Here is a 107,614-nt window from a genome sequence, read left to right as displayed (position 1 = left end):
TTACAGAAATTTAACCGACTCTTGTTCTCAATTTGTTCACAAGGTTTCGCACGGTATTTCTGTGTGGAACAGGCACACCTGGGAATTCTGTTGAAAATCGTCTACGAACATCCCTTCAAAGAATTTGTAATCAGATACGAATCGTACGTAAAAACGTTTCGTTGTATTGATTGATTGAGTTGGTGTTTTAAGTCCACTTAAAGACTAATCGGGACTGGACCTACAGCTTAAAGTGCTATCCCAACCAGTATGCACTCCCACCGGGAATCGAACCCGGGACCCTTTGATTACAAGGCGCCATCGGGGAGGCCCTACGTTTTGTTGTAATGTGTGTGTGCCATTATTAAAACTACAGCAAAACACAAATAACACTTGGAACACTATACGCTTAATAAGCACTGTATGAAACAATAGAAAATCGCAAGAACACTTATAACACGTACCCACTTTCAAAATACAACTGAACTGAGATCGCAAAGTTACTGAAATGGAATGGGGTTAAGAAAGAAATCCACAAGTTATGCTCAAAGCCATGTATTTCAGTTGGCACTCTGGCGGCACGAGGTGTTAGGAAACTTAAGTTCCCTTTTAGCGTGTCTTGTTACCAAAACTACGCGAAATTTCCTAAAATCATGCCAAAAACGAGTGGATGCACGAGGACAACATTTTCAACATCCCCGTGACAATTAACTTGCTTATTTCGAATGTAATTGTAACTATAATTCTGAGAACTTGAAATCACTTCGAAGTCAGCGGCTTACATAGCGGAAATATTGCACGGGATTTGACGGGAGTTGGCGTCCGGGCGGCCGTTAAGCGTGCCGCCGTCAAGGCGCCCAAGGCTGAAGGGAGGACCCTTACTACTACCAGTAGTAGTAGTAGTAGTATCAAAGACGTTATTATCCTCATAAATTATGCAAAAAGGGGTAGAAGTCTGTGCTAAAGCATTTGTTTGGAACAAACTATTTGAAATAGTTTTTCAACACAGTCAATTTCACATTAGCTAATAATGGAAAAAATGACACAAACTGTAATTTGGAATGGCAGAAATTGAATGATAAATGCATCCCGAAGATACATGTGTAACTTTCATGTATAACATATGTTTTACATATATGCAACATGGGGCGACATAAAATGAAAAAATACATATTGAATAAGCTAACACTAAATTGTGTACGTATTTAAAGCTTATTCAATACAAATATACAACACATATTATTTAAATACATTATACTACAGAAAAGAAGTAGAATGCGAGCGAAGCGAGGAAGAAAATTTTTAGATCCAATTTTTGCAATTGAAAACAATATTTATTTAATAGGGCGCAAATAATTTCACTGGACGCCATGACATTCTCTCTTTTACAACTTTTTTTTAAAATCATTCGGCGCCCGTGGCCGACTCCCGCCGCCCCTAGCCAGAGCTCTGAACTTGACGAAAACGAGAAAAGCAGATAATACGAGCGAAGCAAGCAAGAAAATTTTACAAAATGTATTTTTATTTGCATAAAATTTGAAATCGAAGGGGGTAATTGCTCCTCTGTGACCCCCCTGCAGGTGCTCTTGGCCGTCAATGTTGGCGCCCTTCTTTATTTGCCTTTAATAAGGCGCAAATAATTTCACGGGGCGCCTAGACATTCTCTCTTTCACAACTTTTATTCATTTAGATCATTCGGCGCCCATGGCCGACTCCCGCCGTCCCTAGCTACAGCTCTGAACTTGACGAAAACGAAAGAAGCAGATAATGCGAGCGAAGCAAGGAAGAAAATTTTACAAAATGATTTTTTATTGCATAAAATTTAAAATCGAATGGGTAATTGCTCCTCTGCCCCCCTTCCCCCGCAGAGGTGCCCTTGGCCGTCAATGTTTGTCCCACTTGCTCCCCTAGAATTGACTTTTGTCGAAGGTTGGGGGGCAATTATTCCCCTTCCCCCTGTGGTTGCGTCACTGTATAATACAGACTAGGGATGGCCAGATCCGGATCCGGTTGGTTCCGGATCCTAAATTTTTTCAGATCCGGATTTGCGGATCCGGAATTTTCAGATCCGGTACTTTCGGATCCGGATCCAGAACTTTTGGATCCGTATCCGGAATTTTCGGATCCGGATCCGTTTTGCCATCCAACATGCGCTTCTTTGGAAAATAAGAATGTGTTTATAACTAATTGTTACCTGCTAATATATATGTATATATATATTCATTCATTCATTGTTTTCTGCCTAATTGGCAGGTTTTTCACTGCAATCTCCAGCTTTCCCTGTTCTCTGCCTTACGCTTCGTAATAGTATACGACCCAGTTAATTTAATATCATCCATAAGCTGATATCTCTTTCTTCCACGGATTTTTCTTCCTTCAACCATTCCCTCCAAGGCATCTCTTAGCAGGCAGTTTCTTCTTAGACAGTGTCCTAACCAGTTTCTTTTTCTCTTCTTGATGGTCTCCAGTATAGATCTTTTTTCACCAACTCTTTTCAGTACGGCTTCGTTTCTTACCTTGTCCGTCCATTTTACACGCTCCATTTTTCGCCATGTCCACATTTCAAAAGCTTCGAGTCGTTTCTCTTCATTTCTTCTCAACGTCCAGGTTTCTGCACCATATAGTGCTACACTCCACACAAAACATTTCACTAATCTCTTCCTTAGACCTATGTCCATGGGTCCACAAAAAACATTTTTTCTTCTATTGAAAGCTTCTTTTGCTATTGCGATTCTCATTTTCACTTCTTGGCTGCAGCTCATGTCACTGCTTATAGTGCATCCGAGGTACTTGAAGCTATCCACTTGCTGGATTCTTTCACTGTTTGCTCTCACATTAATATTCCTTGGTTTCCGTCCTATAACCATTGCCTTTGTCTTCTTTACATTAATCTTCATCCCATACTGCTCACAGCTGCTGTTTAACTCTTCTAACATACTATTTATGGTTATTTCATCCTCAGCGAATAATGCCATGTCATCAGCAAATCTTATGCAGTTTATTCTTCTTCCTCCTAATTTGACACCTCCTGTGCCCTGGAAACAAGTTTTCACTATATCTTCTAAATAAATATTAAACAAAGTAGGCGATAGGCAGCATCCTTGTCGTACTCCTCTTCCAATTTCACAGCCTTCTGTCATTTCGTCTCCTGTTCTCACTTTAACTCGTTGATTCATGTATAAATTGCTTAGAAGTCTTCTCTCTTTCCAATCTACACCAATTTTCTTCAGAATTTCTAAAAGTTTAACCCAATTCACTCTATCAAAGGCTTTCTCCAGGTCTACAAATACTACAAACACCTCCTTTCCTTTCTCTAAATATCTTTCCCCAATGGTCCTCAGTAAACCAATTGCATCCCTTGTACCTCTTCCTTTCCTGAAACCAAACTGTTCTTCCTCTAACTCGCCACTGACCTTCGAGTATAGGCGTCTGTTCAGAATTCTTAGAAGAATTTTTGCCGAGTGAGATATCAAGCTGATTGTCCTGTACTCAGAACATTTTCTGGCATTGCTTTTCTTCTGCAGAGGTACCAAAACAGTCTCCGTGAAATCTTGTGGCCAATCCCCTTTCTCATAGATTTCATTGCATAAGTGCAGTATTTCTCTTTTTCCATCTCCCAGGCATTTGATAAGTTCAACAGGAATTTCATCAGTGCCCGTTGCTTTCATATATATATATATATATATATATATATATATATATATATATAATATACGTACATACACATATTTATATAGTGTGTGTGCGCGCGTGCGCGATTTGTAATTAATTAATACACTTACAAGGGAGGTCTAAGTCTCCCCTCCGGTTTCCATGAAACTTGTCAGGTGTATAGAGGAGCCCCCCCCCTCAAATGTCAAGATGAGGAGAAATTGAAGTGGGGATCTGACCCAGAAACCACGTAAATATGGCATAGGAAGAAACAGGGGGCATAGGGCCTCTTTATACACCTGTCAAATTTCATGGGAATCGGAGGGGGACACAGGGGTCAGATGATCCCCATGTCAATTTGTCCTCATCTTGACATTTGAGGCGGGTTTTGCCCCCTAAAATAGTTTTTTAGCCGAAACAAAAAATACACGTATTTCTTTCTTTGGGCCCCTCTATACACCTGCCAAGTTTCATGAAAATCGGAGGGGGACACAGGGGTCAGATCCTTACTTCAATTTGTCCTCATCTTGACATTTGAGTCGGTTTTGCCCCCTAAAACAGTTTTTTAGCTGAAACAAAAAAACACGTATTTCTTCCATTGGACCCCACTATACACCTGCCAAGTTTCATGGAAGTCGGAGGGGACACTTAGATAACCTCGCTTGTTAGTCTTACACTTTGTAATTATATAACACTGAATATATTATAATGTTTTATTTTAATTTGTAAAACTGTAACTGTAGAACAATTGTATAATTTTTGTATAACATTTCTATCTTGTTATATGTGTTAAAGGTTTCATCCTGGAATGGAATGTCTCACATTTATGTGTGTTTTCATTTCCAATACATTCGAATGAATACATATTCGTTTCAATGGCATTTACAAAATCACTTCTGACATTTTATGTTAAACAAGTAAGATTATTTTTGTGCACGAGTGTGTTAGCCGATGCGTAGCAAAGTATTTTAGGAACAACCCTTGAAAAAAATTCTCGTAGGACTAACTAATGAAAAATTTCTTTGTAATCGAAGATCATAATACCTTTTAAGGTGTGGTAATATTATAATGGGATTGAGACACGAAACTCTCGGACCCAGATCCAGATCCGAAACTTTCCGACCCGGATCCGGATCCGGAATTTTCGGATCCGGATCCAGATCCGTAACTTTTGGATCCGGATCCGGTTGGCCATCCCTAATACAGACATTTAAGCAATATGTGTTTACTTTAGGCTCTCTGCCATTGTTAGTCAACCTTATTCTGCACAGTTTGTCTGCTCGACTAACCTTGTATTAATGTGAATACCACGCCCTCCCCTCTTTCCATCCAAACCGATTCTAAAGGCATAAGAGGTGGTGTTCCATTTCAACCCTATCGCCGCGATCATCCACAGGTAGGTAGAAAAACTATACATAATAATCAAAACTGAAATTCAATAACAAGTCAATCAAACGATACGATCCCGCCCGCCTTTTTGTGTGAAGATACATAGAATTGGTATAAAATTGTGTCCCTCCAAAAAATCCCCATGACGCAGGCGCGTCATGAAACCCCCCTGTGGGCAACCCTGACGTCACGGAATATGCACGCCAGACATCACGCAAGCTTATGTCAAGCTTACCAAAGCTTGTTAACCTTGTCATGGTAACTTGTTCGTTTGATTCAACGTTGCTGGAAGTTTATAGCATGCAGAAACAAGCATGTTCGCTTTACATGACAAAATGACGAATAACAAAACTGCAATATAATACATTCACAAAAGACATGCTACAGAAAGTAATGCAAAAATATTCTTACACTTAACATGCAATCAGCGCTATGTTTTTTTCGCTTTCCTTCCCGAAACTCAAGATTATAAGTATTTTATTGTCGGCCGTCACTCTGGCTTTGCTTGGCTGACGTCGTCACATCAATTGGAATGTCCACTAGTCTGCTGTATACTGTGCTATATAACAAAATCGTTCACCGTCCTCCAACTGCAGTAAACAAGAGAAATATTCCTTTCAAGCCATAGTACAGTCAATGGCAAAGATAATGGTAGGCAATTATCCACCGCTATTTTCATTAGCCTACTCTTTTATTTTACATCCCCTGTTGTTTTAAGGAATGAAACTATGTTGCTTCGAAGCAGGCATAGTTCTCTGCTTATTAACGTCTTTATTTCAATTCATTCTCATCACATTGTGTAATTCAGACGGAATGAAAATGGTGCTGGACCATTCGCCTACTGTTTCTTTCGCCGTTGGGTGTACTATAAATCATATCTTGTAAACTCAAAACATCACAAAGAATTTGAAACCTATATCTCCACAGAAACTTGTCAGCTACTCATAAGTAAACATAATTCTGCGTACTGAACAGAGAACGTTCAAACCGCAGTTTGTGTTAGACAACGACCTCCCCTATCGCTAACACTATTGTAAGAAAGTTGACAGAACGCATTGTCCGGTACTTTGTCCGTCTGTTTGCCAGAAGGGAGGCTTATTCCAAACAAGAGCTGTAGGTTTGAACTTCCCGTGGAAGTTATTTGACTTACCTTTAGAAATCGGATTTCGGACAGTGTGGATTGGATTAACTAAATGACCCCTGAGGTCGATCCTTTGGGCCGTGTTTCTTCTCACAAATCGAAGACGTAACACACTGACCGATCTAGTTTGTTATGCAAATAGTCAAATATACAGACACTGTCTCTCAATTTGTTAATTTGAACTTGTGTCAAACGAAATTAAGGCAAATATCTGCACAGTGCAAAATGAAACGAGAATGTTTTGCGTCGTATTTAAAGGGGTAGCGAGACCAAGTAGTTTTTACGAAATATCTTCTAGCCTATAGGAACTATGACCTATAAAAAATGACCGTAATGGCGCTAGTAAGCGTCAAGAATCTTAAGATGTAGAAACTACTTTTCACACATTTTGTGACCACAGTATATTTTCAACAGCACGGCTTCGTTCAATGGACTGCAATATTTTCATATTTTGGTATTTATCATTCACAAAAATGCATGCAATTCTATTGTGCAGTTGCAGTGACGACGCCAGATGGAAGAAGGAAGGACGCATCCATGCCCTCTCCCCACAAACAAGTATAACTAGGTAAATAAATGCTCTTTTCGTCCATATTTGCATTTTTATATTGTATTTAGGGGTATATTAAATGTGTCCCGCCCTCTTTCTCCCTCCCCACTATTTTTTCCTGGCGTCGTTACTCACTGTGCAGTTGGCAAGAAAAAATTGTGTCCACCTTTTTCAAATCACAATTTCACATTTTATACCTACGTGTATGGGAGGGGGGCGTTTATGTTCACTGATGAACTCGTGCGGGGGGGGGGGGGAGGTCAGACAAAAGGGGAAAGGTCAGAAATTTGTGCTCCTATGTTACGTCGCGTTTATCTCACATTTGGCTGCTCGCGATGAGTATGAAAGTGGTGAAGGGATGGACGCTCACAAAGAAACACCTATACCCATACCAGGACTCCAACCAGGATGCAGACGCATAGACCGTTAGTCGACCACTAAACTCATTCGGCCGTACAGGGGATATGAGAGAAAAAATGGGCACATAATAGCAGCTAAAAATTAAAATCACCTCATTATTTTGATAACACCGGACACGTTAGTGACAAGACCTGCTCCTTCAAGTAATTCAAATTATTCTCTCCACTTAAATATTGTGAACATTTGTGGACAAATATGTTGATATAGCCACATATATTATTATTAATAAATATATTATTGTATTTTTTAACTTTTTACAAGTTTCTTACCATGTCTTGTCGTGCAATGAACTATGGAAGATAATTGTTGAATTAAAGCTATTTTCTGAGACCAAGAAGCACGATATTCAATAAAACATTAAAATACTGACCAAGGCAGAATTTATAGTATAAAAAATATATACAAAGAAGACCCTGTTAGATGGTTGAAACGTTTACCTTTTTAGTGTATATATTTTTTATACTATAAATTCTGCCTTGGTCAGTATTTTAATGTTTTATTAATATGGAAGCAAGGCTTAACAGTGTTACGATATTCAAGTTTTAAAACATTTATTTCTCTATGTTAGCAAAGAGCACGGTATCTGTAAATTTAGCATGAAAAAATCATGAAAATGAAAGTAATCTTATACTTAAAAAAATGTTCTATACATTTCTACTGAGCATTGCATGTTTAAGTATGCACACGAAAGTCTAAAAAATCAAGTCATCAAACGTGTCCAAAAATATCAATGTGCTAACTTAACGAAAGTTTCGTGTTTATACAGACTTATATGTCTCTATCTTTGTAACAAATTTCTCCCCCTGACCTGCTAGACAGTGGGCTGAAAGTCGAACTTGCCACGAAATAGATCCAGAACCTTGTCCAGATCTTATCGGGGTTCTTAGTTCGTGGAACATGCAACGCTTTTCTTTCATTCATTTGTCTGCGCTTGCTTTTGTTTTCCACGCAACTACTGGCCTGCTTTGAAAGAAGTCCCACGGGAGTAATTTTTTCCTTCCTCATTTGCCAGACTCGACGTGTGGGCAACCTTAGAAGCTCTTTATTAGATTAATAAAGGCGTTATTATTTTTATCTTACCAGACAAAGCCCCACGCCCTGTGGAAGTGTTGGCTTTCTGGACAACACCCAGACAGACGAATGGTACAGCAGGGAGAGTTTTAAATATTGCCTGTTTGAGGTAACGTTTGCGTGAAGTTTCCAGAGGTGCTACTGTTTAATAATAGTTTATTGCCTGGTTTTTTGGGTGGATGCACGAACGGATTCAGAAACGGCAATAAACCATTGTAAACAAAGTATCACATTACGGACATCTGAGGAAAAAGTATTTCCAGCACTGAAAGCATTTTATTCAGTGGACTAACTTGAAAAAGGTCGGAGACAATCTTGACGAGGCGTGAAGTGGCTTGGGACCACCACATGTTGCCAATTCTTATGAGGACACCAACGTCGAAAGAGCAGTGGTGGTCGGCGGTGAATTCACTTACGTAAGGAACGTTCAGAAAATGAAAGAGGCTGAAAGCATAAGGATATAACAACAAAACAAAAATGGAAATAGGTGGCAATTATAAGAGAGGTGCATTTTCCACTTCGATTTTTGCCGAGTTCTTCACTGCTTTCATTTCGAAATTTTGATTTTCTCAAAATTTTGGGAGGGGCTGAGTACGCCAATGTGTGGGTGGGTGTATTGCAACTCCAGCTACCCCTCTTTCGCCACTTGAAAGGAAAAAATATGGAAAAAGTATTACACAGTTTCGCCAGTCTTCAGTCTGAATTGAGAATTCAGCTCGTATTATCGCACGGACGCTACGTATATTCTGAAATGTGACTACACATTTGTAATTATTTATTTTCCTTTGTTTAGAACCTCGTGGCTTTTCTTTGTTTCGTGTCCCGAAACTGTAAAAAGGTCGAATAATTAGGTATTTTTATCTCTGTCTCTGGTATTTTATTTTTATCACTTTTTGTGTGCCGTTTAAATGCACGAAACTAAGATACGAAATATTGTGGAAATTCCCAAAGCATATTGTACACAAGCATGTGCTACAGTACTTGTTTGTGAACAAGCCAGCCGTACATTTTTTATGGTAAAAGTGATACTTCGAATACAGTGGGAGTGAAAAAGGAATTTGGCACTGCGAGGCATCGCGTGGGCTTTATTACTCGTCAGTATGTGAGTACCGAATATTTCGTATTACCTTGTTGATTTTGCATGTACAAGGCACGTCCAGAAAGTAAGTTCCGTTTGGTAATAAAATTAAATTGTGTACAGATACAGAAAAGTTATTTATTGCACAAAATTCTACAACTCCTTTTCCACATAACTGCCGAAATTTTGCAGGCATTTGTCATAGCGTGGCACAAGTTTTTGTATACCTTCTTCATAGAAATTTGCCGCCTGTGTCTTCAACCAGTTGGAAACAGTTTCTTTCAGCTCGTCGTCATTGTTGAAGTGTTGACCGCCAAGGAAAGACTTGAGATGTAAGAACAGATGAAAGTCGCTACATCTCAAGTCTTTCCTTGGCGGTCAACACTTCAACAATGACGACGAGCTGAAAGAAACTGTTTCCAACTGGTTGAAGACACAGGCGGCAAATTTCTATGAAGAAGGTATACAAAAACTTGTGCCACGCTATGACAAATGCCTGCAAAATTTCGGCAGTTATGTGGAAAAGTAGTTTAAGAGTTGTAGAATTTTGTGCAATAAATAACTTTTCTGTATCTGTACACAATTTAATTTTATTACCAAACGGAACTTACTTTCTGGACGTGCCTTGTAGTTTGTTTATTTGTTCTCTGCAGTCAGTTGGTCACATAAAAACAAGTAATTATGTGATACCACACTCCTGATTTGTTGGGCCTGCGCGATGGCGTAATGGCAACGTCGTCGCCTTGCAATCAAAAGGTCCCGGCTTCGACCAAGTCCCGATTAGCCTCTCTGTGCAAAATACAAACTTATACTTAGGAACTGCATGGGGAAACCCCAACGATTAAAAATATAGAAACGTGCTATGTTAAAGTTAGAAAGAAGTTAAAAGAAATGTTATTGAATATTTGGTAAATGTCTGTTATATCGGAGACACATTTCTATCGGATATTTTCAGTTTTAAATGGTTCGTACTTACCAATTGTGTATTCTGGAACATAGTTGAAGGTGCCATTATGCTTTTTACACGAAAATAACTTCGATTTTTCACATTACGAGTAATTCTTTTGAGTCCTTTCTTCCGTTGCGGAACATACAATATGGCGCGCACAGCTGTGGATCATCACGCGTCGTGCTTGTGTATTGTCGATTTGGAGTGAGTATGCAGTGTTTCAACCTTCTTAACCAAAAAATACCTACTTTCGTGTTCATTAAGTCATCACAAACCATTGACGGATAGCCCCAAAAACCATACGCGATAGACCCAAAAACCATTCACGATAGCCCCAAAAACCATTCACAATAGTAACACGAACCATTTCCGGCAAGGTTAGGTAAGCATAGTTAAAAAAATTAAAAAATAAAATTCTGGTAAAAAAAAAAGGCACGTTTGGAAACACTGGCGAGACCGCTTGACTTTCGACGCTCGCCCCAGTTGCAGGTACATAATAGAAACAACGGTATAATGTCGCTTTGCACAAAATGCAAGTTTATTATATCAAAAGTGCTTATTTCTTGTTGTGCAGCATTCTACGGTGAGAAAATACCTCCACGAACTTTCAAAATACTACAGAAACTCATTTCCGTAAGTAGTTTCTTCTGTAAAAATGAAGAAATGTGTCTCCGATATAACAGACATTTAATATTTTACTAGATAATTTTGTGTACCCCTCAACTACATATACTACTCTTGTTCCCCCTTCCGACAAAATATTCTAGTGTGTAGTATCGCCATTATGAGGGAATATTATTCAACTGGTAGTGGGAGAGTGACGAGATTTATTCTTATTTTATATTCTACCCCTTTTCGTGTTTGTACGAGGGATGATCGAAAAAAAAGGTTACAAAGCCTATTATGGCGTATGTGTTAGACATAGCTGGAAGGTCAACACACCTGATGATGGAGGGCACTCAATACTAGTCCTCGATGTAATCACCTTTTTTGTTCAAGCACTTGTCACAATGGTAGATGAGGTTTTCCATACCGGTTGCACAGAAATCCGCGTCAAGTTCTCGTCATTAACAATACTGGTCCGTCCTTCTTTGAAGGCACGACTCCACTTCGCTACATGTTGCCTTGAAATTGTCCCCTCCCCATACACCTCCACAATCTGTTTATGAATGTCAGCAGGTGTAGTGTTTTTGGCCCACAGGAACCGCACCACTGCCCTTACTTCTACTCTTGACCAATTTTCTAGACGAGTCACCATTTTAAATGTCCGCTTCTCGGGTATACATGGTCAGAATCCGAAGTCCTCAAACTCGCAACAAGACAAACATGTTATTAATTTACACATAAATTTTCGTTACGTTACAGTGAATAAAACAAAAGTTATATGCTTTGTAACCTTTTTTTCCGATCATCCCTCGTAGCATGCTGTATGGATGCGGACATTCTTTTCTGCAGCAAAAACAAGTAAAAACAAGTATTTTGTAAAATTTCCATAAGGAGACAGAAGTGGATGTAAGAAAGCTGGGACAATGAGGTATAATTTAAATTTTCCTGGACACCCCGTTACTGTTAGCTTTCGTCAAACCACAGACGACAATCGGTAATTTGTACTTTTTACATACCTCAGAGGTATTTCCTGATTCAGATTTACCGCTACCCACTAGTCTCGTCTAGGGATGGCCAAACGGATCCGGATCCGAAAGTTTCGGATCTAGATCCGGATCCGAAAATCCGGATCCGGATCCGATAGTTTCGTATCTCAATCCCATTATAATATTACCACACCTTAAAAGATATGACGATCTTCTATTACAAAGATACTTTTCATTTGTTAGTCCTACAAGATTTTTTTTTCAAGTGTTGTTCCTATAATAATTTGCTACTCATCGGCTAACACACACATGCACAAAAATAATCTTACTTGTTTAACATAAAATGTCAGAGGTGATTTTGTAAATTCCATTGAAAATAATATGTATTTATTCGAATGTATTGGAAATGGAAACACACATAAATGTGAGACATTCCATTCCACGATGAAACCTTTAACAAATTTAACAAGATAGAAATGTTATACAAAAATTATACAATTGTTCTGCAGTTACAGTTTTAAAAATTAAAATAAAACATTATAATATATGCAATGTTATATAATTACAAAGTGTAAGACTAAGAAGGGAGGTTATCTAAGTGTCCCCCTCCGATTTCCATGAAACTTGGCAGCTGTATAGAGGGGCCCAAAGGAAGAAATACGTGTTTTTTTGTTACGGCTAAAAAACTGTTTGAGGGGGCAAAAAAAACCTCAAATGTCAAGATGAGGACAAATTGCAGTGGGGATCTGACCCCTGTGTCCCCCTCAGATTTCCATGACACTTGGAAGGTGTATAGAGGGGCCCAAAGGAAGAAATACCTGTTTTTTTGTTTCGGCTAAAAAAAAATTAGGGGTTAAAAACTGACCTCAAATGTCAAGATGAGGACAGATTGATGTGGGGATCTGACTCCGAAACCACGTAAATCTGGCATAGGAAGGAACAACACGCTCATATAATTATAATTGGAACACACACAGCATAGAACTGTAGGATTGTCGGTACCAAACGCAGTGCAATTGTAGAGAGATGCCGAATTCATAGACACCGTTGTTCCCGGATAGCCATGGCCATAACAATAGACGGATTAAAGCAGGGTAACGGAGCATCAAAATATCTGCACACGGGAACCATAACCCTATCAAGCATGGCCTAGATATCATATAGGTGATATCCATAGCCAAGGACACAAGAGGATAGTTCCATAGATGAATACACAGCATGTATAAAACATTTATTACCACCAGGAAGTAACACGAAACAACGTTATGGTAACCGATCTGCCAACACAAAGTAAAGACAAGCACCCATGCATCACATTGAAAACCGCCCCTATTGTTGCTTCCACGGTGTCAATGTACATACTCCTCACAGTAATGGTACTCCTCATACAAAATATTTAAACATACTGTTCGGTTAAACCATGCACATCTGATTACTGCCACTGCACCACAAACATCACATATCGGATTACTGTCACCACCAAAAAAGAATGCCACGGAATTCTCAAATGGAGGTGGCCTTTCGGGAAGATACCCACTATTATACCATGCGTATTGGAAGCCGTGTCGAAACCTGGGTGAGGACAACTGGTTATGTGTGCGTGATTGTAGTTTGATAATGTTATTGCGTAGTTGGAGATTAATGTCACTGTGTAGTAACAGGACAATTTCGGAAAAACCGTCGCACGAAATTTTTCCAAATGCTAAATCCATACACATCTGTGGAGTAGATGTCGCTACACATCTAATGGTTGGAGAGTGCCAGTCAATCCTTTAGGTATTGTCAACCAGGGATGGCGCCAGAAATTTTCGACTGGGTGGGCAGAAGCGCCATATTGATAGATTAGGGTGGGCAGTATAAATGTAAGACCATATCTAGTATATATGTGTATGTAAGACGTATGTATCCCCCTCTCTCGTACACTCCCGATTCTCCTCTTACTTCTTTTCCCTTTCCTTTTCTTGTTTTCCTCTTTATTCTTTTCTAATCTATCCTCCCATCTTGTTCCATTTCATTTCGCTTTGTCTCTGATGGACATAATTATTTCAAGGAAGTGTTTAGCATGTGTAGCCATACATTCTAACCACGCTATTTCATGCATGTTAATACAGTGAAATAAATGTGAATTAGGTTTAAGCTTGTGTTGCAAATTCAAGGAACATATACTTGATTTTATGTATTCGGCAACAGTGATAGATTGATTTGATTGGTTGATTCATTTGCTTTATTTTACTTCGGTTTTTGTGCCACTTTTGGCTAATTTGCGAAGATGGGGATGAGTGATGACATGATGAAATTGATGAATGGACACTCACTCACAAACATCCATGCCCAGGCCGGGATTCGAACCCAGGACCCCTGGCGTCGTAGCGCGATGTGCTAACCACTCCGCCACGGGAGCCGGAGCGACAGTAATAGAAAGTGCGATGGTAGACAATCGTGAAGTTTCTCGTAATTGAAGACATGTTCCTGAGTATAGTATTTTCATCGTATGAGTTTTTGACTCGAAGAGTTTTCTTACTCCTTTGGCGATCGATCACTTTTCTTAGCTTACAAGGTTTGCACAACTGAGATATCTATCTGAATGTTTGTAGTAGCGGCGATTGGGTGCCAACATTTAAGGGGCAAGGACAATGTACTTTTTATTGGTAGAAAAGGCTTAGCATAAAGAGTCCATACTGCGGGTGCAAAAAGTGGCAAAATGTGACGGGGGAATTGCATCCCTCACTTCCCGCTCCTCCTAATCGCCGCCACTGCATGTTTGGATTAAAATGAACGTCTTATTATGAATGATTTAAAACACGCGCGGAAAACCAATTATTTGTTCATTGTCCATGAAGTATTCCTAGGCTAATGAAAGGCTATTCTGAGAAAATATCACTCATATGTAATAAACAAGTAAGACTGAAAAATCTGTTCAGAATTGAAGAGATTATTAGCTAAGTTGCTATTCGTTTTCTGAACTCTCATGTTACTAATGCGGGAGAAGCAATGCACGTATGGTTACATGAACATATTTTTTGAGGTAACAAAACGATTTAGAACACAAGGAATTCATCGAAGTTGATCACCGTGCCAGTAATAATTCATCTATTTTTTATAGATGACTTGGGTTGTATGGCGTGACCATTTCGAATACACTAGAGTGTCAACCTGTGCATCATGCCCTGGAAACTTAATTCTTTCAGGGCAACGAGTCCCTGGAGCCTGGAACCACTGTCAAAGTAATAATATATGAGGGTTTGTATTTTGAGTGTCAGAATGTATTTGTTTTCGCCCCTTCGTTACTTTCATCTAATCACAATTGAACCTTATCGTCTACATTATCAAAATTAGCAGAAAAATGACTTAAAATAAAACAAAACAACCAGAACTTACTCTTCCAAAAATGGAGTTTCATTACGTCGTACCTCTTAGAAAGTTGAGGTGGTAGTTTCAATTGCACAGCGTTTCATTAGTGTATCAAGGCAGCTAATTCCGTGAACAATGACGTTGTTTTCAGAAAGTCTCAATTTGTCTCAGGTAATCACCCTCTTAAAATGGACGCATCTTTTGTGGTGATAAAATGATACGTTTGGTGCGAGTTCTTTCTGTATATTTTTTCCCCAATGGCATAACGCTGCCGCATTACAATGAAGAGGTTATGTGTTGGACTCCCCACTCTTCTGGTGGAAGCACAATGCACACCGGTTCGGACTACACGTTAAACTGTAGGTTTAGTCCCGATTAGACCATCTGAGCATAAAAGTGGGCTTAAAAACAAACTAACAAAATCGTCTTCTGGATACTTCGTGACATAACTTTTTTTCTTTACTTCAGCTGCATCTACAGATTCTGTCGATATTTTCGGCTGATTCGTGTGGTAAAATTTGTGTGTCGAAAGAGGATTTCTAAATATGATAAGTCAGTCATTAGCAATTGAATAATTCTGTAGCTTTTCCATACATAACTGGTTTATTAAAATGTATTCACTTCGGTATTGTAGTGATTATTGTGATTCCTACGAATGAATATAAAGTTGATATTTCGCATACCATATTGATATTTGAAGATAACAGGTAGCCTATATAAAAATTGTAATGAAATAAAAAAAGGCACTTCTGGAATTTCAATGCAGAGCTAATTAAAACTATACTATACTCTTTTGCGTAATTAAACCCGAAGGTTTATGGCTGCAGCAACACAAGCCTTCCATCTGTTTCTATCCGGGGCAAGATCAATCCAATCTTTCCTATCCTTACCGATTTCTATTAGGTTCATCTCAACGTTATCCCTCCATCTTCTTCTTGGCCTTCCTACTGGTCTCTTACCATCAGGTTTCCCAACAAGAATCCTGTGAACTATTCTTTCCTCTGCCATTCGTGTCACATGGCCTGTCCATCTAAGTCTTCTTGATTAAATTATTCTAATAATAATAATAATTTAAAAAGTTGAAATAATTTATTGTGTTGCTGGAGAAGTAACGCTAAGATGATGTTTTTATTTCTTTATTTGGAGATTATTTTAACCATACCCAGACTGGGATTTATGTATGTATGTGGAGGCCCGGAGCTTACAGCACCAAGACCTCATTCCAATCATCTCTACACAGTTTCAGTTACAACTTCTTGCCAAGTTACATGGTGTGGTTTGTTATTATATTTTTTACCACATCCGAAGTACCTAATTTTTTTATTATGTGGTACTTTTCAGAGCAGTATTTTCCAGTGAAACCCGGAGCTGCAATTCTCAAGTTTACAATAAATTCTCATCTAATCTTGATCATACCCTGCATAATTTTGAGCTTCCTAATCCTACTAGCTGCTTTTAATCATGGAAGTACTAATTTGAGCACAGTTTTTGTTTCAATAGCTCTAGTAATTACTTTCACTTTCTAATGAAAAATTTGGCTTTATATAGGATGATAACATGTGAACATTTCTAGCATAGATAATATTCACAAGTAAAATGTACATGTTATGAACACCAGAATAGACTTATTTATTGAATCATTTCTATATCCCCAAGTATATGTACTTATTGAATTTGATTGGGTGGGCAATCGGGTGGGCACAGGAATTTTTGGGTGGGCGCTTGCCCACCCGTGACCACCCCTGTCGCCGTCCCTGTTGTCAACAGAGTAATGTTTTGTCCCGTGGTGTCACCTCTCGCATAACAATATCACTATGTCCACTCCACGAATCCAATAGCACAGCATGGAAACCTGAGGGGGACACAGGGGTCAGATCCCCACTTCACTTTGTCCTCATCTTGACATTAAAGGGGAGGTTTTGCCCCCTAAAACCGTTTTTTAGCCGAAACAAAAACACGTATTTCTTCCTTTTGGGCCCCTCTATACACCTGCCAAGTTTCATGGAAATCGGAGGGGACACAGGGGTCAGATCCGCACTTCACTTTGTCCTCATCTTGACATTAGAGGGGAGGTTTTGCCCCCTAAAACAGTTTTTTAGCCGAAACAAAAAAACATGTGTTTCTTCCTTTGGGCCCCTCTATACACCTGCCAAGTTTCATGGAAATCGGAGGGGACACAGGGGTCAGATCCGCACTTCACTTTGTCCTCATCTTGACATTAGAGGGGAGGTTTTGCCCCCTAAAACAGTTTTTTAACCGAAACAAAAAAAATCGTATTCTTCCTTTGGGCCCTTCTATGCACCTTCCAAGTTTCATGGAAATCGGAGGGGACACAGGGGTCAGATCCGCACTTCACTTTGTCCTCATCTTGACATTAGAGGGGAGGTTTTGCCCCCTAAAACAGTTCTTTTAGCCGAAACAAAAAAAATCGTATTCTTCCTTTTGGCCCTTCTATGCACCTTCCAAGTTTCATGGAAATCGGAGGGGACACAGGGGTCAGATCCGCACTTCACTTTGTCCTCATCTTGACATTAGAGGGGAGGTTTTGCCCCCTAAAACAGTTTTTTAACCGAAACAAAAAAAATCGTATTCTTCCTTTGGGCCCTTCTATGCACCTTCCAAGTTTCATGGAAATCGGAGGGGACACAGGGGTCAGATCCGCACTTCACTTTGTCCTCATCTTGACATTAGAGGGGAGGTTTTGCCCCCTAAAACAGTTTTTTAGCCGAAACAAAAAAACATGTGTTTCTTCCTTTGGGCCCCTCTATACACCTGCCAAGTTTCATGGAAATCGGAGGGGACACAGGGGTCAGATCCGCACTTCACTTTGTCCTCATCTTGACATTAGAGGGGAGGTTTTGCCCCCTAAAACAGTTCTTTTAGCCGAAACAAAAAAAATCGTATTCTTCCTTTGGGCCCTTCTATGCACCTTCCAAGTTTCATGGAAATCGGAAGGGACACAGGGGTCACATCCGCACTTCACTTTGTCCTCATCTTGACATTAGAGGGGAGGTTTTGCCCCCTAAAACAGTTCTTTTAGCCGAAACAAAAAAAATCGTATTCTTCCTTTGGGCCCTTCTATGCACCTTCCAAGTTTCATGGAAATCGGAGGGGACACAGGGGTCAGATCCGCACTTCACTTTGTCCTCATCTTGACATTAGAGGGGAGGTTTTGCCCCCTAAAACAGTTTTTTAGCCGAAACAAAAAAACATGTGTTTCTTCCTTTGGGCCCCTCTATACACCTGCCAAGTTTCATGGAAATCGGAGGGGACACAGGGGTCAGATCCGCACTTCACTTTGTCCTCATCTTGACATTAGAGGGGAGGTTTTGCCCCCTAAAACAGTTTTTTAACCGAAACAAAAAAATCGTATTCTTCCTTTGGGCCCTTCTATGCACCTTCCAAGTTTCATGGAAATCGGAGGGGACACAGGGGTCAGATCCGCACTTCACTTTGTCCTCATCTTGACATTAGAGGGGAGGTTTTGCCCCCTAAAACAGTTTTTTAACCGAAACAAAAAAAATCGTATTCTTCCTTTGGGCCCTTCTATGCACCTTCCAAGTTTCATGGAAATCGGAGGGGACACAGGGGTCAGATCCGCACTTCACTTTGTCCTCATCTTGACAACAAGATACGCCCCTGGACGCCTTTACCCCCCCCCCCACCAGAGTTTCCTCCAGTTACTTTATACGACGCTGGGTGTGAGCCTACCGAGGATCGAACCCGGGTCTCTCGCATGGTAGTCAGGAACCCTAACGACTCTTTTTTTTTTTAAAAAAAAAAAAGAATACCGCTGTGCGGTTGTATCCCCATTATTCACATTTTCTCAATTTTTCCCGTATGTCAATTTTCTCTGTTTTCTGTATTCTCATCGGAACACACACAAACATCCATGTCCGAACCGAACTAGAATTCGGGACCTCTGACCTCTGCGTTGTGCTAACCACTCCGCCACGGAGGCCGGCTGAGCTACTGCGACTCAAACATTTTAAATTAGATTTATATTTATTATCCTTGTTGTACTTAAGGAATATCCATTGGAGTGGGGGGATTCTAGAAACTGTATAGAGAGAGAGAGAGAGAGAGAGAGAGAGAGAGAGAGAAAGAGAGAGATATCACTCACGTAGAATATATTCTAAAAGGGAGGTCTGTTGCGCATAAAGGGCGTGTCATGGAGAAATAAATTTGTTGTACAATTTCAAGTGTTTATGAACCAGAAAATGATAAAAATTATAATGTAGTAGCCTATAATTCTATGTTATCAATGAAGGTGAGAATGGCATTTTAAAATTACCCCTTAAGTTCTATCTCAGACGATTACATAAACAAGTGAGAATTATGGCTAGGGTCTTCCTGATTGATTGATTTATTTTATTTCGCTTTTTGTGCCACTTTTCGCTAACTTGCGAAGATGAGGATGAGTGATGGCCTGATGAAATTGATACTCACAAACATCCAAGCCCAAGCCGGGATTCGAACTCAGGACCCCTGGCATCGTAGCACGATGTGCTAACCACTCCTCCACTGGGAGCGGCAGTCTTCCTGATTCGTTCGTTTGTCACTTGAGTGTTATAATTCAGTGTTGTATCAATAACAATGGTGAGATCTGTTACATTTGTCATTTCAATCAATGGGTTCTCATTTACATCTTAAACGAATTGCACTAACCAAAATATATTACTTTTTTCAGAAATGATGAATAATCGTAAATAAGCGAATTCTAACCGGAAATATTTTTACTTCCAATTTTAAATTATCAGGAACTGAGATAAATAAAATCACGTGGAAACAATTACATTGTTTTCCATTCATATGCACACTTGCTAGCTCTCGTCTTCTTCAGTTTCGTTCATAGTACCAGTACCGTACAACTCTTTCGTAATAACACTGAAATATTGCGGTAGAGTCTAATTACTTTCGGAACATCTCCAGCAGACTGAGCGAGTCTGTCTAGCGAGCCTAGTGGGTGTGCAGAGCCTGAGCAAAGGGCTTAGCGATAGGTTCTTGGTTGAGATAACGTCAGCGGCTCGCATGGTTGATTGGCTGCTTCGAGAGTTGTGACTCGTTCCGAAGCTTCAAATGCATAACAGCCAAAGATGTTGCGGAAATAATCTCCCTCTACGTCCCTTTTCAGTTTAATCCGATATTATAGCAAAGAAAATAAACTATTGGATGCTACTTACAGAAGTGGGAAGTTATAAGGAAGGGCACAGAGGAACACCACAGAGGAACAAACTACAGAAACAAGAAACACTTCACAGTACATAACTGACAATGGCAAACTGTCGGCAGTAGGAAGGAATTCTCATCCTAGAAGCTTATCTTCCCACTTTTGGGAAATCCACCCCTCTTCCGAAGTGTGCTTACCGCTTTGGAATTCAAGTCTACCAAACGAAAGATGAAACACGATAAACCTTGAAATTCCTGGCACCTGGCTGGAACCTATCAACTGCCCATCGGCAGGAACAACTTTCTCCTTTCCTATTCATCTATTGTTTGCAGGAATTAATATATCAAAGGATGGGCTTTTATATCGCAGCAGAAACTGAATTCAGGCTCACTTTAAGTCCTAAATCGCCAATAATTTATGACACTTAACATAGCAATTTAAGTGTCTTAAAGTAACTGTTAAAACGTTACTTCTGTCGTAAAAAGTAACTCAGTTACAGTTACTCACTTTTAAAAGTAACTAGTTACAGATACATTTTCTAAAAAAAGTAACTGTTACTTGTAACTAGTTACTTCCAAACACTGGGACATATTAACTCAATTAGCTAACCACAAAATGAGATTATTATATAACATTATATAAGGGTTAAAGCGGGAGCTTACTTTTCTTTGTTTCAGCGTGCATCAGTTCATTGAAGAGATGATAACCATGACTTTCGTAGGATATTTTTCAGGGAGGTGCAAACAAGGTATTTTTTTTCAGAGCGGGGGCGGCAAACGAGGCATTTCCCCCCATTATAGCATTGCCCCCTCAAAAAACATTCCGTCAGTTTGAGGTTATCATGTGTCTGCAACGCCCTTATAACAATTAACATAAATTGTGAAAGAATTGACATTATATGTGTGAAATACATAATTATATGTTGGCATTCATTTTCCAGAAGGGGGCTTGGCCCCATTGCCACCTCTTATGGGCGCCTATGGCTGTAGCATACACAGGAGCAGGAGCTTAATAGACTATAGACGCTGACAAATAGTCAGTAGCAGTCATGACCTCATTTTACATTACGTTCATAACCCCCCTCCCTCCTTTTCCTGCTATGAAATTTCTTCTCTCTATCTGTACATAAAGAGAACTTGAAACAAACTTTGCCAAGCTCTTATGAAATTTCTTTGCATGCCATTGGTCCCTAAAGACGTATTTTTAAACGTTCTATCAAATCCGCAAGATTTTCGAAATTCACGATGGATTCGCCTATCATATACATATCTTGTGTGAAACACTACAATTAACGCGAAATATGTCAAGATTATTAGAATTATATGTTGTTTAATGTGTAGTTGTGTATTTCACGTGTTTATAAATAGCCTATGAGGGATTTATGAGCATGCAAGGTTGTTTTGAACGCAAAGATGATAACTTAACTCTTTTGTGGTAAGTTATATTTCTGGTTGTAAATTTAATACTCAATATGCTTCACAATATGCTCAAAATGTAAGATTACCGTTGGTGAGATTGCAGCAGTGAGTAATTGAAATTAGTTTTTTTTATGAAATTTGAAGGTATTTATTTCGACATACTGCAGAATTATGAGTAGATCTATATTTCACTTTCTTGACAGTATATTAAACCATACAATTTACCTGCTTGCTCTTCCCTTCAGAAAGATGTATGCTAGTGTTTAGTGTAATAGCTGATCCTAGATCAGAACAGAATATCTTGATCACAGCATAGTCCTTGAAGATTTATTTTTCCATTTACGTGACACAAAATAATATATTTTTACAATGACTGCCATCCATTCTCTGTTTCATTATGCACATTATTAATTTATTTTTTCATGCAAAGAGTCACTGAGACCAATGTATTTCAACTTAACTAGTAAATGACAAATCTCGGTATAGCTATTTCAATTCTCTCATCCAACAAATTTCATTTTTCTTTCCATGTCCCATCAGTATAATAAGGCTGGTCCATGAGTTTCTGCACGGACAGTTGTACCTAACTCAAACAGTTACTGGATCCTGGGGGGGGGGGGGAGGTGTACCCGAAATCCCCCAAATTAAATTAATCTTACCAAACAAAAAAACTATCCTTAGCCTCCCCTAACAATATATCGTATACATCAATACCGTTCATGAAATGAGAATATCTCTTATCTTCATTTACTCGAAACAATGAAAACTTCAAGCACTCTATACCAAAAATCTGTTGTTAAACAAATACAATTGTACTTGGCTATGGTAAGTAGTCACTTGGGGTGAATGATGGAGACGAATCGTCATGGTATTTTTCATCTTCAATACAATTATCCAAGGGGGGTCTCTTCGATGGTGTAGTATAACGTCATTGCCTTGTAATCAAGGGTTCGGTACCCGGTGGAGGCACATAGTGGTTCGACAATAGGTCCAATCCCGATTAGCCTTTCTGTGTATAAAGTGGAATTAGAACAAAAATTCAAAACGCTCGAACTTACTCTACACAGCACACAATGGAATGATAAGAAGATAAAGAAATGTACTTTAAACTATAAAAATGTGATTCTTTATTGAATAATACAACTGTTTTGTAGCTTTGTTTTACCTATATTTTGTTGTATTATTATTGTTATTTCAAATTTAATTGTTTAATATTTCTTAAATATTGTTCGGGAGGCGCGATGGTGTAGTCGGTGAGGGGTTGGACTGTCAGGAGGGCAGACCCGTATTCGATTCTCGAGGTGGGAATTTGTCCGAGAATATCCCTGCATAGAGCGGCTCTAATAAGTGGCTACCTGGAACCAAGAGGTAAATGCGACCGAAGCGTAGTGCTGATCACATCACCTTCATTATATCTAACCGTGTTGATCCATGCCATGCCATGACATGGAAACAAAGTTTAAAATGCCGATGGCTTCAACTTGAATCTATCCACTAAGCTGCTGAAGCATGCACATGGGCGTCCGGAAGGGGGGGCAAGGGGGGGCCGTGGCCCCCCCCTGGAAAGTGAAAGTCAACCAAAAAATATGTATTTCACACACATAATTTCATTTTAGCCACAATAATATGTGTTAATTATTGCATGAACACCATAAATTCAAATTAAAGCAATGTTTTTTAGGGAACAACACTATTTTTGGGGAAAATTTGTCTTCGTTGGCCCCCCCCTGGAAAAAAATACCTTCCTTGCCCCTCCCTGGAAAAAATCCTGCGGACGTCCATGAGCATGCAAGATATGAATAGTTTTTGTAAACGTGCTCTTATTTAAGATAAAAAAAAGAAAAGAAAGAAATCCTATATAAGTCGACAGACACGCACATTTACAATTTCCTCGAGTTTAATAGACAGAGGAACAAAATACGAATGCATTATGAACGCACAGAAAATGTGTCATTAGAAAGCGACAAGAGACCTTGAAGAAGACTGAAGACCATGTCAGTTACTCATTGAAGAGCATTGTTCGAAACCATTCCCCAATCTTCGTCAATTGAAGTTCAATTTTGACCAGCGGATGGAGCGTTAATAGCCAAATACGCCAATCGGAAGGTTAACAAAATTGCAGTCATGTTCGTCCCAGAAGTCTGAAAGACCAGTAGTTATGAAGTGCGAGTGATTGATTGGAAGGAACTTTCGGTCCACAAAAGTTAGTCGTTGAAAACCTGTTTGTCAATTTGTAAGTATCAATACAAATATTATTAAAGTGTAGGCTAAGTATGCAGAATAATTTTAAAGTAAGCGAGTGCTATTTTCAGGAATTGATATAGTAATATCTGATCGTCAAATTATTCCAATAGGCAATAGTGACTTGAACATTTTCAACACGTGACTGGGATACCAGATGCGATACACAAAAATTATCAGAAATAATACAGAAAATTAGTAATAGTGATGCAGTTATATCTTGATATTGATGGTAAAAATATTTGCTGACCTCCGTAGCGGAGATGTTAGCACAGTGCGCTAAAACGCCAGGGGTCCTGGGTTCGAATCCAGACATAGGTGTTCTTGTGAGTTCCTTATGGTCCCGTTGAAGACATTTCTCCTCATTAGATGTAGATGAATGCCGGAGCTGATCAATTTAACGGGGGTTTGCATTTACCATTCTGGTTTTTCCCGAGTTCGTCACGAGTTCCTCTACGTACACCAGTGGCTGTAGATGCTACATTAATTGAATGTTTATTACTAGTTGCCAACAGTATCAAACAACACTAGTATAAAAATAGACTTGTGAGGGGGAAAATAATTAAAACATGATTTCTTACTTACATGAAATTTCAAGTTTGGAGCAAACAAAAAAAAATAAGCAAAATGTTCTTTTCAGGGTAGTAAAGGCAAGATCATGATTAGAACATTCAATGTTTCCCCATTGGTATAAATATTCTGTTTGCAATTGTTTAACAACTTTGAGTATATGAACCTTTAATTCTCCCCAATTTTGGAACTACATACGAGTAGTTTACCTGCAATCAGTAATGTGCCCAGAATTTTCGAAAGGTAGTGGGTACATATACTTTTTTTTAGTAGTCAGTCAGCCTTCATTTAGCCAGCTTGTACTGCCTTTGACATTCTTCTTTTCTTCTTGTAGTAATACTGAGCCAAAGAGAGGGTTTTGACCCCACTAACCCCTCCTTGGGCATGCCTGCAATGTCTTGCTCCTCAGCTATCTATGAGGAGGCCTAGGACTAACATCATTGTGAGGTCTCCCTACATATAATTTCAGTTGTAACTTTTAGGCCAAATTAAGTCAGATGGTTAGTTACAGTATTTATAAATTTACCACATTAAAATTTTTCATCTTCTTTCACTTTACAGTCCTTTTCAAAGCAATTTCCCCAAAGTGAAGGCCCCAAATGCAGGCCCAGGACTTAATCCCCCCCCCACAAACACACACACATACACACACACAGAAATCAGTGCCTGAATCTTCCACAAACATTCTTGGCAATGATTACACCCACAATTTGAACAAAATGTTAAATCAGATCTTCCAGCTGGTACCACTACCAGCATGTATTTTAGGCCCCTTTGTCCATGCCAATTACTTTCTGTTACTAAGAACGGTTATAAGTTATTTTCTGTTACTAAGAACGGTTATAAGTTACTTTATTTTGAAAGTGGCATGTCACCATTATTCATGCTTTGATGCAGTAAATGATGTTAGGGTGTTGTTTAGGTAAAGTTCCGCATTTCCACGTTCCAGTTTTTTATGATTAATTTCGAAGAACCACTGCATTATCACAAGTTACAGCATTTATAATAGCATCTGTGTTAATGAAGGCAGTTTGAAACAGTGACAGTGAGGCAGCTGGGGGGAGGTTTTACATAAATTTTCCAAGCTGGGGGAAACCAACTGTGCTCAATGTGGTTGGGGTCATAAGGGGATGCTATCCTGTAGTTAAGAAAGTTTTTAAAGCATTCCCCAGCTAGGGTAATTTACAAGACATCATTCCATCTGCAGCATTGTCCCCATGCTAATCCCATCATGCAATCCCCTCCCATAGGTTTTCCACTTTGAGCACTGGAAACCAATCTTCCCACATCTCCCCTCACTTCAAGCACTGGTTTTAGCACATATCTTGAATGATTAACACACCAGTATATCGGTGTTTGGAGACGGTGCAGAGTTATTTGTGTATACATGGGATGAATCTCAGGACATTTTCTTCATGGAATTTTTGGCAGCTATAGTGGCTTCAATTTTTTTGTTACCCATATGTAATTCATCTCTATTGTGATAATCAGGCAGTAGTTTGTAATTTGAACAGGTCTGTATGCCATGATGTACCCTTACTACACTTAGCTCGTGTAACCTATAAACCTATAAAGTTTGCAAATTCAATGTATCATACGTAGAATTCAAATTTAATAAAGTAGATGCACCTTCATCTGATCTGGGAACTGCAGTCAATGGGTGGCGGCACTGTTACGATGCGGGTGCTTATATATATATATATATATATATATATATATATATATATATATATATATATATATATATATATATATATATAAAAATCAAATAAGGTAAAAGGAAACACTCACCGGACAGTAGGAAAATTCAAAATTTTCGCCTTCTCACACTGATGATGCTATAAATTAGCGAAAATTTTGAATTTTCCTACTGTCCGGTGAGTGTTTCCTTTTACCTTATTTGATTTTTACTTAGCCCTTTTGGCCCTCCTTGCTTTTATCCATATATATATATATATATATATATATATATATATATATATATAAACACTAATATATATATGTGTGTGTGTGTTAAACATGTTAAAATTGTAACATTAAATTCATGTATATCATTTCATTCCTGACATTGTAATTGCTTGGGTATATGTAATTACATAAAAACCTGAGTCCTACTTATCATTATCATGAAGTTGAGAATTCATCTCATTATTTCTTTCTAAGAATAATTTGTAAATGAGTAACAGCTATAGAATCTCTGTACTAATAAAAACTTTTTTTAATTTTTATATTTACCTTGTTGCAGAGGTTCCTGTAATCAACAATTGTGAAGACCCAAAACAGAAAAAGAAGAATGTTTTCTGCAACGGCTGAAAATTCCGCATCCTATAATGACCCTGAATGGTTTCTCAGTACTCCAGATAAAAACCTTCATGGCAATTTCCTGAAGGACGTATCTGCATATCTTTTGGAGGAAGCTGTGTTTGGTGGGTGCAAGCGTGGAAACCCGGTTATTGTCTGGCGTGAACCAGAAGAACTGAGCCAGGTCCTTGATTTGAAGCTGAAGGAGCAACCTTCCTCGCAAAGTGATCTCTTGCAAATTGTTGGAGACACTATTAGATATAGTGTGAAAACTGGCAATCCATATTTCATAAATCAGCTGTTTTCCTGGTAAGGCTACATATTACACTTGTAAACAGTGGTGTTTTCAGAAGAAGAAAAATTCAGATCACAAATTAATTTCCCCCTCCCTGATTCGATTTGCTTTATTAGCATCTAATCAACTTTTACAAAAGCTTCAAATTGTCATATTGTGCATGTACTTGGTGCATTCAAATGAAAAGGTCCATTTCCTTGCAGAAACTTTATTACAGTAGTTGGCTACACATATTCACCCTATGAGGCAAGACACTGGTCCCACTTTGAAACAAGGTTATGAATTCCTTGGTAGAAGAAGTCCTTGTGCTGGGAATGAAACCATTACCTGACAGCTTCCTGCAGCTCAGGACTCAAGGCAAAGCGTCGTCCTCCGAGGTGTTTCTTCATAGGTCCGAAAATGTGAAAATCACATGGACTCAAGACAGGACTGTATGCACTTCCCAATGGAATGATTGCAACAGATTCTGTATCTGTCTGGCTGTATGGGGACGAGCATTGTCCTGGAGTAAAATGATGCCTTTGCTGAGTTTTCCTCGACGTTTATTCTTGATTGATGTCCGTAGACGATGCAATGTTTCACAGTACGTGTTTGCGTTAATTGTGTGTCCCTCCAGAAGGAACTCCACTAGCAGTGGCCCTTGGTCATCGAAAAATACTGTCATTGTAAGTTTGCCGACTTTAGGTTGTGACTTGCTTTTCTTTGGTTTTGGTGATCCTGTATGCTTCCATTCCATACTGTCCCTCCTTGATTCTGGCTGGTAATACGGGCAGATGAATTCATCTCCAGCAATGATTTTGCTGATAAAGTCCTCACCTTCATTCCTGTATCACATCAAATGAGCCAATGACATTCCCATTCTGCACATTTTTTGTTCCTCTGACAAACACTTTGGCACCCATTGTGCGCACACTTCCCTGTAACCCAGTCTGTGCCTCACAATGTCATGCACACTACCCAATGACACGTTCACTTGTTCGCTAATGGCTGCCAGGGATATTCGTCTGTCTTCTTGAATAAGGTTGTCAATAGCAGCCACTGTCCAGTCAGGAATGCGATTTTTCAACTATCTCGGCCGAGCAGCATCCTTCAATGTGTTTCGTCCACCACGAAAACACCTACACCATTTTCTCACTGTTTTGTCCGATACACAGTTTTCATACACAACTTTCATTCTCCTATGAATGTCCGCTGGATATACTCCTTTGGCATGAAGAAACCGAATGACATCCCGCTGTTCTTCCTTTGACATGTCTCTTAATGGCAGCTCCATTTTTCAGCACAGCATTCCACCTGGGGGGAAGAAAGTGAAGATGATTAGATAACGGACACGTGCTACCTGGACACACTTGCACATGCGCAGAGGACTCATTACTAAAACGTCACATATACCTGTGGGTATACAAAACACATGAAATTACTGTCTCGCATAAAATGCTTTTTCAGAAAACAATAAAATGGACCTTTTCATTTGAATGAACCATATACAACTGAATGAATACATATTAATTCAGGGTGGTATTTGAAGCTGGTGTGAGGGGGAATTTCCCCCTCTGGTGTCTAATTTTTGGCACTTGGAGGGGGAAGGTGCTCTATATATAATTTATATAATACGCCAATGCTCTAAGAGTGTCTTGAAGCTTTTCTGGTGACAATGATGAAAAGATTCTCTTTGGCTTTCTGTAACATACATATGCACAAGGGGTACACCTGTCCCCCAACCCTTTAACTATCTTCAAGGTATGAAATGCATTGCGAAACACAAGTGCTTGCAAACACAATGAATCGACATATCCCATGTAGATGTGTAGACGTTTCATGTATGTATCTTCCAAACTCTAGAGAGACAGATAATAGCACCGATATATATATATATATATATATATATATAAAGATTCAAAAATTCTACATTTCAAACACCACAAGAAATCTATTGAGAACTATGGCAGTGTAGACTAAAATTATACTGTGAATGCTGAACGTTCTTTCTATTTGCATTTTTCTCATTTTACATCACTTTCGGCCACTTTTGGCTAAATTCAATGATTAGGATGAATTATGATTACAAAGAAATTCATTAAAGGAACATTTATGCTAGGCTCAGACTTGAACCCATCATCCTCAGTGACTAGATTGTGAGTGTACCACTAAACTATCTTGGCCAATGAGATGTCTATGTAGGGAACATGGAAAGCAAAGAAGAAAGATACGAATTAGGCTTATGTGAACCAAGGGGGACTGAAAACAGGCTACAAGTTGAATGACTAATTCAAACAAAATTCTTGCACCAAAATAACTACTTAGATGTTAATTTCATACTATACCTATTATTTTCACATATCCCCAAATTTTTCTAATTTTTTTTCACTCATGCACTTGGTGAATTTGCAGCCCCATCAGCCCCTTTCTTCTGTACACCCTTACTAGTGAATGATAACTTCACGGTGAATTTGCAAGGAAAGTTAATTCAAAAATGTGATTTTGTATGGCAACAAGCAAAGCACATTGCTTCACATCACAATGGCACCAATGTTACTTGTTGACTTATCTTTTTCAATATAAGCTTCTGAAGGAAAGTAAGTGCTCTAAACCAGTATCTAACTAACTCACTCACTCTCTAGCCTTCTTAAACCTGAAGGTTTATGGCTGCAGCAACACAGGCCTTCCATTTGTCTCTATCCTGAGCAAGATCAAATCAAATTGAACAAAATATAGTGGATGGGGGTGGGAATTCAGACATCCTTTTCCAATATTTAAATATTTTTTTAGCATTGAACATGGGAGACCCTAGAAAGAAAGATAGTCACAGTTATGCAAAATACAATGCAAATATTTTTGTGTTCTGTAAAATAAATAATGAGCCTAGTGAGATATTGATATCGCTCTCTTCCAAGTCGTGAAACCTGTAAAACAAGGGATACCAAAAATCACTTCAAATAATTTTGACATACTTTTTTGTCAATTTTCTTAAAATATTTGAGTTTCTTCTCTGTTGACGAGGATAATCTCGATACTAAATTTATTGGGAATTTTGCAGAATGAACTGTTCCTTCAGTTTTTTCATTTGAGGCCTTTTCCTTAACACTTCCCATAAATAATATCCTTATTTGCCAATCGAGGAAAGTGAAATAAGGAGTGCAGAACATGGGTAAAACGGGACCACAATATTGGTGCCTTACAGAAGGAAATTCAAACTGTGCATTACATCAAAAAAATGAGTGTAAAATACAGGAACTAGATTATATTTACCCAGCGTCGAATAACATGGGTACCTGGGGGAAACCCTGGGGGGTAAAGGTGGTCAGGGGCGTGATGCTGATCACATCACCCCCATTCACGACCGGATCAAGAAAGTGTGGGGCGTTACCCCCACACCCCCTATACGCCTTCATGGCGTGGTGCTATGCACAGGGGAACACTTTACATTTACCTTTTACCATTTAACCTAAAGAATAAAAAGTTCCACAATATTAAAAAATCTAAAAATCAGAGTTTTATGCGAGAGAATGAACAACATAACCATAGTGGCTAAATAATTTCCCCTTAACTTTTAAAATTTTTCTTCAATGAGGTTTCTAAAGGTCAATAACAAAAGAGAATAACTATGCATTTCAGTACACTAACTGTATGAATGTAAAAAGATAATGCAAAAGAGTTCTGACGGATATTCACTAATTTAAGTGGATCAAGTAGAAGTAGAATATTTTCCCCAAGGACATAATAATAATAATTTGCAATGAATGTTGTTTATTAGATTATGATAGCCTTTATTGTGTAATTATAATTGTAATCATGATAATAATAAACATTTTTATTATTATTTCTACTCTTAAAGTTTCTTCAATGACTTGACCCCCACTTACAAGGATTTGTGGCGACATCCATGTTCAAGAGTATTATTTTGTTAATGCATTAGTCCCAATTAATATGCTTAGTGACAGATAAATGGCACATTGTAACTTCAGTACTATCTTTTTCCTACCAATTTGCAGAATATTTTTTTAATGCATTTGAATTACTATTTTCATTTCAGTGTTGATCCATATGGTCTAGCAGGCCAGTGGGTTACAGATGCTTTGAACACTAGTATGTACACATATGAAGTTGCTCCTGTTTTTACACTTCTTGAGGTCACAGTGTTAGCTGAAATGCGGAAAATGATTGGATTTGAAGAAGGTGATGGAATTTTTTGCCCTGGTGGTTCTGTTGCAAATGGGTATGCTATTAATTTAGCAAGGTTTAAGCACATGCCAAAGATAAAGGTTAGTACATCATGTGAGTAGTTTCATTTTCATTTTGGAATTAAACTCAACAACACAAACACATTTCTAACTAGCAATAAGTTCGTGCTATTATAATTTGAGATTTTTTTTATTAAAGTTTTAAGTGTTATTGCTATAATGTGAAGAAAGTATTTCAGTTTCCACAGTTTTGATCACAGAAATTTGAATATATTAATTACTAGAATTGTATATGTAACCAGTAGCGTATGCAGGATTTCATCAAGGGGGGTGTTATTTCGAAAACTTTCTACAATTTCACATTACCATTGCTTTATTATACTTTAATTAATTAATAATCATAATTAATAATACTTATAATTAATTAATTAGTTTAATTACTAGTAATAAGTACTGCTAGTGCAGCTGCTGTTACTACTTATATCACTAATATTATTAAGTAGTAAAGATCTACATTAAATATATTTATGAAAGCTATAGAACAAAATTATATTTTTTTTTGTTTCTTTGTTACGAAATAATTGTCTAGTCAACGGATATTTGTATATGATAGGTGAGACATTTTAAGTGTGAAGAAAATCCATAAAAACAATCAAATATATTAAATTTATTGAAATAATCAAAATATGAAACTCATTCAAGGAACTGCGGTGGTCTAGTCTGACAACCTCGTGGGAGATCCGGGTTCGATTCCCGGAAATTGTTGGAATTTATCCAGGCTAGTCTCCGCACCCAGCCTCATATCAATGGGTACCTGAGAGCAACCCTGAGGGATAAAGTCTGCCGGAGCATGGTGCTGATCACATCACCTGCAAAATGGCCGAGATCGAGAATATGTTGGGCTCACCACACCACTACGTGTGCCTTCATGGCACGGTGCTATATGCACAGGAAAATTTACATTACTTTTACCTATGGAACTCACCCAGGATGATGAAGCGCGAGAATACATGTTGCTAAATTCCAATGAGTCTGTGTTTTCGTTGAAAAGTAAGTTTATAGACATTCCAACACATTTATCACTTCTAGGTGATTCACAAAGCACTTCTTCAACATTATTTAATAATGTGAATGTAGACTCAGCATCACTTGAGAATTCACAAGGGGATGTGAAATCAGTACCGGGAAGAACGTTTGCAATAAGATCGGCACACTGCGACGAAGCAAGGCATTTTCTTAATTCTCGTGAGAGTCACTGCGCAACTTTTTGCAAAAAAAAAATTGCAAAATTGAACTTTGTGGCCGCTTAGATTGTGTTTGGAATGTTGTGTTTTTCTTCATGCTGCGTAGAAATAATCATTCAAATTATTATTATTATTATTATTATTATTATTATTATTATTATTATTATTATAACTGTCGCATATCTTTGACTGATAAATTAGCTATTTTTAATTTTTTTCTACAGCATTTTCCATAATATTTCTAAAGTTTAGGGGGGGGTTAAAACCTGGTAACCCCCCCCCCCTTGCGTACGCCACTGTATGTAACTAGGCTTACCATACGTCCGGAATTAGAATTAGCTCGGACAATCTTGGTTCTTTAGTGCTGTCCTGGGTGATGTCTGGGTTTTTCAGAATCTGAACATGAAAATAGTTACCGGTATTGAATATTCACGACCAGAATTTATGACCGGCAAGAATCGATTATACCTTTTCTTTCTTCGAGATATCAACTTCCGAGTGGTTCCATTTTCATACTTCCTTGAGTGTCTTGGTGGTCAAGGCAAGCAATTTTTAAGATGTTTCAAAAGACTGATATTTCATGTACGTACCAACATTTCTAAAATGGTTGAGTTTGCTATGTCTTTGCCTGGAACATCTGCTCCAGTTGAGAGAGTATTTTCAATTATGGGGAATATTTGGTCAGCAGAAAGAGGTAGACTTCCAGTATCCACTGTTAAACATCTGCTGAATGTTAAAATTAATTCAGAACTTTCATGTGAATTTTATGATGTTTTAAAGCAAACTAGCCATTTCTGAAAAAAGTCATGTCTAGTGAAAAGTGCAACTGAGTCAACTAACAGATAATGCTACCTAGAACAGAGAGGTTTACTGAACATCAGAAAATGTATTATTCAATGCAGTGGCGCAGGATCGTTTTTCATTTGGGGGGGTACAAAATTCAGCCTCCCATATAGCCTATACTATAAACACACATACTACTGCACCTAGAAATACATTTCGAGGGATCCAACCAATTGTTGCAATAATAATAATAATAAATAATAATAATAATGATAATAATTACATTTAATTAAATTAAAATATTAATGAAATATGTAAGTTAATTAATATTGTATTGTTGTTATTACGTGAATAGGTAAAATATAGTAAAAGAATAGAGATATAACAGAATCTAGCTTGCATGTAGTTAAGATCGCCAAGATTTGCATAAAACAACTGCCCTGGCAAGGAATTTAATGTCAAATAGAAAAATAATTGAATATTTATTGAATAATAAACGAAAGTTAGATCCAATTAACGAAAAGTAAAGTTTCTGATTAATATCTTATGGATATTATCATTAGTTGTGTGCATAAATCTTTGGAACCTTTCAAAGCCGTATGAGCCAAATTCTTTGACTTCCAATAAGTTCAGCGGAAATAACCATCGATTATATAACAAATGCTAAACAATTATTTTTTGATTATTTACTTTTACTTCTTGGTAAGTCTTTCGGGGAAGTGTCTGGACCCGCTCCTAAATACGTCCTTGATACTTAGGTATAATGTGAAGGCATGGGAAATATTCTATTTTAGAACAGCACACACGAATGTCCTGTTATTTAATGCAAAATTTGCATAACTATTTTTTTTCTTTTTTTTTCTTAGAATTTATGTTTGTTTAAACAGATTTTAAGACGAGATAATAATTCCGAAACATATAAAGCTCTGAACCTTGTTCTGGGCTCATTTTGAATTTAACGGAACAAAAAATCAGGAGTTCGAAATGTGAAAATTGCGAAAAAAGATACAGCTATTCATTTTAATGCAGGTTGAGATTAAAGGGGGTGAGGAGGATCTTGAGCCACCCCAACCAGGAATAATCATCTGGATATAGAAACCACATTATTGAATATATCATACTTATAGAGTTCCACTTCAGTTCATTCTAATTTTAAATTCCCATAGCTATGCATAAAAATATCTTTAAACAATTTATGACAGATGTGTACCACATTCAATGTATTTTAGAAGCCATGTATTTGGTATTTACTCAGACATCTGTAGGGCGTTGTATTAAAAAAGAAAAAGACTGACTTGAGATGGTTCCCGATCAACTCATAAGAAGTCTAACTTTGAAATATTTGTGCAACATTTGACAAAGCATTTATTTGTTATATAATTAGCTGTACCTAATGACACTCTTCAAGCACTGAAAGTACTATTATTACATATACTAAAACCGAAATTCTTCAGATCTCGGAGGAAGCAATGAAAGCCATATGCTCAAAAGTTTTTTTTCTTTTCAATCTTTGGTGGACCATATGAAGAACCGGCCAAGGCTTCTTTTTGTATGTAGTGGTATTAAATGCAGATGCATGCGTGTATTTTAGAGTGACATGTCAATTTCTCGTTTATGTGAAAAAGGTAAACTTCAATATAAGCAAAAGCATGTGCGCGTCACTGTTAAATATTTTCGCATCTACAAAGAAAATCCAAAACACATTCCCACCTCGCCGGCCTCCATGGCGGAGGGGTTAGCTTAGCATGCTAAGACGCCAGAGATCCCAGGTTCGAATTCCGGCCTGCGCATGGGTGTTATTTGTGAGTATTCATCAATTTCATCATATCATCACTCATCCTCAACTTCGCGATTAGGCAAAAGTGGCAGAAATGAGAAGTAAAATAAACCAAATAAATTAATCAAACATTCCCATCTCACTCAAAGACCTTGCGAATCCAATTCAAAATCTACCAATAGAACCTGCAGTGAGTTTAATTTATCTCGTGCATTCATCTGACTAATGTAATTTTCTTACAGTTTAAATTTAGGGTATAACTTAAAATGGCGTTGTTTATGTTGCATTCGATATCAACATTTGATTTTAAGTAATTAATGTCCAATTATAAGTATACCTAATACATAGGTAAAAATAATTCCCTCCTCTCTCCTCTGATAATATCGCAAATTGAACCCTGTTTAAATATCTAAAAAAAAAAAAAAATCATTTCACCTAGGAATGATATCGCGATGCGATGAGTCGAGAATTGTCACAGCCTCATCTCGTCTCCTGTGTGGCGAGGTCCTTCTCGTTCATGTTTGTGTTTATTTTTGTTTCGGTTTACACTCAGATGTTATTAAAATTTATTCTAGATTCACTTCATGCTCAGATAGGCTAATCGGGACTCTATTTTCAAAATCTCTCAATATATAGGTTTAAGTATAGTTTTCCAAACACCCCCTTACAAAGTTATGAAAAATATGGGTGAGGTACAGCAGTACATTGTACCCCCAAGTTGGTCTGTAGTGTCTCGTCTCGTTCGTGTACGTATTTCGTTTTGGAAAATTCCATTTTAAATATTCAAAAGAAAATGGGATCAGTCATATACTCTTCTGATGAAGATTTGTATCTTATCTTCGAATCGACGCGACCACTTCTTTAGAAAAGTGTACCCCCCCTCCTCCTTACGCAAAGGAGCATTCGTCTGCAGCTTGATTGTCTGAGAGCAAATCTGATTCCGTCGTTCCACACACATTTTAAACTATTTTCATCTCCTTAAAGTTGTTTCCACGAACTTAGGTCAATGAACTAACTAGTAGCAACCACAATGTAGTAGAATAAATTTACAATGGTTTGAATTTCTGTGGTAATAAAGATAATGTTTAGGCCTATAAGTTATAAACAATATACACTTTTTTTATTGGGCGAACTTAAAATAGGTTCTTTTAACTGTAGCACCTTGCGTCTGCTGTCAAATTAGCAAGGGAGGTACAGGGGGTACAACTCGATTTACGGATTTAGGGGGTACAGTACCCCCTTCAAAAATTTAGGGGGGTACAATGTACCCCTGTACCCCCCCGTTCCTGCGCCACTGATTCAATGAAACATTTGAAAATTAATTGATTGATTTTAGAAAATAATGTTAATATTTTTTCTTGTGCAACTTATAGTTTAATGTTCCAATAAAATGTTAAGACTTTTAAGTAATTTCAATTTATTTTTGTAAAAAAAATAACAACTGAAATTCAGCAGTAACGAGTTGATCGCGAATATGTCCTGGGTTGGACCCAAAAAAATATGGTAACTTACTTATTTAATCCATCCTCTTCTACTTTGCTGTGTAAAGACATTTCATCTGGCTTGTCCTGTAACAGATATTGCACTTCTTTCCAGTCTCTGTTGTCAAAGGCCTTTTCTAGGTCTATGAAAGAAGCCATTTGCAGTTTTTTTTTTCCCAAACTCTATAGCCTTCTCACTAATTTGGTGTATGATGAAAATGAGATCCTGTGCACTTCTCCCAGGGTGCAATATCTACTGAGCCTCGTATAGATAGGGTTTCATTCTTGTTCTTAAATGTGATTCCAGTATTCAAGCATAAAATTTCCCCAGGACACTGAGTAAGGAAAACCCTTTATGGTTTTCACATTTTCTATTGCCTCTTTTTTTTATATGTTGGTATTTTGATGCTGACTTGCCAATCCTCTGGTATTCTACTCTCCTTCCATGCCAGGTTGATTACTTGCAGCAGCATTTGTTTACCTTTTATTTCCTTGTATCTCAACATCTTGACTTTTCTAGCTTCATCTTATTGAGAGCCTCATCCAGTTCGCCTATGGTAACCATTGTTTGATCATCTTCCTCTTTTTCCTTCTAATCATTTGTCAAATTCATTTCTTGTTCCCACTGTTCCGTTTCCTCATTTTGATCTTCCTCTGTGGTCAACAGTTCCTCAGAGTGTTCTTTCCATCATCTCATTATATTGTCCTCGTCAGTTAATAGATGTCATTCTTGCTCTTTATAAATTTCAATGGAGACTTTTTATTTTTTTCTTATAGCCTTTAGTGATATGTAGAACAATTTTTGTTTCTTATTGATATTCGTCTTCAATTTCTTACCAAATTTTTACCAACATTTTTGTTTCTATAGCTTTACCATTTCTTTAACAAAGGTTCTTTGTTTCTTATATTCTTCATACGTGTAGTTAATCTCATGTCCAGGTATTTCTTCCAGAGTTATTTTTTTCTTTTGACTTGTTCTCTGAATTTTTATTTCCACCACAGTGTTCTCTTTTGTTGTCTTCCTACTTTCATGTTTCCACATGCTTTTGTTCTACTTCAAGAATAATTCATTTGAAATTTTGCCACATATCTATCATGTGAAGAATTTGTAGCCATTTATTTTGTGTATCTTCTGTTGGATTTGCCTTATGCTTTTTATCCTTCAATAATTGTCTCTTTTACATTCTTTGTGTTTGATCCTTTCCGAAATGTTTGTGTTATTGCTTTTTTCATTACTAATACATGATGATCACTTCCTGATTCAAAACCTATACAGCATCAAGTGCATTCCTAAATTATGTTTTCTGCACTAAGAATTAATCAATGTTAGACCCTTCTCTTGTTTACTTATGAATGTCTTAGCTTTGAAATTTGGTGTTGAGTATTATTAGTTCATTGACACACAAATCAATTATCCTTCTTCTATCATTGTTTTTATGTGCCTTCCCATATTTGCCAATCACTTCTGTAATACAATTTATTTCCTTACAATTTTTCCATTTAAATCACCTAGTATCTATTTTTCCCTTCACTGCTGTCTCTTACTTTCTGTAGTTGTTCATAGGAAAATCCTTCTTTTCCAATGTTCCACCCTCGTTTGGTCCATATGTAGCAATGAAGGTAATACTCTTGTAGTCTTTACTATTAGTATCTAGGGTTAGTGTCATCAGTCTCTCGTTTATATACTGCCAGTCTTTTATATAAACATCAATATTTTTCTGATGTGATTATGCCTATTCCTGCTTTAGCTCATTCATGTCCATTCCTGAATAGAATACACAATATCTATTACCACCCTCTGATTCCATCATCTGTTCTTTTTAGTTTCAGTTATTGCTAGATCTTGTAGTTTAGCTTTTGCTTATTTCTGTCATGAGTTCTATCTCCTCACCACGCACTCATCACATTCCAAGTTCCAATTTCCAATACCCTGTTTCCAGTGGCGTATGCTGGTTTTAACAAGAGGGTAATCTCTGATCCTTGATTCATCCACCCACCCCTGAAGTCTCCCTGCAAATTTACTTCAGCATCCATACAGGATTTATGGTGTGGAAAATTTTACCTTATTGTTGCAACCACTATTGATTAATTTTTGTGATTGCAGTTAGTCTACGTTTATAATTTCAAATAATAAAACAAGAAAGTATAATAAACCTATAAAAAAATAAAAACACTGTAACATAGAATATGAAAGGAATGTGCTAGTGAAATAATCCATGCTGTTGGATTGATCGAGATAGGTTATTTTACATCGCTTTTCTTCCACTTTTAGCTAATTGCGATGAGTGATGATATGATGAAATAGATGAAGGAACATTTACAAAGAGCACCCATGCCAAGGCCGGTATTCAAGCCCTGGACCTCTGGCATCATAGGGAGCTGTGCTAAGCACTTCACCATGGAGGTCGGTGTAATTTCTTGAATTTTTAGTTTAAATTTTAATTTATTTAATTATCTTCATCTTCAATATTTAAGATTTTCTCTTTGACAAATTCTGTTGAAATAGCAGAGATGAGGAAGACAGAAGCAAATGTAAAATGAGAATTAGCATGGAGTTGGTTTACAAATGTTCTTCAGATTTCCCTGTTTCTCGCACACTTTCAGATGTTTTTTCCCTACTTCCCTTTTCAGTACGTAATTTGTGAACCCAGAATTCCCGTTCCTGAGAAATTTCCCTGTCGTAAACAACACAGCTCCTACAATACAAAGGCCATTCGGAGAAGAATGGCAGAAGAGGGTGCAAGCTGAGGGAACGGTAAAGGCTCTGGGGTGGAGAGAGCGACCGGTGGACTCCCTCCAGAAGGAGGTTACCCTGGCCATGGAATCACCGTGCCTGAGAAGCAGCGTTTCCTTCTCCTCTCCCCTCCCTCCCATCAAGGGATTTAAAAAGAGCCAGTGGAATCTCACCCTGCCGAGATTTCACTAGCTGGAGAAAGCCTCTCGGACATTCAGCGGCAAATGGTTGAAAACATTCGCATGCTGGAAGTAAAGAAATGTATGAATCAAAGATTGGTTTGGAAGAAGATTTTTATAAGTATAGCCGGGTCATCTCCGATTACCTAGATGACCCAGAGAATATGCTGCTGCCTGTTTCCTCTCCTGGTTGTCAACAGTGTCATCCATCTGTCATTCTTTTGTTTGCTTGTAACTTGAAGTTCTCGGACTAGTCCAAAGTCAAAGGAAATACCTCCTCTTTTAGCTCTTGACCTTCTGTCAGGTTCACCATACTTCATCATAACTATGGATGTCAAAGGGGGTACAATGGTACTATCATCCAGAGTCAGCTGAACCAAGGTGTTTTTAAACAAGATGTTATACCTCCCCCTCCTTCTTGCTTGGGACCAGCAATGGCAAGGTTTGTATGCATTGGCAAACCAGATTTATTGTTGAATGACAGTTAGTCCTACCTGTTTTTTTATGGAATTTGACATGGCTACATGAGATGACATAACAAATGGAGATTTAAGTGAGTGATCTGGATGATGTAAAAAGCAAAAACTGTAGAAATGTACAAGCTGTGACCTACAGTGCTCAAAAAAAGTTTTGCATATTATGATTGCATGCAGTTTGAGTCGCGTTATCTCCAAAAGGTATACAATATTCATTATGTGAGCAATGCCCGAGACAGAAACAGACATAATGCGCCAAGTGAGTTCGATATTCAGCAGATAGAGGGCAGTAGTTCTCACCTGATCCCTGAGCAGATTTGAAAGCAGCCTGATGGGAAGCATTGTCCTTGTCTTATCCGCACTTGTGAGTTGGAAACTGCACAGAGAGCGGGTGGAAAACGAAGGGGAACATGACTCAAGCAACCAATTCTGCTATGGACCGCATTCGATTTGTAATGCTGCTGCAAGAGGGATATCGCCAAGGGGACGTCGCTGCCCGTGTTGGAGTGAGCAAAAGTGATGTCTCTCGAGTGTGGAAAAAGTTCAGGGAGACACAATCAGTTGCTGATCGACCAAGGACAGGGCGGACACGCAAAACAACATGCAGGGAAGATCGGTACGTGGTGATTTCGGCATGTCGTAGATCCACTGCAACTGCTACCAGTTTGTGCCAGGATCTGCGGAGGACCTCAGGAGTGAATGTTTCCAATCAGACAGTGCGGAATCGACTTCTTGAGGAAGGATTGACATCAAGAAGACCCATACCCAAGGTTCCTCTGAAAGCACACCATAAGAGAGACCGTGTAAGGTGGGCAACAATGCACAGCGAATGGAGTCCGGAACAGTGGGAGCACACGCTCTTTACAGATGAGGTCACCATCAGTTTGCACCCGTTAAGCAAAAGCATAAGGGTTTGGAGACGATCAGATGAGAGATTGAACGAGCCCTTCATCCAGGAATGTCACCAGCAGCAGGGGGGCTCCATCATGTTTTGGGGTGGTATCATGTTTGGTCGACGAACGCCCCTAATTCCTCTCCAGGGTTACGTGACTGGTCTGATGTACAGAAACGCTATTCTTGAACCCGTGGTAGCAGGTTTCTCTACAACTGTGGGGGATGGCTTCATACTGGTGGATGATAACGCTCAACCACATCGAGCCAGAGTGGTTCAAGAGTTCCTTGATCTGCATGACATTCGACGCATGGTGTGGCTGGCGTATTCTCCAGACATGAACTGCGTGGAACATGCATGGTGTCACCTGAAGCGAGCAATTGTCAGCCGCGAAAATCCTCCTGTGAACAAGGTGCAATTGCGGGAGGCTGCCATTCAAGAGTGGGACAGTCTTCGTCAGGAGAAGCTGAATGCTCTTATCCTTAGCATGCCCCGTCGTGTTCAAGCATGCCTTCGGGCTCGAGGTGGCTATACACGGAACTGAACTCCCATGTGTTGATCCCAAGCATGCCTGCGAGCCGTAGGCACACAGTATTACACTGCCTTTCTTTTGTGTTTCGCATCCCACACTTTCAATTTTGTGCTTCTGGTGTGATTTTGTTTCTTCTGCATGGCTGCACTGTTTTCTTTCTGTTTGTATGTCTCCTCTGTACTCTTGAATATGATTCCATGTATCTAGTACAATAAAATTATCACAAACACTGAATATGCAAAACTTTTTTTGAGCACTGTATTTCATTGTCTCCATGTTGAACAATACTTGTATACTTACTTCACCCTGTGTGGTATTTGAAAAACTTTTTTTGGGGGAAGGAAGTTCAATAACCACTCCTGAAGAGCCGGGATAGTATATAATTAAAGTACTGCATGAAACTACTTTCGCTTGCTCGTAATTGTTCAACTTCCCCACCTTCAAGTGTGCTATGCTTGAGCTTACTGCACTCTTAGTAGAATGACTGGCAACATCCCATAATACAGCACTGTCAACCTAAACCCCATACATGGATGGAAACTACTTCATACAATTACAATTCTAAATAAAAAGTGTGTATATTACTATGTAAGATTCAAATACAGTGTGAGAGTATGCAATATATGCAGACTGAAATATAAAATGGAATCCCTGGATAGCACATGCTGACAGACCTGTCTCAGCAATATAAAATATCATATAACAGTGCAACAAATATCAGTACATTATTGTTCACTATGGAAAAGGAAATCTTATTCTGCAAAATATACAATTAGATGAGTTATAACATACAATCAAACATCATTTTAATGTGGCAATAATTGTAGGAACATGTATATAAAATGTCCGCCTAGGTAGTTTCTGCCCATAATCTATTTTATTTTCATCTGTGTGTACTGGTAATACAGACTAAACTACATTTCTCCATGGAGACGACGACTATGTTCATTTAAGTTTCAATTTCACTGTAGTTTTCACTTCACGATCCATATTTGAGAGTCCACTACCATAGACAAATGATCGTTATATGTGTACTACTATGCTTTGAGTGTATGCTGCTTGTTTACCTGTTCAAGCATTATTCACTCAAGAAATCATGGTGAGCGAAGAACTCTCAATTCCATATACGTACCATCTAGCATTGCCCATGTGAACTATTGGTCACTGAAGCAGCTCTCGCTGCAGCACTCTAATATAAATCATAAAGTGTCAAAAATTGCAACCAGAGGGGAGAATTCCCATTGATCCTCCCTTCAAATATCACCTGTTTTCAAGATTATCAAGAAAAATCTCCCTGTTTAACAATTTCAACTTCAAGCACCAAATTCGGTGTTTAGTTTGAACGTACTACTAATAGATAGTGCTTAACACTGCTACACTAACTATAAAAAATTGAATATCACAAATTTCAATTTATATCTATTTCATTCCATACATTTAATCGTGTGTACAAAAGCATTTATATCATGTTCAAAGCTTTTTGTAAAGTAGTCCTTCGTGAGAATGCTACTACATGTAACGTATGTTACATATAACTCAGCTAGGAGAGAATCAATTGGAGTTTTTGTCACAAGGTGTAAAATCAAAGATATATGAAAGCCAAAGAAGCAGAGGTTTCCTGAAGGGTTTACTGAGATCAGAACTACTACTAGTGGTTATAAAACAAAAGTTGCCAGATCAATACAGGAAAATAATCTACTGTTATGTAGACAATCAGAGTTTGTAACCCAGGGTCTTTTTACTAAGTTTAAAAGCTATTTAGACATTGTAGCGAAAAAATGTAGGCTCAATCAGGACTGAAACTTGGGTCTTTAACATACCATGCCATTGCTCTACCAACTGAACTACTGAGTCAGCCCTGGTTTCACTGTCTTGGTAGCTCAGTTGGTAGAGCAATGCTATGGTATGCCAGAGAATGGGATTTGAGTCCTGGTGAAGCTGCATTTTTTGCTAAAATTTCTATATAGTACATCTCCTGTGTGTACCAAACAGTAAAGTAAAAAGCTACTTGTTTTCACACTGGATTCTAGTTATGCACAGCATGTGATTATAAGTAGAAAACAATAAGATAAGATAAGGTAAGATTTATTTCATCCATGAATCACTTATATGCATATACATACAGTGATATCGGACATGTCAGATTGTTTACAATATCATAAACAATGCAGTATAATAAAACGATTAAATACAATTTATGGTAACAGTGAAATATAGTAAAATTATAATACAATAATATGATGGCAATACAATACATGGCAAATGTGGAATATAATAAGATATCGTTGAGTACAACATAATGCAATGAAACACTGCAATGTAAATATTGCCTTATACCAGTAACCACACCATATTTGGAGCATCTGATACACATTGAGATGCCTCCATATCATTATAGTATAATGTGGTTTATGTTTTACGATACCTATTTCATTTTTAATGATTGATTGATTTATTTCGTCCATGAATCACATTGTTTTCATTTACGTGCAGTGATATCGATCATGCCAATTTGTATTTACAGTAGTATCTTAAACCTTGCAATATAATAGTACAATGAAATACAGAATATGTGCACATGAAATATAGCAATAATGAAGCATCAGTTTGATGTATTTACTCTAAAAATGTATAGTTAATTATGTAATGAAATCAACATACAAAAAATTTAAAATTGTAAATTCCCTTATGCAATTCTTGACAAAAAAGATGAACTAGAGTTTCATTCACAAACCAGTATTTATGCAAAAGTCAGATTCCTCACTGTTAGGAGTTCTACATCTATGTCCCTGCCTTTTCTATTGCATGCTGTAAATGTCCCAATTGCAAATGTTCTGTACTGGCAATTTTTTTTTCAATATAAATTGACAAAACCCTGTTGGTGGATATTTAAAATTCTCTTGTAAGCTCCTTTCACATTCTCTCAGTATTCAGAGTGGAATTTTCTGAAGTTGCATTGTGCATGCATATGTGTTGGTGCATGTGTGTGTGTGTGAAGGGAGTTCATAATAGTGTCTGGCAATCCTCAATTATGATGATGTATTAAAAAAAACAAGTGTATGAAGCTGGTGTATGCCAAATAAGCTGTTTAATGATTCATTTTCCTCCACAGTAAAATCACTTAGCAAATCTGCAACATAACATTTTATTCTCAAACTTCACTGAGGAAAATGTTCTTGATATTTTCTCCAGATGATTATATACAGGGTTTCTATAATTTAGTTATACAAGAGTTGATTGTGAAGAAATTGTGTTTGTAACAGAAATGTTTTATACATCAATGAATACAGCATATCTTCAAGTTTTCTCTACAAGTGTTCAATATGTGATCCTTTCATCACACGGCAAATGTCCCAGCGGTATTCGATTTCCTGCCAAATCATTTGAAGCATGTCTGCATCGATGGTCGCAGCTGCCTGCGTTATCTGGACCTGCAGCTCGTCAACATTGCTGGGAAGAGGGGGAACAAACACACGTTCTTTAATGTAACCCCAGATAGAGAAATCCATGGGGACAAATCAGGTGAACGAGGTGGCCATGGAATCGTTCCACCACGACCAATCCAAGTCGGTACTTCATGATTGAAATAGGCGGTTACTTCTTTATGAAAATGCGGAGGTGCTCCCATCTTGTTGGAAAATGAAACCAGCACCAATATCTTCATGCAAGTGTGGCATTAAATAATTCTCAAGCATGTCCAGATATGATATGCCTCTGACAGTGGGCTCAGCAAAAAAGGAAGTTGTTGAAGCTTATGGCACAAAATACATTTACTTTTGGTGAGTCCCGTACATGTTCGATCACCTCATGTGGATGTTCCTCACCCCATATTCGAATATTATGTCTATGGACCTTACCGCTGGTGTGTCTCACACCTGTTCAACATATCCTTACAAAATTTCCTGCGATCTTCTTTGTCACTATCACTCAAAGCTTGCAAAAGTTGCAATTTGTATGGTTTAAACTTCAGCCGCTTATGCAATACCTTCCATACTGTAGATCCAGGAATGTTCAATTCTAAGCTGGCACAAGTGGTTGATTTCAGTGGACTACACACAAATGTCTGTCGCACTTGTTCGACCATCTCTTCAGAAAGTGCAGGCCTACCTTGACTCGCCATCCTGTGTGCTACACAACCGGTATCGATGAAACGATTGTACCACGCAATGACAGTCTGTCTTTGTAGTGGCTCTTTGTGGTCCTGAAGTTTCTCTGCACAGTTATAGGCGATCGGGATTCGTGTAACCACAAGCAAGCAACACTGTGCATGCTCTGCACCCGTGTATGATTCCATGATGACTGGCTCAACACTAAAGATAAGCAAATGATCATGCCTCCAGTGGCAGCATCTGAAACTAACAACTGGAAGCAAGTGACGTGCGACAATAAACTTGAAGATATGCTGTATTCATTGATGTATAAAACATTTCTGTTACACATACACTTTCTTCACAATTAACTGTTACTTTTGTATAACTAATTTATAGAAACCCAGTATTTAGTTAATCTGGAACCATCACTTGTGGCTGAAAGAGAGGAGAATAAAATATGAAAGAAATGCCTTAATATTACCATGTTTATTTATTTATTTATTTCACCTATAACAGAGCTTACGCTCCAATTACAATAGGCTTACATATATTTTAAACAATTAAAAAATTACAATTTTAACAATACAAAAGAAGAAAAGAAGGAAGAGAGCAAAACTACAATAATCATTTTGTAAAGAATACTAACACAAATTTTAGAGAAAACTTAAATCTAAAAATTATATTTACAGAGGTAGAACAAGATACATATATGCGAGGGAGAATCAAATGAAAACCGCAATTAATTTTTTTCCACTATTTTAATGCAGGGATAATGTTTGATTGTACATTATTTTTTCTATATAGTCCCTTCCCAGTTCAATGCACTTACGGCATCGGATAGGTAGTGCTTTGATACCACGTGAGAAAAATTATTTCGGTTGACTGTGTAGCCACTCGTGTACCGCCGATTGGACGTCTTCATCAGACTTGAACGTCTGCCCTCCAAGGTGCTCCTTTAATGGACCAAAGATGTGGAAATCGGATGGTGCCAAATCTGGTGAGTATGGCAGATGTGGTAGGCACTTGAAGCGTAGGTCATCGATGGTTTTCATGGTTGCACGAGCAGAATGAGGATGGGCTTTATCATGTTGAAGCAAAACACCTGCACTCAGCAATCCCCTTCGCTTTGTGCATATCGCTGGCCTCAAACGGTTCTTGACAAGCTTGGTGTAGGTGGCACTAGTCACTGTCGTACATGGGGGCATGTAGTGTTTCAGAATAGGACCTTTCTTATCCCAGAAAAAAGTCAACATGACTTTCCCTGCAGAGGGCTGGCTGCGAAAGTTCTTTGGTTTAGGCGAAGATGAATGTCGCCATTCTTTGCTTGCACGTTTCGTCTCCAGTTGAAAATGGTGCACCCAACTTTCATCCCCGGTGACAATGTGAGCTAGAAAATCTTCGCCCTCCTCTTCATAATGCCTCAGCAGCTCTTGACATGCGTCAACCCGACAGACTTTTAGTTCCTGCGTCAGCTGTCGAGGAACCCACCTGGCGGACAATTTTCTGTAGCGGAGTTCGTCATGCACTATGTGTTGTACTGAACTGAAGCTCATATTCAGCAAGGAAGCCATTTCAGCCAGGGTGACATGCCGGTTTTCCTGAAATAAGCCGATCTGCTGCGGCTATGGACTCCTCTGTCACAACTCGCTGAGCCTGACCCGGACAGGGAGCATCAGTCAATAAAGTCGTACCTTCTGCGAATTTCTTGCACCAATCATAGACTTGCCACTGTGACAGACAGGCATCCCCATACTTTGTCTGCATTCTCCGATGAATATCAACCGGTTTCACACCTTCACTCCATAAAAATCGAATAACTTCACGATGTTCCTGCTTGTGCAACTGCGTAGTGGTGCCGCCATCTTGAATCAGCTGCTACTCACATCCAACCCCACCTACCGGCACTGCTTCATACTACCAGCTTGGAAAGACGTCAAGGACTGTGTCTGCAAATTTTCAAACGCCTAGAAAGAAGAAAAGATTTTTAATGGCACTTTTGTGGTTTTCATTTGATTCTCCCTCCTATATACAGACGTTCATAACTATACGCATATATAAACAAATACACACACAAGCATAATTGTATTTACAAACATACCCATGTACACAGAAAACATCTATAATTGTTTGATTTGTTCATGACGTTCTTTAAAGGACAGACAGGAACTGCTTGAATGGCATAGTGAAATCCAAGTCTCCACCGTTTCTGACTATTTCGTTATGTTTAATACATATTCTTAGAATGGGCAAATTCTGGTGTACTGTTGAGTGGGATTTGCCATAATAAAAAGGCTGCCTGAACCGTAACATGTCCTTCGTAGCATTAAAGTTTAATGTTTGGAGGAGACTTGAACTGTCGACTAGCCCGTTGACTAACTTATATAAAAATAATTGATGTGATACTACTCTCCTTTCATACAAATGTGTAACATTGAATTCTCTGAGTAGTTGTTTATATGATACCTGATCCTGAAAAGAGGATCTTTTGTAATTTTTATAATACAAGTAACAAACAAATTTCTTCTGAATTCTTTCTCTTTGCTATTACATTGTGCATAAGGTGACCAAACTACACTTGCATATTCTAATTTTGTTCGAACAAGGCAATTAAACAGGCTTGTTAGTGCTCTTTCACTAAGTATGTCTTGTGAATTTCTAATCAAGAACCCTAAAGTTCTGTAAGCATCATTACAAATCTGATCAATATGTGTTCCAAAAGATAATTTATTATTTAATGTAACTCCTAAGTCATTTATCTGATTTACTCTTTGTAATGCATGATTATTCATTGTATACTGATAAATATTAGGTTTGGTTTGGCTGGAAAAAGTTATTGCAAAGCATTTTGTGACATTAAAGTTTAATTTATTTTCGGTGCTCCATCTTTGTGCATTTTCCAAGTCTTTTTGCAAATTAAGTGCATCGTTGGGATCTTTCATTACTTTATACAATTTTAAATCATCAGCATAAAGTAAACATTTTGAGTATTTAAAAATTGTGGATAGATCATTAATATATAATAGAAAGAATAATGGTCCAAGTTTGGAGCCTTGTGGTACACCGGAACAGACTTTGTACGTGTACGTGTATGACTTAGCTTGATTATATGTCACAAATTACATTCGATTGTGTAGGTAAGAGGATATTAATTTAAGGCAGTTATGAGAGAGACCAAACTTAGACAATTTAGTCAGCAATACATGGTGATCAAGAGTATCAAAGGCTTTGGCGAAGTCCATATATATTGCATCAACAGAATTTCTACCATCAAGGGAATCGGATATAGTCTGTGTGAAATTGACCAGATTAGTTGACGTTGATTTTCCAGGACAAAATCCATGTTGATCTATTGATATATAAGGTTTAATATGGTTGTACATCCTGTCCTCGGATATTCAAATATTTTTGCAGGAGCTGAGATTAATGAAATAGGTCGATATTTTGTAATTTCGCATGGGTCTCCCTTTTTTAAAACAGGACAAATTTTACTAATTTTCCAAATATCAGGAAAAATTTGCGTTTTTAGAATAATATTGTAAATATAACACAAAGGGGTACATAATAATTCGGCACAACCTTTTAATATGTATATTGGCAATTGGTTGGGACAACTAGATTTCGATGACTTCAGTTTCTTTATGGCTTCATTGCATTCTGCGTTTGTGATAGAATCTACCACCGACAACTGAGATACTATCATGTCAGAGGATTCAAAGGTATGTTGAAGGATTTGAATCATACACTGTTTGCAAATATTCAGCAAAACCATTAGTAATTAATATGTTCATTTCCAATCTATTACCCTTATACATCATATGAGCTAGTTTCCTATTTGTTTTTTGTTTTTTCTTGTTTCTTAAAGAATTCCAAAAAGGTTTGGTGTTGCTTACTAAATGTTCTCTATTTCTGATACATATGTTTTATATGCTATATTTATCATGCTTTTTAGTTTTTTACATAATTCAACAAATTTAGTTTGATAATAATCTGAATATTTCATCTTTCTTCTGTATGTTTCTTTTTCTTTTAAGTTTCTTATTATATCTGAAGTGAACCAACATTGATAAGAACGTTTTTTACATATTGATCTTTCCAGCATTGGAAATTGGTGATTTTGGTGGGAAATATACTGATATAAAAAAGTAACTTGTATATTTAAATATAAATTTGATACATACCATTTCTACATGTTCTATAGTGATTTTAAATTCCTCAACAGCATATTTGTTTACTACAGCAAGCAAGACACCTCCCCCTCCCTTATGAACCCGATCTTGACGATAAACATTGTACCATTTATCTATGAAGTCTCCATCATATACACCTTCATTTAGCCAAGTTTCTGTTAGTATAATTACATCATAATTTTCAAGGGATATACTAGAGTATAGTTTGTGTAGTTTCGTATTTAACCCTCTAAAATTCTGATAGTAAATAGATAGTTCATTACATTTGATTCATTCATTTGATGAAAAAACGAAATTTGAAAAAACACATTGTAGTGTTAATTTTTCATGTTTTTGAAAGGTGTGAGATGCATTTTGTGACCATGTTTTGTCACGAAATAATGCGAAATTAACTTCAAAAAGCGAAATTAACTCTTAAACACGAAATTTACCATTTATATACCGACGCGACACTTTCTGAAGTCTGAAGTATCCTGTGAGTTATGCAATTCCCGGAAAAATTTATTAATTCTGCTGTTAATATTGGAGAAGCAAAAATGGACTTTACACAGAAATAAACTTAATACTCTTATAACTACATAAATGTGCTATTAGAAGTGAAATGTTAATTCTGTGGAATAAGTGTAGTTTTTAAATCAAAGTTAGGATTATATTAAAAAAAAAAAAAAGGTAAAGTGTTCCCCTGTGCATAACACCACGCCATGAAGGCGTATAGGGGGTGTGGGGGTAACGCCCCACACTTTCTTGATCCGGTCGTGAGTGGGGGTGATGTGATCAGCATCACGCCCCTGACCGCCTTTACCCCCCAGGGTTTCCCCCAGGTACCCATATTATTCGATGCTGGGTGTGCGCCGGGGCCGCTTCCACCGTTAGAAAAGTTCCCAGATTTGAACCGGCCGGGGATCGAACCCGGGACCTTTAGCATGGTAGTCAGACGCGTTACCGACTGAGCCACCGCGGCCACGATTATATTCACAATTTTAAAACCAAAATGTCTTTTTATATACCACTTTTCATCCAATTTTTCACCGCTATAACACCGATATTTCATTTTATTTACCGCTTTTGAACCCGAAATTGACTCAGTTTTTGTACCGAAATTTTGCTTTTTTTGTTTACCAAAAATATGTGCCTCTATTAATTGGGTAACATCTTCGAGTGATTTCAATAATATAATGTTGGTGTCATCCTTTTCTTTCCTCAACTTAATAGCTCCCGCATGGTCAACCCACAAATACGCATAGTTTTTTCATATTTAATTCTCCTTGGCTGCGCAATACAACGTGAGGCTTTGGTTAATGTAAATTGTTTCATTTTTTGTATAACCTAAGTGAACAGCATTTAAGTTTCTTTTTACCTTCCTCCTCTGCAGAAAGGCATCCTTGTCTACTCGCCTTACAAATTTTGCAATTATTCCACTGGAAGATTGATTGGAGGGTTTGCGCAAACCTGTGACAACAGTCTATCATTTCATCCTTGATTTCCATTTGCTCGCCCAATTGTTTTTACTACATCATTCATTTGTGCAGGAACACCGAATATTTCTAATGTATTGCGGCGACCATACTGATCTAATTCGTCTAGTTGATCCTGAGTATCCTTCAATTGTTCTTTTAGGGTTACGTTTTCCCCTTTCAATTGCTCACATTTTAAGTGACAAAGCTTCATACATTTTGAGCATTGTATTTTGGAGGAAATATCCTTCCGAGATACTTGTTCATTACATTCTACACAACTGCTCATCTTCTCCTTCGATATATCGAATAGTTCGATAATGACACTTCAACTGAACTCCTTGTATTTTTTCGAACTATGAGACGGAAACACTGTTTGTTTACATACGTGGAGTAGAACTGATGGTGACTGTTTTTAATGTATTTTAAAGTTTCAGTTATGAGATATCGAATTATTCGTTACACAGCATAATCTACAGTACTTACTTCACATTCCAGAAATATACTTATCACTGCCTCTTATCAGAAATACATAAAATAACACAAAAAACACAGAGCACAATCACAATCACATCGCTGTCATCAATCCATCACAGACTATACACATCGTTACACAGAGCATAGTTTGGTTGGTGAATGTGACCATGGCATCCAGGAAGAAGCAAGCAAAAATGTGTATGCATAGTCATGGTAGGGAAAGGATCAATATGTCATCATGTTGGCATCACCAGTACTAATTTTCCCCTGTCAAAAAATCTTTCTCAGCTTACTCTACAGTCTGTGCAGTCTACTTCATTGACTTGCAATGTAATTATGAGCAATTCATCCGTGGACCATCTGGATTATAGGAATAACTTTTGGCGGGGTGGGGGCCAGGGGACATTCAAACCATAAGTGGTTCATTCTGAAAATTTGACCTGGTTTATCTCAACAATTCTTATTTATTGTGTATTAACTAGACATAATATAAATAAAACACAAGTAAAACAAACACAGAAGTCCGACTACTTGAAATTTTTCGGCAATTACTGCATATAAGGAAAACGTTGGTTTACAAGTGGTAAACCAGGTAACATGGGAGAAAAGCCACTGCATATCATCAAAATTTTCAGCTTTATTAAAATTTACACGTTAAGCATATTTTTGTTAACTTCCTGGGACCTGATGTCCATGTTACACTTCCCAACCCCCTCCCCTGCAGTTAGACATCAAGTGACGCTACTGATCTCTATAGATTCCTTAGGATAAGCCTGCTTGTATTTTATTTCTTGTAATGACCATGCGTCTTATACTGCCTATATAAAGAGTCCTCAAACTTCAAGTAAGAGGTGGTCATTAGTTATGCACATCCTTTTTTTTTGTTAATCTTGTAATTGTTGTTATTATTATTATTATTATTATTATTATTATTATTATTATAGGAAGAAGGCATGCATGGGACTCCAAGACTAGTACTCTTTGCTTCAGAGGAAGCTCATTACTCAGTATACAAAATGGCTTCTGTTCTGGGATTGGGTGCTAGAAACGTATATACTGTTTCTTGCGATCCTGTTGGTAGAATGATTCCAAGTCATTTGGAAAATCAAATACAGAAAGTTATCAAAGAAGATGCAGTGCCATTCATGGTTATTGCAACAGCAGGTAGGTAACATTTTAAAAGAAAGCATTGTGCTGACAATATTAATATTGTCAAAAGAGTAATAGTTAATAATAACATTTCAGTTGCATTAAAAAAGAATTGAATATTTCAATTTACTTGTTCTTAACTACAATTTTCATCAGAAGTAGTTATTACATTTCTGTTTGTTGGTTTAAGAGACCCCCATGGTAATGATTATTTTAATTATTTTGTTTTATTAAAATGTTAGTGTATTTTTACTTTTTTTTTGACCTGGCTGAAAAATTTCACAAACCCCAATTTTGTTAGGGTGGATGAAAAAGTAATCTTGGAGTGCTGGGTAAATTTGCCTATTGGAAGGGTTTTTTATCCTCAATATTCCCCACCATAATTGTTTTACACTCTGTATATGTTTGTCGACAGTGTACAGTCAATATGTTGAGGGCTTAAAAATCATACAAGGAAAGGGAGCAGGGGGGTAGACAAACCTGTAATGAAGTGGTTCCTCACAAGAGTAATTGGTTGTCCATTAGAATTCTGGGGCGACATGATGACGTGATAACTTGTAGCCACACATTATTATCATCCAAGCTATCTCCAAGGGATAGAAACAGATTGTAAATTGACATCAGCAAAATATTTTGTGTGGAAGGGAAGTCAGGCTGTTGACATAAAATTGAAAAGTAGAAATAATAACCATAATTGAATAACAATTATCAGCAAAAATACATTAAGAGTATTAAATTTCGTCTACTTGCGTAAGTGAGTATATATTCGTTGCAAACTACTTTTCAGAAGCTTTACTGCTTCCTTCTTCAGGTGGTCGTATTTTAGGCTCGGAACATCAAGCCACATCGGAGAAGTGTCAAACGAGGATACTAGGTAAAATGTTGAGATGAAAACACTTCATGGTGTAAGCCGTGCTTACACTTTATTAGTTCTAGTAAAATATATGTAATTATATGGCAAAATTCATAAAAACTTCAAAGTTCATCTCGGCCCGATACCAGTCTTCGAGATCCTGTTTGTTAGATTGCAACACTTCAGCACCAGATGGCACATGAAAACTCCCGCCTTTTGCTTGGGGAAAGTTGTAAGCTGAATGTTGCCTTACAAATTTCTGACCGCGAAGGAGCAGTGCCTACCGTTGCCCACCGTATCTGGAAGGAGAAGAGCAAGGAATGTAGGGAGAAGAGCGCGTTGAAACCCTAGGTGTGTAAACCTACGGGCAGAGGCTTACAACAGCGTTGCAAACCTCATGTTTAGAAAAAGTGTTGTTCATATATGTCCGCAGTATTTCTTTCCACCAGGGAGGATTAAGCAAAGTATTTTTTTCAGGGGTTAGGGTAAACTAGGTATATTTCCCTTCTCAAAATATACTAATTCAATTTGAAGTTAACATTTTTCTCCAGCGCCCTTACAATAATTAACAATTTGATGTGACTGAAATGAAATTATATGTGTGAAAATGGTTGACATTCATTTTTCAGGAAGTGTCTCCCACCCTTGCCCCTTCTGGACATCCATGGTGTCGTTTAAACTCCGAAATTATGCTACATACTACTAAATTGTTCTGGGATTTTCATATTATAAATATTAATTTATAACAAAAACAAATATAAATTCGAATGGTTCAACCAACGGCATGGGTTCCACGTTATGTGAAAAGTTTGAGAAAATTCAACCACAACGAAAAGCGGCCCTGTTGTTTTATTTATATCTCCAACTTACAAACGACTTTTTAAACTTGTGCGAGATTTATCACCATTATGCTTGGGTTGGCTTCACTGAATACGTGCCAGCGAGACACAGGTCCTGCAAGAGGAGGGGCTCCAGCATTGTCCGGTATGAATGGTTGACTGCAAAGGAAATTTGAGCCGGTGGTGCTTCAAGGAGGTTTTTTTTTCCCCCAGGAACAGGGAATTCTGAAGCAAAAAACTAACAGGAAGGGGAAAAAGGAGAAACCTAGAAATGAGCGGGATACGGGAAAACTAGATACACATTGATGTGCTAAATTCTTGTTGTTTCTGTTTTTCGCTTGTAGGAGAGCATAAACATTAGACATATTAAGACTCTGTTTTCCGTTTATGTATGAACTCAGCTGGTAATAATTGAGCTAAAAAGTGAAATAAATGTTAATGAAAACTGAAGATTGAACCAATTTTACAAATTTCATGTCAAATGTGAACCAAATATTATTAATTACATAGTCCGTGATTCAATACTCTTCGAACAACATACGAAAAGCCTGTTTATGATCTTTTAGGTGCTAGATTTGCTTTTACACTATCCTAAGAAAGCACTTACATGTCCTTTGATAGGAATTTCTGGATATATCCCTACAATTTGTGAGCATTTCTCTTATATTGTATTTTTTTTTTACTAAATATAGGGAATTTTAAGGCAAGAGAGGGAATTTATTTATATCCGAAAGGGATATTCCCCTCACAGTCCGAAAGATCACTGCTTTGAGCAGTGACCGATTTTGGATCTGGTTTCTTTTTGTTTCCCCCTTCTTGCTGTGTGTTTGTTAAAGTCTCGAGGTATTGCTTTTGCGAATTCCATCTATTGAAAAGCGGACTGTCGTCCCTGTGCTGTGGCGTGATACAGTAGTGAAGTGCATTATGGAATAAAATGAGTGTGATTGTGCGGTGGGGTGGAGAACTTGTTGAAGACGCCGTTGTCCAGCAAGGATTTTGCTGCCAAGAAGAAACTTGTGGATATAGGTAGGCCCACCCCTTCCTTATCTAGCAGACATAGTAACAGAAACGTAAAAGAAAGTGCGCCGATTTTGCGATTCATGATACGGAGCTGATACTTGGTTATGCGGTTGTAAAAGGTATTCAGCACTTTTCTGTTTCCTTCTGTTTTCGTTTGTTTATTATTATTCATTTTATCTAACTTTGCATATTTTTTATCGATACGTTACTCATTGTGATAGGAATAACACTGACTTAATTATCAGATATCCAGAATTTTTAATTTGGTGAAAAATTCCAGGGAAGTGTTCTGAAAAAATTGGGGGGGGGGGGGGGTCCATGTGTATGGATAAATCACTAACCATGTCAGCCCAAAAATAAGCACAACGGGAAATAGCCTTCGTCATGCTAGGCTTACACTGTTGGAAAGGTCACGCTCCGCCACTGTTTTTATGTATGCATTTATGTGTACATTATATAGTCCCAGTCCTAGAATAGAACAATGAGAAACTTCACATGTCACATCACATATTTTAGATATCTAGGAAAATGCACAAGTGTTCTACACAATATCTTCACAACTTACTACAAGTAAGATTTGAAGCACGAATTTAACATCATATTTAAGTTAATTGAGTTTAAATAATGCATTATTTGATTTATTGAAGTATGTGTTTGAATCTCTAACTCTAACAGTCATCTTCAATGTTTCACCTACAGTACCCATTTTCATATTCTATAAGGGACTGACAGCTACACTGTTCCAACCATGTTGACAGAGGCATTGGTTGCTTTACAAATAATTGTATGATTTCTGTTGTTCTATATATATTCATTTACTGTACTCGTTTCTTATGAAACAACATATCAGCATAGGTAACAACCAGTGGCGAAGCGTGACATTTTTACGTAGTCATCGCAAGATTTGCCAAACGTCAGGGTCGATCTTTCAATGGAGAGGTGGGGGGAAGGGGGCACAATATTTATCTGCAATAAACGCCAAGGTCACTGCCAATTCAATGTAAAAGCTCATACCACAGACCTTACGACAACAAAAGACACATAATTCTATACCATATCGTTCAATGTGTGCTTTTCCTCTTAACAAGTGGAAATAGCAGACATTGGAATGGTGTGCCTAGGATTTACGAAGGGGGGGGGGTTACGTGTACTTTCTAGTAGTCATTCCTGAAGTCGTCATTTTTCCATCTTTTCCTGCCTTTTCTTTCTTTCTTTTTTTTTAAAGAATATTGAGCCTAAGCAGAATTATGATCCTCACCCCTTCTTGAGCACGCCACTGGACACTTGGAATAATCTTGACGACTCCAGACAAACCCTGCCGTGGCTGTAAACATGGTGATGGGGGCTGAAAAAAGGGCCTGTTATGACCCAGACCTTCAAGAGTGGGAGAAAGTACAGGTCGTTGGAGCTGTCTGCCTGTTCAGAAGCATTCGGCTGTTCTTGGCACTGGCAGAGACCAGAGAGATTCACACCAATCTGCGATGAGCTGGGTCAACGAACACCATTGCCTTCAATAGGAAACTTGGTGGGAGGGTTTGGCACGAGGGGTAGTACTGGGGCCTCATTTTGATGCGCTAAGATTAGCGAATCTCTTGTGTATTTCGAGCTGTTTCATGCTGTAGCTTGGCTTATATTGCACAAATATGCGAGTATTCTGACTTATTATTTTTACTGCTTCTCTAAAATATATAAAATGCAATATTTTTATAATTTTGCTTGGTCATCGCTGCATCTCCCGATGACCAGACGCCTCACCTCTGGTAACAACAGTGTGGTATTTGTAGGGGGTAGAATTCCCCCTTCTGGATACTTGTGTCCCCCTCTCTGCTGGATAAATTTTATCCTTGGGGGTGAAACAAGAAATTATTGGCAATTTAGTTACTTTTTCCCACTTCGCCATTCAATTGCAACATTTTCTGTCAGACAACTGGAATCCCCATTTGGCGAACACAGATGTGACCTCAAGCGCTGCTCTATTCCTGGAACTGTCAAACAAGTAGCCAGAGTTGAAAACCTCCTCCACTCTTCCCTTTCTTTGTCCATGGAATTTGGCAGGAAAATTCCACCCAAATGAATGTTGAAGTTACAAATGAATTGTCACGTAGCTCAAACTTGTCGTCACAGAACATCTGTATTTGTATGAGTGGAACAATAATGCACGAAGATAGCCTACATGGAATTTTTGACTCGAGTGCGATTCATTCTCTTGATCAGTTTCGTTAACAACAATTGATCATGAAATTACTTACACAATGATGGGCGTTAGATATATAGTAGTGGTAATCACTATTGTCTTTTATTCAAGCAGTCCTGGACTAATTAGGTGTAACTTGTCGGTGGCACTTGCCTACCTAACAAATTTTCATAATTAACAAGCTAATGGAACTTGTGTTAAGCTCCTAGGACCTGAGAAGCAAGTTAATGAGTAATTTTTATGATTTTGCAAATGTAACCGTAATTTAGCAAAGTAGGCTTGGGTGCTATTTTTATGGGGTATACAAATTTTTGATTATGCACCCCCCTTCCTCCATTCCCAAAGTTATGCCCAAGTTTGATTCAGATCCACAAAAGTTAGGTCCCAACTCCCAGACTAGATTTCTGGGGGTGGGTGTCAAAATCTCACTTTAAAAACTGTAGGCCCAGTCCTGATTAGCTGTTCTGGTCATAAAGTTGACTTGGCCTTTTCTTTCTGTCAATATACAAGTTTAAATCGGCAATTTTTCAGACTTTGTTAAAAATACTTCATTTTATTCAAATGTTTTTTTCTTTTAACAAAGTGGCGAGTGACCCCGTTTACCATTTAAAATTGTCGAGATACCCCCTCCAATCCATCTCCTCTATCGTCCACAAATGTACACACACACACACATGTGTAGACAGTTAGTCGAATTTCCCCCCTCTGGAAATTTCTTAAATACCACACTGGGTAACAATTACAAAGAACATTGTCACATTCTGAATTGAATTTGCCACTGCAACACAACCAATGAAGATAATGAAACAGGATTGTGTCTTATTTTTTTTTTTTTTGAAAAGCAAATTAGCCATGTGTACACAAGAATTGTCATTTACCCCTTCATTGAGAGGACTGGGATTGTTTTTTATTCACTAGCATGTCAATATTTGCCTTGGAAGTTGGATGTAGCTACTCACTACTTCATCACGAGTTTTAGCAGACCACTAAATTAAAGCCAGGGAACCACATGAGGCTTGTGGGCCAGGGGTTGACGACCACTGCTTTAACTGTTACCTTGAATTTACCCTGCATGTTGTTATGATGTTACATGTATGTCTGTTCTTCATAGATGTATCATTGATCATTCAAAGATGATACAATATAACTACATTTCTTTCTTAGATTAATTAATCCCCATGTTTGAACCACTTGAATGTTCTTTCCTGCTCTGGTGATATGTTTATAGAATTTTCATTCTTCAATTTTCTATCTCTTTAGATGAAGATGAGGATGAATGGTGAACTGATGAAGTATATGAATATTGTGTTACATCCTTATCCATGTACCTCATCACTTCTATAAAGTTTTACACAAATGACCAGATGAAAAATTCTGTATCAAACCCTGTCCATAGTTTGAGTGTTTCTCTGGTTTCGTCCATTGCACTTTAACCTCTCTTGCAGTAACATCGATATAAACATTTTCTGTCACCATTTACAATTAGTAAGGTTCATAGTGATAGAATTTTATTTTGAAAGCCACATCTTATGAACAATGCAACTTTTATTACAATAATGTGCTTTCTTTAGTTTAAAACACAATGTTCATTCTTTACTTATTATCATGTGTAAATGTAAATTACTAACCTCCATTATGTTTTAGGTACCACTGTCATGGGAGCATTTGATCCAATTCAACATATTGCAGATTTGTGTAAAAAATATGGATTGTGGCTCCATGTTGATGCATCGTGGGGAGGAGGTGTACTCTTTTCAAAAGCACATAGGCATCGTTTAAGTGGCATTGAAAGGTGTGTATCTTAGTATGTTTTAAAGAGCATCTCTACTGATTTCTTTACCGTAAGACACACGTGTATGTGTGTGTATGTGTCCGAAAGGTCCCCATACCCCTAGATTATATTTCAATGTCATAATACGTATTAACCCTAGATGTAACATGTCTATCTATTTATTTGCATTATAACATACTTAGGAACTTTATACGTATTACAGTACATAAATAATTAAAGGAAAATGTGTGATGGCTGGCTGTGGAGGTGGTGGGGGCCAGAAAATCATTTTTAACAAATGATATCCCACTTTTACTTTTAGGATGATGATTTATCGATATGTTGTAAGTGGTCATTAACAGGGGCGGCACCAGGAAATGTTGACCGGGTGGGGAGGATCCATATATTGATAAATTAGGGTGGGCATATATATATATGTCCGGTCGAGACGACCTACTATAACGGCTGGGGATACGTCGGGCTGACCCCCCGACTATTCCAATACTGGTTGCAGATCTTTACGCTTCAAAAGGGGACGAAGGAAAGTGTGGGAGGGAGACCAGCAGTTGGTAGGTAAGCCAAGGCCCTTCATGGGCTGTCGCGCTAAGGATTATTATTATTATTATTATATTATATATATATATGAGCTTCACAAACATACATTCTCTCCCGATTTTGTTTGTATTTCATTCCCCATTTCTTTTTAATGGTGTACATTTTCTTATTTATCCTTTACGGTCCTCCCCCCCCCCTTTCTCTCACACTCCCTATGCTCCCTATGCTCCCTATTCACTCCACTCTAGAAAAAGGTGGCGAAGGGACCCGATGCCGTCACCTATTGAATATACACTTGGCAGTTTTGCTCCAGGCCCATAGCCAGGATATTATTTCGGAAAGGGTGGCTCATCCTTTATCAGCAGCCATCAGTCATCTAAAGTCGAAAAAGTTTGGGAAGGGGAGGGGGGTGTAGAAACACTAAAGATGAATTTCTCAGTTTAATCCTGCTAAGGAAGTAAAATTAATTATCTCTATACACTATATAAATTAGATATTTGGAGGAAGTCGGAGGAAGGGGCTTCGACCTCATTATCCCTTCCCCTGGCTATATGCCTGTCTTGACCCCTCAAAGACCTGTTGCTGCTCAGGGTTTTCTCCTCGCTATCATTTCTTATGTCTTTAAAGTGTCAGTCTTGATTTAATCTCTCTACTTCTCCATCATTTAGGTCCTCCTTCCTTTCATTGTATCTGCCTGTCCATGCTTTTAACTGCTCACTGTGTACACTTTGTACAGTGGATATATTGTCTCATGCCTTTACGTTAAGAAGGAATTTTCAACATACCCTACTATTTTATTAGCTGAATGGAGCAAATACAGTACTGTTTAATTCGTGCGAAAATTATGAAACGTATGGAAGAAATTCTTTACCAATGAAAAAGGCAGCAAAAGTTATTACAAGAAGCATTTATATTTGTGAAACCAGCGCCTCCCCTGTGAGAGGTCCTACATGGAGTCAGGCCGCCTAGCAGCAAAAATATTTGAAATGTTATTTTTAACATACACGGTAGAGACGCATGTGGTTCGGAATCTATTTTAAACTGAAGACCATTCCCCATTACTTAGAATAAAAACTCATAGATTCGAAAAGCACGTTACCCCAAAATTCGATATTTACAGTTGGCACCATTAATGTCCTTTGCAAGACGAATACCTTGTTTCTTATTTCGATTCAAGACACATGTTGATTGTACTACATTATATATTCAAGGATGACCACAGAAGGTATGTAAACACAGACAACAGTGGATATTTTTTTCTTCTCCTTAATTCAAATGAATGATCTTGATTGATTGATTTGTTGTTTTAAGTCCACTTTATGCACAGGAAGGCTAATCGGGACTGGACCTACAGTTTAAAGTGAGATCCGAACCACTGTGCCATGTGCCTCAACCAGGTATCGAACCTGGGACCCCTTGATTACAAGGCGGAATGATCTTGAATATGTAGTTTTAATATTGTGTGTGAAATAGTGCTGCTTCCTGGATGAGGGTTAATGAATGATCCTTTCATTTGGCTCACGGGGGTTGCATAAATTGATAAGTGCATATGAATCTTAGCCTGTGGCGTAGGAGCCGCCCCCGCAACTTCCACAATGCAGGGGGGCCCCGAGCTGTGATCCTGAAATTTTATATAATCCCAGAAATTCAGCTAGTGTTGCTTATTTTAAAAATGGATTTACAAAACAGAAAGTTGGTTCCCAGTAACATATCATATGACGACGTCTGCAATAATAAGCAGTGGTGTGTTGTCTCAGCCAGAGGGGCCTGTGCAACTTGACATTATAGGTCTCCTCCGAAATTCAGAATTAAGTTACTTCCTCACATATTACAATCAATAGGAAACTTCTCTCATCTCACACCTGTATAGCTACATAATTTTCGAAAACTTAGTGTAGTACGGTTGCGAATCGAGTAGAAAGATTCAGTTGCTCAACTGGTCGATGCTTCATACACAATACCTAAACAAACTTGATAATTGATTAGCTTTTTTATTACCAGCAATATTACGTGACATTTAAAATGTGACTTCTCACCAAATATTTTCAAAGAGGCCCCCCAGCCTCAGTATGAGATTGAAATAAGATCTGAGATACATTTCCCCACATTGTCCACAGCTATTACGTTTTACTTTAAAGGGGGCCAAAAACGCAAGATGTTGAGCCCAGGGGAAATTTTCTCTTTGCCCTTAGATCCAGTACCCCCAATTCCGCCACGCAGGGTGTACAATGTATACAGTGCTCTAAGTACTCCAATCCCTCCAATCGGCATTTCATTGAGTTGCAATTTTTCAGTGAATAAAGTCCAGTTGCTGCTTTAATCTATCTCTCAAGACTTGAATCCTCCTTTATTTCTTCGCAACAGATTGCAATTGACCCTTTGATATTAGGTCACCATCGACAATGTAGAGGTCCAGTTCAACCCCCGTAGCTGAAATGATAAGTTTGCCTGAGTCTCATATAACTCACTATTAGTATTAGAAGCGTAATGTGAGCGGCTCTTACTATGAATCTTGGCCTGGCGTAGCCAGAGGATGCTTCGTGGGCTGAAGGTGCATCCACCTCTAAGTCCAAAAGAGGAGTGTTTAAACAATTTCCCCAAACAGTATTTTTTTTAAATATATGTGTATTATATGTAACGTACATTTAAAAAAACAACCAAAAAATGTTTCGAACAAAAAATAAAAAGGATCACAAACAAAATAGTTGTCTATGTGAAGCCTCCACCCTGCTTATAAAAGAATCCAGGCTGTGCCACCACGTTGAAGTAAGAGAAAATATTTCTAATTTCTTCATCCAGTTAGTTATCAGAGATTCAGAGAACCCTGATTTAGTTTCGACAAACTACGTACTAAACTGATATATAGCCTAAGTCGATGACAAAAAATGGCATCATCTCGATGTTCCTTTTTTCCACTGAGGGGGCCCCAATATTTTACTTGCAGGGGGGCCCCAGAGAACTGCACTACGTGACTGATCTTAGCATTTATTTAACATCTTGTAGGGAAAGTTTTAAAACACACTACAAGGAACGCATAATTTTTATTCATTCTGCATTAAACTTTTCCAGCATAAAAACGAGAATTTTCACACAGGATATCATCGAAAAATAGTTAAAGAAAGAAACCATTTTTCAGTGATATCCTGTGTGAAAATTCTCGTTTTTATGCTGGAGAAGTTAAGGAATTTGCACAAAATGAATATAAAAGAATCGATGGAATTACGCAAGAGATCTGTAAGAGAGAGAGAGAGAGGGTGTAGGGAGGGAGAGTCGGACTGAAGTAAATCTTCATCTGGTTAATGCAGGAAAAGAGATTTCTTGATTCAACAGAAATATGCATAGCACTTGGGAAAACAAATATTTATACATACTATATTGTGGAAATTGATTTAGACCAAAAAATCATCAAATTTGACCATGGTAGCTACGTAGCAATTCTTCTCTTGTTCATAACGCTTTAAAACTCTTGGGAAAAGTTTAATTTATTTTCAATTATCATCATAGGCATTGACTTTAGAGGGGCAAGCCATTTTCTGCCCTCTAAATTCCTCAAAAAGTATATACATTATAGATAAAAAAATTTGTTGTCAATCTTGATTCTCCCCCTTACCAAATGTTTACATGAAGTTGGCACCTTCTGATTATTTTCATACTATCGAAATAAAACATCCATTACCCAAAATGCTAGGATAAGAATGCCTTGCCATGGATTGAAGTTCTTTTTCATAACTTGTTTTCATTTACGTGCTGAGTTGTTTTTGATATTTGTTCCATTCTGTATCATTTTGTACTTCCCAGTCCCCCACCTCGGAAAACATGCACTTTGGCTATAGCCAGATATTGCACTACTTCTAGCCACAGAAGTATTATCTGGATTATATTTTAAGTTTTAAATAAGATATAAATTTGACAGGTATTTTTCATCAATATATTTTCTAACGATTTTCCTTTCCTTACTCAGTAAACTAATGTAAATCCAAAAATAGTGAATAAGCAAAACTTCTTATTGGAGAATTTGTGGCACTTTCTAGTATCGACAATATTCATAAGAAGAATGTGCACGGAGTGAAGACAAGAATATACTTTTTCTTATTGAAGCTTTGATATTTTCCTAAGCACTTATGTCTTGAATTTGATGGGGTGGGTGCCCACCCTCACCCACTGACCATGAGCCCAGACACCAGAGCTTCTCTAGTCTGTAGTCCAGGATGTACTACATGGACGTGATGTGATTTGGGTGTCTTGAAAAAGAGTCACCCTTACATCTTACATCCTGAGCACTGGCTCTGAGTGATGGACATGAGGAGTGGTTCCACTTTGGTATTTCTCCTATAGAACAGCGATACAAAGGCAAGTTGCTAGCAAATTTATGCATGACCTTGACCATGCAGTCACCATGGGCAAAGTAGGCAAAGAGACAGTAATTGGAAACAGGAGATGCCCTTTGCCTTGACTTCTGCAAGACACACTAGCATACATGGATAACAGAAATGTCGATATATCTTGTAAACTAGAGGCAATGGAGAATTTTGAATGTTATTTTTGGATTCAGCAGCCCAAAATATTAAACAAACCCAACTTTCTTTCTTGTAAAAACAAAGTTAAAATTTGTATATCAGTGTAGTACTGATGGTTCTGTCTGCTTCCTTGTATGTTACAAACTTCTAAATCAATTTTTTATCTTCCAGATATTCACAGCTTGAAAGATTTTCAAGTTACTTTACATTACACTTCAAGTTTAATGCTCGTACTTTTACAACCTTTGTGAATTTACTCATTGCCTCCTACGGTTACCAGACATCCGGTTTTTCCCGGACATGTCCTACATTTTAGCCTTATGTCCGGCGTCTGGGAGTAATTTGAAAAATATCGTAAATGTCCTACATTTTGAGCATCATATTATAAATTAGGAAAATACGTGTTTCAATTGAACAAAGATTGATTGAATTGTTGCTTTAAGTCCACTTTATGCACAGAAAGACTAATCGAGACTTGACCTACAGATTAAGGTGTGATCTGAACTACTATGGTACGAGTATGTGCCTGCTCCGGGTATCGAACCCAGGATCACTTGATTACAAGGCGACGATGTTACCACAACGCCATCAGGGAGACTCAGTTGAACAAAGAAAATCATTCAAGTTATAATATGGACTGCACTTCCAAACTCAATAGTGACATTTATTTTGATTTAGTCATTGCCCAAAAATAAAATAAAAGTTTGTCCTGCTATATCAAAAACGGAAGCTATTTATGAATATTTTGGAGGGGTGCAGAATCTGATGATGTCACTGTTTGGTGCATGAGCGAAATTTCTTGCCTTGGGGTTTATACTGATGGAACAAGGTATTTCTTATTCAATATTTTGATTGTAAAGCAGGGGTATAGAGAACAAAGTTATTGAACTAAATACTACCCCAGATGAAACTTCTTGAACCATTTCAAGTTACAGTAATTGCTGAGTCACTGTGCAAACGTTGAGAGTGGTTTAATATACGTATTTCCAAAGAGTTTGACTGTTCATCAGTTTCTAAAAAATATATTTTGAGAAACCTGAAAGTTTGAGAAAAATTTGTTCCTCTAAGAAGTACCAGTTAAAACGTAGTAAGAAGTGTGTTGTTTAGTTTTGATTACAAGTTTGGGAATTTTGCATTTAAGAATTCATTAAGAAATCAAATTTTTTTTACAAAAAACAACCTGAAAGTGCCAATTTTAAATTACTTTCTAACTTGTTCTAGAAATGTGTATTATTTGTTGCGAGTGTTTTGTGTCCTACGTTTTGTCTTAAAGTCCTACATTTTGGGACATTATGCAATCTGGTAACCCTATTGCCTCCATACACGGGAGTGGCATGTTTGAGGATTATCTGTGAAGCATTTCACACATGCATGCAACGTTCTAGAATAAAATATATGAAGGGGCAGGGGGAAAAACAATGAATGTTCATTCGAGATGATTTGCCAGGAAATGAAAACAAGTATTTATATTCATAAATATGCCATTATATGCCAAAATAATTATTTTTAAGTATCTTTTTACTCCCACAGATGTAGTTACCCATAGGAAAATGTTGCTGGAGAATCAGAAGAAACCAAAAAAGAGTAATAAGCAAAATTATACCGAAAAACAGGCACGTATCCAGAGGGGGGGCTTAGGGGGCTCGAGCCCCCCCCCCCCGAAAGTTTTAGGTTTACACTGGATAAAATGAGGTTTTTGGTTTCTTGTGGTGTGAAATAAAATAATGTGACAATAATTTAAGGAGAGAAATAATTATCGAGGCAAGGCGGAGAATGTTTCGTAACCCTGTTATTGTTAATAGCACGTATCCAAGGTGGGGATGAGGTGGCTCGAGCTCCCTCCCCCTCAGGAAATTTTTCAATTTACACTAGGTAAAATTAGATTTTTGGCGTCTTGAATAATGTGAAGATAATAGGTAAATTTATAAATCTGAGAGAAATAATTATCGAAACAAAACGGAGAGTGTTCTATAATCTTATTATTGTCAATAGCACATATCCAAGGTGGGAATCAGGAGGCTCGAGCCCCACTTCAGGAATTTTTTCTGTTTACACTAGATAAAATTAGGATTTTGGCTTCTTGAATAATGTGATGATAATTTGGGAGAAATAATTATCGAGACAAGACGGAGAATGTTCTATAACCCTGTTATTGTTAATAGCACGTATCCAAGGTGGTGTTGAGGTGGCTCGAGCCCCTCCCCCCAGGATTTTTTTTTATTTTACACTAGATAAAATTAGGTTTTTGGCTTTCTTAATAATGTGACGTGATTTAAGGAGATAGACAATTATCGAGGCAAGACGGAGAATGTTCTATAACCCTGTTGTTGATAATATTGCACGTAAACTTTTCTTGCGCTTTCGGTGTTGTCGCAGCGCACTTGGGCACTATGTAGAGACTTGTCAGCATTTGGAAGCTGCACAACAAAGGTAGCGCCACACGTAGGGCGATTCGTTGTAATTTCGAGGGTACGTTCTTGAATGAGAGAATGAGTCAACTACTGGCAATATTAACGAATCGTTTTATCTGCGGAACGTTCTAAAATATAATGAGGATATAAATACACGGATTCAATTTTTCTGTTGATCTGTACAAAGAATCGGTTAATGAGATTTCAGAGGTAAGTGTGACAATTCATACAGTCGATTAGTGATCAGATCAGTCAACGTCCTCTGGTTGCTTTATAAGATATAGTGATTCGAAAATGAAGACATTGACGACAGCAGAACTTCCGGGGCCTCAGCGTAGTGCTAGTTAGGTTTGAGGGCCGAAGAGATCAAGGCCTCTCTCTCTCTCTCTCTCTCTCTCTCTCGTGTGAATATTTCAGCAGTAGCGGATATTGGAGTGGTTTATTAAAACAGAAATAAGCTGCATAGATCAACTGAAAATCAAAGTTTTGAGTGATGATTTAGTTTTGCCAGAAATAAATTTCGTAGCCTATATACAGTCCGAGAATTTCATGGTATAAAAAAATACTTTTGTTAAAGCCTACTGGGTTCGAAACACATTTAAACACTTAACTACCGTAAAGAGATAGCCGAAAATTTTATGAATGTCGAGAAGAGAAAGTAAGATGTTCCATATGTAGACATTTTAGATGGAAATTGCAGGCTCTACCAGGACCCAAATCAGGGCTCTACCAACTGAGCCACCTAGCCATCCTTGACTTCAACCGATTATTCGTTAAAATGTCTACATAGTACATGTCCTGTGTATATCAAATCATAAGGTGTTGCCTGCATAGTGAACAAGCACAGAAAATATAGGAGAGAGAAGAAAACTGAGGAGCATTCCCACCGGTTGAGAAGAATTTTTTTTCTGTGGTCAACAAGAGCTACTACTTCGAGGTGACAATGACAGTGGCCTAATAAGGGAGATTTCACACCATGTCGCCTGAAGATGCCTTTTGTGCGGCCTTTTGTGTCACTACGGTGTGAAACGTTGCTGTTGATTAGCCCATTCCAATCGACATGTATCGCGTGTCCCTTCGGTCTGAAACCTTCCTAAGTCTTGAAAATCCAAGTCACAAGGATGGAAAATTAGGGCCTTGTTAAGGTTAGGTGTGAAAGCAAGCAGACGACAGCACCCAAAAGGATCATATCCAAACCTGCAGGAATAACGCATCTTAATTCAATCTCCAATACGGAATGATAAAAACTTCTGGTGAGTTGATTTTAAAAAATGTGTCCGAGATAGAGAGAGGCGTGCCCAGGATTTTCGGAAGGGAGAAGGGTTACGCATACTATTTTTGGTGGTCAGTTCTGATCTTGCCATGTTTTTTCCTGTCTTTGACGTTCCTCTTTTTTTTTAAAAAAAAAAAAAAAGAAAGGAATACTGGGTCAAATGGGGTTATGACCTCACCAACCTTCCCTTGGGCACGTCACTGGAGGTAAATAAGTAAGCATTTGATCATACTGGGAGACGAAACATTAGATGTGTTGGGAACGGAAGGGTTTTTTCGTGATCCACCTGTATTCGAGAAGACTTCCTTTATTTCGTGCTTGTGAGTGCTAAGGCCTGAATCTGAACAATTTGGTGGGTTTCGGCTTTTATAAGAGCTGCAAACATGGGAGGACAAGACACGTTAGTCGTGTTCAGGCTGCGTCCAGTTCGCAGCCCGCAATTTGAATCTCGCGTTGTCGAGTGGATTGTCCATCCCGTGCATGTGTAACAGCTTCGTAAAAACATTGAAAGACACCATAGATGTTTTTATGCCTGATGAGAAGAAATAGACAAACACACATACTGAGATTGTTCCGGCACACAATGTTAATGCATGGAAACAGAGGAGTCGAGTGGTAAAAGATGTTCCGATTTCACGTTCTGATTAAAATGACAGTCTTACAGCGGTGACGATTTAAGGGATAGTTGCTCCACATTTTTTATTTTCTTGCCTCAACATTATGGCCTCTTAATGTTAAGCCTTGTCTACCAAGAGAAAGTAAACTTTCCTTGCAACGCCCTCTGCACCCCCCCCCCCCCCCCCCCGTTTTGGAACCCAATTGCCACCACTGGTCTTGAACATTTCTGAGGTTCTTACTATACCCCTTAAAAAAAAAATGGTGTTGAGCCCCCCCCGAAAGGAATTCCTGGATACGTGCCTGCCGAAAAATGTGGTTTAAATTCTACATTGCAGGTGTGCACTAATGAACAAAGACAAAATGAGAGTAACACTACAACATTTAAAAGAGTGATGTTTGTTATTTATCAAACTATCATCAAAATGAAAAAAAAGTTGGATCAGTCTTGGGGGTAACTCACAAACTATTGCTGATCATCAACTAAGTAGTCCACAGAGAGATCCTCATCATTTTCTACCGTAGCGTTTGTGGTTAGCATGGTCTCGTAAAACTGTTGAGCCTCTGGGTTGGTGAAAAATCGCTTCAAATTCTGGTGATCCATGTACTTGGGCAAAGGAATGGGCAGCGGTCCATCGTACAGGTTTCTCAAAATGGTTCTAGGTGAAGTAGAGGTCCCTTTGTTCTTTCCTCGCTTCGGTGGTCGCCACATGACATCATCGCGCAAGTAAGTGCCAAGATAGGTATTGCAGTAGAAAATTTTGGTAGGGTTTTCAGCTCGTATCTCAAAACAATGCATTGGCCTGGTAGGAAATGGACATTTTGGCAGGAAAATTGGCTTCAAGAACTCAGTCCATGTCTTGAAGAGCTCCTTCGTGCAGTTTACCACAGGAAATGGCGTTGGTTTGTGTCTGCTGTTCCTTATTACATCTCTTCATTCGTCCGGCAACTCAACATAGGACTGTTGATTTATGTAGCTCATGTTTTTATCGCACTCTAAGTAGGAGTGGCCCCTGATTAGAAAACATGTTGATGGCATCGAAACGACGTTTTTCTGTCACGAGATGATGGAGGTATCGAATGACAGTATAGTTCTTGTTCTGGCTGGCAGAAGAATCACAAAAGATGACCACGTGACGAACTTTTTCTGGCAAAAGGTTGTGCACAAAACTGTCGACCATAGAGCACACATCATCTGGCCCTTTATGAGCAATGGTCTCGTCGTGCATGAAGAAAACTGAATCACCAGAGGAAAGGATGTGAATATTGAAGCTGTAGAAGCTCAACTGACGTTTATAATACATATCATTGGTGCTAATGTTGGGGGTCGGTAAATTTTTCTGAACATCCATGGTAACTGCAGCTATGGTGTCATCCTTTCTACTCTTCTTTTTGTATAACTTCTTGAGGGAATAAAACTTCTGAGCTTTCAGTAAATGAAGATTGTGTTCTGTTTCCAGTCTTGAGAGTTCTGTTTCTCTTTTTGATTTTTCAGAGTCATTGATGCCAGCTTCAACCACAGCTTTTTGCGACTTGTACGTACGAGTCACTTCCTCTGATGAGATGTGAACGTGACGTCAATGCGAACAGATTATGACGTATTTCTAAACATATATACAAGTTCCAACCACAACTGTACCAATCTAATTAAAGTTGTCTGTGACATCTTGCATATAATTTGAAATAACAAACATTTAAAAATCTTAATATCTCAACAAATATTAAGCAAACATTCATGTTCGTCACAAATAGTACACAATAGAACTGATCACAACACTGCACGATTCAACACACGCACAACTAACGACTGGAATAACCTTCCCTTAGCGCTAACCCGTTTCAGTGAGGGACACATTATTTAACAGAAAACACTCATCGTTCTTCCCCCGACGCTCGGACTTTCATCATTTTTCCCCCCTTGCCCCGAATGTTTGAATGCATTTTTGAGGCACTTCTCACCGTTTTCCCAACCAAGGTCGTTCACATTCTTATAGTACAGCTTCTGGGCTATCAGATGGCGCTGCGATCTCAAAATGGGCAAAAAATCGACATTCATCATTTTTCCCCCTGGGCCTTCACATTGTTTCACACTGGGCAGTGAGTCAACTGGGTTTGTGGAGCATTTGCCAAGCTACTCACACAAATGTTCCACAATCAATCCACAAACCCACTACCTAATGGAGTGTATCCTCAGATATTTCCATAATTTCAGTGTTGGAAAGTAGTCACGTGGGACTACTTTTACTGACCAAAATAACAAAAATACTGACAAATTAATGACCAGGCTAGTCACTTAGCCATGTGAGGTTGTGTTATTGTATGTATATCTTAGTGTAGCTTGAAAAAGTTCTGGGAAACCAGAACTAAACATCGCAGATAAAATAAAATAAAAATTACTAAAAATAACTGTGTTAGAATAGTTTTTGCTGCACCCACCTTACAGACCATCTAGTATCGCAATGACTTTCAAATCACCAAAAATTAATTATTCATGTGTCATAGTTTATGTTGCTGACAATCAAATAACTTCCTTCAGTTTGGGTTGCATATACAACTGAAATAGAATGCATCTTATTTCCATTATGAAAAAGTAAATCTCTTAGACATGTCTTGAATGAGGAAATAAAAAGTATCCATTCGTCTGGTTTGTACCGGGTGCAGCAATGAATTGGGCGATTTTCCAACAATGGATATAAGTAGTTGTTGCATCATAGGTAACATGTGACTACTGCCATCTTGCAGAGCCTGCTTTACCATTTAGTTATGATGGAAGTCGTAGAATGGGGCAGAGCGTGCATTTGCTGTAAACTCTTATTACAGAAACAACGACAGGGATTATTCCTTGGCCCACCAGATTACTAAATCTGTCTATGTATGATTATTTTCTTTGGGGGTAATTGAAACGAAAAGTCTTCCAACCAACCCTCATGCACCCTCAATGAACTTAAAAGACCTGATCTGGGAAGAGGTGGCTCAAATTTGTACCTTACTGATAGAGTGTCTGGAACAAAAATGAAGGTAATCGTAGTAATGTTATTTTCAAATAAATCACAATGTAAAGACTATATTTGAATTTTCTTTTCATATTTCTTCTTCAGTCAATAAATTACTTCATTTTGTCTTAATTATGTATGTTTTGTATGTATTATGCATTATTTAAAATTGCCTGATTCATTGCCACATCCTTTACTATATGCTGAATGCTTGCATAAAACATTCAACATTTATGCATAATTTCATTTTCATTGTGGAGAAACACTTTGAAAAATTTGACAAGCCCGAAAAGCAGACACTTGCTGTGTCATTCAAAACAATCCATTGCTGGAATTATGATGATACCCATAACAGTCCGACTTTATACTTTGGCAATTTCAGATACACTAAGATCACACTAATTTCACTTTAAGTGATTTTGTGTGGTTCACCTGAATAAATAGTTGGCTGATATGTAGGCTCATCTTAAATAGAAGGAAAGGGAAAATCTTTTCCTTGGGACACTGGTCGCATGACAGATAAATATTTGAATATTGGTAGCTTCTTTCTTCAGTGGAGGCACATGCAGGAAAGGTAATCTGCTGAATGATTAGATTGTTCATGCCAAACAATAGGCACAGCTAAACATTCTTTACATTCAACGATGCATTGAGAATGTGGAAAGATGTCACGCAACACACATGCAGTGCCCAGGCCTTGCCTTGCTCCCAACCAAGTACAGAAAATATGCTATTTTTTCTGCGGAGACAATGATCATAAGTTACTCTCCCATATTTGTAACAAAAGTTATCTTGGTTGTTAATAGAAGTATGAGACATCACAAAATACATTATACAAGAAAATGTAACACAAACTGTAAAATAAATAAAATTTATTCAGGTTTCTTCACAGGAATTGCAAGCTAAAAATGGCATGAAAGGCTAAATTTTCTATATTTCACTAGTTAGTATGGATTAAAATTATGTTGGACCTTCCATTATATCCAGTTGCAAGCTATTTTGGCAAATATTAACTTTTTGTTGTGTTATCGCAATTGCTAAACATCAAAGGCTTAAATGGCATTCAATACACAACATATGCAGAGTCTTCACTGTTTCACTGTATTACATAAATACAAGAGTCAATAATCAAAAGTTAATGTCTTTTTCGAATTCAGCACTGAGTAAGGACACTTTAAAAAAAATGGAAATTTACAAATTGTAATTCTTACTACTTCAAGAAACCCCATTGTAGCTCAGCTTATGTCTTTAACTTCCTGTATGCGGTCATTCAAAAACTTGGCTTCCTGTATTCCATTTGTGGAACAAAAGTAAAAACCCCTCCACCTTTTATTCAACATCATAAGATAAGACATTAAGATTTCAAAAAAGTGTATGTTATGCACCAGTAATCAAAATTGTGACTTGAAGTTAAAATCCAGCCAGATTTTTACTCCCCCTTCCTGCACACACACATGCAAATGCAATATTTGAAGTGTAAATTGTTAGCTGGATGGATGTTTGCTCAAACCTTTGTGATAGCTTTTGCTGAGCATAATTGCATGGTTGATCATAGTAACTATGAAAAGGGTTTGGGAGGGGAGGGAGAGCTTCATGCAAATTTTCCTATCTAGGGGGATGGCGTTGCATCACAGGATATAACCATGGAATTATACACATTCAATTCAAGAGCACATTTAAAGTGTGTTCCAAGTGGTTCCTGCCCTCCCCCTCACTCCTTTCTCAGCAATAGTTGCCAAGTTAAAAGAGTTTTCTCTTTTTTAAATTGAAATGAGAGTTTTAGCATTAAAATGAAATACGCAAAATACTTGCATGCCATTTGTAGCATAATATGAAGTTCATTTAACCAAACGTACATGAACATTATGTTCCAGTGAAATATGTGAGTTTTTTGCTGAGCAAGTTTATGAAAATGAAATGTTAATAATATTAATAAAATATTTAAAAAAAATAATGAACCTCTTCAATGCCATAGTTGTAATGCTGACACCTTGCAAACTAGGGGCCCTGGGCTTGCTCCCTAGTGGAGGCACATTGCACAGTGGTTGTGCTCTGGGTCCAGCCCTGAATGGCCTTAAAACAAACCTTGCCAAAAATATTAGTAGTAGTAGTAGAGAGAGAAATGTAAATAATGAAGCAATAATCGTTCGTTTTTCAGCTGTTGTAAATTACAATATTTTTTGTTATCTCAAAATAGTTTCCTTTGTAGAACCACTTTTTATGTAATGATGAGGCATAATTTACACCTCATGCCATCATTTCACTAAGTAACGGAAGTCCAGTTTTGGCTTGTCAACCAGGCAGTTATATATGGAATAAGATAGTAAGTTGCCAGCCAGAGATGGAGTAGGAGGCAGTGATAGGGCATTCTGCATTGTCTTTATGCTCAATTTTAACCATCTTAACCCAACTTACCTTCCCATGTTTTAAACTTTCACTGTTCTTGTCTTATGTCCTGAAGAAGCCATATGATATGGTGAAAGATAGAGTAAAACATTAAGTACATGCCAAAACTGAACTTTAGTTACTTTTTATTGTAGTTAGTAGGCATAATTAGAAATAAGTTTGGCTTTTACTTTATTATAAAATGTACAGTGGCGAAGCATCATAAGAGGCCCGTAGGCCGGGCTTACTCTAATATATTTCGCTATTATGGATTATTTTATTACTTACAATTTCATTAAACGATGCCTTAATACAAGAAAACTAAAATTCTAGGCCTTGTGATAATTTCCATAAATTTCCATCCCTGCCAGAGTCTCTACCGTTGCATGTCGAGCCACTTCTCCGAGGGCTTCAGCTGGTTCCATAACATTCTATATGATTCATATGGGAAAACATAATTTCAGGGACACGTTCACCCGAAATGGACACAGTGAGTCCGACCTCATGCAGTGATGCCAACCCAAGCATAATTGTGCTAAACGTAGTACAATTTGAGCTTTGTTGGTACCTAGCACCCTGGGTTTGGCATAATGGTAAAATATAGCATCATCTATACAAACATGCATACCTGAGAGACAGATAAATTGAATTCAGAGGAATATATTTTGAAAAAAATTTTTAAAAAAAATACAAAATTGCAGATCTTATTTGTTTCAAACACAAAGTAGCATGCCGATCCAGCCACATCTGGCCCACCGTCTTATTTTCACCTTTTCTTTATCTTTCCTTACTTAGTTCACGAGGAACATTTTATTGAAGGAAATTGGTAGAAAGTTGGGGTCACAGATAAAACAAGCCACCGCCTTTCTTAGTCGTCGAATTTTCTCCAACTTCTTCAAGCGTTATATTGAACCAATTATATTGGTTAAACCATTGTAATTAATTTAATGGGGGAAATTACCAATATTATTGAACTAATCAACAACGCATGTTCACATCACAACTCCCCCCCAAAATAGATGCATAAAATGAACTTAAGACTTAAGTCATCTGAGCACAATTTAGTTACATTTAGCAAAATTTAAGAGTTTACTCAGCACACTTTTCCTGAATGGGAGGTTGGCAACGCTGAACACACGATACAAACTGGGCTTCACATCTGTTTCTTGTCCAGCGAAGGGTGTCGAACGAGGGGAAAGGGAAGGTGAGGGTAGAAAGGGAAAGCCAACTTGTTCCGAGGGCGAAAGAAATGTTTCTATCACAGTGTTGTGCGTTTTCGTTAGTTTCTCGATTTATTCCTGTTGCGTTGTGGTTGTTGTTTTATTGTTATATTTTATATTTTTCTTTTTGTTCATTTTATTTTTTAAATTTTTTATTGTTGTTTCATTGATTTGGTTTATTTCACTTCGCTTTTTGTGCCACTTTTGGTTAATTTGCGAAGATGGGGATGAGTGATGATATAATGAAATTGATAAACGGATGCTCAGAAACATCCATGCCCAGGCCGGGATTCCAACCCAGGACCCCTGGCATTGTAGTGTGATGTGCTAACCACTCCGCCACGGGGCCCGACTTTCATTGTTGTGAGTGTGAAGTGAGCCAGGGGAATAACGACTTGTATTGCTCTGGAATGCTACAAACATAAGCATAAAAGCATATTACCAGGCATAGAAGAAAGAAGGGGCATCGGCACATTGATGACTGCCACACAAATTACATCTCAAGCATCAATTTGCAATAAAATCAAGAAATACGATTTACGAGTTAGCACACATCAAGAGTTACTATTCAAGTACGTTGACAGATGCAAGAATATGTTGTTACATTTTGAAAAATAACTTTAAAGGTTATTTTTTTCATATTTTAAAAAAGTCGCACCCATAACAACACAAACTCACACACCTGTGCCTACCCTTCCAGCAACACCATGCTTCACCACTGAAAATGTATTATTAATATTATTATTAGTATTATTATTATTATTATTATTATCATTGTTGATGTATAAGATTGTAGGATCCACTGTTTTATTTTATAATTATGCATAGTGATATGCCTGGTTGTTTAATCGTTATCATCACTTCAATAAATATGATTATTATTATTATTAGAACAATACACAGTTAATTGCACAATATTATATAACAATAAACAATTATTAGTATCAGAGATATAATAGATCTAGTTGAAAACTGTAACTTGAAGTGTAAATATGCTAACTTGTTATGTTATATTATTATACAGCTTACGTATTTTATTCGTGTAACTTTGTACTTTTGTATTTGACTTAGTGCTGTATTAGGTTTCATACTGTGCTGAACACTTAAAATAAACGATTATTATTATTATTATTGCTTGTGAGACGGTGTGTGTAAGGATCCCTCCTCAAAATATTTGTACATACATACATAGAGTGGAACCACAGGCAACAGAGTCTGTGCAGACCCGCGACTCCTGTGTATCTTACTCCCATATGGAGGGGAGGGGCAGAGTGAAGCATGATGGAGGGGAAGGTGCACACAGGATTTTGGCAGAAGGTTCTTTTCGTTGTGGTCACTATATACCTGATTCCATTAATAAAAACCTCAATTCATCAGAAAGATAGATAATAAGAGGAATGTCACATACAACCACCCCCACCAACTCCCCTCCCCATGAAGATACTACTGAATTTTGTCCTATTGACATGATTAAGGGGGAGAGGGACAATTTCCCCTAGGTCCTTCTCTCTGAGGCAGTTGGGAGCACTGTTGCCAACTTAGCTCTTTTGGGGCCAGATCTGGCTTTTTCTGGCACTTGTTTGGCTGTGAACTGTGGCACCCGCTCCCTGCCCCACTAAGATGCCATCACTAGCCCTGGCCCACATATACCAACTTTAGCTATGGATATACATTTTGCACATGACGTGATATTATTATGTTGGCTACGTTGTCCCACCCCCCAGCTACTTTTATAAAGCGCCTTGGTTGAGGTGAAGATGACAATATTGCTATCCGGTAATCCCTCATTTTCGATTCATACAACCATTGTTGGATTATTGAGATGGGTGATGCCATCAGATCTAGATGGTGAAAACTAAGAATAGATAGTCATCACTTTAAAGTTACAGGTAATAGCAGCACCCCTTGACAACTAAAATTACCATGGGAGGCACTTTATCCAACCTTCGTAAATCTAGCTCTTTGAAAGTCAACTTTAGCCCAATTTAAGGTGAAATTTAGCTCTTTTATGCACCAGGTTTGGCAATACTGACAGGATGGCCGTAGGAGGCAAAGAGAAATGCATTACGCATATGGGAGAATTATGTTATTAATTTTCTTGGGGATATCAAACTTCTGATGGCTGAAAAAAAAAACATATGATCAGGTAGAGGATCCATTGAAGATGATATTTGTGCTAGAAAGAGTCGAAGCTCCCATTTGTTTAGCCGTAACTTGAATTTGAAGTTGTCTCTCCCTAAGGAATGCATGGGATTCTGTAAATACTTGTTCATCATATTTTTCAAACATGGTATCTAGCTTAATAATCAACTTTAAAAAGCGCTTCCACTTGCAACATAGGGGGCGGGGGATTCATACTCTCAAATTATGCATGGATTTTCTTTAGTAGCTGTGCCCATTCTTCCAACGATATTTAAATAAATGCATGCCTGGTGCGAAATTATCATACCTCACCTTAAGTTCTTAAACTTGGCCAAGGAAGAAAATATGATTTGTAAATGTAATTAGCATGTCTTTGTTATTTTAAAGTGTAAGTTCATCAAAGAATGAGCACAAAAAAAAGGTACTGTTCTCAATAATCAGAGATATTTATTTTTCCACAGGGTGAATTCAGTAACATGGAATCCTCACAAGCTTCTTGCTGTACCTCAACAGTGCTCAGTGTTGCTGGTGAGGGATCCTGACATTCTTACAAATTGCCACAAGTGGGGAGCAGAATATCTGTTTCAGAAGGATAAGTTTTATGATACAACGTACGACTTGGGAGACAAGTACATCCAGTGTGGTCGTCGCGTGGATGTTTTCAAGTTCTGGTTTATGTGGAAGGCTAAGGTATATATGCTTTTCTTTCTTCTGTTATGAAAAATCATGAATATTTTGTGAAATTAATATGTTTTTTCTACTGTGCCCAAAATTGTATAATTTTGCTTCCAAAGATCCTTGCTTCACGTTCTGATCAGGAAGTGTGTTTGTTCCTTCATCCATTCCATCTAATCATCATTCATTCCCAGCATTACAGTTTTTAATAAACAAAATAGAATACAGTGCCCTGCACTATGGCCATGCACTCTAAGACGTCAGGCTCTGAGCTTGGGATATGGGACATACGCTGGTTCAAGTCTCCTGGGGGAAGTGTAACAACTTTTATTTTGAGATTTCGACCAGTGTAGCCATCCACCATCGTGAGGAAATTGGGGAGCTATGAATGAGTAGCATCCTGGTCATGGAAAACCTAAAATAACATCTAGGGGCTCGTCGTGCTGACCACACATCATCCTATAACTTGTTGGGTGATCACCCACATCTGCTGAGGCATGTGGGAGTGAGGTCAGCACTTTGTAGGTAACCCCTGGCCCTCACAGGCTGTTGGCCATGTGCTATTTTTAAATATGATACAGTGATTTTTTTCCTGATTCTCCAACTCTACCTATTCTGGTATAATTTGTCAGTAATAATGTGTTTCGAAATGAATTCTGTTTTCATGCATGTTGATTGTTGGTACTATTTTTATACCACATTCAACTCATTATTGTTCAACTTTGTTTCGTTTATTGTTTGTTTCTATTTTGATACTCATCACAGCCATTCTGTTGCAATTATAAGGATGAATGATGATTAGGTGAAATAAATGAAAGGGAGGAAAATCAAATCAGCCATGTTCATGGCTGATCCATGAACAAGCCAGAATTTGGTTAGTGAGTGTAAGGTGCTAATTGTATGTGAATGAGCTGGACATATCACTACTATGTTTAAGGGTCCTATATTTTGGAAAGTTTTCTCTGTGTTATCATTTTTTTTTAACAGTATGGCTTTTCAACCACAATAAAAATGAAATTCAACGTCATGGTACAAAAAGAATTGAACTCCTGGTGCAACAGCCCTTGGACAGCCATGACCTGCCAAGCAGTTTTTCATTGGGTGATATTTGAGTCCTATCGCTTGTAATTTCTGCTTTTTGAGCCCAGAGCCCAGAAATTATTTTTTAGTAGCTCCCCAATTCTCCTCATGCTGCTGGGTCAACACCAAAATCTTTGAGACCAGAAATCAAACACTATTTTCAAAGTAGGGCATGTGAACATCTGAACATTTAGTATATTTTTACAACAAAGGAGCACATTGTTTGTTGCACTTATGTATCAAAACAATAAAATGACATAATGCACACACACACACACACATGCACACTTCTTATATATATATATTCATTAAAAAAATATAGCATGTGCTATTAAATTGTACAGCACAGAAGCCTAAAACACCTTAATTGCCAGGCCAAATTTTCCATTTTATTGTGGATAGCAGGAGCTATTTTGATGGTGTGTATAATTATTATGCACACAGCCTGTATGATACCCATTTTAGTTGGTGTGAGAAAACTCAGAAACCAAGACTGCACAGTCTTTCCAGGAGGCCAGGGCAACTCATACACACATTTGATTTCAAAGGAACTGTGTATAAGAACTATACATGCTGCCTGCAAGTTGAAGTGCAGTTATTGACATAGATACTGAAGATGGTGCTTATGTTTTATTGTGAACAAAGGATAAGAGAATATGGTTACAACCCTTTGGGTCAGTTTCATCTATATTTTAAACTAAGTCTTGAAACTTTCCTGGCAACGAATGACCAGCGATGTGGGAAGGATTCCAAGCTTTCGATAGCTAATGTTACTCTCATCTTCAGGCCAGAAGATTTTTTACTAATATGCGGAGGGTGTAATTAATATCACTGCTATATCATTGTTGAATTTGTACAGATTTTAGATATGTTCTTTCTTTTTCTAAGATGGTTTTCTATGTGTTGTGCGTTTTGTGGTAATTCTCAGAGGTGTGGCGTGCATGTAGCCGGTGTTACCACAGGTAACAGCAAAATGTAAAGAATTAAAAAGTTGTTTCAATAAAATGACAACATTGTTAAATACGTTAATGAACACCGTTGCCGTTGAGTAGATATTGCCTAGGACATTTTTTTCTGCAGCCGACAGAAGTGAAGAGGGAGGCAGTTCTGCTACCCTGAAGAGGCAACAAGGGAGAAGAGGCTGCCACCGCCAATGCAAGGAAAGAGCGGAGAAGGGCTTTGGGACATAGTGTGCTATGGGGTTATTCATATGCCTGTTAAGGGGCCCTGTTGCCTTTCATACCTACTGGATCAGCCAGTGTTGTCACATCGGATTGGCAGAAAAGAGCTAAATCCCACCTAAAATAGGAATATCATTTCTGTGAAGCAACTAGAGGTAGACTGCAAAGCCAAGGGGATTGAACTACAACTGAGACCAGTTAGGTAATAGACAAAAATATAGTTCCTTGGTGTGATTCGTGAATTGGACAAACCTTTCTCCAAAATACTAAGTCCTTCTACAAAGGAGCAGAGTTCTGTCATCTGCTCAGTGCTCACCACACAAATGTCAGACTGACCCGAGAAAAGTGTGGTTTGTCTTCTTCCCCTTCGCACCTCATTGCAAAAAAACAGAGACAGATGAAAAATTGACAAGGGTCGACCACTATTCATTGTCTAATGAGTGGTAGTTCTTTCTAGGAGTGTTTGTACTGTGCTGATTGCAAAACAAGAACAAAATGAACAAATATCTAGCTCGAAGACATGTTTTATTTACCGGAGGGGGGGGGGGGAGACAGTGATAACATCTAGCAACCATAATTGTTATACTGATAGCCGGTAACACTTTTGAAAAAGTCACGCCACGCCACTGGTAATTCTTAACTGAATGTTGCAATAAAATGATAGGATAAGATAAAGTGCAAATAATATGAGAATCAAGGAGACCTTTTAGTAAATCATTAAATAAATAAATTTCCTCTTGTTTCAGGGAACTTCAGGTTTTGAGAAGCATGTTGACAAATTGTTTGACACAGCAAACTATCTTGTAAGCAAGCTTCACAGACATCCGAATTTTAAGATGGTAATGGATGAGCCTGATTTTATCAATGTTTGCTTCTGGTACATACCACCTCGACTCCATAGGATGCAGAATTCCTCTACATATAAAGAAGAACTACATAATGTAAGTTAACCCCTTATGCATCATTATACTTGCAATAAGAATATAGAATAAAATAGATTTATTTCATCCATGAATCAGATGTTTGCACTTACATGCTGTGATATCAGACATGTAAATTTGTGTCCTGAGCATTACAATACAATAATACAATGATATATTGCTTACACCCATCAATTTATTACTGATTAATTCTTCTAGTGGCCAAAATCGGTAGAATGTGTGTAGTGGTAAAATAAATAGTACCAGGGCCAGTGACGTGCACTGAGGAGTAGCTAGTCTAGCAGAGATAGATCAATCATTCTCAAATCTCTAATTATTTTCAAATCACAATATTTATTGTCTTGTTAAAGCCACAGTTCATATACAACACTTTTTTTTCACGCGCTTCTCGTCCCTCGGTGCGTTCAGCGGCCTAGCTCGCTCTTTCTCTGCCTCACAGTTCCAGGTAGAAACGGGTTTTCGAAGGGAAAGGGAAGATTTCTGCCTCTACCTCCCTTGCCCCCTCGCCCCCTCACCCCCGCTCCAATGGTTGAAAGCCCGTGCTTTCAGGTCCTCCAGTCTATCTCCTATAGGAGAGATAGGGGATTGGTTTCCCTTCGATTTCTTTGAAATACTCTAAAGAACTAAGGGGAATTTTTTCTGCAGTACTTCTGTCCTCTGTATTTACACTACTTTTTACACGTTGTACAATATGTATGTATAATATGGGATGTACTTTTATCATTTATGCAATTGGAACGTCTTATGTGCAGACAAAATTTTATGCTTTTTTTAAAAATATGGAATATATAATGATTAAATAACAAATATTTGCTCACACTCTCTCTTGCTCTCGTTTTAGTAGTGTTTTGTTTAAATCTACTAATCTCTTGGCCTCCAATAAAAAAATGGATAAGCTAAACAATCATAAATACGGATGTATTTATTTCAGCAAGTGAACGTGCGTTCTAATTCTTGTTGTTGGTTTGGTATATTTTACTTCGCTTTTCTGCCACATTTGGTTATCGTGAAAATGAGGATGAGTGATGATATGATGAAACTGATGAAGGGACCTCACAATGAACAATTCAGGCCGGAATTCGTGACGAGCATACGTTCTTGTTCTTATGTGTTGTACTCTGCCTGCAGTGAATAATGAAAAAAATAGAAATGAAAAATATATCCCAGAACTCAAAAATCAAAATGAATATCATTGAAGAAAGTAGAAAAAAGGTTTGTTTAAAGTTGTGTTTTGTTACCCGTCGCTTTTTCTAGCTGTATAGATTTAACCTGAATAAGTAGCTAAGAGTTTGGAAAGTCGTGAGGGACAATCATAAACAGAGAATTCTAGGCTCCTGATTTCACAGTTCCCTGCAGATGCAATGGGAGGAAATTATTTGTATTTTCTTCTCTCTTCCATCGCTTTACCTAATTTCTGCCATGACGATGAACGTTGATTAAATTAAACGGGTGAACAGTGGTTGCAAAGAAACACTCATGCACAGGCCAGGGCTTGAGCACGGGTCCTTCAGTAACGAGATCGTGAGATGGGGAAATTAGGGAAATCAAGCAATGCAAATTTTTTGAAAAAACGTTAATCATATATAAAGATGGTATTTCAAAAATTCAATTGAAAATTACTACTCAGGAAAAATGCAGTTTGCTTTACCGATACCCACGTATCCGAATGGTTAGCGCCTTCCCCTCATCTTTGTTGTCGGCCGACCTCCGTGGGGAGTGCAAGTGGTCCCGGATCTGTACCCGATGGAGGCATATAGTGGTTCGGATCCCACATTAAACTATAGGTCTAGTCCCGATTAGCCTTTCTGTGTATAAAATGGACTTAAAACGTCAAATCAACCATCAAATCAACCAACTGTGGGGGAGTGGTTACCACAGCGTGCTACGACACCATGAGTTCCGGGTTCGAACCCCTACCTGGACATGGGTGTTCTTTGTGTTTGTCCCTTCATTAATTTTGTCGTATCATCTTTGCGATTAACCAAATGTATAAAAAAGTGAATCAAATCAAATCATTCATTGATTGATTGTTTGATTTGGTTTATTTTACTTCGCTTTCCCCCATATTTGGCTAATCGCGAAGACGATACAAAAAAATTGATGAAGGGACACACAAAGATCACCCATTGCCAAGCCGAGATTCAAACTCGGCATCTCTGGCTCAGTAGTCAAATCAAATCCTTTTTGATTTTCGAAAGTGGGTGGAAGTGATGTGTACAATTTTTTGTAGTCATTCCTAACTTTGCAATTTTTCCCATATTTGACATTCTTCTTTAAGGAATACAGGGCCCTAAAAGGGGGGGAGGATTATGACCCGTTGGTCATGCCACTCATTGCTACCCCAAGTGTCGACATCACCGCACGTCACTGACCAGGGTGGTCCCTTTCCTTCAGTGTTTTCTCATAATAGACATCTTCATGTCACTAACGCACCTGTTTCAAGACATATTCACTGCACAGTATTTTATAAATTGAATAAATATTATAGTAACCTTCCAATTTCTCCCATAATACAGCAAATGCCGAATTCCAATTTGGATCATATAAGTACAAATAGCACTATGATATGGGATAGGTCAATTACATGTATAATTTTGAGTACAAAGGAATTAACACATACTTATGCATATTAAAAAGTATAAAAGAGTATAAAATAACATAAAAAATAACATAAAAATAGAAGAGATATCAAAGGTTATGTCTATTAATGAGAAGAAAAATCAAAGGTTATGTCTATTAATGAAAAATATGATCTAAGTACTCCTCTATGCTATAAAACAAATACTTCATTAGCAAGCTCTTTACTGTCATTTTAAATTTAGTTGAATTATGATTCTTGAATTCCTCTGTCAGTTTGTTATAACGTTTTACACCTTGAAATTCTAGACCATTATGTGTTTTGGATGTACTGACAGTAGAAAGGTGGAGGGAGTTATGCATACAAATGCTGTATTTGTGTATGTCTAGATTTTTTGAGAAGATTTCAGAATTTGTATGAATAAAGTACAATGTTTCTAAATTGTACAAACATGGAAGAGGTAATATTTGAAATTCATTGAAAATTTGTTTTGTTGGGCTTGAGAGGGATACATTTTTCATAATTTTTAATATCCGTTTTTGCCAAATAAAAATTTTCTGCATTTTGGGTGAACTTCCCCAGAAAGAGATACCATATGTAAGTACAGATTGATTCTGTCCAAAAAATACTGTCCTTAAATCACTTAAAGATAAAACATTTCTCAGAATTCTCATCATGTAGCAGTGCCTGCTTAACTTTTGAGTTAAAATAGTAATTTGCATGTCCCAAGACAGGTTTGTGTCTATCCATACTCCCAGGGACGGCGACAGGGGTGGGCACGGGTGGGCAAGCACCCACCCAAAAATTCTTGTGCCCACCCGATTGCCCACCCAATCAAATTCAATAAGTACATATATTTGGGGATATTACTATATGAATGATTCAATAAATAAGTGTATTCTGGTGTTCATAACATGTATATTTTACTTGTGAATATTATCTGTGCTAGAAATGTTCACATATTATCAACCCATAAAATGCCAATTTTGTCATTAGAAAGTGAAAGTAATTACTAGAGCTATTGAAACATAAACTGTGATCAAATGAATACTTCCATGATTAAAACCAGCTAGTAGGCTTAGGAGGCTCAAAATTATGCAGGGTATGATCAAAATTAGATCAGAATTTAGGTTGAACTTGAGGACTGCAGCTCCAGGCCTCCACATACGTATATAAATCCCGGCCTGGGTATGGTTAATAAATCTCCAAATAAACAAATAAAAACATCATCTTAGCGTTACTTCCTCTGCAACACAATAAATTATTTCGATTTTGAATTATTATTAGAATAATTTAATCAAGAAGACTTAGATGGGCAGGCCAGGTGACACAAATGGGAGAGGAAAGAATAGTTTACAGGATTCTTGTTGAGAAACCTGATGGTAAGAGACCTATAGGAAGACCAAGACGATGGAGGGATAACGTTGAGATGGACCTATAAGAAATTGGCAAGGATGGGAAAGATTGGATTGATCTTGCCCCGAATAGGGACAGATGGAAGACTTGTTGTTGCTGCAGCCATAAACCTTCAGGTTTAAGTATGCTAGATAGTATAATATAGTTTTAATTAGCTCTGCATTGAAATTCCAGAAGTGTCCCTTTTCTTATTTTATTACAATTTTTATATACCTGTTATCTTCAAATATCAATATGGTATACGAAATATCAACTTTATATTCGTTGTACTAATAAGAAGGAATCACAATAATCACTACAATACTGAAGTGAATAAATTTTAATAAACCAGTTATGTATGAAAGAAGCTACAGAATTATTCGGTTATTAATGAATGGCTTATCCTATTTAGAAATCCTCGTCCCACACATAAATTTTGCCACATTAATCAACCGAAAATATCAACAGAATCTGTAGATGCAGTTGAAGTAAAGAAAAAAGTTATGTCACGAAGTATCCAGAAGACGATTTTGTGTTTGTTTTTAAGCCCACTTTTATGCTCAGATAGGCTAATCGGGTCTAAACCTACAGTTTAACGGGTAGTCCGAACCCGTGTGCATTGTGCTTCCAGCAGAGGAGGGGGGAGTCGAAGACAGGAACTCTTCATTATAATGCGACAGCGTTAGACCATTGAGGAAAAATATACAGAAACTCGCACCAAATGTGACATTTTATCACCACAGAAGATGCGTCCATTTTAAGAAGATGATTGCCTAAGACAAACATTTGAGACTTTCGGAAAACAACATCATTGTTCACGGAATTAGCTGCCTTGATCCACTAATGAAACGCTGTGCAATTGAAACTACCACCTCAACTTTCTAAGAACTATGGACTAATGAAACTCCATTTTTGGAAGAGTAAGTTGTGGTAGATTTGTTTCATTTTAAGTCATTTTTCTGCTAATTTTGATAATGGCGACGATAAGGTCCAATGGTGATTAGATGAAAGTAACGAAAGGGCAAAAAAACAAACACATGCTGACACTCAAAATACAAACCCTCATAAATTATTACTTCGACAGTGGTTCCAAGCTCCAGGGACTCGTTGCGCTGAATGAATAAAGTTTCCAGGGTATGCTGCACAGGATAGAGGTTCTAGTGTGTTTGAAATGGTTACACCATACAACCCAAGTCATCTATGAAAAACAGATGAATTTTAACTGGCACGGTGATCAACTTCGATGAATTCCTTGTGTCCTAAATAATTTTGTTAACTCAAAAAATATGTTCATGTAACCCTACATGTATTGCTTCTCCCACATTAGTAACATGACAGTTTAGAAAACAAATAACAACTTAGCTAATAATCTCTTAAATTCTGAACAGATTTTTCAATCTTACTTGTTTATTACTTATGAGTGATATTTTGTCAAAATAGCCTTTCATTAGCCTAGGAATACTTCATGGACAATGAACAAAGAATTTGTTTTCTGTGTGTGTTTTAAATCATTCCTAATAATACGTTCATTTTAATCCAAACATTCAGTGGCGGCAATTAGGAGGAGTGGGAAGTGGGGCATGTAGTTCCCCCACCACACTTTGCCACTCCTTCCCCCACTATGGCCTCTTTATGCTAAGCCTTTTCTACCAAGAAAAAGTATATTGTCCTTGCCTCTCAAATGTTGGTACCCAATCGCCGCTACTACAAACATTCAGATAGATTTATCAGTTGTACAAACCTTGTAAGCTAAGAAAAGTGACCCCCAAGGAGTAAGAAAACTCTTTCAGTCAAAAACTCATACGATGAAAATTCTATGCTCAGGAACATGCATTTAAATTACGAGAAACTTCACGATTGTCTACCATCGCACTTTCTATTATTGTCGCTGAATACATCAAATCAAGTATGTGCCTTGTATTTGCAACACAAGCTTAAACTTAATTCACATTTATTTCACTGTATTAACATGCGTGAAAGAATGTGATTAGAATGTATGGCTGGGGTATGGCTGCGCATGGGTAAACACTTCCTTGAAATAATTGTGTCCATCAGAGACAAAGCAAAAGGAAATGGAACAAGATACGACAATAGATTAGAAAAGATAAAGAGGAATACAAGATGATTGATCACATCACCCCCACTCACGACCGGATCAAGAAAGTGTGGGACGTTACCCCCACACCCCTATACGCCTTCATGGCGTGGTGATAAGAACAGGGAGCACTTTACCTTTACAAGAAAAGGAAAGGGAAAAGAAGTTGGAGGAAAATCGGGAGTGGAAGAGAGAGGGGGATACATACGTCTTACGTACACATACATGGTCTTACATTTATACTGCCCACCCTAATCTATCAATAAGAAGCTTCTGCCCACCCGGTCAAAAATTTCTGGCGCCGCCCCTGTATACTCCTAAGAATTTTATTGCATTGCTTTCGTTGACAACTTGATTGTTAATAATTATATTTAAGTTTTTTGTTTGTTTTACTGGATTAAAATTTATTAGAACTGTTTTATTATGAACATTCAGGGAAAGCTTGTTGTTGTTTAGCCAGGTGTTTGTTTAGTTGTGTCGTAGTCAAAACGTTATTCTTTTGAAGTTGCTCATGTTCCAGGTTTTTCACTATGATATTTGTATCATCCGCAAAAAGTATTGTTTGAGACTCTGATAAAGTACTCTGATAAAGTTTCTGGAAGATCATTTATGTAAAGTAAAAATGAAACTGGTCCTAGAATTGAACCTTGCGATACACCTGTTTTGACGAACAATTTGTCTGATTTGATTTTGTTAATATCTACATACTGACATCTGTCTTTTAAATAAGAAATGAACCATTTTTTTGCTAAACCCCTGATTCCATAATGGTCCATTTTATCTAGTAAAATGACATGCTGTACCAAATCAAATGCTTTGGTAAAATCTAAAAATAATCCATACAAATACATTTTTTTGTCTTTCGATTTTAGTATGTTATTTGTAAATTCGAAAATAGCTTCTGATATTGATTTACTTTTTTGGTATTAAAATTGATGTTTGGATAAAATTTTGTATTTTTCTAAGAAAGTTACTAATCTATTTAGCATAATTTTCTCTATTACTTTAGAGAAAACCGACAAAAGAGAGATTGGCCTATAGTTTGAGCATTCCTATTTGTTGCGTTTTGCTATTTTGTACTCCGTAGGAAAAATACCTGTTTCTAAAGATGTGTTGCAAATACATACTAATGGTTGTAAAATACTATTCACACATTTTTTGAGTAGAGAACTTGAAAATTCTTCTGGCCCTGATGAATACTTATTTTTTAAATTTGTAATTACTTTCTCGACTTCTCCCTCAGTTACTGGGGTGAGAAACATAGTGTTTGCATTTTGGGGACTGCTAAAATATGTTCTTAATGTAGGTGTAGAGATTACTGCATTTTTATTTACGGTATTGGGAATGTTTACAAAATATGTATTAAAAATTTGTGCTACATCAAGGGGATTGCTTATTTTCTCTCCATCAGACATTGTTTCTATTTTTCATTTACGTTCTTTTTTTTCTTACCAGTTTCATCATTAACAATTTCCCATAGTTTCTTTGATTTATTTGCAGATTTGCTTATTTTATCTGCAATGGCTAATTTTTTCGCATTGTTTATTGCCTTCCTGAGGATATTTACATATTTATTGTAGTGGTCTTTAAGTATGGGATTCTTGTTTTTCTGAATTTCTTTATATAATTTTCTTTTCATTTCACAGGATTTTTTTTATCCCTTTAGTTCTCCAGGAAGTTGAGTTGGTTTGATTAAGGTGTTGTTTGTATGTTTTGTATGGGAATGCTGCTTCAAAATGATAATTTATTGTCTTTGTGAATAGGCTTACTTTTGTATTTAAATTTTCCTCCATGAGCACATCAGTCCAGTTTTTTTTCTATAAGGAATATACAAACTTTCCTATTGAATTTGCTTTTTTCTATGGTAGTGATTTGTTTTGCATTTTTTTTTTTATATATATTCTCTGGCATATGGAAACTTATGAAAACTGCTACGTGATCAGACAAGGCTAAAGGCAAAACATTTGTGGAGTGTTCAAATAAAATTTGATTAATTATTACTTGATCAATACATGATTTACTTGTTGGCGTTATCCTTGTTGGTGAATTTATTGTTGCGATCAAATTATGGGAGGTTAGAATTGTATTTAGTTCATTTTTATCTGGACTGTGTTTTAAAAAATCTATGTTTATATCGCATCACCCCCACTCACGACCCGATCAAGAAAGTGTGGGGCATTACCCCCACACCCCCTATACGCCTTCATGGCGTGGTGCTATGCACAGGGGAACACTTTACCTTTTTACTTTTTTTTTATGTTTATATCGCCAGTTACTATAATCGGTCATTTATTATGTAATGAAATGGACAACATTGTTTCTAATTTTTCAAAATATGTGCCTAAATGTCCATCTGGTGTTCGGTATAAGCAAACTACTGTTACTTCATTGTGTTGTAATTTTAAATTCACTACTGTGTGTTCAAAATTGAATTCTTCATTTAAATAATCAGTTTTTGTTATGTTTTTAAATGGTATATTGCTTCTAACTAGTATGGCAGCACCACCTCGTTTGTGGTGTTTACGGCAATATGCGCTGGCTAAAATAAAATTTAGAATTTGTGTGGAAGAAACCTTTTCTTTTCGCAACCAATGTTCAGTGACACAAATTATATGTAGGACTTTTTTGAGGGATCCAAGAATCACATCCAGCTCATGGACCTTGTTCCTTAATTACTGAAAATTTTGACTCACAAACCTAAAAATATTTTTGTTTTCCGAGATAGGAAGTTGTTCATTTTTGTTTATATTGACTGTATGTACATCTATACTGGCATTCAGATTTTGTAAACTGATTACTTTGTCTGCAGAAGCTATTTGGGGACTGTTTGATTTTACCATAAAAAAATAAGTGCTTCGATTGCGCGAGATGAATTTTTTCTGTTAGAGCATCTAACCCTGTCAGTACACAAATCATTATCATCATGTGATATATTGGTGGAATCCTTATCATATACTCTTACACTATCAACAATATCAACACTGTATTCATCTGGCACTTTATAATTCTACAATGCAAGCAACATGTACTTACAAGAAAGATTGTATTTTAATCTTTGTTATTTGTCACTTTATAATCAGATACTGGTGCACAAGTTAATTGTAAATTTAGATGCAATTTAAATTTGCAACATGTTTGAATCCTAATTAGATACATGTTTCAATCACAGGTGGCTCCACAGTTAAAGGAAAGAATGATGCGAGAGGGAAGCATGATGATCAACTACCAACCTTTGAGACAGTGGCCAAACTTTTTCCGGTTTGTTAGTCAGAACTCGGCTCTCACACACAGAGATGTAGACTATTTTTTGGATGAGATGGAAAGACTTGGTTCTACTCTATAATATCTCACTTGCATACATTCACACATTTGTAAAGGTATAGTTGAATGCATGCATGCTGGATTTTGTAAACGGCTTTTAAGATATGTCAAATGACTTGGTATACTTTACCCATTATAATGCTGAAGAAGTTAATGAAATGTAACTTGTATTTTCCAGCAGATGCACAGTCAGAATGCACATGTTGTTATATGTGCTTATCTTTGCCATGATAATGCCTTGACAAGTAATAAAGGTAGTAAGTAAATGTTCAGAAACTTCCATTTTGCAAACCTGAAGAAGGCACCTGTAAAAATATAATGTTGTTTCAAGTAGAAATGCTAATGAAAGCATTTAATAATCTCATTAATTTTTTGTGTTGAATAATAACTACTTTAGTAATTGTTAATGTGTGTTATATTCCCCCTGCAGGCAATAAAAGTGAAAAGATTATGTTTACTTTCATTAAAAGCTGTCCTCATGCAAGGTTTCGGAATGTTTTCTTTACAATGAATTTCCACTGTGGCATATGTGCTCAAAATTGCTATTTAACTATTAGTATCAAACAGAATCCAGAATTCAACTGAGTGACTGCCATAGAGCACAATAATTAAACCTAGAGTTGTGTCATAGTAACATGGGGGTCACATATGAAGAAAACAATCTTTACAACTAGCTAAAATACAAGCTGTCAAATGTAGAAAACGAACACATGTATATGAATATATCAGTGAAGTTTTATCCATGTTACTGCATTTACCGCAGGTGAAACATCTTTTCTTTTCACATATTTTTAGAACTTTCGCATTACTATATGGGAAATTGCTCATTATACAGTGTTTTTAACTGTTGAGTTGCCTGTAGAGCAGCAGCTATAGTGTGCCAGGCAGTTAGAGCACATCTGCCGGCAATCTGGATGCAACATCCACGTAACTGGAACCGCTAGCTATGTAATGAAATAAGCTCGTACAATACATTGACAGTTACAATTAAAATTACCATGTACCTTCCTTCAAGAGGTGTTGGAAATGTTGTCCTCCTGCATCCACACATTTACGGCATCACTAACACATATCAGTTCCTCTTCCGAAATCACTTCAATTTCTCTCCTGATATTTTCTTTCAATTCTTTTAATTTATGTCTTCAGGTTTAAAAGCTTGGTAGCTCACCATGCAAACATCATGGAAATGTCTGTTTTTTGTGCAAGGCGCTGGAGGGATTTTTTTAGGAGTATGTTCCAATCGTGCTCCAACATTGTCTAGTTTCTCCTCAGTAAGCACACGCTGTTTCACCCTTTGCTTCTTATCAAGAACAAACTCTGTTTCCCTAAATTTGTTCAGAAGTTTTCTAACACTGTGTCTGTGTGGAGCAGGAACATCTGGGAATTCTGCTGCAAAATACCTTCTAACTTCTAAATGCTTTCTAACATCCCTACAAGAATTTGTAATGATATAAGAGTCGTACATAAAAATTCATTGTTTTGAACTGTAAGTATAATGTCGTATTATTAGACTGCAGAAAAGCACAAGTAATATGCATACTAAAACAAAACAATCTAAAACACTTGTTAACACCTTAACACTTCACAAACATGTGCAAACTGGACACCAGCTATTTGGATACTGAAGCACTGTGTGGTCAGTGCCAAGGTCAGTGCACAGCTGTGGGTCTAAACGCCGGCAGATGTGCTCTCACTGCCCGACCTGCTAGCCACCGCTCCACAGATGACTCGACCGTGAAAAGCCTGTATGTTATACAGACTATTAAACAAGCTTCTAAACCAGAATTTGAGCAAATTATTTAAATAACTTAAAGACTGGTTTATGTACATCACTGATCATTCCCCATCGCAATCTTTTGAAGACAGATGTGATGGAGTGAAAATATTGAAATTACTGGAAAATTTGAAGTTGTCAGACTTCAGTTTTTGTTTTACTTGCATGCCTTCATTGGTGTTTTATTTCTATCATATCTAATTAATCTAGATGGGGTGAATAGATACAATAAATAAGAATTGTTGTGGTATACCAGGTCAAATTTTCATATTATTCCACTGAATAGTACTGTATATAGGTGAACGATGCCTGGCCAGTGAATCTTTGTGAACAGTAAGTGAGAGCAGCAAAATAAATTGTCACTTTCAGAGTCTGTGTGTTTCTTAGTTCATTGGCATTTGTGTCAAAATTTGCAGGCCTTAACGGTGGTTCAGAGAAAAATACCAAAAGTTATCTGCAGGAATGGAAAGATTACTCTATACGCAGATAACTTCCTTCTCGTCCATGTTGGAGAAACGTACCAGGATGTAAAGGAGAAAATGGAAAACTCATTCGCCAAAGTACTAAATTGGTACAACGTCAACAACCTGAAGCTTAACATTGCAAAGACAAAAGCTATGGTGCTTCACACCGGTAAGGGAATCCCAGCTAACACGATAGATATTACCCTTAATGATGCCAGACTACCTTTGAGCAATCATTTAAAGTATCTAGGAATCATTATAGACCCCCAGCTAAATTTTAATCTCCAAATAAATAACTTTATTCGTAAAATCTATCACCATGTTTACATATTTTGAAAAATTCATAAATATATCGATAGAAATCTTGGTAGACATTTCTACCTTTCCTTTATTCATCCCGTATTCGAGTATGGTGCTAGTCTTATTTATGGCGGTAACTTAACTCATCTGAAGAAACTTGAAACAATCCAAAACAATTGCTTAAGAACTATTCACATGCACCCCCAAGAAAATAATTCTCAACAATTGCGCAAGATTTACAACATACCCACAGTCACTTCGAGAATACATTACATCTACCTGAATAAGGTATTCCATAGTATACGTAACAAATCATCTCCATTGCATAATAGGATTAAGCTCTGCTCTGAGTTCAGTACCCGAAACACCAGATCGTTCTTACATAAAGACCTAGTAATCCCCAAACGTAACAAAAGCAGATTAGGCCAGAAGTCCTTCTCGTACCTAGCAGCAGTAACCTGGAATTCACTCCCGACGAAGGTCAAACTCAGTACCAACAAAGCGCAGCTCTGTCGTCTTCTACGTTCACATGCCTATAAATTCTAACTCCAGTAACATTATTTTCAGTGCTTCACACCCCTCCCCCCCCCCCACACCACCACCTCCATTCCCACCACACACAAATGTTTTAAAATTTTCATCCATGTACTTTGAACATTAATTTCATACACACTCATACCCAAACCCACACACCGTTACATTTTCCTTTCTTCTAAATGTGTATAACTCTCAAACTTTCTTTATTTCATTGCTACTATAGAACACTTTATACTGTATACTCATGTAAATTCATCTCATTTTCCTTAGATGTAGCTTTTGTATATTTTTTACCACATAGGGCATCTATTCATTATTTGTATTAATATTGTTCTAAATGAAATGTTGTATGGCTTAATTGTAACCCTATTGAGATAATAAATAATAATAATAACATCACCAGAGCCAGTGAATAGAGAGCATGCTTTCACTTCTACTGCTTCCTCTTTTGGGAATTTCTTACATTCCAAAAACACCCACTGTTTTCTCTGAGGGCAAGTTCCTCTTCCTCAGCTACCTTCCTGAGATCAACCAAGTAAGGGGTGATGTCTTGGCCTAATTTACTCACACGGATAGATGCATGGTTTAAATTTGCAAGTTATGCTCTATCAAAAAGGGTCCAATATTTTTTATTTACTATTATATTTATTTTTAGAAATTCAAAAACCTATAGGATGCTAAAGTTGTGTAATATACAACATTGGAAATTATTGTTGCTTTCCTGCCACTAAGTTATGCGTATGCTGTTGCCATTGCACTCGCATCTTCTGCTTTTGCCCTATAATATGCAAACAACTAACAAAAAATTTGTAGTGATGTAAAGAATTTCTGGCAGAGCCTCATGGTAGGTCTTTGTTTTCTTGTATTAACTAAAATGTTAAATTGTACCCCTTCACTTTGGAGGGCCATGTAACTTAGTTTCTCATTGAAATATTAGGTATTGGCATTGACTCACACACACAGACAGATATGTACACATGTGTGTATGCTTCAAGACACACCTTCTCAGAGGAGCTCAGCAAGTTTTATCTTGCACACAATTATCTTTTCTCTTTATTCAACCACACTCTTTCTTGTTTCTTCATGAAATTAGTTGCCAATTTTCTCCTACGACAATTACTGCATAGCTTCAGGCTTAGACCTTTTGCAAGTGGGTCTACCCTTATCTCCGTAAACCAAATCTGAACTGTAGCTAATATTGTAACTCTTTTTCAGTGTTTTGAAAGTTACTTTTTGAAATTAAATTTAGTTACAGTTACTTGGTTCAAAAGTAACTGAGTTGCAGTAACAGTTACTGTTCCTTGAAAAAGTTACTTTTACGGATACCTTCTGATAGAAATTTCCTGCAAACAAATTAAATTACATGCAGTTAATGATCATTAATTGTAATAAAATAAATATATGAAGACTTGAATATGATTTAGTTATGTCTCTGGCACATAATATTAAGTATTCATATATTCATATTATTACCAAAAAAAAAGCCTAAGATGGAACAAAACACTGAAGACTTCAAGTGAAATTAGAAATGATCATTTGTAAGCATGGATGTTCTAAATGTAGCATGCAATGAAGTGTAGCTTTCTTGTCTTGATTTCATCTCCTTAACATCCAGAGAAGACACATATTAGAAACAGGTTGCCAAATTTAACTTTCCCCCCTTTACAAATTCTCAAGTTAACAAATTAAATGTTATAAAATAACTAAAAGTAACTTTTGATAATATTACTGCTATCAAAGAAGTAACTTTGCTACAGTTACAGTACTACTTACTTTTAAAAGTAACTAGTTACAGTTGGAATTCCTCAGAAAAGTAAATTTTACTTCCAAACATTGTGCTTTCCATAAGGGTTCGTTAAACAATGCATCTTCAGAAACATCATTATCATCCTCTTAACATGTATTTATAATACTTTAGTTCATCTATATCTACTTCTGTTATAGTACTCCATTACAATATCATATCAGTGTAGACTTCTGCATTAAAACCCAAATATTTATAAATATTGTGGTGCTCAAGTTTACGTTTTCTCTTGTTTCTAAAATGCATCTTGGGTAATTTATTGTGAGAGTTTGTTTGCACACTGACCTTAAAGTCACATACCTATTCTGCTAGAGAAGGTGGGCCATCTTTGAAAGAGCAAAGAAGATGGATGAAATCCTGAGAAAAATTGATATTGCACCAACCAAATAATAATAATAACCTGTGGTGTAACAGCCCATGAGGGGCAGTGCCTACCTAGCTACCAACTGCCAGTCTCACTCCCACCAGAGGTCATCCAGCCAGTTATGGGGTCACATATGATCAGCACAACGAACTGCCAGTCATTTTTGTAGGTTTTTATGACCAGGTTACACTACTCGTTCGGTAGCTCTCCAATTTTCTCATGATGGTGAATGGCCACCGGTCCCATACATAGGCCAAAATCTTAGGAGAAAAGTTGTTATGCTTCCTCCAGGAGACTTGAACCTGTGCACATTCCGTAGCAGGAGCCCAAAGCTTGCACTTAGACCCAGTGGCATCGCGTGAGGTTCACATACGGGTGTTCATAATAAAATCCTTATACCCTTGTAACTTTATCTTCAATTGAAGTGATACCATTTTTTTTTACAACTAACATCCTTTTAATTATGTTATTTATAATTAGTAATGGCTGGTGCAAACTATTTAAATGTATCTATTGCGAACAAGACCACTTCCTGATTTGCCCGAATAAGTGGCTAAAGAACACACACTAGACATGCACTTTCATTTGCTTAAAATCTGCCAGGTTTAGTGACTTGTCGCTAAAATTGGCAACTATGTAGCGCAGACCTTTTTGAGTCCCCCCAAGACATGCCTTGTATATGCTGCACTCTGGTGCCGAATGAAAGAAGTATTTCTGCTTGCATCATTGTTCGCACAGTGAAGTGAACATCTTCGGTGTACAGTGGCCAATAGCCCCTTAGCTGCAGGCCCGTAGCTAGATGGGGGCAGAGGCAACTGTCCCCCCCTGAGAGCCTGCTTTTTCCCCCCCTGTGAAAAATACAGAACATATTCCTACCTGGAATTCTCACTAATCTTTACAATTATATCCTCTATTACTCTAGCAACATAACAAAAACGCTCTTTGATTTTGTGATTTATTAAGGTGTGTGGGATTCTGAATAATGTCGTACTAGGATTAAGGGGAGAAAATCTCTTCCTGATTCAGATTTCCGGAAATTATTTTGTAATTTTTAATATCTAGAAGAGAAGTCTTGCATGAAAGGTGCCTAATGTGTTTGGATGTTTTTCTTGGATGTGTTGCTATGAAGTTTGAACTGCTTAATCTTTAGTCTCTGAAGTCTACCTATTGGTAATAGTGATTCATGTGGTAGAGAGAGGAAGTGGATATTTGATTTTTGTTACTTAGCGTTGCCTTTCTGCCACTTCGAGCTAATCGTGACAATGAGTGATGACGTGAAATTGATGAAGACACACTCACAAACAGTGCTGCAACCACAGCAGGGGGCAGAGGCATTATCCCCCCCCCCAATTTTGGTCGGAAGTCCAATCTAGGGGGGGGCAAAAATTGAAGTAAAGAAACATGACTAGCAGAAGCTAAGAATAGCAGTACAAATGGATACTCAAGATGGAATTAGTTTTCACGTTTTTCTTGAATTTTTCTTCCAGATGCCAAAAGGGCAGTTGCAGGGGGCACAGAGGGGCAATTGCCCCCTCGATTTCAAATTTTATACAAATTAAAGTACATTTCATAAAATTTTCTTGCTCGCTTCGCTCGCAAGTACAGATTCTGCTATTATTATAGTCTAAAGCCCTGGGATCCAAAACGATCTACCTGAAATAAAAAATGTTAAAGAGAATGCCATGGCACCTCGTGAAATTATTTGCACCCTATTAAATCAATATTTTTTTCCAGTTTGCAAATATTTTGATCTAAAGATGATTCTTCTCTGTAATGCATTCTAAATTACGAGAGAGAGAAGTAAGGCCAAATATATACTTCAGATTGTTGCTGCTTAAATGCACGAACAATTATTTTGAGGAAAAGGAGCATGCATATTTGAGAGACAATTTGGCGTATGAATTGATCATGTAATGTATGTAAATAATATATGCCTTGTATATGCTGCACTCTGGTGCCGAATGAAAGAAGTATTGCCGCTTGCATCACTGTTCGCACAGCAAAGTGACTAAAGATTAAGCAGTTCAAACTTCATAGCAACACATGTACGTATATATATATTAAAGAAACTTTAAATACGTACACAATTTAGCGTTAACATGTTGCATATGAATTTTCTTATTTTACGTCGCTCCATGTTGCATACGTGTAAAATATATGTTGTACATGAAAGTTATACGTGTCATATGTACAAAAATAATAAGTTTGTCATGCATATTCTGTCTTTCAAAAATACAGTTTGTGTGCTTGTTTTCCATTATTAGCTAATATGAAATTGAACATGTTGGAAAAGTACCGGGTGATCTGTTTGAGATGTCAGAAAAATAAACCTTTATACACAAGAGGTTAATGTACGTAGCTCCGAGCAACTTGTTGTAATATAAGCAGAAAGGATGTAAGTTTTGAATTCAGCCAAATGGCGGCGCTAATGTGCATACAAAGGTGGTGATCACGTCACAACAGCGCACACAGTATGTCGTATGGTATGCAACATTTTCGAGTATTCCATGCATGTTACTGCCGCCACGCGGCTGAAGTCCGTAAACCTCCACTCATTCGAAACTTACATCCTTTCTGCTTATATTACAAACTGCTCGGAGATACGTACCTTAACCTCTTGTAATACAAAAAATGTATTACAAATTTTTACACAATTCATCAGAGTGTACATAATATGTAACCATTATTATTTAATTAATTTGAATTTTCTTGCATAACACAACACAATGGTGTTGTTGGATTTTCATTAGATTCCTTTGTGCATAAAAATCTTGTATACTGGAAACTAGAGGGAAACATTATGAAGCACGATTTATAATGGACTTCCTTAATCAGTTCTGCAGAGAAGCCCAAAACTGTTGGTACATATTAATCGTCTATTAACCTTTTTGACCTGTAATTATAAAGTAGATACAGTCACTATTTATGTTAAACTTTATCTTTGTATTCTTTGATATGCCGAAAAGTCATTATCGAAATATTGTTATTTGATGTTGCTCAAACTTTTTTTTGTTCATTGGAGTTTCAAGATATCATCCCTTTCCTGTTACATATCACTTTTGGAGGAGGGGGACAAGTGCCCGTCTGTACCCTGCTATATCTGCCAATGCAACACAGTAAATTAAAAATTTACCCCCTCTAGGATTGACTTTGCCCCTCCTAATAAGAATTCCTGGCTATGGGCCTGCTTAGCTGTCAATTTTATGAAACATGCACAGCAATTGTGTTCAAAGCCCTCCGTTGAACACCGTAGGAGTCAGTGTTACGAACTATCTACAAAAGTTATCAGATGTGAAAGAAGTAGTGTTAGAGTAAATTGTGTGTATATACTCGTACATCAAACAAAGTTTTTTTTTTTAATAAATATATTATGTGTGTGTATGTGGGCACTTAATATGTATGTAATTTAAAACGTATCATGAGTGTTCACGTGCTCATGCGAACATTATCAGGCGACGTGCCTGCTTAGACCGCACGGCTACAGTCGGGACACCAACAAAAAATACTTCTATAATTTGATCAGATATGCTAATCGGGTAAAATCCAGTGGTAAGCTCCTGGAACTTTTGGAAACTTACTTAGAACCTCGCTACATTGTTAATATTCAATTATTTATGGGTCAACCAGAGAATTTTGTAGGAAAGGACACTGTATGGTCTACCTTGTGGCCTAACTTCTCATTTCGAGCTTGTTTTATGAATTTTCAGAAGCACAGGTCAAGATCCATTTGAATTTGAGACTGCAAGGGAGGGCAATGAATGGAAACAAGAGTGCAGTTTGTGCAGAGATGTGATGTCAGAGATGTTTGGAGGTAGAGTGGGTCACATGCAGGGGCGCCGACTTGTCAAAATTATTGGGGGGCTCTGATCACTGAAATAAATTAATGAATGACTCACTGTCTCCCTTTTTTAAGTTTTGGCCTCAGTGTTCGGAATCTCATAAAAGCCCATGAATTCCTCAAAAATATCAACATTTTTATTCACAGTTCGAATGCAGAATATTAATTTTCAACGGATAGATATGTCACAAGTTTCGTCAACCATAATAGCAAAATATTCCCGAATTTTAATATCTGCTAACACTGAGTGCAAAACAGATCTTCCTAATATATCAATGATCTCGTTCTGAATGTCGTGTGAGAGCTATTTGTAGCCCGAATGTCCCATCCCTAACCCTAGTTCATGCACATCGTCTTTTGAAACTCTTTTTAGTAAAAAATTTAACAATACTCATAATTACATACTTAGTATATAGTAATAAGTCATGTGTTTTGCTGTCTCTGGTCATAGCCCCCCCTACAAAGTTGATGGTTTAGCAGTCTCAGCCCCCCAAAGGTGATGGTCTAGTCTAGAACATTTCAAATATGTATTTAAAGTTAAGTTCATGTGGCACAATTTAGAGTAAACTTTACAAGAGAAGCAAAAAAATACATTAGATTCTCTTAAGCAAAATTATTTGATGGCTCTGCCCCCACATCGTTAACACTGGGGGGCTCCCCCCCCCAAGCCCCATGGAGTCGGCACCTATGGTCAAATGTATATGTGTGTGTAAGCACCCACACATACACACACCTGTGAACTTTTTTACAAATGAGCTCATTCTCTTGAACCCCTCAAGGAATCTTGTGTTAATGGCGGTTCAACGTACATTTGTATGTTCGCTGCATGGTTGACGTCAAACTGCTGTTAGATGCCATATATTGGCAGTAGGCATAAACTGTTTTTACTAGTTGACCAGAAAGGTTTTAGTCTCTACTGCCATCTACAGGAAAATAAGAAAACTACTTGCACAATGTTGTTTTTGTCAGTTAAACAGCAACAATTGTTGGGTTGTCCCAGTTGGTAAGCATTGCGAAAGAATACATAGAAAAACCAAATTGATTTTCAACAGTGACACTTCCTACAAATGTGTAATACATTTTCAAGTTACTTGTAATGACAAGTGTTCGTTTTCATCATTTTTTTAAGTGTTAGTGTGACGAAAACTGTGTTAAGAGTGAAACTGTTACTTACTTTCAAATAGTATAAACAAACACAATGCATCTATAAGGTGGTGCAAAATTTAGCTTACCCAAACAGTCAAAATCATGCTACATTTGTCATTGTACACCAACTCCTAAACCATTCCTCACAAAGAAAAATTGCAAGGCAACTCCAACCTATCAGTGATCATGAAATATCATTATCTGTGAACTATTTTGATCATTATTTCCTCATTCCGTCATTAGTTCCATGGGTCAACTGACTTATGCACCACCCTGTACATGCATTCAAAATTCATGAATAAAAATAATCACACCAATCAAGATGTGTGAGGACACTGTCGGTGAATAACTCTGAAAATTTTATTTAAATATATTATTCTCTAGATTTAAAAATATAGAAATTTGTTTGATATAACCAGAAAACACTAAAGCTGAGTTATTTAAATACCACTTGAGGTTCAGTAGGTGGGAGATCCTGGGCAGAGGGCTTAAGGGACACAATTCGCAGAGTATTTCATTCAAGATCTAGCAGGAATTGGGAGAATAAAATTATAAAAGTAACTGCAAATGGAACTTTTTAATGTATAACTAACAAGTAAGTTACAATTACTCATTTAAGAAAGTAATGAATGTTACTAAAAAAGTAACTATTTCTTCCAAAATGACCAGAACCTTAGTGCCTTCAGCCTTGATTTAGTGATTGACTTTATATGCACCCTCTAATTCTCCATACATACAACAACTTCTATATAATATTTGCAAATATTTGATGGAATAGACACTTCGTTGACAAGTGCATTGGGTGCTTGACTGCTCCCCAACTGGCCACCAACTCACTAGACAGGAATAGCACATGCTTGCTACTCCTGGGTATGTGGAACAGTGGCGTATGCAAGGGGGGGTTATGGGGTTTAAACCCCCCCCCTTGAGCTTTTGAATATTATGAAAAATGCTGTGATGAAAATTAAAAATGGCCAATTTATCACAGTCAAAGATCTGCGACAATACTACTACTACTACTACTACTACCACCACTACTACTACTACTACTACCACCACTACTACTACTACTACTACCACCACTACTACTACTACTACTACTACTACTACTACTACTAATAATAATAATAATAATAATTTGAATTGTTACTTCCATGCAGCTTGGAGAAAAGCACAGCACAGCACATAAAAATAAACATGAATTCTTGAAAATAAAATATGAGGGAACTTGATTTAAAAGAGAAAAAAAAAGGCATCAATGTTCAATGAACATGTATTTTTGTGTGTGTGTGTGTGAACAATGAGCATTAACTAAAGAAAGTTCTTGGTTCGTTGTAAGCGGGTAATGTATAGCTAGGCAGACAAGAATACACAATCACCAGTCCACCTTCCCATTGCTTACACTGGCACGTTTAAATTTCTGATTTCAAACGACAATAACATTAACTATTGTAAAACGTTTTGTTGGTAAGAACAGCGAGACATTCCAGATGTGAATTATCGAGGACAAGAGCTGAAAAATTCCAACCAATTCCGTGAATCGAACCCTGATCTCCCACGTGCTTGTCAGTGCCCTACAGACCAGACCACCGCAGCTCCTTGGATGAGTTCCATACTTTCATTACTTCAATTTATTTTAATATATTTTCTTGTTTTTATGGATTTTCTTCACACTTAAAATGTCTCACCTCGTTGACTAGACAATTATTTCGTATCAAAGAAACAAAAAAATGCTCCTAGAATTTGTCAAAATCAAATGACTAGAAAGTAATTTCGTTCTATTCCTTTCATAAATACTATATTTATGTAGATCTCTACTACTTAATAGTAGTAGTGGTATTAGTAATATTATTAGCTAGTAGTAATTCAAATAATTAATAAATTATAAGTATTATTAATTAATTATGATTATTGTTATTTAATTAAAGTATAATAAAACAATGGGAATGTTAATTTGGAGAAAGCTTTAGAAATACCCCCCCCTTGATGAAATCTTGCATACACACTGAATTTGGTTGTTGATCAGAAGGGACCATCAGACAGATGGTGGAAAAATCCCTATTTTCATGTCCAATTTTGGTCATTTGGTCACATCAAAGGCATCGAAATGCTTAGATGGTGGAGATTTCTGCAGAAATAAAAGAGCCGGACCCTGTGGCTGAGTGGTTGGCACATCGCTAGCACATCGTTGGTAACAAGTTACCAACCCATACTTGCTCTCAGGCTCACTTGCTACACTACGATAACAGTGGTCCCAGGTTTGAATCCTGGCCTGGGCATGGATGTTCGTGAATGTCCATTCATCAATTTCATCATTTCATCACTCATCCCCATCTTTGCAAATTAGCCAAGAGGCACAAAACGCGAAGTAAAATAAATAAATCAAATCAAAAGAAATAAAAGAACATTATGTGGATCTACCAGCATCGCAAGTAGTTGATAGTTAAACAAAAAAGAAAAAAAAAGTGAATTTATTTTAAATGTGTGCTCACGGTAATTATGCCCATAGTGTAGTGAGAGCCAACATTATAATGTAAACTTTCAAAACTATACCACAACAGTATAACCCTCCTTAAAATGACCCCTGAATACCATGTTTGTCTTTGAGCTAGTTTCAAAACGAAGTTTTAAAATGGTAATTGTGAAATATTGTGTATCCCGCTCCCCCTAGAAAGCATCATTTCCGAAAACAATTCTGCATACATTAGTGAAACACTCCATTAATTTTGCAAGACAATTTGCCTCAATAACCACATTACTGTCATCTCCATATGTGAGCCTAAGAGCTTTTCTTTGCTTTATTTTACTTCGCTTCTTGTGCCACTTTTGGTTAATTTGCGAAGATGGGGATGAATGATGATGTTATCAAATTGATGAATGGACACTCACGAACATCCATGCCGAGGCCAGGATTCAAACCTGGGACCTCTGTTATCATAGTGTAGCAAGTGAGCCTGAGAGCAAGTATGGGTTGGTAACTTGATGCTAATCTAGTGGGATTCAGTTTCAGTCATCTAGGAACTGGCAGTGAATGAGGAAATACAAGGGTCATCCAGAAAGTAAGTTCCATTACTCAATTTAAAAAAAAACACAAGCCGGACCCTGTGGCCGAGTGGTTAGCACATCATGCTGCGACGCCAAGGGTCCCGGGTTCAAATCCCGCTCAGGCTTTGTTGTTTGTGAATGTCCATTCATCAATTTCATCACTCATCCCCATCTTCGCAAATTAGCCAAGAGGCACAAAACGCGAAGTAAAATAAACTAAATCAATCAATCAATCAATCAATAAAAAACACAAAATGTAATGGAACAAAACACCTTATTGTACACTGAAGTACAGGCCTTGGACTATGTTTCAACATAATTACCATCCCTGTTGAGACACTTATCATATCGAGACACCATATTTCCTATCCCCATATCAAAGAACGATGCCGCCTTTGTTAATAACCAAGTGGTAACAGCTTGTTTGATCATCATCCTCAAAGCTCTGGCCAGGAGCATTGTCGTGAATGAAAACTACATCACGGCTCAATGGTTTTGAAACGCTCTAAAAATTCTGTCCCAAAACACCGTGCACAGGACCTTCCAAGTGATCAGAACCGGTCTAGCTTTGTTCTCTTGTGGCGAGGATGTGTGCCTCCACTCCATGGACTGTCATTTTGTTTCCGGAGTCTCATACAATACCCATGTCTCATACCCAGTCATGATGCGATTCAAAAAGTCAATACCCTTCTCACAGTGCCGTGTTAAAAACAGTAATGCACTCTCCATTCGGTTATTTTTGTGGTATTCTGTAAGTGAACGTTAGACCCAGCGGGCACAAAATTTGCAGAAGTTCAGTCTGTCCAACACAAGTTCATGAAGCAGCGACCAGCAAATGTGAGGAAAATGCACAGACAGAATCATTGGGTCTCTTTAATCTTCTCTTCCACAGCATGGACCAATTCGTCTGTCACCAGAGATGGTCGCTCACTGCGTTCCTCATCATGCACATTGTTCCGTTCTTCCACATTTATACTATAACCAAAAACACATACAGATCCAGAAAAATATTGCTGCCTCATGGAGACTTATAACTATCATCAATACCAAGATTTGAATTGTGATCTGCACAGTGGATATAAATTGCATTTTTCTACATTGCTGAGTAACAACTACTTATAACTACTATGTTTATTCTTTTACACACACACATAGTACAAAACCTATATTACGAATCATGGCAAGGCCATTATAAACGCTTGCTCATAATCCCCTCCCTCCGTTCTCCTCCACTGTACAAGTCAACACTATACAAGCATGTGTTTTACTAAACGGAGCGGAATAGGTTAAATGCATATTCATGCGCAGACCCTCGGATTAGGGGGGCAAAAGCCTTGATGAAAGTTCAGTTGGAAAAGAAAAACCTCATTTTATCTCGCTGTTTTAGTTTCATTGCATGGATGAGTATATGCATATACGTACATATATACATTATATATTATATATATAAAATAATGCAGCAACATAGAGGCACCATTACGAATAGACAAATTGACTCTGAAATGTGTCGTGCTCCTTTTCATCCAAACAAAACTGTTTAGCAGCAAGAGTCTGAAGTACTTAGTAGTTGTAACTTCTCTCTCTGGAAATTTACAATGCATTACAGAAAACAAAAAATTGCGAGCGAAGCGAGAGAGAAATTTTTTAGATCAAACTGCAAACTAATATTGATTTAATATGGCTCAAAAATTTTCACGGGGTGCCATGGCACTCTCTTTTATAATTTATTTCATTTAGAATGTTCGGTACCCAGGGCCCACTCCCGCCACCCCCTAGCTATGGCTCTGAACTTGACAAGACTGTAAGAAAAGCAGATATTCCGAGCGAAGCGGAGCAAGAAAATGTTATGAAATGTATTTTTATATCTATAAAATTTTATATCGAGGGAAACAATTGCCCCTCTGTGTACACCTGCAGGTGCTCTTGGCCGTCTGGAAGAAATAATGTAAGAAAGACGTGAAAACTAATTCCATTTTGAGTATCCTTTTGTCCTGCTACTCTTATAGATGCTTTGAACTTTAATTGGCTTGAAAATACTTAATTTTCTTTAAGTATAATATCGTTTAATAACTGCGAGTGTGATAAGATTCCTCTCCACTAAATTTCTACGTGAAAGTACAAGTAGGAGGGACATAGACGTCTGGATGTTAGAAATCGAATGTCAATCTAAAAGTATATATTTCACACATATAATTTGATTTCACTCACCTTAATTTGCATTAATGCGATAATTTCAAATGATGTTTTTGAGGGGGCAACACTATTATCTGGGTAATATGCCCCATGGAAAAATACCCTGCTTGTCCCTCCGTGGGAAAAAAAATTGTGGACGTCCATGATTAGGGGGGCAATTGCCCCCCCCCCCACTTTCCCCCCCATGCGCACGCCTATGGTTAAATGTATATACTACACCAACTGATAGTGAGAGAGGGAGAAGGCTGTGAGCCTTATGTGCTAAAAGTCAGTAGATTCCAGGTTTGAACTTTGAACTCTTGTCAAAGGGTATTAAAACCTTATGCAACAAACAGCCTTATTAAACACGAAGGTTTACACAGGCCTTCCATCTGTCCCTATCCTGAGCAAGATCAATCCACTCTTTTCTGTCCTTACCAATTTCCTTTAACTCCACCTCAACGTTATCCCTCTATCTTCGTCTTGGCCTTCCTACTGGTCTCTTACCATTAGGTTTCCCAACAAGAATCCTGTAAACTCTTCTTTCCTCTCCCATCCGTGCCACATGGCCTGCCCACCTAAGTCTTCTTGATTTAATCATTCTAATAATATCTGGACATGAATACAGATTATGTACTTCTAAATTATGTAACCTTCTCCACTCACCTGTTTCCTAGTCCCTTTTAGGTCCAAATATTTTTCTAAGTCTTTTATTTTCAGACACACTTAATTTATGTTCCTCTTTCAGTGTAAGGGAGTAAGTTTCGCATCCATATAATACTACAGGCAAAATTACTGTTTTGTATATTTTAACTTTTAGTGTCTTAGATATTAAGCGAGAAGACAAAAGTTTATGAGGAGAAAAGTAACATGCATTTTCTGAATTAAGCCTGCTTTTTATTTCCTCTTTAATATAATTTTCATTTGTTAGTATTACTCCTAAGTACTTGAATTTGGAAACTGGTTCAAACGAGTTGTTATGAAATATTATATTTTGATTATTACCTAACACTTGGTTTCGGTCTGTAAGCATATATTTATTTTTTCTTTGTTAACTTCCAAACCTATCTCTTTAGCTGCTTTGAAAAATACTTTAGCACTAGGGAATTTAAAGATTGGAGTGTGAATTTTGATGTATTAATAAGAGAATTTTCAGTTAGAACTAGGAGCAACACTGGAAAGAGGAGGACCAGAAGTGGAATTGGAGGGGTTGCATGTGGGCTGTGACTCCAAGAACAAAATCTGTTTCCAGCAAGTTTCAGAAATTTCAAATTGAAAATTCTACCTAAATTGTCACAAGAAGTGGTTCTCCT

General features: G+C 37.5%; 1 protein-coding gene across 1 annotated transcript; it reads left to right on the top strand.

The window, feature by feature from the left end:
• The first annotated feature begins 21,642 nt into the window (after positions 1 to 21,642).
• On the top strand, positions 21,643 to 91,289 carry LOC145999987 (cysteine sulfinic acid decarboxylase-like). Its single transcript, XM_083137287.1, has 8 exons — positions 21,643 to 21,775; positions 26,816 to 27,180; positions 31,200 to 31,428; positions 52,599 to 52,818; positions 59,354 to 59,501; positions 78,053 to 78,281; positions 81,274 to 81,468; positions 90,706 to 91,289. The coding sequence occupies exons 2-8, from the start codon at positions 26,864 to 26,866 to the stop codon at positions 90,877 to 90,879; spliced, it is 1,512 nt and encodes a 503-aa protein (XP_082993413.1). The 5' UTR covers positions 21,643 to 21,775; positions 26,816 to 26,863; the 3' UTR covers positions 90,880 to 91,289.
• The last annotated feature ends 16,325 nt before the right edge of the window (positions 91,290 to 107,614 follow it).

This window comes from Lepisma saccharinum, chromosome 16 (assembly GCF_977018435.1).
Source record: "Lepisma saccharinum chromosome 16, izLepSacc3.1, whole genome shotgun sequence".
In the NCBI taxonomy this organism is placed as follows: domain Eukaryota; kingdom Metazoa; phylum Arthropoda; class Insecta; order Zygentoma; family Lepismatidae; genus Lepisma; species Lepisma saccharinum.
This window is presented reverse-complemented; position numbering and strand designations above follow the sequence as displayed.

What these genes read in the sequence shown, in the direction of transcription:
- LOC145999987 (XM_083137287.1), top strand. Translation starts at nt 26,864, where the DNA reads ATGTTTTCTGCAACGGCTGAAAATTCCGCATCCTATAATGACCCTGAA. An exon ending in AGCACATGCCAAAGATAAAG is followed by an intron (nt 31,429 to 52,598) that starts GTTAGTACATCA and finishes TTATTATTATAG; the next exon opens with GAAGAAGGCATGCATGGGAC. An exon ending in ATAAAGAAGAACTACATAAT is followed by an intron (nt 81,469 to 90,705) that starts GTAAGTTAACCC and finishes TTTCAATCACAG; the next exon opens with GTGGCTCCACAGTTAAAGGA.